The following is a 143136-nucleotide window of genomic DNA, read 5'->3' on the forward strand; positions in this document are numbered from 1 at the left end:
CAGCATGGGGGCACATCTGACTGCAACCAATCACAGACGTGGGGAGAAGTGAATATGTATGAGTCTAATGAGCGGGTCCGGAATAAGATGAGAGGCCGCGGTGATCGGTATGTAGTGCTTGGTGATAGAGAGACATTGACATGCCAGAATCACTCCAGCATTGATTTTGTCATTCTGCACTAAGTTGGTGAGCTGCGTTTTTGTTGACAAAATTGCTGGTAAAAAGTATGCAAAATGCATGCCAAACGCACCAATTTGATAGCATGCATTTTTTTTTCTTGCGTTTTTCGTCCTCTCATTGATTTCAGTGCGTGACTGGACAGTGCTCTTCACTTGGGTGCATGTTGTGAAAGGGTTTTCTGCACTATGGAAATACTTCTACAATCACTGAACCACTGTTGTCTTCTGTGGAGATTCAGACCTGTTTGAGTTCCTAAGTTCACCTGTGCGCCTTTTTTTTTTTTTTTCTCTTCAGAATTTACCAAACTGTTGATTTGGCCACTTCTAACATTTCTTCTATTTCCCTGATGGATTTCTTATTTTTTCATTCTATTCTGTTTCTCCAACGTTCAGAGCTCCTTTGACCGCGTGTTGTTGGTTGAAAGAAACCGCTTCCAAATAAGTGCCACACCTGGAATCAGCTCCAGACCTTTTACCTGTTTAACAATAGATTAATCAGGAAATAGCCCATGCACCCCACTAATGAGCTTTTGAGATAATCGTCCAATTATTTTTGGTCATTTGAAAAAGAGGCAGCTACATATTAAACGGCTATAATTCCTAAACCCTTCCTCCAATTAGGATGTGAAGATTCTGAAAATAGAACTGAGTCTGCACTTTAAGCCCATAATGATATAACTGTAGCCTCAAGTTTTGGTAAACAGCTAAAATGCAAAAAACTTGTAACTGTCAAAGTATTTCTGGACCTAACTGTATGTGAAGTTAAGTGCCACTACAGCTAGGTAAACAATGAAGTGATCCCACAGATTAAGCAGGGCTGGCCTTTCACCCTGAATTGAGCTGCCATATACAGAGAGCAGGAATCTCCTCTACGTCAATTCTGAGGTGTACTCGGTGAAGACTACTGATCAGATTCTATGATGATGGGAGGAGCTAGAGGCAGAGCTCCGCCCCTTCTCACTTTTATTTACACGTAACAAAAATATAAACATCACTTTTGTTTTTGCTCCCATTTTTCATGAGCTGAACTCTAAGATCTATGTCTATTTCCACGTACACAGGTTTTTTTTTTATTTTATCTGATACTGTTCACAAATTTGTCTAAATCTGTGTTAGGCCTCATTCACATGTCAGTGATTCTGGTACGTTTGTGCTAGTTTTTATACATACTAGAATCACGGACATACGCAGACACATTAAAATCAATGGGTCTGAGCACACATCGGTTAGTTTTCATTGACCGTGTCACCATGCGGTGTACACGCGTGTCCATGTGCTCTGCACGGAGAGATGTCCGTTTTTTCTGGTATCACTGATGTCCCACGGACCACACTATGGTGTGATCCATGAAACACGTACCAGAAAAATACGTACATTGAAAATAATAAACTTTTTATACTCTCCTTCTCCAGCGTTGCTATGTTCAGCCACTGCTGCCTGCTGATTCCAGGCAGGCTAATTACGCTCATGCATATTCAGTTATGTAGCCACAGCCGACCCGGAAGTAGCTGCAGCGGAGGTCAGCGGCGGCCGGAAACACAGCAGAGCCGAAGAGTTCAGCACCACTGACAATAGGAGCGGAGACAGGTGAGTAAACGTCCATGTACTATCACAGATGACAGATCATGGACAACCCACGTGTGCCATGAATCACGGCACACGGAGGGACATATGTGTTTATTACACGTCAGTGAAAAACGTCTGTGTTATTCACTGACGTGTGAAACAGGCCTTAATCAGCTCTTCTCCTTTGCTGAGATAATCCATCCACCTCACAGCTGTGGCATATTCAGATGCTGATTAGACAGCATGATTATGGCACAGGTGTGCCTTAGGCTGGCCACAATAAAAGGCCACTCCTAAAATGTGCAGATTTATCACACAGCACAATACCACAGCTGCGCAGCTTTTGGGGCGTTGAACAATAGGCATGCTGACTGCAGGAATGTCCATCAGAGCTGTTACCTGTGAATTGAATGATCATTTCTCTACCATAAGCCGCCTCTAAAGCCATTTTAGAGAATTTGACATACGTATAACCGGCCTCACACCCGCAGACCACGTGTAACCACAGCACACCAGCCCAGGACATCCACATCCAACATCTTCACCTCCAAAATCGTCTGAGACCGGCGACCCGGAAAACTGCTGCAACAATCAGGCATAACCAAAGAATGTCTGCACAAAATGTCAGAAACCGGCTCATCTGCAGCTCGTCCTCCTCATCGGCGTCTCCACCTGACTGCAGTTCAATGTCATAACTGACTTGAGTGGGCAAATGGTCACATTTGATGGCGTCTGCAATGTCACGGATGAATCCCGCTTTTCCCTGTACAGGGCAGATGGCAGACTGTGTGTATGGTGTTTGCTGATGTCAATGTTGGGAATTCAGTGGCCTATGGTGGCGGTGGGTTATGGTATGGGCAGGCGTGTGGTATGAACAATGAACACAGCTGCCTTTTATTGATGCCATATTGAATGCACAGAGATCCGGGGGCCCACTGTGGTGCCCTTCATCCACGCCCATCACCTCATGTTGCTCCATGATAATTTATGGTCACAGTTCCTGGAAGGTGAAAACTTCCCAGTTCTGGTATGGCAGCATACTCACCGGATATGTCACCCATCGATCATGTTAATATAAAAACTGATTTTTAAGAAAACGGGTTAAATGCTGCGCTAAAAACCACAGATCCAGTACATATGATGAATTCCTTTTTCTTTATTTTCACAGGTCAACGCGTTTCAAAGACATCTCCATCTTCTTCATCAGGACAAACATAAAAGGAACGGCCGTTCCATTTGTTTGTCCTGATGAAGAAGACGGAGATGTCTTTGAACGCGTTGACCTGTGAAAATAAAGAAAAAGGAATTCATAATATGTACTGGATCTGTGGTTTTTAGCGCAGCATTTAACCCGTTTTCTTAGGGTAAGTTCACACAGTGCGTTTTTCGCGGCGTTTTTGCTCAGAAAACTGCATGACTTTGCTTCCCCAGCAAAGTCTATGAGTTTTCATTTTTGCTGTCTGCACACAGCGTTTTTTTTAGCTGCGTTTTTGTGGTGCCCACAAAAACGCAGCATGTCAATTATTTTTGCGTTTTTCACTGCGTTTTCCACCCATTGAGTTCAATGAGATGTTCAAAAACGTAATGAAAAACGCAAATTGCAAATATAGCTGCGTTTTAGTGCGTTTCTATGACTAAAAACGCAGCTATAAACGCAAGGGGTGGGTAGTAAAGTGACATGTACAGGAAGAGATTTCCTTCTGTCAGTAAACAGAAGCGTGAATGCTCCCGGTACCGTCACCGCTGCTTCAATCTTCCGTGCGGCGCCATGTCAGCTCTCGCGCGGCGCCATGGCTGGGCGGAAGGTGGAAGCAGCTGCGAAATCAAAAGTGAACAGTAGAAAAAAAAAATGTCATGCTCACCTGTCTGCAGACTCCCGGTGCCATGTCCGCTCCCAGCTCCTCTCCCAGTACCGCCACTCCGGCTGTCTGCAGACGGCCGGGCACCTCCGATATCCGCAGGACCTGGCGCTGATCACCTGATGCAGTCACCTGACGCATCAGCTGATCGTAAGTCTCGGGGTGACGCCGGCGCCCGGCTGGCTTAACCTATCAGCGGATGCTGTCAGGAGATTTCATCCCTGATTACCGGCAGCTCCTGCAGTGATCGGACGGGATCAGACTCCGCTCCAGGAGCTGCTGGTAATCAGCACATAAGTATTTTTTTTTGCACTGATGCATCATCTGATTGTATAAAAGCCATTTATACAATCAGCTGATGTGTGATGTGATTCACATCCTTTAACCTGCCACATCATCTGATCGCTTTGCCTTCCAGCAAACCGATCAGATGATATTTGATCCGGATTGGACAGCGCGGGACCCTTGACCCAGGATTACTGCGGAGGGGGGTTCTTTATTTCAATAAAGATGGAGTCACTAATTGTGTTGTGTTTTATTTCTAATAAAAATATTTTTCTGTGAGTTGTGTTTTTTTTTTTATCTTTACTAGAAATTCATGGTGGTTATGCCTAATATTGGCGTGACACCATGAATTTCGGGCTTAGGGCCAGCTGATAATATACAGCTAACCCTAACCCCATTATTACCCAGCGAGCACCCGTCACCAGGGCAGCTGGAAGAGTTGGATACAGCGCCATAAGATGGCGCTTCTATGAAAGTGCCATTTTCTGGGGTGGCTGCGGACTGCAATTCGCAGCAGGGGTGCCCAGACAGCATGGGCACCCTGCATTGTGGATTCCAATCCCCAGCTGCCTAGTTGTACCTGGCTGGACTCATAAATTGGGCGAAGCCTACGTCATTTTTTTTTTTTAATTATTTCATGAAATTCATGAAATAAAAAAAATGCTTCCCTATATTTTTGGTTCTCAGCCGGGTACAAATAGGCGGTTGGGGGCAGGCGGTACCTGCCTGCTGTACCTGGCTAGCATACAAAAATATGGCGAAGCCCACGTCATTTTTTTGGGGGGCAAAAAACTCCTGCATACAGTCCTGGATGGAGGATGCTGAGCCTTGAAGTTCTGCAGCTGCTGTCTGCTCTCCTGCATACACTATTGGATGGAGGTAGAAAGAGGTTTTTTGCCCAGCTCACCTGTGTGATGGAAGCCAGTAATCCTGGGCTGTGCACGGAGAAGAGGTTTGGAGAGCCAGTCCATGTGCATTGAAATTGGTTTAAGAGATTTCACCAGCACAAAACTCCAGGCATTTTGTTCTTTAAAATAAAACTTCCTTTATTTTCTTATCATTAAAAAGTCCATGCTATGGTGGTCAAGCCCATGTCAAACATGTCATGACATGGGCTTGACCACCATAGCATGGACTTTTTAATGATAAGAAAATAAAGGAAGTTTTATTTTAAAGAACAAAATGCCTGGAGTTTTGTGCTGGTGAAATCCCTTAAACCACTATTGGATGGAGTATGCTGAGCCTTGTAGTTCTGCAGTTGTCTGCTCTCCTGCATACACTAGTGGAGAATGAAGAACATATTGAAGAAGGAAATGACATCAGCCCTTTTTTTTTTTTCTTTCAACAATCTTTAATGGCATTGTTCATTGATAAAAAAAGCATAAAGACGCAGTGAGCAAAAACGCAGCAAAAAACGCACAAAAACGAAGTGTCAAAAAAACGCAGTGTGTGAACCTAGCCTTAATCAGTTTTTATATTTACCGCTTGTATCGGGACTGCTGCCTACCACCATTTTTATCCTTTTGTGCCTTTAAGGAGTTGTGCCTGTCACAACTACAGCAGGTGAGTACCTGTCCCATTCCCCGCGTTAACCCCATATCGGGTAAAACCCTATGTGCGCGTCCTCTCCACGGTTTCTCAGCTATCGATCATGTTAGGGATGCTCTGGATCAGCGTATACAACAGCGTGTTCAGTTCCTGCCAATATCCAGCAACTTCACACAGGAGGAGCGGAGCCACGTTACACAGGCCACAATCACCAACCTGATCACCTGTATGCAAATGGTGGTCACACCAGATATTGACTGGTCTTCTGACCCCCGTCCCCATCCCCCTCACCAGACCCTCCCTAACATTGCACATTTTAGAGTATAATCTAAAGTTTAACTTCTAAATAAATAGTGTTATTATTACTATCAAACCCCAATATAACCAGGGAGAACCCCAAGAAATATTGTAACACTGGATACAATGAATGCCATATAACTTTATTAAAGTAAGAATAAAATCGCTATTTCAAATCCAGGGAAATCCCGGTGTGGGCACATGGTGTGATTCCACAGCACAAAGCACGGGGTTATATCTCAATCTCCATATCTATACACTGCATCTACCAAATGCAAAAACACTTAGGCTATGTGCGCACAGTGCGTTTTTTCGCGGCGTTTTTAAGCGTTTTTCGGGTGCGTTTTTGGCCTCAAAACTGCAGGACTTTGCTTCCCCAGCAAAGTCTATGAGTTTTCATTTTTGCTGTCCGCACACATCTGTTTTTTTTCAGCTGCGTTTTTGTGGTGCCACAAAAACGCAGCATGTCAATTATTCCCGCGTTTTTCACTGCGCTTTTCATCCATTGAGTTCAATGGGATGTTGAAAGACGCAATGAGAAACGCAAATAGCTGCGTTTTGGTGCGTTTTGAAGACCAAAAACGCAGCTATAAACGCAGGAGGTGGGTAGTAAAGTGACGTGTACAGGAAGAGGATTCCTTCTGTCAGTATATACAGAAGCGTGAATCCTCCCGGTACCGTCACCGCCGCGTCCACCTCCCGTCCTGTGCATGTATGCTGCCGTGCGGCGCCATGTCTGGGCGGGAGGTGGAAGCGGCTGCGAAAACAAAAGTTAACAGTAGAAAAAAAAAAGTTATACTCACCTGTCTGCAGACTCCCGGTGCCATGCCCACTCCCATCTCCTCTCACGGTATCGCCACCCCCGCTCCGGCTGTGTGCAGACGGCCGGGAAACCTCCGATGGATGCAGGACCTGGCGATGGATCACCTGATGCAGTCACCTGACGCATCAGCTGATCGTAAGTATCGCGGTGACGCTGGCGCCCGGCCGGTATCAGCGGATTCGTCAGGAGACTTCATCCCTGATTACCGGCAGCTGCTGCAGCGATCGGACAGGATCAGACTCCCGCCCCATCGCTGCAGGAGCTGCCGGTAATCAGCACATAAGTGAGTATTATTTTTTTTTTGCACCGATGCATCAGCTGATTGTATAATCGGCTTTTATACAATCAGCTGATGTGTGATGTGATTCAGGCACTTGATCCTGACACATCATCTGATCGCTCTGCCTTCCAGCAAACCGATCAGATGATATTGGATCCGGATTGGTCGGCGCGGGACCCTGACCCAGGATTACTGCGGAGGGGGGTTCTTTATTTCAATAAAGATGGAGTCACTAATTGTGTTCTGTTTTATTTCTAATAAAAATATTTTTCTGTGTTGTGTTTTTTTTTTATTTTTACTAGAAATTCATGATGGCCATGTCTAATATTGGCGTGACACCATGAATTTCGGGCTTAGGGCTAGCTGATAATATACAGCTAGCCCTAACTCCATTATTACCCAGCTAGCCACCCGGCATCAGGGCAGCTGGAAGAGTTGGATACAGCGCCAGAAGATGGCGCTTCTATGAAAGCGCCATTTTCTGGGGTGGCTGTGGACTGCAATTCACAGCGGGGGTGCCCAGAAAGCATGGGCACCCTGCACTGTGGATTCCAATCCCCAGCTGCCTAGTTGTACCCGGCTGGACTCAAAAATTGGGCGAAGCTCACGTCATTTTTTTTTTAAATTATTTCATGAAATTCATGAAATAATTTAAAAAAAAAGGGCTTCCCTATATTTTTGGTTCCCAGCTGGGTACAAATAGGCGGTTGGGGGCAGCCCGTACCTGCCTGCTGTACCCGGCTAGCATACAAAAATATGGTGAAGCCCACGTCATTTTTTTTGTTTGGGGGGGCAAAGAAATCCTGCATACAGTCCTGGATGGAGCATGCTGAGCCTTGTAGTTCTGCAGCTGCTGTCTGCTCTCCTGCATACACTATTGGATGGAGTATGCTGAGCCTTGTAGTTCTGCAGCTGTCTGCTCTTCTGCATACACTAGTGGAGAATGAAGAACACATTGATGAAGGAAATGACATCAGACCTTTTTTTTTTTTGTTCACTATAAAAAACGCATAAAGACGCAGTGAGCAAAAACGCAGCAAAACGCAGCAAAAAAACGCACCAAATCGCGGCAAAACGCGTGTGTTTTTTGCCGCGTTTTTTTGATGCGGGTGCGTTTTTGTGCGGTTTTAGCGGCCAAAAACGCACAAAAACGCAGCGTCAAAAAAACGCAGTGTGCGCACATAGCCTTAGAGTAACAAATTACCTATAAAGAATCCTCAGTATAAATAACTGTATAGTGCCATGTATGCAGGCTACTACAGTGAGTGGACTCACCCTAGTAAAAGTGCCTATCTGCATTAAAGTGCTGCCAATAGTGCAACAGAAGGAAAATCTACAACATGGGATCAGTAATATATATAAATGTCTACTGTGGCAGTACCAGTGGAGACACTCAGAGCTGTACCTGGCCCCAGGTTCTCCACTAGTACTGCCAAATCAGCACTATATAAGTAATATAGGTGTTTATATACTTTTTCTAAATACCTTGTGTAGTACATTCTGCCTCTGAGCGGCGCTATTGCTGTCTGCTCGTCCCCATCAGGTGACCTCCAGGCTCCGTGACCTCTGAGATCCGGTGATGTCACGTCAACTTCCAGTTGACCAGACATCACCGAGGGGGGCCCCAGTCTCCCTGAGTGATTGGCTGTGGGCGGCGTTTCACTGCTCAGCCCAGCATGTCACGCGCTCTCTCCTCCGCTGAAGAGCACTGCAAGCAGGAGCGATGCCGGACTGTAACGATCAGTGCAGCGCCACCCACAGCCCAGTCACTCGACGATGTTGAGTCAGCTGGAAGTTGACGTGACATCACCGGATCTAAGAGGTCATGGAGTCCGGGGGAGGGGTCACTTCATGGGGATGATCGGACCACAATAGTGCCACTCAGAGGCAGAATTGGCTGAGCAAGGTATTTAGAAAAAGCCTTCCCTATCTCTTTTAGGCCTGTTTCACACGTCAGTAAAAAAAACACAGACGTTCTTCTCTGACGTGTAAAAAACACCCATGTCCCGCCGTGTGCTGTGATTCATGGCACACGGTGGTTGTCCATGTGCAATTTGTGATACGTGATCCGTACTCCGTGATTGGATATGGACATTACTGCCTTCGCTCCTGCTCTCCATGGTGCTGAACTTCTCGGCTCTGCAGCATGTGCCCACCGCTCTCTCCAGCTACTACCGGGTCGGCTCTGGCTGCATTCATGAATATGCATGAGCCAGGCAGGAGCTGCCGAGAGCAGAGGCTGCACAGAGCGTCGCTGGAAAGGTGAGTATAAAATGCTTTTTATTTTATATGTACGTTTTTTTCCTGGTACATGTTTAACGGATCACACCATAGTGTGGTCCGTGGGACATCAGTGATGCCAGAAAAAACGGACTTGTCTCCGTGCGGCAATCACGGACACGCGGGTACGCCGCACGGAGACAAGGTCAGTGAAAAATCACTGACGTGTGAGCAGACTCATTCATTATAATGTGTCTGATTAGGTCAGTGATTCTGGTACGTTTAAAAAAAAAGCACAAACGTACCAGAATCACTGACGTGTGAAAGGGGCCTAACAGAGATGTGGCCACTAATGCCGAGTACTAAACCAACCCATTAATGCAGATAGGCACTTTACTAGGATTAGTCCACTCACTGTAGTAGCCTGCACCCATGGTTTGCTGACAGCACTATACACATAGATATAGTTAGGTCCAGAAATATTTGGACAGTGACACAAGTTTTGTTATTTTAGCTGTTTACAAAAACATGTTCAGAAATACAATTATATATATAATATGGGCTGAAAGTGCACACTCCCAGCTGCAATATGAGAGTTTTCACATCCAAATCGGAGAAAGGGTTTAGGAATCATAGCTCTGTAATGCATAGCCTCCTCTTTTTAAAGGGACCAAAAGTAATTGGACAAGGGACTCTAAGGGCTGCAATTAACTCTGAAGGCGTCTACCTCGTTAACCTGTAATCAATGAAGTAGTTAAAAGGTCTGGGGTTGATTACAGGTGTGTGGTTTTGCATTTGGAAGCTGTTGCTGTGACCAGACAACATGCGGTCTAATTAACTCTCAATTGAGGTGAAGCAGAACATCCTGAGGCTGAAAAAAAAAGAAAAAATCCATCAGAGAGATAGCGGACATGCTTGGAGTAGCAAAATTAACAGTCGGGTACATTCTGAGAAAAAAGGAATTGACTGGTGAGCTTGGGAACTCAAAAAGGCCTGGGCGTCCACGGATGACAACAGTGGTGGATGATCGCCGCATACTTTCTTTGGTGAAGAAGAACCCGTTCACAACATCAACTGAAGTCCAGAACACTCTCAGTGAAGTAGGTGTATCTGTCTCTAAGTCAACAGTAAAGAGAAGACCCCATGAAAGTAAATACAAAGGGTTCACATCTAGATGCAAACCATTCATCAATTCCAAAAATTGACAGGCCAGAGTTAAATTTGCTGAAAAACACCTCATGAAGCCAGCTCAGTTCTGGAAAAGTATTCTATGGACAGATGAGACAAAGATCAACCTGTACCAGAATGATGGGAAGAAAAAAGTTTGGAGAAGAAAGGGAACGGCACATGATCCAAGGCACACCACATCCTCTGTAAAACATGGTGGAGGCAACGTGATGGCATGGGCATGCATGGCTTTCAATGGCACTGGGTCACTTGTGTTTATTGATGACATAACAGCAGACAAGAGTAGCAGGATGAATTCTGAAGTGTACCGGGATATACTTTCAGCCCAGATTCAGCCAAATGCCGCAAAGTTGATCGGACGGCGCTTCATAGTACAGATGGACAATGACCCCAAGCATACAGCCAAAGCTACCCAGGAGTTCATGAGTGCAAAAAACTGGAACATTCTGCAATGGCCAAGTCAATCACCAGATCTTAACCCAATTGAGCATGCATTTCACTTGCTCAAATCCAGACTTAAGACGGAAAGACCCACAAACAAGCAAGACCTGAAGGCTGCGGCTGTAAAGGCCTGGCAAAGCATTAAGAAGGAGGAAACCCAGCGTTTGGTGATGTCCATGGGTTCCAGACTTAAGGCAGTGATTGCCTCCAAAGGATTCGCAACAAAATATTGAAAATAAAAATATTTTGTTTGGGTTTGGTTTATTTGTCCAATTACTTTTGACCTCCTAAAATGTGGAGTGTTTGTAAAGAAATGTGTACAATTCCTACAATTTCTATCAGATATTTTTGTTCAAACCTTCAAATTAAACGTTACAATCTGCACTTGAATTCTGTTGTAGAGGTTTCATTTCAAATCCAATGTGGTGGCATGCAGAGCCCAACTCGCGAAAATTGTGTCACTGTCCAAATATTTCTGGACCTAACTGTATTTATCCTAGGGAATCTATACTGACATTTGTTATTCTGCTCATATGGAGGCTGAGTGGGAAATGGTATGATTTGTACACTAGTCTTCTGCCAGCATTTCATTTGTTTGTACATATGGAGATTGAGAGACTGAATCCAGCGGTGGCCGCGAGTAACCTCAGTGACAGCTCAGCTGATCGCGCTACTGCGTGGAGCTGACAGGAGCGTGGAGGACGGGTGTAATGCAGTATGTGACTGTGGCTGGGACAGATGAAACCCACTGGAAACCCATGCGTAAATCTTACAATCAGTACTCAAGAAAGAATGAAGGTTCTTGGGCTGTAACATAATGATCAGGCCCAGAGTACTGCGTGTCCAGATCCACCAGCTGCAGCTCGAGGAAAGAAGAAGAAGGCAACACTATAGAGAGCAGGGTCAGGCGTGACATCACGGGACCCACCACTTCCAAAATGTCCTAGCCACATCCAATATGGCTAGTACCTCGGCTGTGAGGTACTAGCCATATCCAATTGCCACACACTCGACTGTGCGGTACTAGCCACATCCAATTGCCACACACTCGACTGTACGGTACTAGCCATATCCAATTGCCACACACTCGACTGTACGGTACTAGCCATATCCAATTGCCATACACTCGGCTGTGAGGTACTAGCCATATCCAATTGCCACACACTCGACTGTGAGGTACTAGCCACATCCAATTGCCACATACTCAGCTGTGAGGTACTAGCCACATCCAATTGCAACACACTCGACTGTGCGGTACTAGCCACATCCAATTGCCACACACTCGACTGTACGGTACTAGCCACATCCAATTGCCACACACTCAGCTGTGAGGTACTAGCCACATCTAATTGCCATACACTCGGCTGTGCGGTACTAGCCACATCCAATTGCCACACACTCGACTGTGCGGTACTAGCCACATCCAATTGCCATACACTCAGCTATGCGGTACTAGCCACATCTAATTGCCACACACTCGACTGTGCGGTACTAGCCACATCCAATTGCCACACACTCAGCTGTGAGGTACTAGCCACATCCAATTGCCATACACTCGGCTGTGCGGTACTAGCCACATCCAATTGCCACACACTCGGCTGTGAGGTACTAGCCACATCCAATTGCCACACACTCGGCTGTGCGGTACTGGCCACATCCAATTGCCATACACTCGACTGTGCGGTACTAGCCACATCCAATTGCCATACACACGACTGTGTGGTACTAGCCACATCCAATTGCCACACACTCGGCTGTGAGGTACTAGCCACATCTAATTGCCATACACTCGGCTGTGAGGTACTAGCCACATCTAATTGCCACACACTCGACTGTGCGGTACTAGCCACATCCAATTGCCACACACTCAGCTGTGAGGTACTAGCCACATCCAATTGCCACATACTCAGCTGTGAGGTACTAGCCACATCTAATTGCCACACACTCGACTGTGCGGTACTAGCCACATCCAATTGCCGCACACTCGACTGTACGGTACTAGCCACATCCAATTGCCACACACTCAGCTGTGAGGTACTAGCCACATCTAATTGCCATACACTCGGCTGTGAGGTACTAGCCATATCCAATTGCCACACACTCAACTGTGCGGTACTAGCCACATCCAATTGCCACACACTCGGCTGTGCGGTACTAGCCACATCCAATTGCCACACACTCGGCTGTGAGGTACTAGCCACATCCAATTGCCACATACTCAGCTGTGAGGTACTAGCCACATCTAATTGCCACACACTCGACTGTGCGGTACTAGCCACATCCAATTGCCACACACTCGACTGTACGGTACTAGCCACATCCAATTGCCACACACTCAGCTGTGAGGTACTAGCCACATCAAACTGCCACACACTCGGCTGTGAGGTACTAGCCACATCCAATTGCCACACACTCGACTGTGCAGTACTAGCCACATCCAATTGCCACACACTCGACTGTACGGTACTAGCCACATCCAATTGCCACATACTCAGCTGTGAGGTACTAGCCACATCTAATTGCCACACACTCGACTGTGCGGTACTAGCCACATCCAATTGCCACACACTCGACTGTACGGTACTAGCCACATCCAATTGCCACACACTCAGCTGTGAGGTACTAGCCACATCTAATTGCCATACACTCGGCTGTGAGGTACTAGCCATATCCAATTGCCACACACTCGACTGTGCGGTACTAGCCACATCCAATTGCCACACACTCGGCTGTGCGGTACTAGCCACATCTAATTGCCACACACTCGGCTGTGAGGTACTAGCCACATCCAATTGCCACACACTCGACTGTACGGTACTAGCCTCATCCAATTGCCACACACTCAGCTGTGAGGTACTAGCCACATCTAATTGCCATACACTCGGCTGTGAGGTACTAGCCATTTCCAATTGCCACACACTCGACTGTGCGGTACTAGCCACATCCAATTGCCACACACTCGGCTGTGAGGTACTAGGCACATCTAATTGCCACACACTCGACTGTGCGGTACTAGCCACATCCAATTGCCACACACTCGACTGTACGGTACTAGCCTCATCCAATTGCCACACACTCGACTGTGCGGTACTAGCCACATCCAATTGCCATACACTCGGCTGTGCGGTACTAGCCACATCAAACTGCCACACACTCGGCTGTGAGGTACTAGCCACATCCAATTGCCACACACTCAGCTGTGAGGTACTAGCCACATCCAATTGCCATACACTCGGCTGTGCGGTACTAGCCACATCCAATTGCCACACACTCGGCTGTGAGGTACTAGCCATATCCAATTGCCACACACTCGACTGTGCGGTACTAGCCACATCCAATTGCCACACACTCGGCTCTGAGGTACTAGCCACATCTAATTGCCACACACTCGACTGTGCGGTACTAGCCACATCCAATTACCATACACTCGGCTCTGAGGTACTAGCCACATCTAATTGCCACACACTCGACTGTGCGGTACTAGCCACATCCAATTGCCATACACTCGGCTGTGCACTACTAGCCACATCTAATTGCCATCTATTCGGCTGTACGGTCAGCAGGTGAATTGCATAGTAAAATAGTTCAGGACGTGACCAGTAGAGGGCGCCAGTACGTTCTGGTGATGAGCTGTCGGCCGCTGTACTCCGCTGTGTACTGTGGGGAAAGGCCTCAACTCAAATCCCCGAAGACTGCATCAAACGACGTGACGTCATCGCTAGGCGCCGGAAGTTGCGCTGCTGCCTGCGAGAGTCTCCACGTGAAAGCGGTGAGGGCAGAAGAGTCCGGAGAGCGGTGGTGAGTGCGGGGCGGCAGCTTTTACATCTGCGCGTTATAACTGGGCACTGGCACAGGGGGTTCTCGGGCATGAGCCGGTCATTGCCGTTGTTTCCTGCTGTAAGAATTCATTTTCCACGATATATACTGATAATGGTGGACAATATTCAAATCAGAACTACATCAAGAACTCGTGTTGTATAGTAGCAGCCCACCCTGCAGACATTCAAGTGCTCCATACTAGCTGCAGCCACAGTGATACTAGAAGAGACAGTCCCTGCACACCCATATAAGTTACTGTGATTCTAGAAGAGACAGTCCCTGCACATCTATATCAGCCACAGTGATTCTAGAAGAGACAGTCCCTGCACATCTATATCAGCCACAGTGATTCTAGAAGAGACAGTCCCTGCACATCTATATCAGCCACAGTGATTCTAGAACAGACAGTCCCTGCACATCTATATCAGCCACAGTGATTCTAGAAGAGACAGTCCCTGCACATCTATATCAGCCACAGTGATTCTAGAAGAGACAGTCCCTGCACATCTATATCAGCCACAGTGATTCTAGAAGAGACAGTCCCTGCACATCTATATCAGCCACAGTGATTCTAGAAGAGACAGTCCCTGCACATCTATATCAGCCACAGTGATTCTAGAAGAGACAGTCCCTGCACATCTATATCAGCCACAGTGATTCTAGAAGAGGCAGTCCCTGCACATCTATATCAGCCACAGTGATTCTAGAAGAGGCAGTCCCTGCACATCTATATCAGCCACAGTGATTCTAGAAGAGACAGTCCCTGCACATCTATATCAGCCACAGTGATTCTAGAAGAGACAGTCCCTGCACATCTATATCAGCCACAGTGATTCTAGAAGAGACAGTCCCTGCACATCTATATTAGCCACAGTGATTCTAGAAGAGACAGTCCCTGCACATCTATATCAGCCACAGTGATTCTAGAAGAGACAGTCCCTGCACATCTATATCAGCCACAGTGATTCTAGAAGAGACAGTCCCTGCACATCCATATCAGCCACAGTGATTCTAGAAGAGACAGTCCCTGCACATCCATATCAGCCACAGTGATTCTAGAAGAGACAGTCCCTGCACATCCATATCAGCCACAGTGATTCTAGAAGAGACAGTCCCTGCACATCCATATCAGCCACAGTGATTCTAGAAGAGACAGTCCCTGCACATCCATATCAGCCACAGTGATTCTAGAAGAGACAGTCCCTGCACATCCATATCAGCCACAGTGATTCTAGAAGAGACAGTCCCTGCACATCCATATCAGCCACAGTGATTCTAGAAGAGACAGTCCCTGCACATCCATATCAGCCACAGTGATTCTAGAAGAGACAGTCCCTGCACATCCATATCAGCCACAGTGATTCTAGAAGAGACAGTCCCTGCACATCCATATCAGCCACAGTGATTCTAGAAGAGACAGTCCCTGCACATCCATATCAGCCACAGTGATTCTAGAAGAGACAGTCCCTGCACATCCATATCAGCCACAGTGATTCTAGAAGAGACAGTCCCTGCACATCCATATCAGCCACAGTGATTCTAGAAGAGACAGTCCCTGCACATCCATATCAGCCACAGTGATTCTAGAAGAGACAGTCCCTGCACATCCATATCAGCCACAGTGATTCTAGAAGAGGCAGTCCGAGCACATCCATATCAGCCACAGTGATTCTAGAAGAGGCAGTCCGAGCACATCCATATCAGCCACAGTGATTCTAGAAGAGGCAGTCCCTGCACATCTATATCAGCCACAGTGATTCTAGAAGAGGCAGTCCCTGCACATCTATATCAGCCACAGTGATTCTAGAAGAGACAGTCCCTGCACATCTATATCAGCCACAGGGATTCTAGAAGAGACAGTCCCTGCACATCTATATCAGCCACAGGGATTCTAGAAGAGACAGTCCCTGCACATCTATATCAGCCACAGGGATTCTAGAAGAGACAGTCCCTGCACATCTATATCAGCCACAGGGATTCTAGAAGAGACAGTCCCTGCACATCTATATCAGCCACAGGGATTCTAGAAGAGACAGTCCCTGCACATCTATATCAGCCACAGGGATTCTAGAAGAGACAGTCCCTGCACATCTATATCAGCCACAGGGATTCTAGAAGAGACAGTCCCTGCACATCTATATCAGCCACAGGGATTCTAGAAGAGACAGTCCCTGCACATCTATATCAGCCACAGGGATTCTAGAAGAGACAGTCCCTGCACATCTATATCAGCCACAGTGATTCTAGAAGAGACAGTCCCTGCACATCTATATCAGCCACAGTGATTCTAGAAGAGACAGTCCCTGCACATCTATATCAGCCGCAGTGATTCTAGAAGAGACAGTCCCTGCACATCTATATCAGCCGCAGTGATTCTAGAAGAGACAGTCCCTGCACATCTATATCAGCCGCAGTGATTCTAGAAGAGGCAGTCCCTGCACATCTATATCAGCCGCAGTGATTCTAGAAGAGGCAGTCCCTGCACATCTATATCAGCCGCAGTGATTCTAGAAGAGGCAGTCCCTGCACATCTATATCAGCCGCAGTGATTCTAGAAGAGACAGTCCCTGCACATCTATATCAGCCGCAGTGATTCTAGAAGAGACAGTCCCTGCACGTCTATATCAGCCGCAGTGATTCTAGAAGAGACAGTCCCTGCACGTCTATATCAGCCGCAGTGATTCTAGAAGAGACAGTCCCTGCACGTCTATATCAGCCGCAGTGATTCTAGAAGAGACAGTCCCTGCACGTCTATATCAGCCGCAGTGATTCTAGAAGAGACAGTCCCTGCACGTCTATATCAGCCGCAGTGATTCTAGAAGAGACAGTCCCTGCACGTCTATATCAGCCGCAGTGATTCTAGAAGAGACAGTCCCTGCACGTCTATATCAGCCGCAGTGATTCTAGAAGAGACAGTCCCTGCACGTCCATATCAGCCGCAGTGATTCTAGAAGAGACAGTCCCTGCACGTCCATATCAGCCGCAGTGATTCTAGAAGAGACAGTCCCTGCACGTCCATATCAGCCGCAGTGATTCTAGAAGAGACAGTCCCTGCACGTCCATATCAGCCGCAGTGATTCTAGAAGAGACAGTCCCTGCACGTCCATATCAGCCGCAGTGATTCTAGAAGAGACAGTCCCTGCACGTCCATATCAGCCACAGTGATTCTAGAAGAGACAGTCCCTGCACGTCCATATCAGCCACAGTGATTCTAGAAGAGACAGTCCCTGCACGTCCATATCAGCCACAGTGATTCTAGAAGAGACAGTCCCTGCACGTCCATATCAGCCACAGTGATTCTAGAAGAGACAGTCCCTGCACGTCCATATCAGCCACAGTGATTCTAGAAGAGACAGTCCCTGCACGTCCATATCAGCCACAGTGATTCTAGAAGAGACAGTCCCTGCACGTCCATATCAGCCACAGTGATTCTAGAAGAGACAGTCCCTGCACGTCCATATCAGCCACAGTGATTCTAGAAGAGACAGTCCCTGCACGTCCATATCAGCCACAGTGATTCTAGAAGAGACAGTCCCTGCACATCCATATCAGCCACAGTGATTCTAGAAGAGACAGTCCCTGCACATCCATATCAGCCACAGTGATTCTAGAAGAGACAGTCCCTGCACATCCATATCAGCCACAGTGATTCTAGAAGAGACAGTCCCTGCACATCTATATCAGCCACAGTGATTTTAGAAGAGACAGTCCCTGCACACCCATATCAGCCACAGTGATTCTAGAGGAGACAGTCCCAGCAAATCCATATCAGCCACAGTTATTCTAGAGGAGACAGTCCCAAGACATCCATAAGTCACGGTGATTCTAAAAGAGACAGTCCCAGCACTTTCATATTAGTGACTGATTGTAGAAGAGGCAGTCTCAGCACATCCATATCCGTGACAGTCACACTGTAGGGTTGTTGGGTGTAGACCCTCACAAATTTTAAATTGATGACCTAAGGAGGATAATTCATCAGTCAAAAAATAGTGGACTACTACTTTGAGTGTGGTCATAGCCAAGGGATTAAGCACACCACTTATTGAGGTGATGAATGGATATGTCTAAGCATTAGGGCTGGGCAGACCTAGACAGTAAGGCTATGTGCCCACAGGAGCTTGTTTCTGCGGAATTTGCCGCAGAAAACCTGTGGAATTATCTGGATTTTCCAGATAAATCCGCAGGTTTTAGCAAGTACAGACACTCCCCATGTTATCCTATGGGACATGGGGAGTGTCTGTGTCCAAGTTGCGGATACGTGCGGCTGCCGAACATGGTGCGGATGTCCCGCAGCCGCACATAACTGCATGTCAATTATTCCTGCGGAATTGCCTGCGGAAATCCCGGCCCTCCGCTATGGCGATAGAGGCCGGGACGTCCGCAGGTAATTCGCATGAAAGTCCGCAGGTTTACCGCAGCTAGATCGCTGGAATCCCGCAGCTAAAAATAGCTGCGGATGCCGGCGGGCAGCTGCGGGAAGCCTGCGGCCGTACCTGCGGATATATCCGCAGGTGCGATCGCCCATGGGCACATAGCCCAAAAGTCCGGATCCGCGCGGTTTAAAGGATGCCCAGAATTCCATGTGTTTGATCCGGATTCAGCATTGGGAAATTTAAAAAAAAATAAAGAAAACAAGAATGAACCGAGCGCTTCATACTTGCCAAGGCTCTATGTCATGGCGGCATACTGCTTCCAGGTCACGCATTCGCACTCTTTAGGTTTATCGCATACACATGGCTTTCCTCACCCACCGGCCATCCTGCCGCCTGTGATTGGTTGCAGTCAGACGCGCCCCCAACCTGTGTGACTGTGTCTGTTTGCAATCATTGACAGACGCTGTATGCGGGTCAGTACCGAGGTATAAAAATAAATAAAACAATTGGTGCAGCCAGGTCCCCCGGTATTCTGATACCCAGCACAGATAAAGCCCATGGCTACAGGCTGCCGACCCAGTCCTGCATTTATCTTGGCTGAGTATCAAAAGAAGAGAATCGTATGCGGCTTTTTTTTTTTTTTTTTTTATTCCCCCAATTATTTAAATAAAAAAAAAAACTGATCTGCGGTCCCCTCAATTTTGATACCCATACATGATAAAGCCAGCTGGGGGCTGGTATTCTTAGGCTGGGGAAACTTAGCCTAAAAATATTAGCCTCCAGCCGCCCGGATTTGTTGCATCCATTGAATGGGACAAGCCCGGTGCTTTACCACAGTGTTCCCCAACTCCAGTCCTCAAGGCCCACCAACAGTGCAGGTTTTTGGGATTTCCTTAGTATTGCACAGGTGTTAATGTAATTACCTGCCCAGGTGCTGGTTCCAACAGCAGTGCAATGCTAAGGAAATCCTGAAAACATGCACTGTTGGTGGGCCTTGAGGACTGGAGTTGGGGAACCCTGCTTTACCAGATCTTTCCGTTGCCCTGGTGCGGTGGCAATTGGGGTAATTGCAGGTGTTAATAACAGCCCACAGCTGCTACTAAACCCTAGATTAGTGATGACAGGCGTCTATGACACCTCATCATTAATCTGTAAGTGAAAGGAAAAAAACACAGAAAAAAATCCTTTATTTAGAATAAAAGACAAAAATCACCCTCTTTCAGCGCTTTAGTATTCCCCAAACACACCTGAAATAATCAACATGAGATCCCAAGGCGATTCAGCTCTGCTCCATCTGAATCTCACAGCGAGCGCCATGGAACATGACTGCCCGCTGTGAGTGCAGACATACAATGACTGAGCTGCGATGAGCAATGATGTCACAGCTGGAGATTCTCATGGTCCTCCACCTGTAACAGCAGGTATCCTGACCTCAGTAAAGTCAGTGTCCTCACCTTAGTTGTGACCTGCATCTCCTGGCAGAAAACCCCAGGTGCTGAAAATTTTACACCATATTCCCCCACCCAATCTACACCTCCTGGCAAAAAAATTGTCATTCGGCATGAAGTAGTGATACATTTTTTTTGCCACGGTTTTTTTATGCATTTTTTCCCGTGGTTTTTGTCGCGGTATTTGCCAGGAGGTGCACTTTTAGTGCTGGATTCGAAGTTGAAGAGGAAACATCACCACACCCACTAACCTGGATGGAGCCCATACAGTCTAGGTTCACGGTAGATGTTAGCGTGTATGGCCTCTTTCAGTTACACTGCTTTCCCCGCCCACCGGCTGTCCTGGCGCCTGTGATTGGATGCAGTCAGCTGCCACTCAGGGTGGGGGCGCGTTTGACTGTAATTAGCGGCCCAGGAAGTGAATGCAAGGCCTGGGAGTAGCGTACAGCTATGCCGGAGCCTTGGTAAGTCCACCACTTGCGCTCCCATTCCTCTATCTTTTCTAACACCATTTATAATCTCCGGATTCTGATCCCCATAGACTAATATGGGGGCCGGATTCTAGACCGGATTCGTTTTTTTTTTTTTTTAAAGAGAACATGTCCCGTTTTTTTGATTGTCCTGTACCTGTGTAGAGAGTCCAGTGGTGGTGTATGATGTGTGTTCCGGCATGCTCATGTGACTGAATTTGGCATGTACAGATAGCATGTCACTGGCCCTATACACTGCAAATGGCTCGTCATTATCAATAACGGCATAAACATTAGCATATTCATAAGGATATATCTATACACGTATATATATATACCATAAATGCATAAGAGGACTACCATATATGCACCAAATCGCTAAGGAATTACAGAACAACCAGGACAAAGAGGCGATCAATTGGTTCCAAAGATATTTTTATTATCAATAATTGCAAACAGGTAAGAGGGTTAAGGGCAAAAAAACGAATTACATCACCACAGTTGCAAGGTAGAATTATGTATATAATGAAAAATAGCTGGCAAGCAGTGCATACAAAATATGTATGTTAAACCCATGTTAATGTGTAAACCATCCGATAATTACCGTGGTTAGAATTTATTTGTAGATATAACATATAAGTATGTCACTATCACATCAATAACATAGGGTTAACATCATGGGCACATATATATCTAAGATTGTCCATTAACTATAATGCGTACCATTCAAGGATAAACAATAGTGAACATATATCCATACTTGTAACCCAATTCAATACAGCTATGTCTATATCATGAAATATTCATTGTTCCATGGTCAAATAGATCGATCATAAGATATATTATGACATGCGCCCATGCCCACCATACAAGGCAACATAACACATGACGGAGTATTCATAACAGAATCCATATTTTAATATAATAGTGGAAATGTAGATACATTACCACTAAAAAGATATCAAAATGACACTCCAACAGGTCAGTGTGAGCAGCGAGAGACGGACAGAGGCATATATCACCATACATCACAACATGCCCATAAAAGAAATTTAAATATTCCAAGTGCAGCATATATCCACATATGTCAAGGATTATTAATTACTCTATGGGCACGAGAATCAACCATAAAGGAACTCAGAAATCACATGTCCATGTGCGCTCAACAGACCCCATAACACATGGTGGAATGCATATAAGACATCACCATACATATATATAACTAGAAGGTGGCCCGATTCTACGCATCGGGTATTCTAGAATTTACGTATTGTGTAGTTCATGTATGATTTTTGTTTATATATATATATATATATATATATATATATATATATAGATGTTGTTGTGTGTAGTTACCAAGTGTTTGTGTAGGGCGCTGTACATGTTCTGGGTGTTGTCTGGGTGTGACGGGGGGTGAGAGCGGTGTTGTATGTGTGTTGCGTTGTTTGTGGAGCGCTGTGTGTCTGTAGCGTTGTGTGTGTGTTGCGCGGTTTGTGTGTGTGTGGTGTGTTTTGGGGGGAGGTATGTTTTGTGCAATGTGTGTGTTGTGCGGTATGTGCGTATATTTGTGTGTGCCGCGGTGTTTGTGTGTTGTCTGTGTGTGTGGGTGTCTGTGTAGGGCAGTTGTTTGTGGTTCCCAGTGTGTGTGTGTGTGTGTGTGTGTGTGTGTGTGTGGTGTGTTGTGCAGTGCGCGCGCGCGTGTGTGTGTGTGTGTGTGTGTGCATCAGCCTCTCTTCTCTCAGCCTACCTCTCCCAGCCTCCCTCCTCCCAGCCTCCCTCAGCATCAGCTTCCCTCTCCCAGCCTCCCTAAGCATCAGCCTCCACCAGCATCAGCCTCTCTCCTTCCAGCCTCCCCCAGCATCAGCCTCCGCCAGCATCAGCCACTCTCCTTCTAGCCTCCTCCAGCATCAGCCTCCCTCTCCCAGCCTTCCCCAGGATCAGCGTCTCTCCTCCCAGCCTCCATCCTCCCAACCTTCCCCAGCATCAGCTTTCCCCTCCCAGCCTCCCTCAGCATCAGCCTTCCCCAGCATCAGCCTCTCTCCTCCCAGCCTCAGCCTCTCTCCTTCCAGCCTCTCCCAGCATCAGCCTCTCTCCTTCCAGCCTCCCTCAGCATCAGCCTCCTCTTCCCAGCCTTCCTCAGGATCAGCCTCTCTCCTCCCAGCCTCCTTCCCAGCCTCATCCTCCCAGCCTCCCTCAGCATCAGCCTTCCGCTCCCAGTCTCCCCCAGCATCAGCCTCCCCAAGCATCAGCCTCCACCAGCATCAGCCTCTCTCCTTCCAGCCTCCCCCAACATCAGCCTCTCTCCTTCCAGCCTCCCTCAGCATCAGCCTCCCGTTCCCAGCCTTCCCCAGGATCAGCCTCTCTCCTCCCAGCCTCCTTCCTCCCAGCCTCCCTCAGCATCAGCCTTCCCCTCCCAGTCTCCCCCAGCATCAGCCTCCCCAAGCATCAGCCTCCACCAGCATTAGCCTCTCTCCTTCCAGCCTCCTTCTTCCCAGCCTCATCCTCCCAGCCTCCCTCAGCATCAGCCTTCCGCTCCCAGTCTCCCCCAGCATCAGCCTCCCCAAGCATCAGCCTCCACCAGCATCAGCCTCTCTCCTTCCAGCCTCCCCCAGCATCAGCCTCTCTCCTTCCAGCCTCCCTCAGCATCAGCCTCCCGTTCCCAGCCTTCCCCAGGATCAGCCTCTCTCCTCCCAGCCTCCTTCCTCCCAGCCTCCCTCAGCATCAGCCTTCCCCTCCCAGTCTCCCCCAGCATCAGCCTCCCCAAGCATCAGCCTCCACCAGCATTAGCCTCTCTCCTTCCAGCCTCCCCCAGCATCAGCCTCCCCAAGCATCAGCCTCCACCAGCATCAGCCTCCCTCGTCCCAGCCTCCCCCTCCCAGCCTCCCCCAGCATCAGCCTCTCTCCTCCCAGCCTTCCCCATGATCAGCCTCTCTGCTCCCAGCCTCCTCCAGCACGCCGTGCTCCTCTGCCGACACTCACACACCCGATCGCATCCACTCACACACACCCGATCGCATCCACTCACACACACCCGATCGCATCCACTCACACACACCCGATCGCATCCACTCACACACACCCGATCGCATACACTCACACACACTGACGATATTGCACATACGCGCTGATACTCACAACATCCGGGGATATCACATGCTTCTGGCCATGTGATCCCCCGGCAGGTCCTGGAAGCTCACAACAGCACAGTATCGCCGCCGAGAAGCAAGCGATATCCCAGGATGCTGTGAGTATGTGGATGCGATGTGATGTGTGAGGTGTGTGTGAGTGTGATCTGATTTGTGTGTGTGTGTATGTGTGTGTGTGTGTGCTGTTATGTGTGTGTATGTTCCGCAGCTGCAGGACCTTGATGTGTGGATGTGTGTGTGAGGTGTGTGTGAGAGTGAGTGTGAGCCGGTGTACACTGGTAACTATGATACACATCGGGTAACTAAGGGACCTTAGTTACCCGATGTGTATAATGGTTACCAGCTTTCATGGCCTCCGTCAAGATCCCAGCATCGCAAGGTTATGTCTGGCGCTGCCGGGATCCTGACGGAGCCGGTGTAGAAGCAAGCGATATCCCAGGATGTTGTGATGTGTGAGGTGTGTGTGAGAGTGAGTGTGAGAGTGGGTGTGATCTGATGTGTGTGTGTGTGTACTCACCTGGGAATCGGAGCTCCATGTCAGTTGGGCCAGAGCGAGCGTGCATTGCGTGAGGGGGGCGGGGCCTGCAGAGAGCCGGGGCGAGAGGCCAATCCGTGTGGGGGGGCGGGGCCATGGCGAGCCCAGCGGCCAATCAGCTTTGTGTCACCGTAAGGACATGTCACGGTGACACAATTTTGGAGCATGACAGACAGACAGACAGAATAAGGCAATTATATATATAGATAATGGAAATATATCCTAAGAGAATTGTCCACTGTAGAATCACAGCAGATGTCTAATCGGCATTCCAGAAAATAATTGCGGTCAAATAAGGGACCAGCATATATCCCTACATATCCATAAAGGACACAGTCAGAATACGGCACATACGGCACCAAGGTGCCATGGACATAGCCATATGCCTAGAGATAATTATGCAGTGGTACAAGATAGAGCGAACCGCACTGCTAAACACAAGCCAGCATAAATTATGTTACCTAGATGATAGTAGACACTGTGGTGGTAATGCGCCCGATGCGCATTTCGGTGTGTACCTTCGTCAGGGGGCGTGACCGGAAAGGGAAGGGGGTGCCGTTAAAAAGGCCTCAATCCCCAGCTGATTGGGCAGTCATGGTGACGCATCCGAAGCCGGACGAGCGGAAGTCCCGCCTCACAGACGCGTCATGGCCACAGAGGGCGCCGGGTAGGAAAACCAGCGTCCCCGTAACCATAGAGACGCGCCCGAGAGACATGGAAATCCAAGGCCGGCGACGCATGCGTGGACCACACAACCAGGTGGGGAAAGACGATAATACTTTACATAGAATATAAGGAGTAGTACACAATCTTTAATCAGTTTATATTAGAAGATCTCATAATAGTAGAAAGCTCCCACATATAGAACCCCATAGGACAATAAATATAAACACCATTACCAATCTATATCAAGGATATTATAACACCATATAGTGCTACATAAGAATCAATCTGAGCTACATATACATTATTCTAAAATAGAACAATGTATAGACAAAACATGCTCTCAAACATTCCATAACACCATATGAATAACAACATACATATACATGATTCAGTTTGAATCATGTATATGTATGCTGGTCCCTTATTTGACCGCAATTATTTGCTGGAATGCCGATTAGACATCTGCTGTGATTCTACAGTAGACAATTCTCTTAGGATATATTTCCATTATTATATATATGTATGGTGATGTCTTATATGCATTCCACCATGTGTTATGGGGTCTGTTGAGCGCACATGGACATGTGATTTCTGAGTTCCTTTATGGTTGATTCTCGTGCCCATAGAGTAATTAATAATCCTTGACATATGTGGATATATGCTGCACTTGGAATATTTAAATTTCTTTTATGGGCATGTTGTGATGTATGGTGATATATGCCTCTGTCCGTCTCTCGCTGCTCACACTGACCTGTTGGAGTGTCATTTTGATATCTTTTTAGTGGTAATGTATCTACATTTCCACTATTATATTAAAATATGGATTCTGTTATGAATACTCCGTCATGTGTTATGTTGCCTTGTATGGTGGGCATGGGCGCATGTCATAGTATATCTTATGATCGATCTATTTGACCATGGAACAATGAATATTTCATGATATAGACATAGCTGTATTGAATTGGGTTACAAGTATGGATATATGTTCACTATTGTTTATCCTTGAATGGTACGCATTATAGTTAATGGACAATCTTAGATATATATGTGCCCATGATGTTAACCCTATGTTACTGATGTGATAGTGACATACTTATATGTTATATCTACAAATAAATTCTAACCACGGTAATTATCGGATGGTTTACACATTAACATGGGTTTAACATACATATTTTATATGCACTGCTTGCCAGCTATTTTTCATTATATACATAATTCTACCTTGCAACTGTGGTGATGTAATTCGTTTTTTTGCCCTTAACCCTCTTACCTGTTTGCAATTATTGATAATAAAAATATCTTTGGAACAAATGGCTCGTCATGTATTAGCCAGTCACTAGCCTGAAACTAATGGTGTTGTGGAGTCGTTGGATTAAGATTCTTTTCAGCCACATCTTATCATTTTCTTTTCTACAGTTTCTCATCGACATAGATTTTCCACAATGGGCAAAAAAGGAAAAATAGGAAAGAGCCGCAAGGATAAATTTTATCATCTGGCAAAGGAGACAGGTAAGCAGTTGTCTGTTCTTCGTCTATAGCAGGGGTCTGAAACACGCGGCCCGCGGGCCGCATGTGGCCCGTCAGGCTGCTTCGTGCGGCCCGAGGCCCGTGCCCCTGTTCACTATCACAGCCGGTGCAGGGGCCGCAGCCACTGTCTGTACTTTGTTAGATGAGTGTTTTGCCGGCGCTGCGCTCTCAGAAGCAAGGACTGTGCGCGCGCAGCGCTGGCAAAACATTCATCTGACAGAAATCGCTGCCAGTGGCTGGGGTCCCTGCAGCGGCCGCGATAGTCACCGGGGCACGGCCTGCAGACAGCGAGAAGCAGAGATGAGGAGCCGAGGGAGTGCGAGACAGGTGACAAGAATGGTGTTTGTTTATTTTTTGTGTATGTGAAGGACGGCACATTAACCCCTTAGCGACCTATGATGTACTGGGTATGTTATGGCTCCCTGGTACTTAAGGACCCTTGACATACCTAGTACGTCATGGCGAAATCGCAGCCCCGGTGGCTGCGATCGCCGTTTGCATTGCTAATAGCAAATACCTTAGATTCAGGGAGGAGGGGACCTCAGGAGGGGTGGTGTCTCCTCCCCGGACCTACGGAGGCTGTGATTGGCTGTGCGGCGTTCGTCAGCCAATCACAGCCACTGTAATGTTACAGCCATTGAAAATGGCTGTAACATTGAAATCCAGCCCTGATCAGTGCGGCTGTAGCACCGATCATTGGCTGGAGCTGGGTGACCTCTGTTTCACCCGCCCCCAGCTCTGATTGGAGAGACCGGCCTTGTGACCGATCTGTCCAATCACTGCCCCCTCACCTTCACTCCGGCGTCTGTGGGTGGAAGGAAGCCGAGAGCGATCGGTAAATTATCACCTTTCACCCGCCGCCACTGCCCCCCCCATTACTACAGGATGGGCACATGACTATAGAATAGGGACAAGGTGGGCACATGTCTATAGGATGGGGACAAACTGGGCACCTTAAAATAGAATAGGGACAAGGTGGGCACATTACTATAGAATAGGGACAAGGTGGGCACATGTCTATAGGATGGGGACAAGGTGGGCACATGACTATAGAATAGGGACAAGGTGGGCACATGTCTATAGGATGGGGACAAGGTGGGCACATGTCTATAGGATGGGGACAAGGTGGGCACATTACTATAGAATAGGGACAAGGTGGGCACATGTCTATAGGATGGGGACAAAGTGGGCACCTTACTATAGAATAGGGACAAGGTGGTCACCTTACTATAGAATAGGGACAAGGTGGGCACCTTACTATAGAATAGGGACAAGGTGGGCACCTTACTATAGAATAGGGACAAGGTGGGCACCTTACTATAGAATAGGGACAAGGTGGGCACCTTACTATAGAATAGGGACAATGTGGGCACCTTACTATAGAATAGGGACAAGGTGGGCACCTTACTATAGAATAGGGACAAGGTGGGCACCATACTATAGAATAGGGACAAGGTGGGCACCTTACTATAGAATAGGGACAAGGTGGGCACCTTACTATAGAATAGGGACAAGGTGGGCACCTTACTATAGAATAGGGACAAGGTGGGCACCTTACTATAGAATAGGGACAAGGTGGGCACCTTACTATAGAATAGGGACAAGGTGGGCACCTTACTATAGAATAGGGACAAGGTGGGCACCTTACTATAGAATAGGGACAAGGTGGGCACCTTACTATAGAATAGGGACAAGGTGGGCACATGTCTATAGAATAGGGACAAGGTGGGCACATGTCTATAGGATGGGGACAAGGTGGGCACATTACTATAGAATAGGGACAAGGTGGGCACATTACTATAGAATAGGGACAAGGTGGGCACATGTCTATAGGATGGGGACAAGGTGGGCACATGTCTATAGGATGGGGACAAGGTGGGCACATGTCTATAGGATGGGGACAAGGTGGGCACATTACTATAGAATAGGGACAAGGTGGGCACATTATTATAGAATAGGGACAAGGTGGGCACATGTCTATAGGATGGGGACAAGGTGGGCACATGTCTATAGGATGGGGACAAGGTGGGCACATGTCTATAGGATGGGGACAAGGTGGGCACATTACTATAGAATAGGGACAAGGTGGGCACATTACTATAGAATAGGGACAAGGTGGGCACATGTCTATAGGATGGGGACAAGGTGGGCACATGTCTATAGGATGGGGACTAGGTGGGCACATTACTAAAAGATGGGGACATTACAAGGATGGGCATAATACTATTGGATGGGGACATTAGAATAGGGACAAGGTGGGCACATTACTATAGGATAGGGAACATTACTAAAAGATGTTGGCCAAAATTTCTATATAGTGAAAATTGCAACACTATTAGTTACAAGAAAGGGATAAAATGTAAAAAAAAAAAAAAAAAAAAAAAAAAAGCATGACTTTTTTTTACCATCAATTTTTTTTTTTTTTTTTTTATATTTAACCAAATGTGCACATTTATTATAATAAACAAGTGAAAAATGTTGAAAATCAGTGATCCCAAGGTGTGTAAAAAAATTATATGGCACCAATAAAAATGTCACTTTGTCCCGCAAAGAATGCGGCCTAACCCAAATTATTTTTTTCCTCTGTGCGGCCCATACACCCAGCCGAGTTTGAGACCCCTGGTCTATAGGAATGTGTCTCTGCGGGGGAAGTTCACTGCGGCTGTATTACTACATCTGAGCCCTCTGCATGTCCTCTTACTGTGCGTTGTCTTAATGTTTCCAGGGTACCGCTCCCGATCAGCATTTAAGCTCATTCAGCTTAATAGAAAGTTTCAGTTCCTGCAGAAGGCTCGAGCACTCATTGACCTGTGTGCTGCCCCCGGAGGCTGGTAAGTGACGGTGCATGCACTTGTCTGGATTAATGTGTGGCGTACACAAGGTCGGTATGGCTGTGTTTCTGTACGTTCCTGTTTGGTTGGTTTTGTTAGTTGGTTTATATCAGTGGTCCTGCCTTTTGGAATCCCTGAAGAGCTGCTGATATTGTGTCTGGATGTACAGGAGGTAGTACATGTAGCACAAGAATGGGACAAGTCCTTACTTCTGATAATGACATCCTCCAAATTCACTGTATGGTGATGAAACCACGTCTTCAAAGTCTGTATGAAGAGCTATGTCCTGATTAGGTAGCTGTACATATATATTTATATATTCTTTTTATTTCAGGCTCCAGGTTGCCTCAAAGTTTATGCCTGTCTCCAGCCTTATAATAGGTAAATTCATTTTATTCACAAAGCTTTTTTTCTTTGTCGCTCCATTGGGAGACCCAGACAATTGGGTGTATAGCTTATGCCTCCGGAGGCCACACAAAGTATTACACTAAAAGTGTAAAGCCCCTCCCCTTCTGCCTATACACCCCCCGTGCATCACGGGTTCCTCAGTTTACATGCTTTGTGCGAAGGAGGTCAGACATCCACGCATAGCTCCACAGCTTAGTCAGCAGCAGCTGCTGACTATGTCGGATGGAAGAAAAGAGGGCCCATAACAGGGCCCCCAGCATGCTCCCTTCTCACCCCACTCTTGTCGGCGGTGTTGTTAAGGTTGAGGTATCCATTGCGGGTACGGAGGCTGGAGCCCACATGCTGTTTTCCTTCCCCATCCCTTGAGGGGCTCTGGGTGAAGTGGGATCCTAATCGGTCTCCAGGCACTGAGACCGTGCTCCATCCACAGCACCTGGGGTATCTGCTGGACAAGGAGCCGAGTATCGTCAGGGACAGGGCCCTGCTACTTTGAGGTACTCTGTGTCCCCGTGGGGACCGCGCACAGAAACACTCCAGCCTTGCTGGGTGTGTTAGTGCACTGGGGACCGCAGCGCTGACCGCGCTTGTGCCATCACACACTACAGCGTGGCTGGTGTGTTAGTTTACTAGGGACTACCGCGCTGACCGCGCGCTGCCATTGCACACTGCAGCGCGCCTGGGAGTGTTAGTACGCCGGGGACTACCGCGCCGACCGCGCTTATACGCCGGCCGCGCTTATAACTTGAGTCCCCGGCTTTTGCGGCCTAGTCTCACTTTTTTCCCGCCCCCGGGCCTGCCAGTCAGGGGAAGGGCAAGACGCTGTACAGAAAGTCAGCGCTGAGGGCTGGAACATGCTTTGCATACTCCACCCCCTCACTGTGCACAGTGGGGCACCAGTTTCCCGCACTTTATAGGGCACGCCCACGGCCCCCTCCTCTCTTCAGGACGCCGGCAGCCATTCCTGTCAGCTCTTCTGACGCTGGAGAGGGGAAACAAGCTCTGGGAGACCCAGGCAGGGATTCTGGTGACCACACTACCGCTTTGAGCGGGCGGTAAGCAGCACCTGAGGTGCTGGCCCCACTAGTGCAGAAGTGTACATATAGATTATATGCTTATAGGCTATACTTTACACTGTATGGTGCACGTTTGTTTTTTGGCTATATACCCTCCTGGATTGCTCAGAGGAGACAACAGCATGTCGTCCACAAGAAGCAAGGGTGCCAAAGCACAGGCTTACTATGCTGCCTGCGCCGCATGTACGGCTATACTACCGGCAGGTTCCACTGACCCTCATTGTGTGCAATGCTCGGCCCCTGTGGCACTTACTCAGCTGGAGCCTCTGCTAAGGGTGGCCCAGGAGAAACCACCGGCTAACGCTGTCCAAGTGACGGGGACGGAGTTTGCAGTTTTTACTGATAGACTTTCTGAGACTATGGCTAAGATATTAGAAGCCTTGCAGTCCAGACCGGTATCTCAGACCATGGGCACTGTGGAATCATTGCACCCTGGTCCACCTCAGTTGGAGCAACAATGTCCTCCCGGGGTGTCTCATAGGTCCCAGGGTGAGGTCTCTGACATGGACCGCAGTCCCAGACCACCTAAGCGAGCTCGCTGGGAAATTCCCTCGACATCATCACATTGTTCAGGGTCTCAGCAGGAGGACTCTCTGTATGATGAAGCGGAGGTAGCTGATCAGGATTCTGATCCTGAGGCCGCTCTCAATCTAGATACACCTGATGGGGACGCCATAGTGAATGATCTTATCGCGTCCATCAATCAAATGTTGGATATTTCTCCCTCAGTTCCTCCAGTGGAGGAGTCAGTTTCTCAGCAGGAGAAATTCCGTTTCAGGTTTCCCAAGCGTACAACGAGTATGTTTCTGGACCACTCTGACTTCAGAGACGCAGTCCAGAAACACCGAGCTTGTCCTGATAAGCGTTTTTCCAAGCGCCTTAAGGATACACGTTATCCTTTCCCCCCTGACGTGGTCAAGGGCTGGACTCAGTGTCCCAAGGTGGATCCTCCAATCTCCAGACTGGCGGCTAGATCCATAGTTGCAGTGGAAGATGGGGCTTCACTCAAGGATGCCACTGACAGGCAGATGGAGCTCTGGTTGAAATCCATCTTTGAAGCTATCGGCGCGTCTTTTGCCCCAGCATTCGCAGCCGTATGGGCACTCCAAGCTATCTCAGCGGGTCAAGCGCAAATTGACGCAATCACACGTACGTCTGCGCCGCAAGTGGCGTCCATAACCGCTCAGACGACGGCATTTGCGTCCTACGCTATTAATGCTATCCTGGACTCTGCGAGCCGTACGGCGGTTGCAGCCGACAATTCGGTGGCAATACGCAGGGCCTTGTGGCTACGGGAATGGAAGGCAGATTCGGCTTCCAAAAAGTGCTTAACCAGTTTGCCATTTTCTGGCGACCGTTTGTTTGGTGAGCGATTGGATGAAATAATCAAACAATCCAAGGGAAAGGATACATCCTTACCCCAGGCCAAACCAAACATACCCCAACAGAGGAGGGGACAGTCGAGGTTTCGGTCCTTTCGGGGCGCGGGCAGGTCCCAATTCTCCTCGTCCAAAAGGCGTCAGAAGGATCAGAGGAACTCCGATTCATGGCGGTCTAAGTCACGTCCTAAAAAGACCGCCGGAGGTGCCGCTACCAAAGCGGCCTCCTCATGACTTTCAGTCTCCTCACACCGCATCCTCGGTCGGTGGCAGGCTCTCCCGCTTTTGCGACGCCTGGCTGCCACAGGTAAAAGACCGTTGGGTGAGAGACATTCTGTCTCACGGTTACAAGATAGAGTTCAGCTCTCGTCCTCCGACTCGATTCTTCAGAACATCTCCGCCTCCCGAGCGAGCCGATGCTCTTCTGCAGGCGGTGGACACTCTAAAGGCGGAAGGAGTAGTGGTCCCGGTTCCTCTTCAGCAACAGGGTCACGGTTTTTACTCAAACCTGTTTGTGGTTCCAAAGAAGGACGGTTCTTTCCGTCCGGTCCTGGACCTAAAACTGCTCAACAAACACGTAAAGACCAGGCGGTTCCGGATGGAATCCCTTCGCTCCGTCATCGCCTCAATGTCCCAAGGAGACTTCCTTGCATCGGTCGATATCAAAGATGCTTATCTCCACGTACCGATTGCTCCAGAGCATCAGCGCTTTCTGCGCTTCGCCATAGCAGACGAACACCTTCAGTTCGCGGCACTGCCGTTCGGCCTGGCGACAGCCCCACGGGTTTTCACCAAGGTCATGGCTACAGTAGTTGCGGTCCTCCACTCTCAGGGACACTTGGTGATTCCTTACTTAGACGATCTGCTGGTCAAGGCACCCTCTCAAGAGGCATGCCAACACAGCCTCAACGCTACTCTGGAGACTCTCCAGAGTTTCGGTTGGATCATCAATTTTCCAAAGTCAAATCTGACACCGGCCCAATCACTGACATATCTTGGCATGGAGTTTCATACTCTCTCAGCGATAGTGAAGCTTCCGCTGAACAAACAGCGTTCACTACAAACAGGGGTGCAATCTCTCCTTCAAGGTCAGTCACACCCCCTGAGACGCCTCATGCACTTCCTAGGGAAGATGGTGGCAGCAATGGAGGCAGTTCCTTTTGCGCAGTTTCATCTGCGCCCACTTCAATGGGACATTCTCCGCAAATGGGACAGGAAGTCAACGTCCCTCGACAGGAACGTCTCCCTCTCTCAAGCAGCCAAAGCTTCCCTTTGGTGGTGGCTTCTTCCCACTTCATTGTCGAAGGGGAAATCCTTCCTACCCCCATCCTGGGCGGTGGTCACGACGGACGCGAGTCTGTCAGGGTGGGGAGCAGTCTTTCTCCACCACAGGGCTCAGGGTACGTGGACTCAGCAGGAGTCCTCCCTTCAGATCAATGTTCTGGAGATCAGGGCAGTGTATCTTGCCCTAAAAGCGTTCCAGCAGTGGCTGGAAGGCAAGCAGATCCGAATTCAGTCGGACAACTCCACAGCGGTGGCTTACATCAACCACCAAGGCGGCACACACAGTCGTCAGGCTTTCCAGGAAGTTCGGCGGATTCTGATGTGGGTGGAAGCCACGGCCTCCACCATATCCGCAGTTCACATCCCGGGCGTAGAAAACTGGGAAGCAGACTTTCTCAGTCGCCAGGGCATGGACGCAGGGGAATGGTCTCTTCACCCGGACGTGTTTCAGGAGATCTGTTGCCGCTGGGGGATGCCGGACGTCGACCTAATAGCGTCCCGGCACAACAACAAGGTCACAGCATTCATGGCACGATCTCACGATCACAGAGCTCTGGCGGCAGACGCCTTAGTTCAGGATTGGTCGCAGTTTCAACTCCCTTATGTGTTTCCACCTCTGGCACTGTTGCCCAGAGTGATACGCAAGATCAGGTCAGACTGCCGCCGCGCAATTCTCGTCGCTCCAGACTGGCCAAGGAGGTCTTGGTACCCGGATCTGTGGCATCTCACGGTGGGCCAACCGTGGGCACTGCCAGACCGTCCAGACTTGCTGTCTCAAGGGCCGTTTTTCCATCTGAATTCTGCGTCCCTCAACCTGACTGTGTGGCCATTGAGTCCTGGATCCTAGCGTCTTCAGGGTTGTCTCAAGAGGTCATTGCCACTATGAGACAGGCCAGGAAACCAACGTCTGCCAAGATCTACCACAGGACGTGGAAGATATTCCTATCTTGGTGCTCTGATCAGGGATTTTCTCCCTGGCCATTTGCATTGCCCACTTTTCTTTCCTTTCTTCAATCAGGATTGGAAAAAGGTTTGTCGCTCGGCTCCCTTAAGGGACAAGTCTCAGCGCTCTCTGTGTTCTTTCAGAAGCGTCTTGCCAGGCTTTCTCAGGTACGCACGTTCCTGCAAGGGGTTTGTCACATTGTTCCTCCTTACAGGCGGCCGTTAGAACCCTGGGATCTGAACAGGGTTCTGATGGCCCTTCAGAAGGCACCTTTTGAACCTTTGAAAGATATTTCTCTTTCTCGCCTTTCGCAGAAGGTGGTCTTCCTAGTAGCAGTCACCTCACTTCGGAGAGTGTCTGAGCTAGCAGCGTTGTCATGTAAGGCTCCTTTCCTGGTGTTTCACCAGGACAAGGTGGTGCTGCGCCCGGTTCCGGAATTCCTTCCTAAGGTGGTATCCACCTTTCATCTCAATCAGGATATCTCCTTGCCTTCTTTTTGTCCTCATCCAGTTCATCAATGTGAAAGGGATTTGCATTTGTTAGATCTGGTGAGAGCGCTCAGAATCTACATTTCCCGTACGGCGCCCCTGCGCCGCTCGGATGCACTCTTTGTCCTTGTCGCTGGTCAGCGTAGGGGGTCACAGGCTTCCAAATCCACCCTGGCTCGGTGGATCAAGGAACCAATACTCGAAGCCTACCGTTCTTCTGGACTTCCGGTTCCCTCAGGGCTAAAGGCCCATTCTACCAGAGCCGTGGGTGCGTCCTGGGCGTTACGGCACCAGGCTACGGCTCAGCAGGTGTGCCAGGCGGCTACCTGGTCGAGCCTGCACACTTTCACCATACACTATCAGGTGCATACCTACGCTTCGGCGGATGCCAGCCTAGGTAGACGAGTCCTTCAGGCGGCGGTTGCCCACCTGTAGGTAGGGGCCGTTTTACGGCTCTATTACGAGGTATTATTTTACCCACCCAGGGACAGCTTTTGGATGTCCCAATTGTCTGGGTCTCCCAATGGAGCGACAAAGAAGAAGGGAATTTTGTTTACTTACCGTAAATTCCTTTTCTTCTAGCTCCAATTGGGAGACCCAGCACCCGCCCTGTTCCCTTCGGGCTGTTGTTTTTTCGTGTACACATGTTGTTCATGTTGAATGGTTTCAGTTCTCCGAGATTTTTTCGGATTGAAGTTACTTTAAACCAATTTATTTGCTTTCCTCCTTCTTGCTTTTGCACTAAAACTGAGGAACCCGTGATGCACGGGGGGTGTATAGGCAGAAGGGGAGGGGCTTTACACTTTTAGTGTAATACTTTGTGTGGCCTCCGGAGGCATAAGCTATACACCCAATTGTCTGGGTCTCCCAATTGGAGCTAGAAGAAAAGGAATTTACGGTAAGTAAACAAAATTCCCTTCATTTTTGGTGCGTGGAAATAGAACCTCTTTTTGTTACAGGGATAATGCCATTCTTGTCCATAATAAGTGTCTGGCTGGCATTGATCTGTTGTAATACCCGACAAGGCCTGTGTACAAGAGTGGCACAATTCCTGAAATGACAGCAGTGTATACCTATTACTCTTTAGAAATATTAGTGTATTCCACCTAATGTGCATACATTGATATGTGGTCCGACAACTGCTGGTCAAAGAACAACCCACCTAGTACTCGTAGACTTTATTACTCTTATGTTAGACTGTATTTTTAGATCAGTGACCTAAACTGTGTGTTCTTATTCTGATAACGTTTCTTCTTTTTTTTCCAGGGGTTGATCTTGTGCCAATTAAACCAATCCCTAATGTTGTCACTTTTCAGGACGATATAACCAGTGAGTCCTGCAGACAGGTAAATCCAGCAAGACACCCCAATAGGTCCGAATCTACAAAATGTGGTCCAGTTATTGGCTACTAAAACTTCTTTATATATGATGTAATTGTTGTAAGCCCATCATAATACATTAGCCATGCACCATGTACATTCTAGTCTAGAACAAACCAAATGGGGCTGTGGTCCAGCAGTAGGTCACAAGTGCAGTGTCTTGGGGGAGAAAAGAGAAAAAAGCTCCATGGCCCTTAGGCTTTGTTCATTGGTGCATAACAAACAAAAAAAACAATGCTAATAAGCCTCAAAAGTATGTATTACAGGGGCTTGCCCACTACTAGGACAACTTCTGATTCCACATGTTTCCCTCAGGTAAAATAATAAAGCCTATACTCCCCTCCTGTACCGGCGCCATTCCAGAGGTGGCGGGGCTCACGTGGGTTTGTGACGTTACACCAGCCCCACATCCAATCAGCGCCAGCTTCTGTCTCTTCACCTTTGGACTAAACATGTTAATCAACAGGAAGTGAGCGCTGCGGCTGAGCTCACTTCCTGTTGATTGCTCGTTTGGTCTAAAGACGGGGAGACAGAAGCTGGAGCTGATTGGATGTGGGGCTGGTGTAACGTCACAAACCCACGTGAGCTCCGCCACCTCTGGAACGGCGCCGGTACAGGAGGGGAGTATAGGCTTTATTATTTTACCTGGGGAAACATGTGGAATCAGAAGAGGTTGTCCGCAGGCAACCCCTATAATAACAAAAAACTTTATTAATAAAGTCACACAATTCAACGGAGAGGACGCAGCATCAAAAAGGTGACATAAACAGGAGAGGTTTGAAATAAAAATACATATTATATGGTCACCAATGGGGATATTAATTAGTATAAATGTGTACATAGAGTAAAGCAGGTAAATATCATCATAGGAATTGGTATTGGTATTTACGATTATGTGTACATACTCATTGTAACACCTCTCCTGCTGTAATGACGCCAGTGGCATTTGTTTTTCACAATTTTTTCACATTTTTTTTTATAAAGAGCAAAAACAAAAATTTCCTGTATCATGAGAGGGTTAATTTACCATATAATGGCGGAGTAATAAAAATGCATTTGAATTCTGGGGCACACGCCATGTTTATTAAGGATTTGAGACCCTTTTTGCGCCTCACTAGACATTATGGATAATGTAGGGGTGTTGCGAAGAGGTATTTCTTTATCGTTCCTTTATGGGAGACCCAGACCATGGGGTGTATGCTACTGCCCCCCGGAGGACACACAAAGTTACTACACTCAAAAACGTGTAGCTCCTCCCTCCTAGCATATACACCCCCTGCCAGCCAGATCTAGCCAGTTTTTTGCTTTGTGTCAGGAGGCACACACATGTATTCTCTTTGGAAGAAAAGTTGATTTTTTTTTTTTATTTTTTATTTTTTTCTAAAGATTTGGAAGAAAAGTGGGTCCACTGGACTCCCGGCATGTCCCTTCACACTCCCCTGGCGGCAGTGCTGTTAAGGTTGATTCAGGGCAGGAGCCCTTCATGCCGCGCTCCTTCACCATCCCTAGTGGCTCTGGCTTGAAGTTGGAGCCAACACGGTTCTCTCTGCCTTGCAGGAGACCGGCCTCCATCCGCAGCCCTTGTGCAGGACCCTGCTGGAAGGAGCACTGGACCCCCACCCCACCAGGGACTGGACCCTGCGTCTCAAAGCTAAGTATAGAGACGTTATTCAGAGGGTCCTTTCTGCAATGTGGGGCACTTTTAATGTGGGGGACAGTGATGCTTGATAATGCTGCTTTCTTCAGCGCTCTATTGGGAGACCCAGACGATTGGGGTATAGCTACTGCCCTCCGGAGGCCACACAAAGCACTACACTAAAAAGTGCAAGGCCTTTCCCCTTCTGGCTATACCCCCCCGTGGTATCACGGGTTCTCCAGTTTTCAAGCTTTGTGCGAAGGAGGTCAGACATCCACGCATAGCTCCACAGATTTTAGTCAGCAGTAGCTGCTGACTATTTCGGATGGAAGAAAAGAGGGCCCATATAGGGCCCCCAGCATGCTCCCTTCTCACCCGTGGATGGTGTTGTAAGGTTGAGGTACCTATTGCTGGTACAGAGGCTGGAGCCCCACATGCTGTTTTCCTTCCACATCCCCTTGTAGGGCTCTGTGGAAGTGGGATCCTGCCGGCCTCTAAGCTCTGACGCCGGGCTCCATCCACAGACCCAGTTGAACCTGATGGATACGGAGCAGGAGTACATTCAGGGACATGGCCCTGCATCATACAGGTACTCTGTGTCCCCGGCAGGCACAGACACACTCCGGGCTGGCTGGGTGTTGTAGTGCGCCGGGGACCGTAACGATTGAGTTGGTGTTCCTGCAGTTTACTGGGGGACTTTTGTGTTGTGGGAACGCAGCGCCGACCCCCATTGGACCGGCGGCGCTGCTGTGACTTGTAGTGCGCCGGGGACACGCCGACCGCGCTTTTACGGCGGCGGCGTTTATAAATCCAGTCCCCGGCTTTTGCTGCCTAGCTCCGCTTCGTTCCCGCCCCCACCCTGTCAATCAGGGTAGGGGAGAGACGCTGTTTCGCGGCAGCGACGAGGGCTGGAGCCTGATTTACATGCTCCAGCCCTCTCACTAGGCACAGAGGGAAGCAGGCTTCCCGCTCTTAGTCAGGAACGCCCAGGGCCCGCCCTCCTCCCTCTCCTAGGACGCCGGCAGCCATTACATGCAGGCTGGCTGGAGGAAGGACGCAAGGCTCTGGGAGACCTGGACTAGGGGGCTTTTGGAGATCACACACCCGCTCTTAAGCGGGCGGTAAGCGGCATTTCAGCTGGCCCCTCTAGTGCCTCAGTGTGTATTGGTGTACTGTGCCACCAGATATATATATTTATTTATTGCTTGCACTGTGAGGTCGCTTCCTGGCTGGATACCCCAGATCGCTCTGAGGAGGCAGCAACATGTCATCCACAAAACGCAAGGCTGCCAAGGCTAGGGCTGTGTACACTGCGTGTGCTGCATGTGGGGCTGCTCTACCAGCAGGTTCCAAAGACCCCCATTGTGTGCAATGCTCAGATCCGGTGCTGCTTCGCCAGCCGGAGTCCGGAGGGGTAGTGACCCAGGCTGAGGCGCTTGTAAGTCCTGCCCCGGTGTCAGGGACAGACTTTGCAGTTTTTGCTGACGGAATGTCTGTGACTATGGCAAAAATCCTTGAAACTTTGCAATCCATGTCTGGGGCTCAGTCTATGGACACGGCGAGGTCTCTGTCCTCTAATCCCCCTCAGTTGGAATTAATCCAGACTGCAAGGGGGTCCCCGGCTTCCCAGGCTGAGTATTGTGACTCAGATGATAGCCCCAGCCACCCTAAGCGAGCTCGCTGGGAAAGACCCTCAACGTCATCACACTGCTCAGGGTCTCAGCGCAATCAGTCGCCCTGTGATGCGTCTGAAGAGAGTGATCAGGAGTCTTATCCTGGAACCCCTCTCAATCTGGATACCCCGGATGGGGACGCCATGGTAAACGAGCTTATCTCAGCCATCAATAGACTGTTGGATATTTCTCCCCCAGCCCCTTCAGCAGAAGAGGCAGCTGCAGAGCAGGAGAAGTTTCGTTTCCTCTATCCCAAGCGTAAATTGAGTGCTTTCTTGGATCACTCCGACTTCAGAGAGTCAATCCAGAAACACGACGCTCATCCAGAAAGGCGTTTCTCTAAACGTTCTAAGGATACACGTTTTCCTTTCCCCCCTGATGTGGTCAAGCGCTGGACCCAGTGTCCAAAAGTAGACCCCCCGATTTCCAAACTTGCAGCTAGATCCATAGTTGCAGTGGAGGATGGCGCTTCACTTAAGGATGCCAATGACAGACAGACGGACCTTTGGTTAAAATCTGTCTATGAAGCTATCGGCGCGTCGTTTGCTCCAGCATTCGCTGCCGTATGGGCACTCCAAGCTATTTCAGCTGGTTTAGCGAAAGTGGATGCTATCATACATCCAGCGGTGCCGCAAGTGGCGTCCCTTACCTCGCAGATGTCTGCGTTTGCGTCTTACGCTATTAATGCGGTCCTAGAATCTACCAGCCGCACCTCAATGGCGTCCGCCAATTCGGTAGTTTTGCGCAGAGCCTTGTGGTTAAAGGACTGGAAAGCAGATGCTGGTTCCAAAAAATGTTTAACCAGCTTGCCTTTATCTAGAGAGAGACTGTTTGGCGAGCCATTGGCTGACATCATTAAACAGTCCAAGGGTAAAGACTCTTCCTTACCCCAGCCCAGATCAAGCAAACCTCAGCAGAAAAAATGGCAGCAGAGGTTTCAGTCCTTTCGAGGTTCGGGCAAGACACAATTCTCCTCGTCCAAAGGGACTCAGAGGACGCAAAGAGTCTCAGATTCCTGGCGGGCTCACGCACGCCCCAAGAAAGCGAATGGAGGAACCGCTTCTAAAGCGGCTACCTCATGACTTCCAGCCTCCCCCCCCCCCCCCGCATCTCCGGTCGGGGGCAGGCTCTCCCGCTTTTCCGACATTTGGATGTCACAGGTCAAAGACCGGTGGGTGACAAACATTTTGTCTCGCGGGTACAGAATCGAGTTCAGTTCTCGTCCTCCAGCTCGGTTCTTCAGAACCTCCCCACATCCAGACCGAGCAGATGCCCTGCTGCAGGCGGTGGACTCCCTAAGAGCGGAAGGAGTAGTGATCCCTGTCCCTCCTCAGGAACAGGGTCGAGGGTTTTACTCCAATCTCTTTGTGGTTCCAAAAAAGGACGGCTCATTCCGTCCTGTTCTGGACCTAAAACTGCTCAACAAACATGTGCACGCCAGGCGGTTCCGGATGGAAACCCTACGATCTGTCATTGCCTCAATGTCTCGAGGAGACTTCCTTGCCTCAATAGACATCAAAGATGCTTATCTTCACGTGCCAATTGCTACAGAACATCAACGTTTTCTACGTTTTGTGATAGGAGACGACCATCTTCAGTTCGTAGCGCTGCCATTCGGTCTGGCGACAGCCCCACGGGTCTTCACCAAGGTCATGGCGGCAGTGGTAGCAGTCTTGCACTCTCAGGGACACTCGGTGATCCCTTACCTAGACGATCTACTGGTCAAGGCACCCTCTCAAGAGGCATGCCAACTCAGCCTGAATGCTACGCTGGAGACCTTACAGTCTTTCGGATGGATCATCAACTTTCCAAAGTCGATCCTGTCACCGACCCAATCACTCACGTATCTTGGCATGGAGTTCCATACTCTAGCAGCGATAGTGAAGCTTCCGCTGAACAAACAGCGATCACTTCAAACAGGGGTGCAATCTCTCCTTCAGGGTCAGTCGCACCCCTTGCGGCGCCTCATGCACTTCCTAGGGAAGATGGTGGCAGCCATGGAAGCAGTTCCCTTTGCGCAGTTTCATCTGCGCCCACTTCAATGGGACATTCTCCGCCAATGGGACGGAAAGTCAACGTCACTAGACAGGAAAGTCTCCCTCTCCCAGACGGCCAAGGACTCTCTACAATGGTGGCTCCTTCCCACCTCATTGTCTCAGGGAAGATCCTTCCTGCCCCCGTCCTGGGCAGTGGTCACGACAGATGCGAGTCTGTCAGGGTGGGGAGCAGTTTTTCTCCACCACAGGGCTCAGGGAACGTGGACTCCGCAGGAGTCCACCCTTCAGATCAATGTTCTGGAAATCAGGGCAGTGTATCTTGCCCTACTAGCCTTCCAACAGTGGCTGGAAGGAAAGCAGATCCGAATCCAGTCGGACAACTCCACAGCGGTGGCATACATCAACCACCAAGGAGGGACGCGCAGTCGGCAAGCCTTCCAAGAAGTCCGGCGCATTCTAATGTGGGTGGAAGACACAGCATCCACCATATCCGCGGTTCACATCCCAGGCGTCAAACTGGGAAGCAGACTTCCTCAGTCGCCAGGGCATGGACGCAGGGGAATGGTCCCTTCACCCGGACGCGTTTCAGGAAATCTGTCGCCGCTGGGGAGTGCCGGAGGTCGACCTAATGGCGTCCCGGCACAACAACAAGGTCCCGGCATTTATGGCGAGGTCGCGCGATCAAAGAGCTCTGGCGGCAGACGCCTTAGTACAGGATTGGTCGCAGTTCCGGCTCCCATACGTATTCCCGCCTCTGGCACTCTTGCCCAGAGTCTTACGCAAGATCAGATCCGATTGCAGCCGCGTCAGACTCGTCGCCCCAGACTGGCCGAGGAGATCGTGGTATCCGGATCTGTGGCATCTCACGGTCGGCCGACCGTGGTCACTTCCAGACCGACCAGACTTACTGTCCCAAGGGCCGTTTTTCCATCAGAATTCGGCGGCCCTGAACCTGACTGTGTGGCCATTGAGTCCTGGATCCTAGCGTCTGCAGGATTATCCCAAGGAGTTGTAGCCACAATGAGACAGGCTAGAAAGCCGACTTCTGCTAAGATCTACCACAGAACGTGGAAGATTTTCTTATCCTGGTGTTCCGCTCAGGGAGTGTCTCCCTGGCCATTTGCATTGCCCACTTTTCTTTCTTTCCTACAATCGGGGTTAGAAAAGGGCTTGTCGCTCAGCTCCCTTAAAGGGCAAGTCTCGGCACTATCCGTGTTTTTTCAGAAGCGTCTAGCACGTCTTCCTAAGGTGCGCACGTTCCTGCAGGGGGTCTGTCATATTGTGCCCCCGTACAGGCGGCCGTTAGATCCATGGGATCTGAACAGGGTACTAGTTGCTCTCCAGAAGCCGCCTTTCGAGCCTCTGAAGGAAGTTTCCTTTTCTCGCCTGTCACAGAAAGTGGCGTTTCTTGTTGCGATCACATCGCTTCGGCGAGTGTCGGAGCTGGCAGCTCTGTCATCCAAGGCTCCCTTCCTGGTGTTCCACCAGGACAAGGTAGTGCTGCGCCCCATTCCGGAGTTTCTCCCTAAGGTCGTATCCTCGTTTCATCTTAATCAGGATATATCCTTGCCTTCCTTTTGTCCTCATCCGGTTCACCGGTATGAAAAGGACTTACGTTTGCTAGATCTGGTGAGAGCACTCAGAATCTACATTTCCCGCACGGCGCTCATGCGCCGTTCCGATGCACTTTTTGTCCTTGTCGCTGGTCCGCGCAAGGGGTTGCAGGCTTCTAAAGCCACCCTGGCTCGATGGATCAAAGAACCAATTCTAGAGGCCTACCGTTCTGCGGGGCTTCCGGTTCCTTCAGGGCTAAAAGCCCACTCAACCAGAGCCGTGGGTGCGTCCTGGGCATTACGACACCAGGCTTCGGCTCAACAAGTGTGCCAGGCAGCTACCTGGTCGAGTCTGCACACTTTCACCAAGCATTATCAGGTGCATACCTATGCTTCGGCGGATGCCAGCTTAGGTAGAAGAGTCCTGCAGGCGGCAGTGACACCCCCGTAGGGGAGGGCTGTTTTGCAGCTCTAACATGAGGTATTTCTTTACCCACCCAGGGACAGCTTTTGGACGTCCCAATCGTCTGGGTCTCCCAATAGAGCGCTGAAGAAGAAGGGAATTTTGTTACTTACCGTAAATTCCTTTTCTTCTAGCTCTTATTGGGAGACCCAGCACCCGCCCTGTTGTCCTTCGGGATTTTTTTGTTGTTTGCGGGTACACATGTTGTTCATGTTGAACGGTTTTTCAGTTCTCCGACGTTATTCGGAGTTAATTTGTTTAAACCAGTTATTGGCTTCCTCCTTCTTGCTTTGGCACTAAAACTGGAGAACCCGTGATACCACGGGGGGGTATAGCCAGAAGGGGAGGGGCCTTGCACTTTTTAGTGTAGTGCTTTGTGTGGCCTCCGGAGGGCAGTAGCTATACCCCAATCGTCTGGGTCTCCCAATAAGAGCTAGAAGAAAAGGAATTTACGGTAAGTAACAAAATTCCCTTCTTTTTACTGTGTTTCCGGCCGGTTCCACGGTTTTTTACTGGGAACCGCGCCGATGTTGCCTGATTCTCGGCCGCATGTATAACTCTAGGCCCCGGCTTCAGCCGCGGCCTAGTTTCGTTTCGTTCCCCTGCATGTCAGACATGCAGGGGGACGCTGCAGAGCCGCCCGCCGGCCGCTCTGCACAGGGGAGGACACTCCTATCTGAGGAGATGATTCCCTCCCCTGTACATCTCCTTCGCCCTCCGATTCCCGCTTCTGGGTTAACCCCCGCCCCCCCCCCCTCGCTCTGGCGCCATTTTCTCAGCGTCTTAGTACACTGGACGGCGCTGGCTGCTCTGCAGCAGAGGGAGGGAATATCTGGCTGGGGGTCCAGGCTGGAATCTGGAGGGCACACATATAGCGGCCTGATAAGTCACAACCTCTGGTTGTGCACTTTTATTCACTCTCAGGGCATGAAGGAGTTAATTCTTTATCATAGAATCTCCTCCTCAGCAGCATGTCTCACTCTAGCAGCAAAGCTCTACATGTTCTGCATGTAACCTTATATGCCTGAACCGACACACTGTAACGGTTCTTATGTGGTGGATAGTAGCAAGATGCCTCAGCCGGGATTCTTCCCAGGCTGAACCTCTGTCTTGGGTATTCTAGCCATTCCAGACAGAGCCCCCACCTCTGCAGCATGTCACAGAGCGAGACTACAGGCTGTTTTTATTATCCCCTGCAGGTAGTCTCGTACGGCTATACATGGGAGCTCATTAATGGTCCCTCCAGCTGCTCCGGTTCGGTGGCTGACCCCCGTAGGAATCTCCAGGGGTCGGCTGTCCCGGCATCTGCTGAGCATGCAGCCCCCTTCTCAGGGCGTTTTCTGCTTCGCTCAGCAAAGCTCACAAGGGACTCTCCTTCTGGACACAGACCCCGTCCTCCTGACAGGGAGACGCAGGGTCCCCTGTCCTCCCCGTCCCGCAGCTCCGATTACGAGCTGACTCGCTGGACGAGGAGGATGTCTCTACCACGGGCTCGGACGATCCGTCCGTAGGTGACGCAGATGCGAATGATTGGATTACGTCCATTATTCTTTTACTGGACCTCCATCCGCCTGATCGGGGAAGTGTTCCCCGCTGGCAGAAATGCATCAGTATGCTTTAAACATGACGAGGAGTGTGTTCTTTCACCACTCCAGTTTTCAGCCCGCTGCGTCCAAGCCCACAGCCTATCCTGCAGACCCCACAGCGGAGTTCTGCTGCCTGTCTCCCCCTCCCATCTGAGGTGGTCAAGGAGTGTACTCATCCGCCAAGGGTAGCCACTCCGGTGTCTAGACTTTCAGCCCAGATAGTTGTATCAGTGGCGGACGGCACCTCTATATGGATCCTACGGTACATTAATTTTGTACTGGACCTCAATCCGCCGGTGTTACCTTATCTAGGTGAACACAACGTGTGTTCCTTAACCTCTCCAGTTTTCAGGCCCCTGGGACCAGCCAGGGTCCGCTCTGATCGCTTCCCATGAAGCGTGATTCTGAGGACTGGATTTCCCCTGTCCACCAACGGTGGTCAAGTAGTGGGCTCATTCACCTCAGGTGGCTCAGCCCGGGCCGTTATGTCAGTGCCTGATGGCTCCTCACTTACGGTTCTGCGGTCCGCCCGGTTGTCCTTTGGGCCAAGTCGGTATGAGGACGGCAGGAGCTTTCTTCCCCTCAGCTTACAGCAGTGCGGTTTTTTTGTACCTTCTCTGCTTCTCTGGAGGAGATGCATCCTCCCACAGGGACTCTATGCCAAAACGGTTGCCTGAACTTACAGACTTCAGTTCTTTCATCCTATACCAGGTCTGCCATGCTGGACGCCGCACGGCGGTGATCTGGGCTCCCTTCCTCGCTATCCGCAGGCTCCTGTGGCTTCGGATTTGGAAGGCAGATGCCTCTATGGAGGTTCCCTGCTGGGCTCCCACTTGGTGAGACCAGTTTCCTCGGAACCAACTGAGTGAAATTAAGGAAGCTCTTGGCGGGAAGTGTTCTTCCTTGCCACAAACCTAAACCAGGGCACCTGTCCAGGACAGGAATCAGTTGAGGTTTCGGTGGTTTCCGTTCCTCCGTCTGATCGTCCTCTAGGTCAGCCTAGGTCCATAGAACCAAATAGCTCGAAGCTGCGTCTTCAGAAGGCCGCAGGAGATGCTGTCACTGAGTCAGCTTCCTCCGAGCTATTTAGCCACGCCAACAACCTCCTTGGTCGGTGGCAGGCTCTCTCCACTGGCGACGTAGGGTTCTAACACGTCTCCGTTCAGTGGGGGCGAGACTTTATCTCCCTTGGCTACAGGATGGACTTCTGTCCACCCGCCAAACAGTTTTTCTCTGTCATCTCCTCCCTGCTCCAAGGCCGCCACCTTCTCACAGGCCGTGGCATTCCTGGCAGGCCAATGGAGTAATTGTACCGGTTCCCGTCTGGGAACGGTTCTGAGATTTTTGCTTAAATCTATTCCTAGTCCCCGAAGAGGGCGGTGCTTCCGACCTGGATCTTTAGCTTTTCAAGCATAGCCAGGTGTGGCGTTTTCTCATTGAGTCTTGGTTTTGTTCCGTGTGTTTTTTTTCACCGGATCAATCAAGACTCCATGGAGATTCCCTAGCAACCATCGGCATCAGAGATGCCTATCGGCAGGAGTCAATCGCAGTTTCACACCAGCGTTGACTGCGTTTTGATAATCGGAGTGGTCCAATTCGTGGCTCTTCCCTTGGGGTCAGACAAGGCTCCTCCAGTATCCTCATTGGGGCAGCTGTGATCAGGGTCCTGCCCCCCTAGGGTTTGGCAGTGATCTTTGGCCCTGGACGGTTTTCTTGTTGGGTTTTCATCCAGTGCTGACTCTTAGCAGAGTGCTTCGTTCACTCTCGCCACTCTGACCTATCGGGTGGCTTGTCTTTCTGTCCAAGTCCACTCTGACCTCGAACCAGAGGTTCTCAGGGCGTCAATGGAAGTGGTTCCTTGCCCAGTTTTTCCTGCGTCCTCTGAGACTGGATGTTTTCCGCTGTACTAGCGAACTCACTCCTCCCACGGGGTGGTGGCTTCGCCACTGACCAGGGGCTCGTTTCAGTGGTGGCTTCGGCCACTCTGTCTCAGGGGCGCTTCTTTTCTGGTCCGTTCCGGGTGATCCTCACCAGGATGCTAGCCTATCCGCCTTGGGAACAGTATATCTCCACCGTGGAGCGCAGGGCGCTTGGACTCTGTCCGAATCAGCCCTCTGGATCAATGTGCTGGAAATCAGGGCTGTATTTCTTGCCCTCTAAGCCTTCACCATCTGTGGGCGGCTAGGCACATTCGAGTCCAGTCGGACAACGTGACAGCGTTTTCCTACACCAGCTTCCAAGGCGGGACACTCAGCCGCCTGGCACTCATGGCGGCTCAACATCCTTCAGTGGACAAGGGACTCCTAGTCCACCGTATCCGCAGTCCACATGCTAGATGTGAAAACTACGAGGCAGGCTATTTCTGCTGTCCTACCGTGGTCCACAATCCTCAGGTTTTGCGGTAGCCACACTGGTTCATGTTTGATCCCAGCTTTGTCTCTTTACGAATTTCCCCCTCTACCTCTTGTCCAGAGTCCTGCGCAAGATCGGTAACGGGGGCCGTCGGGTCATTCTCCAGATTGACCCAAGCAGGCTTCGTACTCTGACCTGCTCCTTGGGTTGCCTTCGCATCTTCCGGACCGTTCAGACCTTTTCTCAAAAGGTCCGTTTTTTCCCCGTCAGAATTCTGGATTCTCAGAATGACGGCGTAGCTCTTGAGTCCTGGATCTTAGCGACTTCTGATATCCTTCCTGAAGTCATCTCCACTATGACTCGAGCTCCAAAGTGTCCTTTGACCTTTTTTTGGCCTTGCCGACCCTCCTGTCCCTTCCACAGTCCGGTCTACAGCTAGGACTATCCCTCTTTAACGGACAGGTCTCGGCTCTGTCAGTATGTGCCAGCGGCGAATCGTCCGGCTGGCTCCGGTGCGCTCCTTTAAGGGCGCATCCCACATCATTCCGCCTTCCGGCGGCCTATGGAGACCTCGGACCTTAATCCGGTCCTCCCGGTTCCCGGAAACCCCCCTTTGCGCCATCTTCGGGAGGTTTCTTTGTTGTGTCTTTCACAGAAAGTACTCTTTCTAGTGGCTATCATTTCCCGCCAGAGAGTTCTGGCTGCACTCCCTCGGAGTCACCCCCTTTTTTTGGTCTTTTGCATCAAGACAAGGTGGTCTTCATCCGACTCCGGACTTTTTCCCTAAGGCGGTTACTGCTTCCACCTTATTCGGGGCAATTTTCCTGCCTTCCTTTTGTCCGGCTCCTATTCATCGCTTAAGAAAGCGTTGCATATCCTGGATCTGGTGCGGCCGCTCCGGATCTATGTGTCTCGCACCGCCGTTATTAGGCGGTGCACCTCTCTGGTGCTGACTGTTCGTCAGCGTAGCGGTCTCTCGGCATCTATGCCGACCCTGGTTCGTTGGCTTAGGTCGGCCATTTCCGAGACCTACAAGTGTACTCAAGTGCCTTCCCCGCCGGGGATCAGAGCACATTTGATCAGACCTGTCGGCGCCTTTTTGGGCTTTCAAGCACCAGGTTACGGCTCAGTAGGTCTGTCAGACTCCAGCTCGAATTAGTCTGCATACTTTTTCGAAGCACTACCCAAGGCATGCTCATGCTTTGGCAGACGCGGGCTTGGGCAGACGCATTTTTCCGGCGTCTGTCGCCCATTTGTGAAGTTAGGTTTGCCTGCTTCTCAGTGTCTGTTTATTCCCACCCATGGACTGCTTTGGAACGTCCCATGGTCTGGGTCTCCCATAAAGGAACGATAAAGAAAAAGAGAATTTTGTTTACTTACCGTAAATTCTTTTTCTTATAGTTCCGACATGGGAGACCCAGCACCCTCCCTATTGCCTGTTGGCAGGTTTCTTGTTCCGTGTGTCTTCACCGGCTGTTATTGTTGTAGACAGAGGTTCCGGTTCTGCCGGATTTTACTCCGTCTCTTCTTGTGGGTGGATGTCCTCCTTCAGCTTTTGCACTAAACTGGCTAGATCTGGCTGGCAGGGGGTGTATATGCTAGGAGGGAGGAGCTACTCGTTTTTGAGTGTAGTAACTTTGTGTGTCCTCCGGGGGGCAGTAGCATACACCCCATGGTCTGGGTCTCCCATGTCGGAACTATAAGAAAAAGAATTTACGGTAAGTAAACAAAATTCTCTTTTTCTTCATCGTTCCTTATGGGAGACCCAGACCATGGGTGTATAGCTTCTGCCTCCGGAGGACACACAAAGTACTACACTAAAAAGTGTAGCCCCTCCCTCCGAGCATATACACCCCCTGGATAACCAAATCTAGCCAGTTCAATGCTTTGTGTTCAGGAGGCACACATCCACACATGCATTCTCATCTGATTTTGATTTTTGGAAAGAGTTTGAAGAAAAGCGGGTCCAATCCTGGACTCCCGGCATGTCCCTTCTCACCCCACTGTGTCGGCGGTGTTGTTAAGGTTGATTTCAAGGCTGGAGCCTTACATGCCGCGCTCCTTCACCATCCCTCGGGCTCTGGCTTGAAGTGGGAGCCAGCACGGTTCTCACTGCTTTGCAGGAGACCGGTCTCCATCCGCAGCCCTTTCAGGATCCTACCGGACGGAGCACTCATCCCTCAGGGACCTGGCCCTGCGTCTCACAAGCTAAGTATCTGAGACGTTATTATCCGGGGGTCCCTTGTACTTTATTGTTGGGGAGAGTGTGCTGTGTATGTATTCTGACATTTCCGGCCGGTTCTCTGGTTTTCATCAGAAAACCGCGCCGATGGTGCCTGCGCGCCGGCCGCATCGTTAAATTTAGGCCCCGGCTTCGCCTGAGGCCTAGTTTCGTTTTCACTGCCCCTGCATGCCAATCATGCAGAGGGACAGTGCGGCTCCGCCCAGCGGCCGTTCGGCTCAGCAGAGGGACACTCCTCTCTGAGGAAATGTTTCCCTCCCCTGTATATCTCCTTGGCCCTCGGGATCCCGGCCCCGCCCCCTCTCCTCGCTCCGGCTTGGGCAGAAGCGCCATTTTATCAGCGTTCTTATGTCAGCACAGCGATCGGCGCTGGCTGCAGTATCTCTCTGGGGGTCCGGGCTGTGGGATCTGGAGGGCACAGAGAGGGGTTGGCAGAAGGTCAGACAGTATGGCAAGCCACAACCTCCGGTTGTGGACCTGCTTATATTATATACTCTGCTTATATACTCTGCTGGGGGTCATTCTGACTCAGAGCCCCCACTTCAGCAGCATGTCTCACACGAGCAGCAAGGCTGCAAGGCTGTACTCAATATGCACTGCATGTAGGCTCCTACTGCCTAACCACATTGTGATGCCTGCTCTAACATGGTGGTGCCTCAGCCTGGAGTCTCATCCCCAGTGGTTCCTATGGCTGCTCCGGCTCCGGTGGCTGAACCCCCGGCTTGGGCAGAATCCTTCTCTCCATGGGACAACTGTCCCGGACTCTGCTGAGCATGCATCAGCCCCCTTCTCAGGGCGCTTCTGCTGCTACGGCTCGCTCAGCAAAGCTCACAGAGGATTCTCCATCTGGTCTCAGACCCCGTCCTCCTAAAAGGAGACGCAGGGTCCCCTCTCCTTCCTCGTCCCGCGGCTCTGATTCACGAGCTGACTCGCAGGACGTGGAGGATGCCTTTACTGGGGGCTCGGACGCTACCTCCATGTACCCCATTGATCTGCCCGAAAGTGACGCAGATGCTAGTGATTTGCGTCCATTAATTTTGTACTGGACCTCAATCCGCCTGTATCAGAGAACAAGGAGTGTGTTCCTTAACCACTCCAGTTTTCAGGCCACTGTGAACAAGCCTAGGGCCTGTCCTGACAGATGCTGCCCAAAGCGTGGTTCTGATGACCGGTTTCCGTTTCCACCAGAGGTGGTCGAGGAGTGGGCTCATTCACCTAAGGTAGACTTTCCGGTGTCTAGACTCTCAGCCCGGACAGTTGTATCAGTGGCTGATGACACCTCTCTTAAGGATTCCCTGGCGGGAAGAGTAACTGACCGCCAGGTTGACCTTCTGGCCAAATCTGTATCTGAGGCGGCAGGGGTCTCGTTCTCCCCATCTTTTGCAGCAGTGGGAGCTCTCATAGCCATCTCTGCTTCTCTAGAGGAGATGCATTCCCTCACCAGGGACTCTATGCCCGAAATGGTTGCCTTAACTTCCAGGCTTCAGCCTTTTCATCCTATGCCATGTCTGCCATGCTGGAGGCTTCTCACCGCACTGCGGTGGCTTCGGCTAATTCTCTCGCTATGCGCAGGATCTTGTGGCTTCGAGAGTGGAAGGCAGACGCTTCTTCAATGAAGTACCTTGCTGGGCTCCCATTTGCTGGGCCCAGGCTGTTCGGTGAACAACTGGATGAAATTATTCAGGAAGCTACTGGCGGGAAGAGTACTTCCATGCCACAAACAAAACCAGGAAACCTGTCTAGGGCAGGATCCAGTCGAGGTTTCGTTCCTTTCGTTCCTCCAACTGGTCGTCCTCTAAGCCCTCGGCCTCGTCCACTAACTCAGCCAAGGACCAAAAACCCATCTGACGCACGAAGCCGCGTCCTCAGAGCAGGAGCTGCTGCCACTAAGGCAGCCTCCTCTTGACTATCTGGCCGCGCCAGCAACGTCCTTGGTCGGTGGCAGGCTCTCCCGCTTTTGGCGGTTGTGGTTTCAACACATCTCCGATCAGTGGGTGCGGGATATCACCTCCCACGGCTACAGGATAGAATTCTATCCAGCCCGCCAAACAGATTTTTTCTGTCCACTCCCCCCTGCTCCAAGGCCGCCGCCTTCTCACAGGCCGTGGCACCCTTGCAGGCCAACGGAGTAATTGTACCGGTTCCCGCCTGGGAACGGTTCAGAGGTTTCTACTCAAATCTCTTCCTAGTCCCCGAAAGGGACGGTTCCTTCCGGCCCATCCTGGATCTCAAGCTTCTCAAAAAGCATGTTCAGGTGCGGCATTTTCGCATGGAGTCTCTGCGATCAGTCATTGCCTCAATGACCCAAGGAGATTTCCTAGCATCCTCGACATCAGAGATGCCTATCTGCATGTGCCAATTGCAGTTTCACACCAGCGTTGGCTACGTTTTGCAATCGGAGAGGAACATTTCCAATTCGTGGCTCTTCCCTTCGGGTTAGCCACGGCCCCTCGAGTATTCATCAGGGTCATGGCAGCAGTGGTTGCGGTTCTGCACCTCCGGGGGTAGGCAGTAATCCCTTTTCCTGGACGGCCTTCTAGTCAAGGCTTCATCCAGTGCAGACTGTCAGCGGAGTGCCTCGCTCACTCTCGCCACTCTAGTCCAATTCGGGTGGCTTGTCTTTTTCCCAAGTCCACTCTGACTCCGACCCAGAAGCTCATGTACCTAGGGATGCAATTCGAGACTCTGCCGGCACTGGTGAACCTGCCCTTAGTCAAACAGCAGTCCCTCCACTGGCGGTGCGCCCTTTGCTGAGGCCCCGCCGTCATTCCATCAGGCACCTAATGCAGGTGCTGGATCAGATGGTGGCGTCAATGGAAGCGGTTTCTTTGCCCAGTTCCATCTGCGTCCTCTGTAGCTGGACATTCTCCGCTGTTGGGACAAGCGACCTTGCTCCTTGCACAGGTTAGTGGCTCTGTCGCCACAAACCAGGGGCTCCCTTCAGTGGTGGCTTCGGCCCCTCTCTCTTCAGGGACGCTCCTTCCTGGCCCCGTCCCGGGTGATTCTCACCACGGATGCCAGTCTATCCGGCTGGGGAGCAGTATATCTCCACCACAGAGCGCAGGGCACTTGGACCCCGTCCGAATCAGCCCTCTTGATCAATGTGCTGGAAATCAGAGCTGTGCTTCTAGCTCTCTTAGCCTTTCACCACCTTTTGGCGGGCAAGCACATTCGAGTCCGGTCAGACAACGCGACAGCGGTTGCCTGCATCAACTGCCAGGGCGGGACACTCGGCCGCCTGGCAATGTTGGAGGTTCAACGCATCCTTCAGTGGACGGAGGACTCCAAGTCCACCATATCCGCAGTCCACATCCCAGGCGTGGAAAACTGGGAGGCAGATTATTTCAGCCGTTAAGCCGTGGATAGCGGCGAGTGGGCTCTGCATTCGGCAGTGTTTCGGTCACTCTACCGCTAGGGGGGCACTCCGGAAGTGGATCTTCGCTCCCATGATCCTCAGGCCTTTGCAGCGGACGCGCTGGTTCAAGATTTGTCCCAGTTTCGTCTGTCTTACGTGTTTCCCTCTCTAGCTCTTGCTCAGAGTTCTGCGCAAGCTCAGAATGGAGGGCGTCGGGTCATTCTCATTGCTCCAGACTGGCCCAGGCGAGCTTGGTACCCAGACCTGCTCCATCTGTCCGTAGAGGTGCTGTGGCATCTCCCGGACCGTTCAGACCTTCTCTCACAAGGTTCGTTTTTCCGCCTGAATTCTGCAGCTCTCAGATTGACGGCGTGGCTCTTGAGTCCTGGATCTTGACGACTTCTGGTATCTCTCCTGAAGTCATCTCCACTATGACTCGGGCTCGGAAGTATTCCTCGGCCAAAATCTATCACAGGACCTGGAGAATTTTCCTGTCCTGATGTCGCTCTTCCGGCCATGCTTCTTGGCCTTTTTCCTTGCCGGCCGTTCTGTCCTTTCTGCAGTCCGTCTGCAGCTAGGACTATCCCTCAATTCCTCAAGGGACAGGTCTCGGCTCTGTCATTGTTGTGCCAGCAGCGTATCACTCGGCTGGCTCAGGTGCGCTCCTTCATACAGGGCGCATCTCACACCATTCCGCCTTACCAGCTGCCCTTGGATCCCTGGGACCTTAATCTGGTCCTCACGGTTTTCCAGAAACCCCCCTTTGAGCCTCTTAGGGAGGTTTCTTTGTCTCGTCTTTCACGGAAAGTGGTCTTTCTAGTGGCCATAACTTCCCTCAGGAGAGTCTCTGATTTGACTGCGCTCTCTTCGGAGTCACCTTTTTTGGTTTTTCATCAAGACAAGTTGGTTCTCCGTCCGACTCCGGACTTTCTCCCTAAGTTGGTTTCTCCTTTCCACTTTAACCAGGACATTTCCCTGCCTTCCTTTTGTCCGGCTCCTGTTCATCGCTTTGAAAAAGCGTTGCATACTCTGGATCTGGTGCGGGCGCTCCGGATCTATGTGTTTCGCACCGCTGTTGTTTGGCGGCGCTCCTCTCTTTTTGTGCTGACCACAGGTTGGCGTGAGGGCCTCTCGGTTTCTAAGCCGACCCTAGCTCGTTGGATTAGGTCGGCCATTTCCGATGCCTACCAGTGTACTCAAGTGCCTCCCCCGCCGGGGATCAAGGCACACTCGACCAGAGCTGTCGGTGCCTCTTGGTTTCTCAAGCACCAGGTCACGGCTCAGCAGGTCGGTCAGGCTGCCACTTGGGCTAGTCTGCATACCTTTTCGAAGCACTACCAAGTGCATGCTCATGCTTCGGCAGATGCGAGCTTGGGCAGACGCATCCTTCAGGCGGCTGTCGCCCATTGGTGAAGTTAGGTTTCGCCTACTTCTCAGTTTTCTGTTTATTCCCACCCATGGACTGCTTTGAGACGTCCCATGGTCTGGGTCTCCCATAAGGAACGATGAAGAAAAAGAGAATTTTGTTTACTTACCGTAAATTCTTTTTCTTATAGTTCCGACATGGGAGACCCAGCACCCTCCCTGTTGCCTGTTGGCAGTTTTCTTGTTCCGTGTGTTTTCACCGGATGTTGTTGTAGACAGAGGTTCCGGTTGTTCCGGGTTTTGCTCTATCTCTACTTGTGGGTGGATGTCCTCCTTCAGCTTTTGCACTAAAATGGCTAGATTTGGTCATCGAGGGGGTGTATATGCTCGGAGGGAGGGGCTACACTTTTTAGTGTAGTACTTTGTGTGTCCTCCGGAGGCAGAAGCTATACACCCATGGTCTGGGTCTCCCATGTCGGAACTATAAGAAAAAGAATTTACGGTAAGTAAACAAAATTCTCTTTTTTTGTTTTGTAAATCCATCAAATTAAAGTGTCTAAAAGTAGGCCAGCTAATAAAGGATAAAAACCATCATTTATCATGTAGAATGAGCCGCTATGAGACATGTGGGTTTACGGTCTATTACGCAGGATTATTAAAGCTGCCCTTTAATTATGGAGTGGGAAAATATTATTATTGGAACATAATGTTTTCTGGTGTGTTTTAATATATGAAGTATTCCTTTTTAGTCTATACATGCTACCGCTTGTTTAATACACTGCAGTACCTTAGGCATGGCTCCATAGGAGAAAGAATATGGCAGAGATGGGGAAACCTTCAGTTCTTTTTTCCCCGGCTGCGATGTAACCTAATACCCAACATATAGATGTTGATACAGGGCTAACAATAGGTGATGGTCACAGCTCACCTTCTCCCTCTACCTGCCAAATAACAAAGCATACCTATACAACTCTTCTATGGAAGTCAACTCTTCTGGTTATTTTCCTTGTTTACTTCTATAGGCTTTGAAGAAGCAGCTTCAGACATGGAAGGCAGATGTCGTCCTGAATGATGGAGCGCCAAATGTGGGAGCTAACTGGATTCATGATGCATTTTCACAAGGTTAGGATTTGTGCACATTTGTCTACTGAACGCTCCTATACGTACCATTTCTCCTTCCCAAAAGTGTGTGTGATTTGCCCTTTAAGTAATGATTGTGACCTTCTGTCTTTCATGCAGTTCACTTGTCTTTGATGGCACTGCGCCTTGCCTGTGATTCTCTTTCGAGAGGCGGCTGGTTCATTACAAAGGTTTTCCGCTCTGCCGATTATCAGTCCTTACTTTGGATCCTAAAGAACTTTTTCAAGAAAGTGAGCTCAACAAAACCCCAAGCATCTCGTAGTGAGAGTGCTGAGATCTTCGTTGTTTGTCAAGGTAAGTGGTGGATGTGTGAACTTTCCATTATACTGTCTGTTTTTTATATACTCTAGAATTTGCTGTATTTTTAAGAAGTGATTGATGTGATAAGAATGAGTTTTGACTACTAAACAGTGGCCTTGATGGGCTCCACTTGGGTACATGAATGGGATAGAAGCTCGTTGGGTGTAAAGATCTTTTGGTTTGTACAGAAGATCATTGTTCTCAGCAGTGCATCATCATGTGTAAACAGGACCTGGTCTCCAGAGAACAATAGCAGCACTGAAATGGAACCTGTTACCATATTTTGCTACCCCATCTGAGATCCCCATAATGTACCGTCAGAGCACCTGGTTTCAGCAATGTATCACTTATGTGGGCGGCACGGTGGCTCAGTGGTTAGCACAGCAGTCTTGCAGCGCTGGGGTCATGGGTTCGAATCCCACCAAGGACAACATCTGCAAGGAGTTTGTATGTTCTTCCCATGCTTGTGTGGGTTTCCTCCGGGTTCTCCGGTTTCCTCCCACACTCCAAAGACATACTGATAGGGAATTTAGATTGTGAGCCCCAATGGGGACAGTGTTCCTGATGTATGTGAAGCGCTGCGGAATATGTTGGCGCTATATAATAATAAAGATTTATTTTTTATTTATTTATTGGACTGCTCATGTCATCCATTGTGATTACCGCCTTTGCATTAAGCTTCTCAGCTGGTATCTTACTTTTGCTATAACTCTGTCCCAAGCATCCCCTAAATATAAATCCTCTCATTTTTGCATGGCTTATTTTTAGGATACTTGGCTCCTGATAAGATTGACAGTCGATTCTTTGATCCCAAATTTGCCTTCAAGAATGTGGAAAGCACAGTGCAAACAGTATCTCAGCTAGTATCGAATAAGAAGCCCAAGGTATGTTCTTTACCTCCTGCCCTGCAAGTTTATCATCTCCTCATGTTGCTCGTGAGTGTGAGATATAGATGTGTGAGACCTAATTGCTCACTACCATTGTGCTCTCCATAGGCTGAAGGATATGAGGAAGGACCTGTCTACCAACGAGCATCTTTAGTTGAATTTCTAAAAACTCAAGATCCTGTCAACTTTCTTTCCAAGATAAGTGAGGTGGGTATGCACATGTATAAAAAGTAGATAGGATCTGGCCTAGAGAATTCCATGACGCTTGATTTCTGATTAAATCAGATAAATACATATCAGGCCTGCGTTGGCATTCTACAATTGTCAGTCTAGAATCGCCAACTATCTGTATAACAGGGTTCAAGTGCTGTTAACTTGGCCACTACTTCTGCAAGAAGGGAAAGCAAAGAACTGCCAGCTTCGTAATCGCACAGAGGACATGTGGCATTGAGATCTTCTGTCTCTCGTAGACTACAAGGGAAGGAGCTAAGGGCTTGTATAGTTCTCTTCCTCTTGCTGCCAAGAATTGCTGGAACTGCGTTCTACTTGTAGGCAGTGATCACATTTGTCAATAATATTTTTCTTTTAGATTGTTATAGATGACCAAGATTTAGAGACCCACCCGACCACCACCAATGACATCAAGGAATGCTGCAAAGATATCAAAGTCTTGGGGCGGAAAGAGCTGAGGTACTGCTGTAATGTGCGTCATGACTTTGCGGACAGTCATTGTGGCTTTCAGTGCTTCTGAACAATGATCTTACCTTTTCAGGTCCCTACTGAGCTGGAGATCTAAGCTACGTAGACATGTCGCAAAGAGGCTGAAACAGCAGTCCAAAAGTTTAATGGAAGGAATAAAGTAAGACTTTCCTCTTCTTCTCTTCATTATTTTTCAAGCTACTGCATTTCAGCTCCACGAAAAAGAGTCTGTGTGAACCTCTTCCTGACATTGACTGTATAATTATGGCAGACGTTAGATGGAATTGTATGGAGCTGGCCCAGGAGCTGAGCTTGCGCTAGATGCAGCAAGAACCAGTCCATTCTGCTCACCCATTTACTTGACGTTTTGTCTGTAAAATGGACCAGAGCAGGACGTCTCTATATAATTGTTTATGTGAATCATAGCTCCACAGGAAAAATTAAAAAATAACTGAACATGGGATTAGTTCCACAGAAAGTAATGACAGCACTTGTATGACGGACCTCGATGCTTGTGTTTGGATTCTTTTCAGTCTCAGTTCTGATGAAGAGGGTGAAGGCTCAGATGCTGAAGAGAAGGCTGAGGAGGATGAGAATGAGAAGCTTGAAGAAAAGTTAGCAGAATTAAAAGCAGAAGAACTGGCAACATTAAAAAGGTCAGTAGGCTTTATTTTTCATTGTCTCAGTAAGATGATTTGCTATCACGATATGTTTCTCCCCTATGTTCAGTGTTTTTTTTTCTTCATAACTACTTACATATAATTTTGATTGAAGGCTTAAGTTTGGCGTCTAAGATCCTAACATTACCCTCTTTGATTGTAGGAAAAAGAAACAGTTACTAAAAGTCCAGCGCCGTCAGAGGTTAAGGATGGAACTGAAGATGGATCTCCCTGGGGTTTCTATTGCGGATAACGGAGAGACCGGCATGTTTTCCCTTAAGACAATAGGCAAGAAGGAGGTAGGCAACTGCAAAAAATAAAAAAGTATGGCCACTTTTTAAAAGAGTTGGCAATCTTGGAGTGCAGACATGTCCACATTTTCCCTGCAGTGTTGTTGTACGCCCCTTGCAGGTTGATTACCTTGTAGTATAAGGTCGCTCCTTGACCCCTAATGCGAAAGCCACTCTTATATCTTTAGGACCCAACTTGAATTTGATGTGCGCCCCTTGAAGCTTGTGGATTACCTTGTTGTAGTATAAGGTCGCTCCTGGACCCCTAATGTGAGAGCCACTCTTGACATCTTTAGGACCCAACTTGAATTTGATGTGCGCCCCTTGAAGCTTGTGGATTACCTTGTTGTAGTATAAGGTCGCTCCTGGACCCCTAATGTGAGAGCCACTCTTGACATCTTTAGGACACAACTTGAATTTGATGTGCGCCCCTTGAAGCTTGTGGATTACCTTGGTGTAGTATAAGGTCGCTCCTGGGCCCCTAATGTGAGAGCCACTCTTGACATCTTTAGGACCCAACTTGGATTTGATGTGCGCCCCTTGAAAGTTGTGGATTACCTTGTTGTATAAGGTCGCTCCTGGACCCCTAATGTGAGAGCCACTCTGACATCTTTAGGACCCAACTTGGATTTTTCCCAAATGGGGGCAGCTCCTTTGGAAGTGGCTATATCTGTAACCTTGAAATGTGAACATGGCTCAAAGTTAACAAAAAGCAAAACTCTAGTTACATCTTTGTGTTTGACGTTGACTAAAATAACTTGCCAAGGGGAGATTTTAAGGCACATGACTTTGATCTGATCACTTACAGACCACCATTTTGATTCCTTTTTAACCTAGTGATTGAGAAGGAAGATTTATGACTTCTTATTGGTAAATGAAACTTTGTAGGTAGTGCATTGGAAGGGATGAAGTTGTGGCCTATAGTGCGCAGAGTGTTATGTCCATGACTCAGTATTCTCCGAATATACTTTGTCTTGCTTTGTATCCCAAGACTTCTGTATTCCCAGCTTGGTATAGCCTAGGTAACAGCTCTGTTTGAATGTGTTGTTTTTGGTTCTTTTAGCTACTGCAGACCCTTTCACATGGAGACATGGCTGCTGCAGATGCACTGGTGTCACAAGGTGACCCTAATGATGGAGAAATATGTTTATCAGACCTTGAAGATATGGAGAATGAGGATGATGAAATATCTCTAGCTAGTGACCTGGATGAAGAAGACATGACTGAAGTGAAAAAGCGGGAAAAAAAGTTGCAGCCAACAAGGCAAGAATAATGCTTTTCAATTTTTTTCTTTCAGCACTTTTTTTCTTTATCGCTTCATTGGGGCACACAGGATACCATGGGTGTATTCTTGCTGCCACTAGGAGGCTGACACTATGCAAAAAAGGTGAGCTCCTCCCAAGCAGTATACATCCACCAACTGGCATTCAGAACTTCAGTTTAAGCTTAGTGTCCGTAGGAGGTGGACACACGGGGCTGCTCTCAGCATCTCAGGTTTGTATTGTTGGGTGTTAGTAATTTTTTTTCCCTTTGTCTTTCAGACACAGCTCGTCGGGCGATAGGGTGCAATGTTTCACCCTATTTCCCACTTAGACTGGTTGCACATTGTGGGGTCCGTCCGCCACTTCCTGTTTCCTTCCGTGTCTGTCTGACAGGACCCTAGCCTCTCCAACACAGAAGAGTGTTCGAGGCGTATCCTCATACGTTGAAGGCTGCTGTCCATCCGATTACGACCATGACAAAGGCGGAGCGTCTTGCCCCCCTACCCAACTCTCTCACTCCTGAGCCTGATTGTGGGGTAGGAGGCTGAAGATGGAACCTAGGAAGGGGAGGTACCCCCTCCAGTTGCCCATCAACTACGCCCGGAACAACTGTGGCAGACTCTTTAGGACCTCCTCCACGGATGGATCATCACCGGGGCCTTCAGGACAGGTGCACTCCCCTGTCCCAGATCATGGGGGCCTCCGTTTAAAAGCAAAAAAAAAAGTCCCGTTCCTTTAGAGTATTTTCCTGCCCCATACGCCGTTTATAGCATCCAGGTGCTTTCCCAGGTACCTCCTCCCCTCTGCGGCTCTGTCTTCAGCCTCTGGCGGCCTACCTGTGTGTTCTCCGTGCTGTCCGCGCTGCTCCGGCGGCCTGCTAATTTAGTTCCTGGCTTGAGCGCAGCCTTCTCCTCAAGCCTGGCCACGCCCCCTTTCCGCGGCTAATCAAGCATGCTCTTGCTCCCTGGCCTCCCTGCCCACTGCTCTCTGCCTATCACCGCAGGGCTCTCTCTCCCACCACGACTTCCTGAGGCTGACGTTCGACACTTTGCGCTTTAATCATTCTGCCCGAAGACAAGCACTCTGCCCTCCTCAAAGGTATTCGGACCCTTCAGCGTCCTGCTGACTTCGCTTCGGCATGAGAGTCCTGGGCAAGACGGTGGCTGCAATGGAAGGAATCCCTTTTGCTCAGTTTTACACTCTCCCTATTCATGGCTTTCTCCTATCGACTTGAGACAGGTCCATTCACTCGCTGGACCACCTGGTAGCGCTTCCCTCCAGGCTCAGGAGATCCCTAGACTGTTGGGGACTTTTTCCCCCTCAATTCTCCTAGGAAGCTCCTTCCTTCCATTACGCTTGACAATCGTGATGACGGATGCCAGCCTTTTCGGTTGGGGAGCGACATTTGGGAACCTCGCTATACAGGGCTGGTGGCGTGTTCGCAAATCAACTCTGCCGATAAACATCCTGGAACTCAGCCATCCGCTTAGCTCTCCTGCATTGGCAAGCCCTCCTCAACCAGGCCGACAATGCGACCGCAGTCACCTACATCATCCATCAGGGAGGAACCCAAAGCCGAGCCGTGATGAAAGAAGTGTCTCGGATTCTGGTCTGGGCCGAGCTTCACTTACCAGCCATCTCGGCATTCCACATTCTGGTAGTGAACAATTGGGCTGACGATTTTCTCAGCCAAGAGGGTCTAGTCGTGAGGGAGTGATCTCTTCATCCCGAAGTCTTCGATCGGATCCGTCTCAGGTGGGGGGTTCCAGACGTGAACCTCATGGCCTCCAGATGGAACCACAAGGTACCAACGTTCGTTTCCAGGTAACGGAGCCCCCTGGTAGTCGGAACTGACGCTCTGGTGATACCTTGGTTACTACAGTTCTCTCTTCCTTACCTGTTTCCCTCACTTCCGCTCCTACCAAGACTCATCAAGAAGATCAAGTCGGAACGAGTTCCAGTCATACTCATAGCTCCAGATTGGCCAAGACGTCCATGTTACGCAGAACTGGTCCACCTCGCAGTCATCCCTTGGAGACCCCTCCCCGATCGTCCAGATCGCCTCTCTCAGGGTCCTCTCATCCACTAGAATTCTCAATCGCTCGGCAGGATGTATATCGATGATCTACGGGGGACTTCTGTCCATGTCGGTTGGGAAGCAACAAATTGGGGCATATGCAAGGTGGGTGGAAGATTTGGGAGAAATTGGGGAGGAGAAATGGGAGTCTATTTTGCAATTTGTCATCAAAATATCTCTGAGCGAGGCAAAACGGCTATCGCAATTATATGTTATATACAGAGTATATAGAACCCCCGTGTGGATGAAGAAAGTGGAAGTGAGAACAGATTCCAAGTGTCCAAAATGTACTGTGGAAGAAGCAGGGATCATGCACATGTTGTGGGAATGCCCGTATTTACAAGGGTTCTGGATCACAGTGTTAAATTTAATTCAATTAGTGATGCAAGTGGACCTACCCAAAAACCCGCTGGTGTGTGTGCTGGGCTATGTGGATGAAGTGGGGGCGGATGAACAAGAGAAACTGGCAGTGGCACGATTGTTGTATGCAGCAAGGAAACTAATTGCCTTGTATTGGCTATCTGAAAAAGCACCGACACGTAAGAAATTTGTTGAAAAAGTGAATTATATTTTTTATATGGAGAAAAATGTTTATTTCTTCATCGTTCCTTATGGGAGACCCAGACCATGGGTGTATAGCTTCTGCCTCCGGAGGACACACAAAGTACTACACTAAAAGTGTAGGTCCTCCCTCCGAGCATATACACCCCCTGGATGACAAATCTAACCAGTTTCAATGCTTTGTGTTCAGGAGGTCACACACACACACATGCATTCTCTGATTTTTGATTTTTAAGATTTTTGATTTCAACGATTTGGAAGAAAAGCGGGTCCAGTCTGGACTCCCGGCATGTCCCTTCTCACCCCACTGTGTCGGCGGTGCTGTTAAGGTTGACTTTACAAGGCTGGAGCCTTCACATGCCGCGCTCCTTCACCATCCCCTGAGGCTCTGGCTTGAAGTGGGAGCCATCACGGTTCTCACTGCTTTGCAGGAGACCGGTCTCCATCCGCAGCCCTGTCAGGATCCTGTCGGACGGCGCGTTTACCCCCCCCCCCAGGGACCTGGCCCTGCGTCTCAAAAGCTAAGTATATGTACCCCATTGATTTATCTGAGGGTGATGCGGATGTTAGTGACTTGATTGCATCCATTAACTCCGTACTGAACCTCAATCCACCAGTGTCAGAGGAACAAGCCTCTCTGGTAGAAAAACACCAGTTTACCTCACCTAAGAGAGCAAGGAGTATGTTTCCACTCCAGTTTTCAGGCCACTGTGACCAAGCCTAGGGCCTGTCCTGACAAACGCTTTCCAAAGCGTAGTTCTGATGACCGTTTTCCTTTTCCACCAGAAGTGGTCAAGGAGTGGGCTCAGTCACCAAAGGTAGATCCTCCGGTGTCTAGAATCTCAGCCCGGACAGTCGTATCTGTGGCCGATGGCACCTCTCTTAAGGATCCCACTGACCGCCAGGTTGACCTTCTGGCCAAATCTGTATATGAGGCGGCAGGAGCCTCGTTCTCCCCGTCCTTTGCAGCAGTGTGGGCTCTTAAGGCAGTCTCTGCTTCTCTGGCGGAGATACATTCCCTCGCCAGGGACTCTATTCCCGAGATGGTTGCCTTAACCTCCCAGGCTTCGGCTTTTTCATCCTATGCCATGTCTGCCATTCTGGAGGCTTCTCACCGCACTGCGGTGGCTTCCGCTAATTCCCTCGCGATCCGCAGGATCTTGTGGCTTCGAGAGTGGAAAGCAGACGCTTCTTCCAAGAAGTATCTTGCTGGGCTCCCCTTTGCTGGGTCCCGGCTGTTTGGTGAACAATTGGATGAAATAATTAAGGAGGCTACTGGCGGGAAGAGTACTTCCTTGCCACAAACTAAAACCAGGAAACCTGTCCAGGGCAGGAACCAGTCGAGGTTTCGTTCCTTTCGTTCCTCTAACTGGTCATCCTCTAAGCCCTCAGCTTCGTCCACCAACTCAGCCAAGGATAGAAAACCCAGCTGGCGCGCGAAGCCGCGTCCTCAGAAGAACGGAGGAGCCGCTGCCACTAAGGCAGCCTCCTCTTGACTATCTGGCTGCGCCAGCAACGTCCTTGGTCGGTGGCAGGCTCTCCCACTTTGGCGACGTGTGGTTTCAACACGTCTCCGATCAGTGGGTGCGGGATATCATCTCCCACGGCTACAGGATAGAATTTTCTTCCAGCCCGCCAAACAGATTTTTTATGTGCACTCCCCCTGCTCCAAAGCCGCCGCCTTCTCACAGGCCGTGGCATCCTTGCAGGCCAACGGAGTAATTGTTCCGGTTCCCGCTCGGGAACGGTTCAGAGGTTTCTACTCAAACCTCTTCCTAGTCCCCAAGAAGGACGGTTCCTTCCGGCCCATCCTGGATCTCAAGCTTCTCAACAAGCATGTTCAGGTGCGGCACTTCCGCATGGAATCTCTGCGATCGGTCATTGCCTCAATGACCCAAGGAGATTTTCTAGCATCCATCGACATCAGAGATGCCTATCTGCATGTGCCAATTGCAGTTTCACACCAGCGTTGGCTACGTTTTGCAATCGGAGAGGAACATTTCCAATTCGTGGCTCTCTCCTTCGGGTTAGCCACGGCTCCTCGTGTTTTCACCAAGGTCATGGCAGCAGTGGTTGCGGTTCTGCATCTCCAGGGGTTGGCAGTAATCCCTTACCTGGACGATCTTCTAGTCAAGGCCTCATCCAGTGCAGACTGTCAGCGGAGTGTCTCGCTCACTCTCGCCACGCTTGTTCATTTCGGGTGGCTGGTCAATCTGCCCAAGTCCACTCTGACCCCGACCCAGAAACTTACGTACCTAGGGATGCAATTCGAGACTCTGCCGGCACTTGTGAAGCTGCCCTTAGTCAAACAGCAGTCCCTTCATCTGGCGGTGCGTTCTCTGTTGAAGCCCCGCCGTCATTCCATCAGGCACCTCATGCAGGTGCTGGGTCAGATGGTGGCGTCAATGGAAGCGGTTCCCTTTGCCCAGTTCCATCTGCGTCCTCTGCAGCTGGACATTCTCCGCTGTTGGGACAAGCGGACCTCTTCCTTGCACAGGCTAGTGGCTCTGTCGCCACAGGCCAGGAGCTCTCTCCAGTGGTGGCTTCGGCCCCTCTCTCTGTCTCAGGGACGCTCCTTCCTGACTCCGTCCTGGGTGATCCTCACCACGGATGCCAGTCTATCCGGCTGGGGAGCAGTATTTCTCCACCACCGAGCACAGGGCACTTAGACTCCGTCCGAATCAGCCCTCTCGATCAATGTGCTGGAAATCAGGGCTGTGCTTCTAGCTCTCGTAGCCTTTCACCATCTTTTGGCAGGCAAGCACATTCGAGTCCAGTCGGACAACGCGACAGCAGTTGCCTACATCAATCACCAGGGCGGGACTCGCAGCCGCCTGGCGATGTTGGAGGTTCAACGCATCCTTCAGTGGACGGAGGACTCCAAGTCCACCATATCCGCAGTCCACATCCCAGGCGTAGAAAACTGGGAGGCAGATTATCTCAGCCGTCAAACCGTGGACAGCGGCGAGTGGGCCCTGCATCCGGCAGTGTTCCGGTCAATCTGCCGCAAGTGGGGCACTCCGGAAGTGGATCTAATGGCATCCCGGCACAACAACAAGGTCCCGGTTTACGTGGCTCGCTCCCACGATCCTCAGGCCTTGGCAGCGGACGCGCTGGTTCAAGATTGGTCCCAGTTCCGTCTGGCCTACGTGTTTCCCCCTCTAGCTCTCTTGCCCAGAGTCCTGCGCAAGATCAGAATGGAGGGCCGTCGGGTTATAATCATTGCTCCAGACTGGCCCAGGCGAGCTTGGTACCCAGACCTGCTCAGTCTGTCCGTAGAAATGCCGTGGCATCTCCCGGACCGCCCAGACCTTCTCTCTCAAGGTCCGTTTTTCCGCCAGAATTCTGCGGCCCTCAGATTGACGGCGTGGCTCTTGAGTCCTGGATCCTGACGGCTTCAGGCATTCCTTCCGAGGTCATCTCCACTTTGACTCAGGCTCGGAAGTCTTCCTCGGCCAGGATTTACCACAGGACTTGGAGGATTTTCCTGTCCTGGTGTCGCTCTTCCGGCCATGCTCCTTGGCCGTTTTCTTTGCCGACCATCCTGTCCTTTCTACAGTCCGGCCTGCAGCTAGGACTATCCCTCAATTCCCTCAAGAGACAGGTCTCGGCTCTGTCAGTGTTGTTCCAGCGGCGTATCGCCCGACTGGCCCAGGTGCGCACCTTCATACAGGGCGCATCTCACATCATTCCTACTTATCGGCGGCCTTTGGATCCCTGGGACCTTAATCTGGTCCTCACGGCCTTACAGAAACCCCCCTTTGAGCCTCTTAGGGAGGTTCCTTTGTTCCGACTTTCACAGAAAGTGGTCTTTCTGGTGGCCATAACTTCTCTCAGGAGAGTCTCTGATTTGGCTGCGCTCTCTTCGGAGTCACCCTTTTTGGTTTTTCACCAAGACAAGGTGGTTCTCCATCCGACTCCGGACTTTCTCCCTAAGGTGGTGTCTCCTTTCCACCTTAACCAGGACATTTCATTGCCTTCCCTTTGTCCGGCCCCTGTGCATCGCTTTGAGAAAGCGTTGCATACTTTGGATTTGGTGCGGGCGCTCCGAATCTATGTGTCACGCACCGCCGCTCTTAGGCGGTGCACCTCTCTTTTTGTGCTCACCACAGGTCAGCGCAAGGGTCTCTCGGCTTCTAAACCGACCCTAGCTCGTTGGATTAGGTCGGCCATATCCGATGCCTACCAATGTTCTCAGGTGCCCCCACCACCAGGGATTAAGGCGCACTCGACCAGAGCTGTCGGTGCCTCCTGGGCTTTCAGGCACCAGGCTACGGCTCAGCAGGTTTGTCAGGCTGCCACTTGGTCTAGTCTGCACACCTTTTCGAAGCACTACCAAGTGCATGCTCATGCTTGGGCAGACGCATCCTTCAGGCGGCTGTCGCCCATTTGTGAAGTTAGGTTTTGCCTACTTCTCAGTTCTGTTTATTTCCCACCCATGGACTGCTTTGAGACGTCCCATGGTCTGGGTCTCCCATAAGGAACGATGAAGAAAAAGAGAATTGTGTTACTTACCGTAAATTCTTTTCTTTGTCGCTCCTAATTGGGAAACCCAGACAATTGGGTGTATAGCTACTGCCTCCGGAGGCCACACAAAGTATTACACTTAAAAGTGTAAGGCCCCTCCCCTTCTGGCTATACACCCCCCCGTGGGATCACGGGCTCCTCAGTTTTATGCTTTGTGCGAAGGAGGTCAGACATGCACGCATAGCTCCACTGTTTAGTCAGCAGCAGCTGCTGACTATGTCGGATGGAAGAAAAGAGGGCCCATACGGGGGCCCCCAGCATGCTCCCTTCTCACCCCACTTGCGGTCGGCGGTGTTTGTTAAGGTTGAGGTACCCATTGCAGGTACGGAGGCTGGAGCCCACATGCTGATTCCTTCCCCATCCCCATTAGGGCTCTGGGTGAAGTGGGACTTGACCGGTCTCCGGGCACTGAGACCGTGCTCCATCCACAGCCCCTGGAGGATCTGCTGGATACGGAGCGGAGTTTCCTCAGGGACAGGACCCTGCTTCATTAAGGTACTCCGTGTCCCCGTGCTTACCGCACGCACACTGCAGCATTGCTGGGTGTGTTAGTGCGCCGGGGTAAACAGCGCTGCTGCGCTTGTGCCGTTACTCACTACAGCTCTGCTGAGTGAGGAGACTTAGTACGATCGGCCGATCCGGCCGCTGGGGTCAGTGTTTACTGCGTCGCGGCTGGGATTTGTGGTGCGCCGGGGACTTCCGCGCTGGCCGTGCATATATGACGGCCGCGCTAGATTACTACAGTCCCCGGCTTTTGCGGCCTAGTTCGTATCGTTCCCGCCCCGAGACCTGCCAGTCAGGAGGAGGGCGGGACGCTGTACAGACCAGCAGCGCTAAGAGCTGGAGTCTGTTTTACATACTCCAGCCCTCACACTAGGCACAGTGGGACGCAGTTTCCCGCACTTTTGTTTGTGGCACGCCCACGGTCCGCCCCTCTTCACAGGACGCCGGCAGCCATTCCTGCCTGCACGCTGAGCTGCAGAGGGGAGGCTGGGAGACCCAGACAAGGGATTCTACGACCTCACACCCGCTTTTCAGCGGGCGGTAAGCAGCCCTCAAGGGCTCTCCCCCACTTGTGCCATAGTGTACTTTGTATTTTGTGCTGGCAATACTTTACACTGTACGGTCGCTGGTGATTTTCTGCTATATACCCTCCTTAGATTTCTCAAGGAGACAACAGCATGTCGTCCGCAAAAAGCAAAAGTGCCAAGGCACGGACTTTATATGCTGCCTGTACCGCATGTGGGGCTGCTCTACCGGCAGGTTCCACTGACCCCCATTGTGTGCAGTGCTCGGCCCCTGTGGCAATTGCTCAGCCGGGGCCTCTGCTAGAGGTGACCCAGGGAGAACCACCTGTGAATGCTGTCCAGGTGACAGGGACGGAGTTTGCAGCTTTTGCTGACAGATTGTCTATGACTATGTCTAAAATTCTTGAAACATTGCAGTCTAGACCAGTAACTCAGACCATGGGCACTGTTGGTTCATTGCCCCCTGGTCCCCCTCAGCTGGAACACTTCCTAGCTCCGGGGGTGTCACATGCACCCCAGGGTGACGGCTCTGACTCGGACGACAGTCCCAGACAACCTAAGCGGGCTCGCTATGAGCGACCCTCAACTTCATCACACTGGTCAGGGTCCCAGCGGGACGACTCTCTGTGTGATGAGGCGGATGTAACTGATCAGGATTCTGATACTGGGGCCGCTCTCAATCTAGATACCCCGGGTGGTGACGCCATAGTGAATGATCTTATAGCGTCCATCAATAAGATGTTAGATATTTCTCCACAAGCTCCTCCTGCGGAGGAGGCAGCTTCACAGCAGGAGAAATTCCATTTCAGGTATCCCAAGCGTAAATTAAGCACTTTTCTGGACCACTCTGACTTTAGAGACGCAATCCAGAAACACCACGCTTATCCAGATAAGCGTTTCTCCAAACGGCTTAAAGATACGCGCTATCCTTTTCCCCCTGACGTGGTCAAGGGCTGGACACAGTGTCCCAAGGTGGACCCTCCAATCTCCAGGCTTGCAGCCAGATCTCTAGTTGCAGTGGAAGATGGGGCGGCACTTAAAGATGCCACTGACAGACAGATGGAGCTCTGGTTAAAATCCATCTATGAAGCTATTGGAGCGTCGTTGGCGCCAGCATTCGCAGCCGTATGGGCACTCCAAGCTATTTCAGCTGGCCTTACACAGGTCGACACGGTCACACGTACATCTGCTCCGCAGGTGGCACTATTGACCTCTCAAATGTCTGCATTCGCGTCTTACGCGATTAATGCTGTCCTAGACTCTACGAGCCGTACGGCGGTGGCGTCAGCCAACTCCGTGGTTTTACGCAGAGCCCTGTGGTTGAGAGAATGGAAGGCAGATTCTTCTTCCAAGAAGTGCTTAACCAGTTTGCCTTTTTCTCGTGACCGATTGTTTGGTGAGCGTTTGGATGAAATCATTAAACACTCCAAGGGTAAGGATTCAGCCTTACCGCAACCCAGACAAAACAAACCCCAACAGAGGAGGGGACAGTCTGGTTTTCGGTCCTTTCGAGGCTCAGGCAGGTCCCAATTCTACTCGTCCAAAAGGACTCAAAAGGATCAGAGGAGCTCAGATTCTTGGCGGACTCAATCACGCCCAAAAAAGCCAGCCGGAAGAACCGTTACCAAGACGGCTTCCTCATGACTTTCAGTCTCCTCTCTCCGCATCCTCGGTCGGTGGCAGGCTCTCCCGCTTTGGCGACATTTGGCTGTCACAGGTCAAAGACCGTTGGGTGAGAGACATTCTGTCTCACGGGTACAGGATAGAGTTCAGCTCTCGTCCTCCAACTCGTTTCTTCAGAACTTCTCCACCGCCCGACCGAGCCGATGCTCTGCTGCAAGCGGTGTCCGCTCTAAAGGCGGAAGGAGTGGTGACTTCCGTTCCTCTTCAGGAACAAGGCCACGGTTTTTACTCCAATTTGTTTGTGGTGCCAAAGAAAGACGGGTCGTTCCGTCCCGTCCTGGATCTAAAGCTGCTCAACAAACACGTAAAAACCAGGAGGTTCCGGATGGAATCTCTCCGCTCCGTTATCGCCTCAATGTCTCAAGGAGATTTCCTAGCATCAATAGACATCAAGGATGCTTATCTCCACGTGCCGATTGCACCAGAGCATCAGCGTTTTCTACGCTTCGTTATAGGAAGCGAACACCTGCAGTTCGTAGCTCTACCTTTCGGGCTGGCGACAGCCCCTCGGGTCTTCACCAAGGTCATGGCAGCAGTAGTAGCAGTCCTGCACTCGCAAGGTCACTCTGTGATCCCGTATTTAGACGATCTACTTATCAAGGCACCCTCTCAAGAGGCATGCCAACACAGCCTGAACGTGGCACTGAAGACTCTCCAGAGTTTCGGGTGGATCATCAACTTTTCAAAGTCAAATCTAACCCCGACCCAATCACTAATATATCTTGGCATGGAGTTTCATACTCTCTCAGCGATAGTGAAACTTCCACTGGACAAACAGTGCTCGCTACAGACAGGGGTGCAATCTCTCCTGCAGGGCCAGTCGCACCCCTTGAGGCGCCTCATGCACTTCCTAGGGAAGATGGTAGCAGCAATGGAAGCAGTTCCTTTTGCGCAGTTTCATCTGCGTCCATTACAATGGGACATTCTCCGCCAATGGGACGGGAAGTCGACGTCCCTCGACAGGGAGGTCTCCCTCTCTCAGGCAGCCAAGGAATCTCTCCGGTGGTGGCTTCTTCCCACCTCATTGTCAAAAGGAAAGTCGTTCCTACCCCCATCCTGGGCGGTGGTCACGACAGATGCGAGTCTATCAGGGTGGGGAGCAGTGTTTCTCCACCACAGGGCTCAAGGTACGTGGACTCGGAAAGAGTCCACCCTTCAGATCAATGTTCTGGAAATCAGAGCAGTCTATCTTGCCCTACAAGCCTTCCAACAGTGGCTGGAAGGCAAGCAGATCCGAATTCAGTCGGACAACTCCACAGCGGTGGCATACATCAACCACCAAGGGGGAACACGCAGTCGGCAAGCCTTCCAGGAAGTCCGGCGGATTCTGACGTGGGTGGAAGACACGGCATCCACCATATCCGCAGTCCACATCCCAGGCGTAGAAAACTGGGAAGCAGACTTTCTCAGTCGCCAGGGCATGGACGCAGGGGAATGGTCCCTTCACCCGGACGTGTTTCAGGAGATCTGTCGCCGCTGGGGGATGCCGGACGTCGACCTGATGGCGTCACGGCACAACAACAAAGTCCCGGTTTTCATGGCACGGTCTCACGATCACCGAGCTCTGGCGGCAGACGCCTTAGTTCAAGATTGGTCGCAGTTCCGGCTACCGTATGTGTTCCCACCTCTGGCATTGTTGCCCAGAGTGCTCCGCAAAATCAGGTCCGACTGCCGCCGCGCCATTCTCGTCGCTCCAGACTGGCCAAGGAGGTCGTGGTACCCGGATCTGTGGCACCTCACGGTAGGCCATCCGTGGGCACTACCAGACCGTCCAGACTTGCTGTCTCAAGGGCCGTTTTTCCATCTGAATTCTGCGGCCCTGAACCTGACTGTGTGGCCATTGAGTCCTGGATCCTAGCGGCCTCAGGTTTATCTCATGAAGTGGTTGCCACCATGAGACAGGCTAGGAAGCCATCCTCCGCCAAGATCTACCACAGGACGTGGAGGATATTCCTATCTTGGTGCTCTGCTCAGGGAGTTTCTCCCTGGCCTTTTGCATTGCCTACTTTTCTTTCCTTCCTGCAGTCTGGGTTGGAAAAAAAGGTTTGTCGCTTGGCTCCCTTAAAGGTCAAGTCTCCGCGCTATCCGTATTTTTTCAGAAACGCCTGGCGCGACTTCCTCAGGTACGCACGTTCCTGCAAGGGGTTTGTCATATCGTCCCCCCTTACAAGCGGCCGTTGGAGCCCTGGGACCTGAACAAGGTTCTAATTGCTCTCCAGAAGCCGCCTTTCGAGCCTATGAAGGAGGTTTCCCTTTCTCGTCTTTCACAGAAAGTGGCCTTTCTAGTGGCGGTCACGTCTCTTCGGAGAGTGTCCGAGCTGGCGGCGTTATCATGCAGATCTCCATTCCTGGTGTTTCACCAGGACAAGGTAGTTCTGCGTCCAATTCCAGAATTTCTTCCCAAGGTGGTATCTTCCTTTCATCTCAATCAAGATATCACTTTACCATCTTTGTGTCCGCATCCAGTTCACCAATTTGAAAAGGGTTTGCATTTATTGGATCTGGTGAGAGCACTCAGGATCTACATTTCCCGCACGGCGTCTCTGCGCCGCTCGGATGCACTCTTTGTCCTTGTCGCTGGTCAGCGTAAAGGGTCGCAAGCTTCCAAATCCACCCTTGCGCGGTGGATCAAGGAACCAATTCTTCACACCTACCGTTCGGCTGGGCTTCCGATTCCATCAGGGCTGAAGGCCCATTCTACCAGAGCCGTGGGTGCGTCCTGGGCATTACGGCACCAGGCTACGGCTCAGCAGGTGTGCCAGGCGGCTACCTGGTCGAGTCTGCACACTTTTACCAAGCATTATCAGGTGCATACCTACGCTTCGGCGGATGCCGGCCTAGGTAGACAAGTCCTTCAGGCGGCGGTGGCTCACCTGTAGGAAAGGGCTGTTTGACGGCCCTATCACGAGGTATTCTTTTACCCACCCAGGGACTGCTTTTGGACGTCCCAATTGTCTGGGTCTCCCAATTAGGAGCGACAAAGAAGAAGGGAATTTTGTTTACTTACCGTAAATTCCTTTTCTTCTAGCTCCAATTGGGAGACCCAGCACCCGCCCTGTTTTCTTAGGAAGTTTGTTTTTTTCGGGTGCACATGTTGTTCATGTTGAACAGTTCAGTTCTCCGAGGCTGTTTCTCGGGTTGAATTTGTATTTAAAACAGTTATTGGCTTTCCTCCTTCTTGCTTTTGCACTAAAACTGAGGAGCCCGTGATCCCACGGGGGGGTGTATAGCCAGAAGGGGAGGGGCCTTACACTTTTAAGTGTAATACTTTGTGTGGCCTCCGGAGGCAGTAGCTATACACCCAATTGTCTGGGTCTCCCAATTGGAGCTAGAAGAAAAGGAATTTACGGTAAGTAAACAAAATTCCCTTCTTTCTTATAGTTCCGACATGGGAGACCCAGCACCCTCCCTGTTGCCTGTTGGCAGTTCTTGTTCCATGTGTTTTCACCGGCTGTTGTTGTAGACAGAGGTTCCGGTTATTCCGGATTTTACTCTATCTCTACTTATGGGTGGATGTCCTCCTTCAGCTTTTGCACTAAACTGGTTAGATTTGTCATCCAGGGGGTGTATATGCTCGGAGGTAGGAGCTACACTTTTAGTGTAGTACTTTGTGTGTCCTCCGGAGGCAGAAGCTATACACCCATGGTCTGGGTCTCCCATGTCGGAACTATAAGAAAAAGAATTTACGGTAAGTAACAAAATTCTCTTTATTAAAAGGGGAAGGAAAACTCTATGAGAAGATCTGGAGCAAGTGGCTGGACTTACCAGGATTAGCGTCATTTGATCTACTGAAAGATAGGATATTTAGACTATAGGTAGGAAAGGAAAGATCGCAGTGGCTGAGAAATAAGGAGGGCAGGTCTTTATGTGAATAAAGAGGGATGCAGAGAGTGGAGGGGTGAGACTGTCGACCGGAAGAGGGTGGGGGGAGGGGAGGGGAGGGGAGGGGTTATGTGTGAGGACTACCCTCACAATTTGTTGTTATGTTTATGAAAGTTTTAAAATGTAATAAAAATGTATCTGATTTATAAAAAGAATTCTCAGTCGCTCAGTTTAATGGCATGGCCGTTGTTGGTTCTTCCTTCTGGTCATTGCAGGGGCCTTCCTGCCTCAAAATCCACCATTGCTTGGTGGATCTGATCCGCCATCTTGGAGGCTTACCGGGTGAAGGATGGGACTCGTCCACTCAGGGTCACAGCTCACTCCACTAGTGCGGTGGGAGCCTCTTATGCAGTTTGTCACCAGGCCCCGGTGTTGCAGCTATGCAAAGCGCCTACTTGGTCTTCTATTCATACCTTTACAAAGTTCTACAACGTTCATGTCTATGCCTCTGCAGATGCGAGCCTTGGTAGACGGGTCCTGCATGCAGCAGTGGCCCGAGGTCAGACTTAAGAGTGTCTTAGTACCCGCCCGTAGGGACTGCTTTATAATGTCCCATGGTATCCTGTGTCTCCCAATGAAGTGATAAAGAAAAGAAGATTTTGTGTACTCACAGTAAAATCTCTTTCTTGGAGCCTTTATTGGGGATCACAACACCCACCCTTGTATTTTTGTTAACATATGTTCTTGTTACAGCTGTCTTGTGTTTCATTTGAGGGCTTTGCCTACTGCTTTCTCACTAACTGAAGTTCTGAATGCTAGGTGGTTGGTGTATACTGCTGGAGGAGGAGGTAACTTTTTTTTTGCATAGTGACAGTCTCTTAGTGACAGCAAGCATACACCCATGGTATCCTGTGTCCCCCAACGAAGGTTCCAAGAAAGAGATTTTACGGTGAGTACCCAAAATCTTCTTTTTTCTTCTTTTTTTTTTTTATTTTTTACATTCTCATTTTTTTTTCTCAGGAAGCCAGCTGCTGTTGCAGAGGAACCGGAGGATGACGATGAAACAAACCCTCTGCTACTGTCCTTGGAAGAAAAGTCAGATCGAGAACAAAGAGATAAAAATCTATGGTTCGGAAAGGTATGTGAATATGTATTGTATAAGGGTTTCTGCTTTCTACCTATGTTTCATTGCATGCTACATAGTAGTGCATCCTAGGAAAAAATCAGTTTGTCTAGTTTTCAGTGTATAGGACACAATTTCCATATTGTTTAAGGACACTGAAAATGAGCCATATTTTACAAAAAAGGTTTATTGAAAAAACAAGAACAAAAAAGTGTGTAATTTTTTCCCCCTAGAGCCATCATCACTCTTCTCCGTAGGCCTTGTCTGGTATTGTAGCCCATTCTCCTAAGGCTAGGTTCACATTTCCGTTGTTTTGCATCAGTCACAATCCGCCGCTCTGATAAACAACGCAATCCATTTGGCGGATTCCGTTGTTTACCATAGACTTATATGAGCGGTGGATTGTGACTGATGACGCTGCGTTGCATCCTCCGCCCGACTGATCAGTCGTGGAACGACTGACCATCGGGTGGCAGGAACTTAAGGCCCTGTCACACAGAGATAAATCTGTGGTTGCAGTGAAATTGTGGACAATCAGTGCCAGGTTTGTGGCTGTGTACAAATGGAACAATATGTCCATGATTTCACTGCAACCACAGATCTGCCAAAGATATATCTCTGTGTGTGACGGGGCCTTTAGAGTGTAACTTTTTTTGAGCAGTGGAATCCTTAGGATTTTGCTGCGCATGCTCTCTCTCGGCGGCCAAACGATCAGCTGATCACCTGGCAGCCGCCTTCTGTGAGCGATCAGCTGATTACCCGGCAGCCGCCTTCTGTGAGCGATCAGCTGAGCACCCGGCGGCCAGCTTCTGTGAACGATCACCCGGCGGCCGGCTGCTGTGAGCGATCACCCGGCGGCCGGCTGCTGTGAGCGATCAGCTGATCACCCAGCTGCTTTGAGCGATCAACCGATCACCCGGCAGCCGGCTGCTGTGAGCGATCAGCTGATCACCCGGCAGCCGGCTAATGAGAGCTATCAGCTGATCGTTCACAATAGCCGGCCGCCGGGAGATCATCTGATCGCTCTCAAAGCCGGCGGCCGGCTATTGTGAACGATCAGCTGATCGTTCTCTCGCTCTCGTTTTTGCTTGCTAATTCCAATTATTGTCATCCGTTGTACAACGCATCATTCACAAGCGTCAAGCAACGCATGTGACTGATTCAAAACAACGGAAATGTAAACCTAGCCTTATAGAGCTAAGCTCAAAGGCACCAGTCAGTTGATTCATAATCCCAAACCAGGGGCAGCATGAATCAGAGCCTGGATACGTGGTTTCAGTTAGGTATGTTTGTCCCTGAAACGCTGGAGTTTGAAGCAAAAATGTAAAGATTTGGCTGGGGAGAAGAGACAAGCTGAGTCCTTTCTAGAGCACTAATGGGTTGTTGGGGCATCAAGGAAAGATGCCACTGATTTCTGTAATTTAGTCAAGACATTTCTCCATTGTAGCATGATGTAAGTTCAGATGTAGTAACTTAGTTTTGGTCTGTGTTTAATTACTTGTGTCTGATGTTTTCAGGGCATTTTTTCATCTGTCCTAGAATCTGACGGAGATGAGGAGATAGAAATTAAACAAACAAAGATTTTACAGGAGACCATGAGTGGTAAGTGGCGCATACTGCATATAACAGTGAGGAGCTGTAATTGTTTCTCACAACAGGAGATATGCAGGATACAGTATGGATTGCCTGGGCTGGGATCCTTCAGTGGGTCATCTGTAAAGGGTGATAACACGGAACAGTAGATTGAATTCAGCTGTACCTGCTTTTCGATACGTGCACTGCTGATAATCCAGAGATGAAACTTGCCATTTTTTCAGGTACAATAACAAAGGGAAAGGAAGAGCTTAGGAAAGGATGTAAAAAAGCAGATGACATCCCCTCCAGTGTGATCAGTAAAAGTGCAGATAGAGGAGATCCTGAACCACAGGCAGAGGTCCCTAAACCGGAAGGAACAGCGGAAGATCTGAGCGACTCAGACAGTGACAGCAGTGATGATGAGAGGTGAGGGGACATATTAGATAGCCTTGTAAATAACCATAGGCTATAATATAACCCAATGTGGCGCTTCCCTGATTCTAGGGATATTCGATCTATGAAGAAGAAATTCGGAAAAAGAACTAATGAAGAGAGTGACGACTTTGAAGTGGTTCCTGTAGAACGTCCTGGTAGGTACAGCACCTGAGACATTGCATTAATGTAAGGTTGAGCATAGTCATCTGTATGTATACTGTATGTTGGCGATGTTGTTCACCAGAATGATTAACTGCTTAGTCTAGAGTTAATACAAAGCCACTGTGCCCCTAAATTTCCAGTGTGTTCTTTTACAGATGTCCATGTGTCTCTTATCAGTTCTTTCTTTGTCGCTCCATTGTGAGATCCAGACAATTGGGTGTATAGCTTCTGCCTCCGGAGGCCACACAAAGTATTACACTTAAAAGTGTAAAGCCCCTCCCCTTCTGCCTATACACCCCCCGTGCATCACGGGCTCCTCAGTTTTTATGCTTTGTGCGAAGGAGGCTGACATCCACGCATAGCTCCACATCTTAGTCAGCAGCAGCTGCTGACTATGTCGGATGGAAGAAAAGAGGGCCCATAACAGGGCCCCCAGCATGCTCCCTTCTCACCCCACTCTGGTCGGCGGTGCTGTTAAGGTTGAGGTACCCATTGCGGGTACATAGGCAGGAGCCACATGCTGTTTTCCTTCCCCATCCCTTAATGGGCTCTGGGGGAAGTGGGATCCTAATCGGTCTCAAGGCACTGGGACCGTGCTCCCTCCGCAGCCCCTGGGGAATCTGCTGGACAGGAGCCGGGTATCGTCAGGGACAAGGCCCTGCTACTGTGAGGTACTCTGTGTCCCCGTGGGGACCGCGCATGGAGCGCTTGTGCCATATACACTGCAGCACTGCTGGGTGTGTTAGTGCGCCGGGGACTACCGCGCCGGCCGCGCTTATATGCCGGCCGCGCTTATAACTTTAGTCCCCGGCTTTTGCGGCCTAGTATCGCATATTCCCGCCCCCAGGCCTGTCAGTCGGGGGAAGGGCCGGACGCTGCACAGGACGTCAGCGCTGAGGGCTGGAGCATACTTTGTATCCTCCTCCCCCCTCATTCAGCACAGTGGGGCTCCAGATTCCCGCACTTTCTAGGGCACGCCCACGGCCCCCTCCTCCCCACAGAACGCCGGCAGCCATTCCTGTCAGCACTTCTGACGCTGGAGAGGAGAGACAACAGGCTCTGGGAGGCCCAGGCAGGGAATCTGGTGATCACACAACCGCTTGAGCGGTCGGTAAGCAGCACCTGAGGTGCTGGCCCCACTGAGTGCCGGAGTGTTCATATATATATATGCTTATATGCTATACATTTACACTGTACGGTCGCACTGTTGATTTTTGGCTATATACCCTCCTGGATTGTACTCAGAGGAGACAACAGCATGTCGTCCGCAAAAAGCAAGGGTGCCAAAGCACAGGCTTACTTTGCAACCTGTACCTCATGTGCGGCTATACTACCGGCAGGTTCCACTGACCCTCATTGTGTGCAATGCTCGGCCCCTGTGGCACTTACTCAGCCGGAGCCTCTGCTACTGGTGGCCCAGGTGGAACCACCTGCTACCACTGTCCAGGTGACAGGGACGGAGTTTGCTGACAAACTGTCTGAGAGTATGGATAAATGGTCTGCTAGGATACTAGAAGCCTTACAGTCCAGACCGGTGACTCAGGCCCCGGGCACTGTTCAATCATTGACCCCAGGCCCCCCTCAATTGGAGCAGCAAAGTGCTCCTGGGGTGACCCATGGGTCCCAGGGTGAGGTCTCTGACATGGACCGCAGTCCCAGGCCGCCTAAGCGGGCTCGCTGGGAAATTCACTCGACTTCATCACACTGTTCAGGGTCTCAGCAGGAGGACTCTCTGGATGATGAAGCGGAGGTAGCAGATCAGGATTCTGATCCTGAGACCGCTCTCAACCTGGATACACCGGATGGTGACGCCATAGTGAATGACCTTATAGCAACCATCAATCAGGTGTTGGATATTTCTCCACCAGCTCCTACAATTGAGGAGTCAGCTTCTCAGCAGGAGAAATTCCGTTTCAGGTCTCCCAAGCGTACATTGAGTATGTTTCTGGATCACTCTGACTTCAGAGAGGCAGTCCAGAAACACCGAGCTTGTCCAGATAAGCGTTTTTCCAAGCGCCTTAAGGATACACGTTATCCCTTCCCCCCTGACGTTGTCAAGGGCTGGGCTCAGTGTCCTAAGGTGGATCCTCCTGTCTCCAGACTGGCGGCTAGATCCATAGTAGCAGTGGAAGATGGGGCTTCACTCAAGGATGCCACTGACAGACAGATGGAGCTATGGTTGAAATCCATCTATGAAGCTATCGGCGCGTCTTTTGCTCCAGCATTTGCAGCCGTATGGGCGCTCCAAGCTATCTCAGCTTGTCATGCGCAGATTAATGCAGTCACACGTACATCTGCTCCGCAAGTGGTGTCCTTAACCTCTCAGGCGTCGGCGTTTGCGTCCTACGCCATTAATGCTGTCCTGGACTCTACGAGCCGTACGGCGGTAGCATCCGCCAATTCGGTGGCAGTCCGCAGGGCCATGTGGCTATGTGAATGGAAGGCAGACTCCGCTTCCAAAAAGTTCTTAACCGGTTTGCCATTTTCTGGCGACCGCCTGTTTGGTGAGCGATTGGATGAAATCATTAAACAATCCAAGGGAAAGGACTCATCCTTACCCCAGTCCAAACCAAACAGACCTCAACCACGGAAGGTACAATCGAGGTTTCGGTCCTTTCGGCCCGCGGGAAGGTCTCAGTTCTCCTCGTCCAAAAGGCCTCAAAAGGATCAGAGGAACTCCGATTCATGGCGGTCTAAGTCACGTCCTAAAAAGACCGCCGGAGGAACCGCTCCCAAAGCGGCCTCCTCATGACTTTCGGCCTCCTCACACCGCATCCTCGGTCGGTGGCAGGCTTTCCCGCTTTTGCGACGCCTGGCTGCCACAGGTAAAAGACCGATGGGTGAGAGACATTCTATCCCACGGTTACAGGATAGAGTTCAGCTCTCGTCCTCCGACTCGATTTTTCAGAACATCTCCGCCCCCCGAGAGAGCCGATGCTCTTCTTCAGGCGGTGTGCACTCTGAAGGCGGAAGGAGTGGTGATCCCTGTTCCTCTTCAGCAACAGGGTCACGGTTTTTACTCCAACTTGTTTGTGGTACCGAAAAAGGACGGATCCTTCCGTCCTGTTCTGGACCTAAAACTGCTCAACAAACACGTAAAAACCAGGCGGTTCCGGATGGAATCGCTCCGCTCCGTCATCGCCTCAATGTCCCAAGGAGACTTCCTGGCATCAATCGACATCAAAGATGCTTATCTCCACGTACCGATTGCACCAGAGCATCAGCGCTTCCTGCGTTTCGCCATAGGGGACGAACACCTTCAGTTCGTGGCACTGCCTTTCGGCCTGGCGATAGCCCCACGGGTCTTCACCAAGGTCATGGCAGCAGTGGTAGCAGTCCTACACTCTCAGGGACACTCGGTGATCCCTTACTTAGACGATCTGCTGGTCAAGGCACCCTCTCAAGTGGCATGCCAACACAGCCTGAACATTGCTTTGGAGACTCTCCAGAGTTTCGGGTGGATCATCAATTTTCCAAAGTCAAATCTGACACCGGCCCAATCACTGACATATCTTGGCATGGAGTTTCATACTCTCCCAGCGATAGTGAAGCTTCCGCTGGACAAACAGCGTTCACTACAGACAGGGGTGCAATCTCTCCTTCAAGGCCAGTCACACCCCCTGAGGCGCCTCATGCACTTCCTAGGGAAGATGGTAGCAGCAATGGAGGCAGTTCCTTTTGCGCAGTTTCATCTGCGTCCACTTCAATGGGATATTCTCCGCAAATGGGACAGGAAGTCGACGTCCCTCGACAGGAACGTCTCCCTTTCACGGGCAGCCAAGGCTTCCCTTCAGTGGTGGCTTCTCCCCACTTCTCTGTCGAAGGGGAAATCCTTCCTTCCCCCATCATGGGCTGTGGTCACGACGGACGCGAGCCTGTCAGGGTGGGGAGCGGTCTTTCTCCACCACAGGGCTCAGGGAACCTGGACTCCGACAGAGTCCTCCCTTCAGATCAATGTTCTGGAGATAAGGGCAGTGTATCTTGCCCTAAAAGCGTTCCAGCCGTGGCTGGAAGGCAAGCAGATCCGAATTCAGTCGTACAACTCCACAGCGGTGGCATACATCAACCACCAAGGGGGAACACGCAGTCGGCAAGCCTTCCAGGAAGTCCGGCGGATTCTGATGTGGGTGGAAGCCACGGCCTCCACCATATCCGCAGTTCACATCCCGGGCGTAGAAAACTGGGAAGCAGACTTTCTCAGTCGCCAGGGCATGGACGCAGGGGAATGGTCCCTTCACCCGGACGTGTTTCAGGAGATCTGTTGCCGCTGGGGGATGCCGGACGTCGACCTAATGGCGTCCCGGCACAACAACAAGGTTCCAACATTCATGGCACGGTCTCAAGATCACAGAGCTCTGGCGGCAGACGCCTTAGTTCAGGATTGGTCGCAGTTTCAACTCCCTTATGTGTTTCCTCCTCTGGCACTGTTGCCCAGAGTGTTACGCAAGATCAGGTCCGACTGCCGCCGCGCCATCCTCGTCGCTCCAGACTGGCCGAGGAGGTCGTGGTACCCGGATCTGTGGCATCTCACGGTGGGCCAACCGTGGGCACTACCAGACCGACCAGACTTGCTGTCTCAAGGGCCGTTTTTCCATCTGAATTCTGCGGCCCTCAACCTGACTGTGTGGCCATTGAGTCCTGGATCCTAGCGTCTTCAGGGTTATCTCAAGAGGTCATTGCCACTATGAGACAGGCTAGGAAGCCAACGTCCGCCAAGATCTACCACAGGACGTGGAGGATATTCCTATCTTGGTGCTCTGATCAGGGTTTTTCTCCCTGGCCATTTGCCTTGCCCACTTTTCTTTCCTTCCTTCAATCCGGATTGGAAAAAGGGTTGTCGCTCGGCTCTCTTAAGGGACAAGTCTCAGCGCTCTCTGTGTTTTTTCAGAAGCGCCTGGCCAGACTTCCACAGGTACGCACGTTCCTGCAGGGGGTTTGTCACATAGTCCCTCCTTACAAGCGGCCATTAGAACCCTGGGATCTGAACAGGGTGCTGATGGCTCTTCAGAAACCACCTTTCGAGCCAATGAAGGATATTTCTCTCTCACGCCTTTCGCAGAAAGTGGTCTTCCTAGTAGCAGTCACATCACTTCGGAGAGTGTCTGAGCTAGCGGCGCTGTCATGCAAAGCCCCCTTCCTGGTGTTTCACCAGGACAAGGTGGTTCTGCGTCCGGTTCCGGAATTTCTCCCTAAGGTGGTATCCCCCTTTCATCTCAATCAGGATATCTCCTTACCCTCTTTTTGTCCTCATCCAGTTCACCAGTGTGAAAAGGATTTGCACTTGTTAGATCTGGTGAGAGCACTCCGGCTCTACATTTCTCGTACGGCGCCCCTGCGCCGCTCGGGTGCACTCTTTGTCCTTGTCGCTGGCCAGCGTAAAGGGTCACAAGCTTCCAAATCAACCCTGGCTCGGTGGATCAAGGAACCAATTCTCGAAGCTTACCGATCTTCTGGGCTTCCGGTTCCCTCAGGGCTGAAAGCCCATTCTACCAGAGCCGTGGGTGCGTCCTGGGCTTTGCGGCACCAGGCTACGGCTCAGCAGGTGTGTCAGGCGGCTACCTGGTCGAGCCTGCACACTTTCACGAAACACTATCAGGTGCATACCTATGCTTCGGCGGATGCCAGCCTAGGTAGGCAAGTCCTTCAGGCGGCGGTTGCCCACCTGTAGGAAAGGGCCGTTTTACGGCTCTATTACGAGGTATTATTTTACCCACCCAGGGACTGCTTTTGGACGTCCCAATTGTCTGGGTCTCCCAATGGAGCGACAAAGAAGGGAATTTTGTTTACTTACCGTAAATTCCTTTTCTTCTAGCTCCAATTGGGAGACCCAGCACCCGCCCCTGTTCCCTTCGGGCTGTTGTTCTTTGTGTACACATGTTGTTCATGTTGAATGGTTTCAGTTCTCCGAAATTCCTTCGGATTGAATTTACTTTAAACCAATTTATAACTTTTCCTCCTTCTTGCTTTTGCACCAAAACTGAGGAGCCCGTGATGCACGGGGGGTGTATAGGCAGAAGGGGAGGGGCTTTACACTTTTAAGTGTAATACTTTGTGTGGCCTCCGGAGGCAGAAGCTATACACCCAATTGTCTGGGTCTCCCATTTGGAGCTAGAAGAAAAGGAATTTACGGTAAGTAAACAAAATTCCCTTCTTCCTGCTGCTTTTATCTGTACGGCCATGTTCCCACATATTGTGAATGTTGTATTTCTTCCACTGTAAAATATGCTGCATTTAAGTGTCCAAGCAAAGTGAATGTAAACTCCTGCCCACCGTGCATCTAGAGAGACTGTTGAACTGTTTTACGCACTTTTCCCCAATAGGCTTCTATGGGGAGCTGTATAAAATGCGTGCAGAAAATGCAGTTGCAGTTTTAAGTAGAGTTAAAGCTTTTCTGTACTTGAAAAACATGTTAAAAACTGATGATTCAAATCTGCAACAAAATCTTATCAGATAATAAAAGCAAGAAAAATGGAAAATCAGAGATCGTGTGATCACCTACAGAAAACATGCAGATATAAAGCAGAAGAAAAAAGCTACAGTGCGAACACAGCCTAAATATATCACTGGATGGTTGCACATAGCAGCAGTTAGAATTGGGCTTTTTTGGGCAGCTATGGGAAACTGTCACTCATATGGGCACCAGAACTTGGACTGTTCCCACTCTCTACAAAGGCTGCACAAACCCCTATAACTGATAAGTCGGCTCCTGTGGCACAATGAAGAAGAGACTGTACAGTCCTCAGAGCAGGCTGAGTTGGTATCTGCTCCAGGTGCCCAATGCTGAGGATTGATGGCATAGAACACGGTCCTGCTTCCAAGAGAGGATCCTCTTAAGCACTGATCAGGGATTCTCCAGAACAAGGCAACAAATAAGACCTATCCTTTGCACAGCAATGAAGGAAAACTGATTTCAGCCTTTTCAAAGACGCTAAAACAGAGCCGAGCCAAGAACCAGTGTGCAAAATATATAGAAAGCTTTACTTCTTTGTCGCTCCTAATTGGGAGACCCAGACAATTGGGTGTATAGCTATGCCTCCGGAGGCCACACAAAGTATTACACTAAAAGTGTAAAGCCCCTCCCCTTCAGCCTATACACCCCCCGTACTGCTACGGGCTCATCAGTTTTTATGCTTTGTGCGAAGGAGGTCAGACATCCACGCATAGCTCCACAGCTTAGTCAGCAGCAGCTGCTGACTATGTCGGATGGAAGAAAAGAGGGCCCATGACAGGGCCCCCAGCATGCTCCCTTCTCACCCCACTCTTGTCGGCGGTGTTGTTAAGGTTGAGGTATCCATTGCGGGTACGGAGGCTGGAGCCCACATGCTGCTTTCCTTCCCCATCCCTCAATTAGGGCTCTGGGTGAAGTGGGATCCCATCGGTCTCCAGGCACAGGAGACCGTGCTCCATCCACAGCTCCTGAGGACCCTGCTGGATAGGAGCCGAGTATCGTTCAGGGACATGGCCCTGCTACTTGGAGGTACTCTGTGTCCCCGTGGGGACCGCGCACAGCAACACTCCAGCATTGCTGGGTGTGCTAGTGCACCGGGGACAGCAGCGCTGGCTGCATTTGTGCCACTATACACTTCAGCGTCGCTGAGTGTGTTTGTGTCTTTCTTCCCGCCCCCAGCCCTGCCAGTCAGGTGAAGGGCGGGACGCTGTACAGGACGGCAGCACTGAGGGCTGGAGCATGCTTTGCATACTCCACCCCCCTCACTCTGCACAGTGGGGCACCAGTTCCCGCACTTTTCTGGGTCACGCCCACGGCTCCCTCCTCTCCCCAGGACGCTGGCAGCCATTCCTCTGAGCTCTGCTAACGCTGGAGAGGAGAGACAAGCTCAAAGAGACCCAGGCAGGAATTCTGGTGCCCACACAACCGCTTTGCGCAGGCGGTAAGCAGCACCTGTGGTGCTGGCCCCACTAGTGCAGAAGTGTACTTATAGATTATATGATTATAGGCTATACTTTACACTGTATGGTGCACTGTTGATTTGTGGCTATATACCCTCCTGTATTGCTCAGAGGAGACAACAGCATGTCGTCCACAAATAGCAAGGGTGCCAAGGCACAGACTTACTATGCTGCCTGTGCAGCATGTACGGCTATACTGCCGGCAGGTTCCACTGACCCTCATTGTGTGCAATGCTCGGCCCCTGTGGCACTTTCTCAGCCGGAGCCTCTGCTAGGGGTGGCCCAGGGAGAACCACCTGTTGACACTGTCCAGGTGACAGGGACGGAGTTTGCAGTTTTTACTGAAAGACTTTCTGAGACTATGGCTAAGATATTAGAAGCCTTGCAGTCCAGGCCGGCATCTCAAGCCATGGGCACTGTGGAATCATTGCCCCCTGGTTCCCCTCAGTTGGAACAGCAATGTCCTCCCGGGGTGTCTCATGGATCCCAGGGTGAGGTCTCTGACACGGACCGCAGCCCCAGACCGACTAAGCGAGCTCGCTATGAAATTCCCTCGACATCATCACAATGTTCAGGGTCTCAGCGAGAGGACTCTCTGTATGATGAAGCGGAGGTAGCTGATCAGGATTCTGATCCTGAAGCCGCTCTCAACCTTGATACTCCTGATGGGGATGCCATAGTGAATGATCTTATTGCGTCCATCAATGAAATGTTGAATATTTCTCCCTCAGCTCCTCCTGTGGAGGAGTCAGCTTCTCAGCAGGAGAAATTCCGTTTCAGGTTTCCCAAGCGTACAACGAGTATGTTTCTGGACCACTCTGACTTCAGAGAGGCAGTCCAGAAACACCGAGCTTATCCAGATAAGCGTTTTTCCAAGCGCCTTAAGGATACACGTTACCCTTTTCCCCCTGACGTGGTCAAGGGCTGGACTCAGTGTCCCAAGGTGGATCCTCCAATCTCCAGACTGGCGGCTAGATCCATAGTTGCAGTGGAAGATGGAGCTTCACTCAAGGATGCCACTGACAGACAGATGGAGCTCTGGTTGAAATCCATCTATGAAGCTATCGGCGCGTCTTTTGCTCCAGCATTCGCAGCCGTATGGGCACTCCAAGCTATCTCAGCTGGTCAGGCGCAAATTGACGCACTCACGCGTACGTCTGCGCCGCAGGTGGCGTCCATAACCTCTCAAACGTCGGCATTTGCGTCCTACGCTATTAATGCTGTCCTGGACTCTGCGACCCGTACGGCGGTTGCAGCCGTCAATTCGGTGGCAATACGCAGGGCCTTGTGGCTGCGGGAATGGAAGGCAGATTCGGCTTCCAAAAAGTGCTTAACTGGATTGCCATTTTCTGGCGACCGTTTGTTTGGTGAGAGATTGGATGAAATCATCAAACAATCCAAGGGAAAGGAAACATCCTTACCCCAGGCCAAACCAAAAACACCCCAACAGAGGAGGGGACAGTCGAGGTTTCGGTCCTTTCGGGGTACGGGCAGGTCCCAATTCTCCTCGTCCAAAAGGCCTCAGAAGGATCAGAGGAACTCCGACGCATGGCGGTCTAAATCACGCCCTAAAAAGACCGCCGGAGGTGCCGCTACCAAGGCGGCTTCCTCATGACTTACGGCCTCCTCACACCGCATCCTCGGTCGGTGGCAGGCTCTCCCGCTTTTGCGACACCTGGCTGCCACAAGTAAAAGACCGTTGGGTGAGAGACATTTTGTCTCACGGTTACAGGATAGAGTTCAGCTCTCGTCCTCCGACTCGATTCTTCAGAACATCTCCGCCTCCCGAGCGAGCCGAGGCTCTTCTGCAGGCGGTGGGCATTCTGAAGGCAGAAGGAGTGGTGGTCCCGGTTCCTCTTCAGCAACAGGGTCACGGTTTCTACTCCAACCTGTTTGTGGTTCCAAAGAAGGACGGGTCCTTCCGTCCTGTTTTGGACCTAAAACTGCTCAACAAACACGTAAGGACCAGGCGGTTCCGGATGGAATCCCTCCGCTCCGTCATCGCCTCAATGTCCCAAGGAGATTTCCTAGCATCGATCGATATCAAGGATGCTTATCTCCACGTACCAATTGCTCCAGAGCATCAGCGCTTCTTGCGCTTCGCCATAGGAGACGAACACCTTCAGTTCGCGGCACTGCCGTTCGGCCTGGCGACAGCCCCAAGGGTTTTCACCAAGGTCATGGCTACAGTAGTTGCGGTCCTCCACTCTCAGGGTCACTCAGTGATACCTTACTTAGACGATCTGCTGGTCAAGGCACCCTCTCAAGAGGCATGCCAACACAGCCTCAACGTTACTCTGGAGATTCTCCAGAGTTTCGGGTGGATCATCAATTTTCCAAAGTCAAATCTGACACCGGTCCAATCACTGACATATCTTGGCATGGAGTTTCATACTCTTCCAGCGATAGTGAAGCTTCCGCTGGACAAACAGCGTTCACTACAGACAGGGGTACAATCTCTCCTTCAAGGTCGGTCACACCCCTTGAGGCGCCTCATGCACTTCCTGGGGAAGATGGTGGCAGCAATGGAAGCAGTCCCTTTCGCGCAGTTTCACCTGCGTCCTCTTCAATGGGACATCCTACGCAAGTGGGACAGGAGGCCGACGTCCCTAGACAGGAACGTCTCCCTCTCTCAAGCAACCAAAGCTTCCCTTCGGTGGTGGCTTCTTCCCACCTCATTATCGAAAGGAAAATCCTTCCTACCCCCATCCTGGGCGGTGGTCACGACGGACGCGAGCCTGTCAGGGTGGGGAGCAGTTTTTCTCCACCACAGGGCTCAGGGTACGTGGACTCAGCAAGAGTCCTCACTTCAGATCAATGTTCTGGAGATCAGGGCAGTGTATCTTGCCCTAAAAGCGTTTCAGCAGTGGCTGGAAGGCAAGCAGATCCGAATTCAGTCGGACAACTCCACAGCGGTGGCTTACATCAACCACCAAGGTGGGACACGCAGTCGGCAAGCCTTCCAGGAAGTCCGGAGGATTCTGCTGTGGGTGGAAGCCACAGCATCCACCATATCCGCAGTTCACATCCCGGGCGTAGAAAACTGGGAAGCAGACTTTCTCAGTCGCCAGGGCATGGACGCAGGGGAATGGTCCCTTCACCCGGACGTGTTTCAGGAGATCTGTTGCCGCTGGGGGATGCCGGACGTCGACCTAATGGCGTCACGGCACAACAACAAGGTCCCAACATTCATGGCTCGATCTCAAGATCACAGAGCTCTGGCGGCAGACGCCTTAGTTCAGGATTGGTCGCAGTTTCAGCTTCCTTATGTGTTTCCTCCTCTGGCTCTGTTGCCCAGAGTGTTACGCAAGATAAGGGCCGACTGCCGCCGCGCCATCCTCGTCGCTCCAGACTGGCCGAGGAGGTCGTGGTACCCGGATCTGTGGCATCTCACGGTCGGCCAACCGTGGGCACTGCCAGACCGACCAGATTTGCTATCTCAAGGGCCGTTTTTCCATCTGAATTCTGCGGCCCTCAACCTGACTGTGTGGCCATTGAGTCCTGGATCCTAGCGTCTTCAGGATTATCTCAAGAGGTCATTGCCACTATGAGACAGGCTAGGAAACCAACGTCCGCCAAGATTTCCTCCCTAAGGTGGTATCCCCTTTTCATCTCAATCAGGACATCTCCTTACCCTCGTTTTGTCCTCATCCAGTTCACCAATGTGAAAAGGATTTGCACTTGTTAGATCTGGTGAGAGCACTCAGACTCTACATTTCTCGTACGGCGCCCCTGCGCCGCTCCGATGCACTCTTTGTCCTTGTCGCTGGCCAGCGTACAGGGACACAAGCTTCCAAATCAACCCTGGCTCGGTGGATCAAGGAACCAATTCTCGAAGCTTACCGTTCCTCGGGGCTTCCGGTTCCCTCAGGACTGAAGGCCCATTCTACCAGGGCCGTGGGAGCGTCCTGGGCCTTGCGACACCAGGCTACGGCTCAGCAGGTGTGTCAGGCAGCTACCTGGTCGAGCCTGCACACTTTCACGAAACACTATCAGGTGCATACCTATGCTTCGGCAGATGCCAGCCTAGGTAGGCGAGTCCTTCAGGCGGCAGTTGCCCACCTGTAGGACGGAGCCGTTACGGCTCTATTATGAGGTATTATTTACCCACCCAGGGACTGCTTTTGGACGTCCCAATTGTCTGGGTCTCCCAATTAGGAGCGACAAAGAAGAAGGGAATTTTGTTTACTTACCGTAAATTCCTTTTCTTCTAGCTCCAATTGGGAGACCCAGCACCCGCCCCTGTTTTTGTATACACATGTTGTTCATGTTAAATGGTTTCAGTTCTCCGATATTCCTTCGGATTGAATTTACTTTAAACCAGTTTATAATTTTTTCCTCCTTCTGGCTTTTGCACCAAAACTGATGAGCCCGTAGCAGTACGGGGGGTGTATAGGCTGAAGGGGAGGGGCTTTACACTTTTAGTGTAATACTTTGTGTGGCCTCCGGAGGCATAGCTATACACCCAATTGTCTGGGTCTCCCAATTGGAGCTAGAAGAAAAGGAATTTACGGTAAGTAAACAAAATTCCCTTCTTTCCCCCATTGGGAAGCCACCCTTTCTCTACATGTCACAGTAGAGAGAAAGACTTCTGCAGCATAGCCGTCGAAGAACGACTGCAAGGCCACCTCAGTAAAATGAACTCCGTTTTCCTGAATCGGCTTTGCCTGGGAAAACTCAGAAGCTGTGGCGGCATCTAAATGACGCTGTGTGCACGTAACCTAAGGGTTCCCCAGGACTGGAAGCATTTCTGATTATAGAAAAAGAGAAAGCATGCTGAATTCTAAAAGTCAAAATGGTGTCTGGTTCGAAACTACACCGGATATTGAGCTGCAGAGAAGGGAGAAAACACAATGTACTCGAGTCACGGGTCTGAAGCTGAATCCTAAGTGTTGGGTAGTACTTGGGACTATATCACTGTCTTGCTTTGAAGGTCTTTTGTACTTTATTAGAAATAGTTGTTTCACCATGGAAGGAGTCAGATAACACACGCAGCGGCACAGATGCTGATTCAACCATACAGGACTCCTTGGACATCATCTTGTTGCATTGGCAGCTGTACATCCTGTGGCTGCATGTACCTTTTCATCCACTGTGTTACATAGGATGGAAGAATAGAATTATAGAGCCACTGTAGAGCCATAATGCCAGTACAGTAGAATAAGAAAAAGACTGATGGCACATCCTAACTTTCTAATGTGAACAGGTGCAAAGTGAACATGAAACATAGTAGCAAAAAGGAGATAGTTTCACTATGTAGCACTAAGGTATGTGGAACAATGAATATGGGAATATAGACATACTGCCTTACTGCTATGAAAAACATGGAAAAATTGAGATACTAAGCACACAAAGAAGGGAATTTTGTTTACTTACCGTAAATTCCTTTTCTTCTAGCTCCAATTGGGAGACCCAGACAGTGGGTGTATAGCTACTGCCTCTGGAGGCCGCACAAAGAACTACACTTAAAAGTGTAAGGCCCCTCCCCTTCTGGCTATACACCCTCCCGTAGGAGTACGGATTCCTCAGTTTTAGTACCAAAGCAAGAAGGAGGAAAGCCAATAACAGTTTCAAAAAACAAATTCAATCCGAGAACAAGATCGGAGAACTTAAGAAACAACATGGACAACATGTGCACCCGAAAAACGAAACCCTAAGAACAAATAGGGCGGGTGCTGGGTCTCCCAATTGGAGCTAGAAGAAAAGGAATTTACGGTAAGTAAACAAAATTCCCTTCTTCTTTTTCGCTCCTAATTGGGAGACCCAGACAGTGGGACGTCCAAAAGCAGTCCCTGGGTGGGTAAAAAGATACCACATGAACGGGCTGTCAGACAGCCTCTTCCTACAGGTGGGCCACCGCCGCCTGAAGGACCTGTCTACCTAGGCTGGCATCTGCCGAAGCGTAGGTATGCACTTGATAGTGTTCGGTAAACGTGTGCAGACTCGACCAGGTAGCCGCCTGGCACACTTGCTGAGCCGTAGCCTGATGCCGCAATGCCCAGGACGCACCCACGGCTCTGGTAGAATGGGCCTTCAGTCCAGATGGAATCGGAAGCCCAGCAGAACGGTATGTGTGAAGAATTGGTTCCTTGATCCACCGCGCCAGGGTGGATTTGGAAGCTTGCGATCCCTTATGCTGACCAGCGACTAGGACAAAGAGCGCATCAGAACGGCGTAGAGACGCCGTGCGAGAAATGTAAATCCTGAGTGCTCTCACCAGGTCCAACAGATGTAAACCCTTTTCAAATTGGTGAACTGGATGCGGACACAAAGATGGCAAAGTGATATCCTGATTGAGATGAAAGGAAGAAACCACCTTGGGAGAAAACTCTGGAATTGGACGCAGTACTACCTTGTCTTGGTGAAACACCAGGAAGGGAGATTTGCAAGATAACGCCGCTAGCTCGGACACTCTTCGAAGAGACGTGACCGCCACAAGAAAAACTACCTTTTGTGAAAGCCGAGAAAGGGAAACCTCTTTCAAAGGCTCGAAAGGCGGCTTCTGGAGAGCAATGAGAACCTTGTTCAGATCCCAGGGTTCCAATGGCCGTCTGTAAGGAGGAACGATATGACGAACTCCTTGGAGAAACGTGCGTACTTTAGAAAGCCGTGCCAAGCGCTTCTGAAAGAATACGGATAGCGCGGAGACTTGACCCTTAAGAGAGCTAAGCGACAAACCTTTTTCCAACCCAGACTGCAGGAAGGAAAGAAAAATTGGCAATGCAAATGGCCAGGGAGAAAACCCTTGAGCCAAGCACCACGCTAAGAATATCTTCCACGTCCTGTGATAGATCTTAGCTGAGGATGGTTTTCTAGCCTGTCTCATTGTGGCAACAACTTCATGAGATAAACCTGAGGCCGCTAGGATCCAGGACTCAATGGCCACACAGTCAGGTTCAGGGCCGCAGAATTCAGATGGAAAAACGGCCCTTGAGACAGCAAATCTGGACGGTCTGGTAGTGTCCACGGTTGGCCTACCGTGAGATGCCACAGATCCGGGTACCACGACCTTCTTGGCCAATCTGGAGCGACGAGTATGGCTCGATGGCAGTCGGACCTGATTTTCCGGAGAACTCTGGGTAACAATGCTAGAGGTGGAAACACATAGGGGAGTCGGAATTGCGACCAATCCTGAACCAAGGCGTCTGCCGCCAGTGCTCGGTGATCGTGAGACCGTGCCATGAAAACTGGGACCTTGTTGTTGTGCCGTGACGCCATCAGATCGACGTCCGGCGTCCCCCAGCGGCAACAGATCTGCTGAAACACGTCCGGGTGAAGGGACCATTGTCCTGCGTCCATGCCCTGGCGACTGAGAAAGTCTGCTTCCCAGTTTTCCACGCCTGGGATGTGAACTGCGGATATGGTGGACGCTCTGCTTTCCACCCACGTCAAAATCCGCTGGACTTCTTGAAAAGCTTGGCGACTGCGTGTTCCCCCTTGGTGGTTGATGTACGCCACCGCCGTGGAATTGTCCGACTGAATCCGAATCTGCTTGCCTTCCAGCCATTGTTGGAAGGCTCGCAGGGCAAGATAGATTGCTCTGATTTCCAGAACATTGATCTGCAGGGTGGACTCTTCCTGAGTCCACGTCCCCTGAGCCCTGTGGTGGAGAAACACCGCTCCCCACCCTGATAGGCTCGCATCCGTCGTGACCACTGCCCAGGACGGGGGAAGGAACGACTTTCCCTGTGACATTGAGGTGGGGAGAAGCCACCAACGCAGAGAGTCCTTGGCAGTCTGAGAGAGGGAGACAGTCCTGTCGAGGGACGTCGATTTCCCATTCCATTGGCGTAGAATGTCCCATTGTAGAGGGCGCAGATGAAACTGCGCGAACGGGACTGCCTCCATTGCTGCTACCATCTTTCCTAGGAAATGCATGAGGCGCCTCAGTGAGTGCGACTGGCTCTGAAGGAGAGATTGCACTCCAGTCCGTAGCGAGCACTGCTTGTCCAGTGGAAGCTTCACTATCGCTGAGAGAGTATGAAACTCCATGCCAAGATAAGTCAGAGATTGGGTCGGGGTTAGATGAGACTTTGGAAAGTTGATAATCCACCCGAAACTCTGGAGAGTGTCTAGTGCCACCTTCAGACTGTGCTGGCATGCCTCTTGAGAGGGTGCCTTTATAAGCAGGACGTCTAGATACGGGATGACCGAGTGACCCTGCGAGTGCAGAACAGCTACTACTGCTGCCATGACTTTGGTGAAGACCCGGGGGGCTGTTGCCAGACCGAAAGGTAAAGCTACGAACTGCAGGTGTTCGTCGTGTATGACGAAGCGTAGGAAACGCTGATGCTCTGGTGCAATCGGCACGTGGAGATACGCATCTTTGATATCTATTGATGCTAGAAAATCTCCTTGAGACATTGAGGCTATGACGGAGCGTAGGGATTCCATCCGGAACCTCCTGACTTTTACGTGTCTGTTGAGCAACTTTAGATCCAGGACGGGTCGATACGATCCGTCCTTTTTTGGGACCACAAACAGATTGGAGTAAAACCCGTGACCTTGTTCCTGAAGAGGGACGGAGGTCACCACTCCTTCCGCCTTTAGAGCGGCCACCGCCTGCAACAGAGCATCGGCTCGGTCTGGTGGTGGAGAAGTTCTGAAGAAACGAGTTGGCGGACGAGAACTGAACTCTATCCTGTACCCGTGAGACAGAATATCCCTCACCCAACGGTCTTTGACGCGTGACAGCCAAATGTCGCCAAAGTGGGAAAGCCTCCCACCGACCGCGGGTGTGGGAATCGGAGACTGCAAGTCAGGAGGACGCCGTCTTGGCAACGGTTCCTCCGGCTGTCCTTTTTGGGTGTGACTGAGACCTCCAAGAATCTGAGCGTCTCTGGTCTTTTTGAGTCTTTTTTGACGAGGCGAATTGGGACCTGCCCGGTCCTCGAAAGGACCGATAACCAGACTGACCCTTCCTCTGTTGGGGTTTGTTTTGTCTGTGTTGCGGTAAGGATGAGTCCTTACCCTTGGAGTGTTTGATGATTTCATCCAAACGCTCTCCAAACAATCGGTCACGAGAAAAAGGCAAATTGGTTAAGCACTTCTTGGAATGAGAATCTGCTTTCCAATGTCTCAACCACAGGGCCCTACGCAAAACAACGGAGTTGGCTGACGCCACTGCCGTGCGGCTTGTAGCGTCAAGAACAGCATTAATCGCGTACGACGCGAATGCCGCCATTTGCGAGGTCAATGGTGCTACCTGCGGGGCAAATGCACGTGTGACTGAGTCGACTTGCGCAAGCCCGGCTGAGATAGCTTGGAGTGCCCATACGGCCGCAAAAGATGGCGCTAACGACGCTCCAATCGCTTCATAGATGGATTTCAGCCAGAGCTCCATCTGCCTGTCAGTGGCATCTTTAAGTGCCGCTCCATCTTCAACTGCAACCAAGGATCTAGCTGCAAGCCTGGAAATTGGAGGATCCACTTTTGGACACTGGGTCCAACCCTTGACCACCTCAGGGGGAAAAGGATAGCGTGTATCTTTAAGCCGTTTAGAAAAACGCCTTTCAGGATAAGCGTGGGGTTTCTGGATTGCGTCTCTAAAGTCAGCGTGGTCCAGAAAAGTGCTTAATGTACGCTTAGGGTATCTGAAATGGATTCTCTCGTGCTGCGAAGCTGACTCCTCTACAAGAGGAGCTGGTGGGGAAATATTTAACATCTTATTGATGTTAAATATAAGATCATTAACTATGGCGTCACCATCTGGTGTATCTAGATTGAGAGCGGTCCCAGGATCAGAATCCTGATCAGTTACGTCCGCCTCATCACCCATAGATTCATCTCGCTGGGATCCTGACCATTGAGATGAATGTGAAGGCCCGTCATAGCGAGCCCGCTTAGGCTGCCCGGGGCCATCGTCCGAGTCAGAGTCTTCACCCTGAGGTGTATGTGCCCGTCCCGGAGCTTGGAGGTAATTCAGCTGAGGGGGACCAGGGGGCAATGATTGCACAGTGTCCGTGGCCTGAAGTACAGGCCTAGCTCGCAATGTGTCAAGAATTTGTGACATAGTGAGAGACATTCTGTCAGCAAAAGCTGCAAACTCAGTTCCTGTCACCTGGACAGCATTCACAGGTGGTACACCCTGGGTCACGTCCAGCAGAGGTCCCGACTGTGCAAGCGCCGCAGGGGCCGAGCACTGCACACAATGGGGGTCCGTGGAGCCTGCCGGTAGAAAAGTCCCACATGCGGTGCAGGAAGCATATAATGTCTGTGCCTTGGCACCCTTGCGTTTTACGGACGACATGCTGCTGGCTCTCTGCAATGTGAGAGAGTCTATAGCCAAAGGGCGACCAGCGCTATGCAATACAAAGTATTTGTAGAAACAAAATACTAAGAATACTACTGGCACAAGAGGGGGTGAGCCCTGAGGGCTGCTTACCGCCCGCTGAATAGCGGGTAAGAGGCGCAGAATTCCTTGTCTGGGTCTCCCCGGCTCCCCTCTGCAGCTCAGCGTGTCAGCAGGAATGGCTGCCGGCGTCTGTGGAGAGGGGCGGTCCGTGGGAGTTCCTAAACAAAAGTGCGGGAAACAGTGTCCCCTCTGTGCCTATTGTGAGGGCTGGAGTATGTAAAAACGACTCCAGCCCTCGGCGCTGATGCACTGACCAGCGTCCCGCCCCTCTCCTGACTGGCAGGTCTGGGGGCGGGAACGAACGGAAGCAGGCCGCAAAAGCCGGGGACTCGAGTTATCAGCGCGGCCGCCGTAAAAGCGCGGCCCGCGCTGAAGTCCCCGGCGCACCACAAGTGCCAGCCGCGCCGCAGTCCCAGCGGCCGGCGCGACCGATTCCCAGAAGTGTGCCTGCTTCAGCGAAGCTGAATGAGGCCATGGCACAAGCGCCGCAGCGCTGATGTCCCCGGCGCACTACAACACCCAGCATGCTGCGGTGTGAGCGCCAAATGCACGGGGACACAGAGTACCTTGAGGAAGCAGGGCCATGTCCCTGATGTACTCCGCTCCATCCAGCATCTTCTCCAGGGGCTGTAGATGGAGCACGGTCTCAGTGCCTGGAGACCAGTAAATCCCACTTCACCCAGAGCCCTGTAAAAAGGGATGGGGAAGGAATCAGCATGTGGGCTCCTGCCGCCGTACCCGCAATGGGTACCTCAACCTTACAAACACCTCCGACATACAGTGGGGTGAGAAGGGAGCATGCTGGGAGCCCTGTATGGGCCCTCTTTTCTTCCATCCGACATAGTCAGCAGCTGCTGCTGACTAAAAACAATGGAGCTATGCGTGCGTGTCTGACCTCCTTCGCACAAAGCTAAAACTGAGGAATCCGTACTCCTACGGGAGGGTGTATAGCCAGAAGGGGAGGGGCCTTACACTTTTAAGTGTAGTTCTTTGTGCGGCCTCCAGAGGCAGTAGCTATACACCCACTGTCTGGGTCTCCCAATTAGGAGCGAAAAAGAAATGGCCAGTGTCATGTGCGCACAACAGCCAACGGCAAAGGGTCCTCTTTTTGTTGGCTCCCTGCCTACTCTAATGCCTCTTTATGTTAAAAACCCCACAATTTAGGGGCAGACAGGAACCTGCAAATGAAGAATTAAAATCGCTGAAGAGCATGCATTGTCCCAACAAAGAGGTCTCCTTACTATTGGCTGTTGGGCTCACATAAAACTGGCCATTTTTTGTGTGCTAAGCATCTCACTTTTTTATGTTTTTCATAGCAATAATGCATGTCTATATTCCCATATTCATTGTTTCACTTATCTTAGCACTGCAGTGTGCAGCTGTATTCTGTTAGTATTGGAGAATGGACTTTGATCTGCTGTGATCTATTCTCATTGTCTTTAGGATAGCAAAATCTATTTCTACAATGTAAGAATACAGCTGCAGGAAGGTGGGAAATAAAAAAAAAAATGGCCTTCAGATTTTCTCTGTGGATAGGAATCCAAACCAGAGGTTTATTGAGTCCTGATCTGTAAAACATACAGATATTGAGTTTTGGGGGGGAAAAAACAACAAATTTTATAGCTTCTAAAGCTGGAAACAGTTCCCTGCACCTCATTTATAAAACCTTTATCTAAAGAGATTCTTGTCAGTACCAAGCACAGGCGTTCCTGTATCATGGTGGGGCTAGTCATTTAATTACACTTTCCCACCAGCTGGTTTTCCAGTAAACTCTCCCCTTCTTTGATTGACAGTTCTGAAACCAGCTAAATCCTGGTAACACATCAGTCACACCCCACAAACCATTCACACATGACTTAGATATTGAGAGAGTAAGCGGAGACCAGTTTTGTGACCTTCCTACTCCAGTTTTCACACTGTTTTGCCCTTTGCTAGTGGAATTGTATGGGAACTACCAGTATACAGTGTGTCCATCTATATCCTGTCCACTGCCATTAACTTGAGTATGGCGGAAGCTATAGGCATAGAAGTGGTGTCTAGGTATAGTAAAGTAGCCATGTGCTACGCAATTAAACCACCTATAGCGCCACCTGGTGGAATACAACGGAGTTAGCATTTTTATCTCAAACGGAACGAGAGCGAAAAAGTGAATTACAAAGTTGGAGGGCATCATCAATTCAATACAAATCGACACCTTGCATACAGAAATGCTATGATATGAAACCCATGACCCCCCCCCCCCAAAACATTGAATGCTGGTCATGCAAATGGCGCTCATTTAAGTTTGATGTTCAAAGTGGCCATCGTCAGCTGCAATGCACATCTGGACAGCATACTATATCTTGCTGCACGTTGTGCAATATGGTAGGTGATACGTTTGCACAAGCATCTGTGATATGTCGTCCTAGGTCCTGCAATGTTGGTGGAGGGGTCGCATACACCTGCTGTTTGATGTGACCTCACAGAAAAAAGTCCAATGGGGTCAGGTCAGGTGAGCATGGAGGCCACTCCACACAGCCACCATACCCAGTGACTTGTAGGAAGGTCTCCATGAGGTATCGCTTCATGTCCACAGCCTTGTGAGTTTTACACGCTCTAATCATAGCATTTCTGTATGCAAGGTGTCGATTCGTATTGAATTGATGATTCCCTACAGCTTTGTAATTCACTTTTTTCCCACTATCTCGTTCCGTTTACGAGATAAAAATGCTAACTCCATTCTTTTCCACCAGGTGGCTCTATAGGTGGTTTCATTGCGTAGCGCATGGCTACTTTACTATACCTAGACACCACTTCTATGCCTATAGCTGCCGCCGTTCTCAAGTTAATGGTGGTGGAAAGGATATGGGTGGACACACTGTCTAGAGAACTGTCAGTAAATGAGGTAACTGTTGTGAAAGACATTCTTGTTAGTATATTTTTTTTTTTTAGAATTCTGCTTTGTACATTTCCTCTATTATTCCTCCTGGAAATGTATAAATAAATTGACAATTAGGCTTCACTTTTCCCCTTTTCTATTGGCCGCGTCCTCTACACAGTCAGACCGTATCAACCCTGACTGGATAGTGACTATGTGCTGATGCACCTTACTGACATTGGGAATGTCAAGGCCAAGTTGCTTGTTCATATACTTCCAGTCTGAATACTCCTGTAATGATATGATCACTACGCATATTAGATATTGTAGGTGCACTGTGCTTATGGGCATTCACCAGACCTTTCATTTCTCCCTGCAGTGAAACGGTCCCGTGTCTTGGACCCAGAAGGCCTTGCTCTTGGAACAGTCATTGCTACATCAAAAAAAGCCACGAGGGACCTGATTGACAAGTCTTTTAACAGGTGGGTGCAATTTTGGCAGGACTCTTTGAATCCCATTTTATCACCATGCATTAATGTTTCCTTGCTTGACTCCAAATAGGCGAGCCTTCAATGAAGCGGATGACGAACTCCCAGATTGGTTTCTTAGTGATGAAAAGAAACATCGATCTGTCCAGATACCTGTAGACCGGGAAACGATGGAGGAGTATCGTAGAAGACAGAAGGAGCTGAATGCACGACCAATCAAGAAGGTTGCAGAAGCCAAGGCTAGAAAACGAAGACGGGTGAGGCACAGATCATATGATCATGACATATTGCATTCTCCTGGGTATTAATTTAAAAGGTTGTCTGGGATTACAAAAAGGTTCCATCAATTATTTCCTCTAAGAATGAGCCCGTCTTCTGACTGTGTGTTTGTATCTGGTTTTGTAGCTCATTACCTTGTGCAGGAAATGGGTCTTAGCTGCAATAATAAGTACAGTCCATGAATAGGATAGATATTGACTCTAGTTGTAATACTGAAGAACCCCGCTATCTTCTGGAACCCCCACCTACACTAGTGTCTTCATTTACAAAACTTTGTTCTATCACAGATGTTGAAAAAGATGGAACAAGCCAAGAAAAAGGCAGAAGCCGTTGTTAACACGGTAGACATTTCCGAGAAAGAAAAGGCAGCTCAGCTACGAAGGTAACTCGCTATTTCCTATATATTTTGTCTTTGCTTTGTATGAAATTATAAATACAGTATAGATGATCGAATCAGGCACAATTAAAATTCAAGTGTGCTCACCTATTCTCCTGTGAAATGGGATTTGCAGCAAAGCTATTCCTGTCGGAACAGGAATCTGGGAATAACACACATGTGCAAAGAGCCTGAACAATGATTTAGTAAGCTCTTATGCTTGTCGATGATCTGTATATGGAAACACACAGAGGGATGTAAAAAAAGTCCTAATTTCTATCTTTTATAAAGCAATTTCTTTTTCGCTCCTAATTGGGAGACCCAGACAATTGGGTGTATAGCTATTGCCTCTGGAGGCCACACAAAGTATTACACTTAAAAGTGTAAGGCCCCTCCCCTTCTGGCTATACACCCCCAGTGGGATCACTGGCTCACCAGTTTTGTGCTTTGTGCGAAGGAGGCAACACATCCACGCATAGCTCCACTTTTTAGTCAGCAGCAGCTGCTGACTATGTCGGATGGAAGAAAAGAGGACACATATAGTGTCCCCAGCATGCTCCCTTCTCACCCCACTGTATGTCGGAGGTGTTTGTAAGGTTGAGGTACCCATTGCGGGTACGGCGGCAGGAGCCCACATGCTGATTCCTTCCCCATCCCTTTTTACAGGGCTCTGGGTGAAGTGGGATTTACCGGTCTCCAGGCACTGAGACCGTGCTCCATCTACAGCCCCTGGAGAAGATGCTGGATGGAGCGGAGTACATCAGGGACATGGCCCTGCTTCCTCAAGGTACTCTGTGTCCCCGTGCATTTGGCGCTCACACCGCAGCATGCTGGGTGTTGTAGTGCGCCGGGGGACATCAGCGCTGCGGCGCCTGTGCCATGGCCTCATTCAGCTTCGCTGAAGCAGGCTCACTTATGGGAATTGGTCGCGCCGGCCGCTGGGACTGCGGCGCGGCTGGCACTTGTAGTGCGCCGGGGACTTCAGCGCGGCCTGCGCTTTTACGGCGGCCGCGCTGATAACTAGAGTCCCCGGCTTTTGCGGCCTGCTTCCGTTCGTTCCCGCCCCCAGACCTGCCAGTCAGGAGAGGGGCGGGACGCTGGCCACTTCTAGGCATCGGTCGCGCCGGCCGCTGGGACTGCGGCGCGGCTGGCACTTGTGGTGCGCCGGGGACTTCAGCGCGGCCCGCGCTTTTACGGCGGCCGCGCTGATAACTAGAGTCCCCGGCTTTTGCGGCCTGCTTCCGTTCGTTCCCGCCCCCAGACCTGCCAGTCAGGAGAGGGGCGGGACGCTGGCCACTTCTAGGACTCGGTCGCGCCGGCCGCTGGGACTGCGGCGCGGCTGGCACTTGTGGTGCGCCGGGGACTTCAGCGCGGCCTGCGCTTTTACGGCGGCCGCGCTGTTAACTCGAGTCCCCGGCTTCTGGGCCTAGTCTCCCTTCGTTACCGCCCACAGCCCTGACAGTCAGGGTAGGGGCGTGACGCTGCATAGCACAGCAGCGCTGAGAGCTGGAGTATGTTTTGCATACTCCACCCCTCTCACTGTGTGCACTGTGAATCCGGATTCCCGCACTTTCTCAGGCACGCCCACGGCTTCCTTTTCTACAAGGACGCCGGCAGCCATTAGTGTCAGTTTCTGTACGAACAGAGACAAGTGTGGAAGACCCTGGCATTCTGATAGTCACACAATCGCTGCAACAGGCGTTAAGCAGCACCTGTGGTGCTAACCCCACTAGTGCAGAAGTGCACTTATAGATATGCTGGTACTATATACATTGCACTGTTTGGTCGCACGTTGTATAGACCCTCCTGGATTATGCGGAGGAGTTATCAGCATATTCTCTGTGTAAAACAAAGGTGCAGAACCACATGTTTTTCTATACAGCTGGTACAGCATGTACGGCTATACGGCCGGCAGGTTACATAGACTCCCATTGTATGCACTAATGGCCAGGGGATGAGGACGGTGTCTGCAGTATTTACTGACAGTTTTTCTGAGACTATGGCTATGATACTAGAAGCCTAGCAGTCCGGACATGTCTCTCACAATATGGGCACTGTTGAATCATTGATCCATGGCCCCCCTCAGTGTGAACAACTAACAGCTCCGGGAATGTCACACGCATCCCAGAGTCACGGCTCTGCACGGACGTCAGTCCCAGACAGCCTAAGCGGGCTCACTATGAGCGGCCTCGATTTCATCAGGGTCCTAGCAGAAGGACTCGCTGTGTAATGAGGCGGAAGTAGCGGCTCAGGATTCTGATCCTGAGACCGCTCTCAATCTGGATACACCTGATCGTGACGCCATAGTAAATAATCTTATAGCGTCCATCTATAGAATGTGGGTTATTTCTCACAGCTCCTCCAGTGGAGGAGTCAGCTTCACGTATTTTTCTGGACCACTCTGCCTTCAGAGAGGCAGTCCAGGAACACCACGCTTATCCAGATATGCGCTTCTCCAAACGGCTTAGGATACACGTTATCCCTGTCCCCTGACTTGGTCAGGGACTGGACCCGGTGTCTCAAGCGGCATCCTCCAATCTCCAGGCTTGTAGCTAGATCCATAGTTGCAGTGGGAGATGGAACTGCTGTTGGCTCCGGCATTCTCTCCCTTGGGGCACTCCAAGCTATTTCAGCTTGTCTTACACAGATTGACACGGTTACACGTACATCTGTGCCGCAGGTGGCATCCTTAACCTCCCAAATGTCTGCATTTGCTTCTTACGCGATTCAGATTGTCCTGGACTCTGCGAACCGTGCGGCGGTAGCCTCCGCTACTCCGTGTTTTTAAGCAGAGCCTGGTCTGCTCGTTAAGTGAATGGAAGGCAGATTCTGCTTCCAAAAAAGGTTGCCTACCAGTTGCCTTTTTCTGCTGACCGACTGTTTGGTGAATGTAACCATTAAACAGTCCAGGGGTAAGGATTCATCCTTTCCTCAGCCCGGACACAACAAACCCCAACAGAGCAAGAGGCAGTCGGGGTTTTCGGCCTTTTCGAGGCTCGGGCAGGTCCCATTTTTCCTCGTCCAATGTGGACTCAAAAGGATCAGAGGAGCTCAGATTCTTAGCGGGCTCAGTCACGCCCAAAAAATCGACAGTCTGAAAACCCGCTTTCAAGGCGGCTTCCTCATGACTTGCGGCCTCGGTCGGTAGCAGGCTCTCCCGCCTTGGCGATATTTAGCTGCCATAGGTCAATGACCATTGAGTGTGAGACATTCTGTCTCACGGGTACAGGATAGAGCTCACTTCTCGTCCTCCAACTCGATTCTTCAGAATTTCTCACCTCCCGGCCGAGCCGCTGCTCTTCTGCAAACAGGGTGCACTCTATAGGCAGAAAGAGTGATGACCCCCGTTCCTCTTCAGGAACAAGGTCACGGTTTTTACCCCAAATTCTTTGCGGTACCTATAACAACGGGCCGTTCCATCCCGTTCTAGATCTAAGAATGCTCAGCAAGCTCGTGGACACCAGGCGGTTCCGGATGGAATCACTCCGCCTCAAGGTCCCAAGGATATTTCCTAGCATCATTAGGCATCAAGGATGCTTATCCACACGTGCCGATTGATCCAGAGCACTAGCGTGTCTACGCTTCGTTATAGGAGACGAACACCTTCTGTTCGTAGCTCTACCTTCCGGCTAGCGACAGTCCCACTGGTCTTCGCCAAGGTCAGGGCAGCAGTAGTCACAGTCCTGCACTCTCAGAGTCACTCTGTGATCCCGGATTTAGACGATCTACTTGTCAAGGCACTCTCTTAGGAAACATGCCAACACTGCCCGAACGTTGCGCTGGAGACTCTCTAAAGTTTTGGGTGGATCATCAACTTTTCAAAGTCAGATCCGACCCCGACCCTATCGATAACATATCTAGGCATAGAGTTTCTTACTCTCTCAGCGATAGTGAAGCTTCCGCTAGACAAACAGCATTCACTACGGGCTGCAAGCTCTTCTTTAAGAACCAGTCGCACACATTGAGACGCCTCATGAACTTCCTACGTAAGATGGTAGCAATGGAGGCAGTTCCTTTCGCGCAGTTTTACTGCGTCCACTACAATGGGACATTCTCCGCCAATGGGACGAGGAGTCGACGTCCCTCAACAGAGTCGTCGTTCTTTCTCAGGCGGCCAAGGAATCTCTTCGGTGGTGGCTTCTTCCCACCTCTTGGTTAAAAAAGAAGGTCCTTCCTATCCCCATCCTGGGCGATAGTTACGACAGACGCGAGTCTATCAGGGTGGGGAGCAGTTTCTCTCCACTACAGCGCTCAGGGTACGTGGACTCAGCAAGAGTCCACCCTTCAGATCAATGTTCTTGAACACAGAGCAGTGTATCTTGCCCTACAAACCTTCCAACAGCGGCTGGAAAGCAAGCATATCCGACTTCAGTCGGACAGCTCCACAGCGGTGGCATACATCAACCACCAAGGAAGAACGCGCAACCGGCAAGCCTTCCATGAAGTCCGGCAGGTTCTGATGTGGGTGGAAGACACGGCATCCACCATATCCACGATTCACATCCCAAGTGTAGAAACTAGGAAGCTGACTTCCTAAGTCGCTGAGGGTGGCCGAAAGAGGATAGTCTCCTCACCCGGACGGGTTTCAGGAGATCTGGCGCCGCTGACAGAGGCCGGACGTCGATCTAATGGCGTCACGGCACAACAACAAGGTGCCAGCTTCATGGCACGGTTTCACAATCATCGAGCTCTGGCGGCAAACGCCTTAGTTCAGCATTGGTCGCAGTTCCAGCTACCTTAGGTGCCACCTCTGGCATTGTTGCCCAGAGTACTGCGCTAGATCAAGACCGACTGCGGCCGCGCCATCCTCGTCGCTACAGATTGGCCGAGGATGTTGTGGTACTCGGTTCTGTGGTGCCTCACGGTAGGCTAACCGGGGGCACTACCAGACCAATCAGACTGGCTGTCTCAAGGGCCATTCTTCCATTTGAACAGGACGTGGAAGATATTCTTATCTCGGTGCTCGACGCAGGGTGTTTCTCCCTGGCCGGTTGCATCGTCTATGTTTCCTTCCTTCCTGCAATCTAGGTAGGAAAATGGGTTGTCGCTCAGTTCCCTTTAGGGACAAGTCTCAGCGCTATCTGTATTTTTCAGAAACGACGACTTCCTCTGGTACGCACGTTCCTACGGGGAGTTTGTCTTCTCAGCACTCCGTACAAGCGGCCGTTAGAGCCCTGAGATCTGAACAAGGTTCTAATTGCTCTCCAGATGCCGCCTTTCGAGCCTTTGAAAGATGTCTCCCTTCCCGCTTCCACGGGAAGTGGCCTTCTAGTAACGGTCTCGTCTCTTAGGACAGTGTCCGAGCTAGCAACGCTCTCATACAAACTCCCTTCCTGGTCCTTCACCAGGACAGGGTAGTTCTGCGTCCGGTTCCGGAATTTCTCCCTAAGGTGGTATCCCACTTTCATATCAATCAGGATATCACCTCACCTTCTTTGTGTCCTCGTCCAGTCCACCAATTTCAGAAAGATTTGCATCTGTTGGTTCTGGTGAGAGCACTCAGGTTCTACTTCCCGCATGGCGCTCCTGCGCCACCCGGATGCACTTTTTGTCCTTGTCGCTGGTCGGCGTAAACAGTCGCAAGCTTCCAAATCCACCCTTGCTCGGGGGATCGAGGAACCAATTCTTGAAACCTACAGTTCTACTGGGCTTCTGGTTCTCTCAAGGCCGAAGGCCCATTCTATCAGAGCCGTGGGTGCATCCTGGACATTACGGCACCAGGCTACGGCTCAGCAGGTGTGTCAGGCACCTACCTGATTGGGTCTGCATACTTTTACCAAGCATTTTCAGGTGCATACCTACGCTTGGCAGACGCCAGCCTAGGTAGATAAGTCCTTCAGGCGGCAATTGCCCACCTGTAGGAAAGGGCTGTTTGACGGCCCTATCACGAGGTATTCTTTTACCCACCCAGGGACTGCTTTTGGACGTCCCAATTGTCTGGGTCTCCCAATTAGGAGCGAAAAAGAAGAAGGGAATTTTGTTTACTTACCGTAAATTCCTTTTCTTCTAGCTCCAATTGGGAGACCCAGCACCCGCCCTGTTTTCTCTGGGTTTTTCTGTTTTTTTCGGGTACACATGTTGTTCATGTGGTATGGTTCAGTTCTCCGATGTTTCCTCGGATTAAATTGGTCTTTAAACCAGTTATTGGCTTTCCTCCTTCTTGCTTTGGCACTAAAACTGGTGAGCCAGTGATCCCACTGGGGGTGTATAGCCAGAAGGGGAGGGGCCTTACACTTTTAAGTGTAATACTTTGTGTGGCCTCCAGAGGCAATAGCTATACACCCAATTGTCTGGGTCTCCCAATTGGAGCTAGAAGAAAAGGAATTTACGGTAAGTAAACAAAATTCCCTTCTTTAACATTTGACCTCGTCCTTGGAGGGTTAAATGTTTTTTATTTGTTTATGCTTTTTGATACGCTGCTGCAATGTTTCTACTTGTGACTCATTGTTGTCTCTTTTATGTTTCTAGTATATACAAAAAGGCAGGTTTGGGGAAGGAGAAGCGACAAGTGACCTATGTAGTGGCCAAGAAAGGTACTGGAAAGAGAGTCCACCGCCCAGCTGGAGTCAAGGGTCAATTTAAGGTGGTGGATGGCAGGATGAAGAAGGACATGAGAAAACAGAAGAAGAAGAGATGAAGGGCTACTGATGCTTGCGTTTTTTATCATATGCTGATGATAGGGCCGGAGCCCTCACAATAAGATCACCCTTCGGGAAGTCTCCATCTTGAATCCTGACATTATTCTGCTTATAGAGCAGGTCTGGACACCATTAATTTCTTGTATAATATCGTGAATTTTAATAATAAATAGTACTACTACCCTCTGTGGTGCTACACCCAAAGGAAGGCTGTAAGAATACAACTATTATTGGGACACAAGTGCTCAAGACATCACTAAAGCGACTGCCTGGTCCTTAGAAAAACCAGACAACGCTTCCACTCTTTGTGGCTCCTTTCTTTTGTAGCAGGGACTGTACATGTAGTGCACTTCTGGAATGCTACAAAGTGATGCAAGCAGGGATTTTATTTTTATGATTGGCATTGAATCACATAGATAGGTGGGACGTACTGTGAGAGAAGTGCCTTTCCTTAGATACAGCAGCTGGAGAGATCAGATTGAATTCACCTTGGGCATCATTTAGCCGTCCTATGGCACCTGTTATAATCTATAGTGCTTTTCAGGTGTCCATGTTTTTTCACAGACCGTGTGTCCATGCAAAACCAAAGGAACCCTGTCTGCTTTTTGGATGACATGGGCCCAATGCAAGTCTGTGAAAAACACAGCACACAGATGGCATGTTTAACATTAAAAAAGATAGAATCTTGGTTATTTATTTATTGATCCATCTATGAAAAAAACCCATTGATGTCACACTGATAATAGAAGCGAACACACGAATGATACACTGACACCAGTATCATGTTTTCACGTATGTATTAGAGGTGTGAATTAGGCCTTAGATTGAGGAATAATTGCATGATGCAGAAAGTTTGCCCTTATCTGTAGAAGAGGCACTCAGGGAAGATTACACATTCCTACAGTGATTCTACTGCATGGCCAAAGAAAAGAAAGTGGTATCATAGACCCATGGCACGTCTTATGTTACTGTCTGCAAAAAAAAAGAGAAAAAGCTGCCTGGTAACAAAGTGCACATCCAAATCGTATTTGTTAATTAAGATCATGCTTTCTTTGTCGCTCCATTGGGAGACCCAGACAATTGGGTGTATAGCTTCTGCCTCTGGAGGCCACACAAAGTAATTACACTTTAAAAAGTGTAACCCCTCCCCTCTGCTATACACCCTCCCGTGCATCACGGGCCCCTCAGTTTTTTGCTTTGTGTTGAAGGAGGCACAGGATGCTTATCTCCATGTGCCGATCGCACCCGAACATCAACGCTTCTTGCGTTTCGCCATTGGGGACGAACACCTTCAGTTCGTGGCACTGCCTTTCGGCTTGGCGACAGCCCCACGGGTCTTCACCAAGATCATGGCAACAGTGGTGGCGGTCCTACACTCTCAGGGCCACTCGGTGATCCCTTACTTAGACGATCTCCTAGTCAAGGCACCCTCCTGGGTGGCTTGCCAGCACAGCCTGACCATTGCCCTGGAGACTCTCCAGAGGTTCGGGTGGATCATCAATTTCCCAAAGTCAAAATTGACACCGACCCAATCCCTGACTTACCTCGGGATGGAGTTTCATACTCTGTCAGCGATAGTGAAGCTTCCGCTGGACAAACAGCGTTCACTACAGACAGGGGTCCAATCTCTGCTTCGGGGTCAGTCACACTCTTTGAGACGCCTTATGCACTTCCTAGGGAAGATGGTGGCAGCAATGGAAGCAGTTCCCTTTGCGCAGTTTCATCTGCGTCCACTTCAGTGGGACATTCTCCGCAAATGGGACAAGAGGTCGACGTCCCTCGACAGGAACGTTTCCCTGTCAAGAGCAGCCAAAACCTCCCTTCAGTGGTGGCTTCTTCCCACTTCTTTGTCGAAGGGAAAATCCTTCCTGCCCCCATCCTGGGCTGTGGTCACGACAGACGCGAGCCTGTCAGGGTGGGGAGCGGTCTTCCTCCACCACAGTATGGGGAGATAAGGTATGCACACCAGTGACTATGGAAGGGGAATACATGGAATAGCAGAAACTGCTGTGTGAATACTGACATGAAAAATTCAATAGCTATGTGTAAGAATGAAATGTGAAAAATGGAACCTGCATTACTGCCATGAATATATGAATAAAGAGAAATTTAGCTACTGAATTGATCAATGCAGAAGAGCCCCAACACTACGCCAAAGTATTTCTCTACGTTGGGGTCCCTAGCTTGTGTGTGTCCTCTCATGCAGTTAAAAAACTTACCGTGTATGGGAAGCTGAGACCCAGGCTATATATGCGTATAATGTGGATTGGCAATAGGTGTGTATGGGGAGGGTTCACAAACGAAAAACTACTAACATTAAGGAATAACGTTTGGAACTCCATTCTATGTCTGAACTGGGTGCAAAAAACCTAAAAAACATCACTATGGGGAGATAAGGTATGCACACCAGTGACTATGGAAGGGGAATACATGGAATAGCAGAAACTGCTGTGTGAATACTGACATGAAAAATTCAATAGCTATGTGTAAGAATGAAATGTGAAAAATGGAACCTGCATTACTGCCATGAATATATGAATAAAGAGAAATTTAGCTACTGAATTGATCAATGCAGAAGAGCCCCAACACTACGCCAAAGTATTGGTTCCATTTTTCACATTTCATTCTTACACATAGCTATTGAATTTTTCATGTCAGTATTCACACAGCAGTTTCTGCTATTCCATGTATTCCCCTTCCATAGTCACTGGTGTGCATACCTTATCTCCCCATAGTGATGTTTTTTAGGTTTTTTGCACCCAGTTCAGACATAGAATGGAGTTCCAAACGTTATTCCTTAATGTTAGTAGTTTTTCGTTTGTGAACCCTCCCCATACACACCTATTGCCAATCCACATTATACGCATATATAGCCTGGGTCTCAGCTTCCCATACACGGTAAGTTTTTTAACTGCATGAGAGGACACACACAAGCTAGGGACCCCAACGTAGAGAAATACTTTGGCGTAGTGTTGGGGCTCTTCTGCATTGATCAATTCAGTAGCTAAATTTCTCTTTATTCATATATTCATGGCAGTAATGCAGGTTCCATTTTTCACATTTCATTCTTACACATAGCTATTGAATTTTTCATGTCAGTATTCACACAGCAGTTTCTGCTATTCCATGTATTCCCCTTCCATAGTCACTGGTGTGCATACCTTATCTCCCCATAGTGATGTTTTTTAGGTTTTTTGCACCCAGTTCAGACATAGAATGGAGTTCCAAACGTTATTCCTTAATGTTAGTAGTTTTTCGTTTGTGAACCCTCCCCATACACACCTATTGCCAATCCACATTATACGCATATATAGCCTGGGTCTCAGCTTCCCATACATGGTAAGTTTTTTAACTGCATGAGAGGACACACACAAGCTAGGGACCCCAACGTAGAGAAATACTTTGGCGTAGTGTTGGGGCTCTTCTGCATTGATCAATTCAGTAGCTAAATTTCTCTTTATTCATATATTCATGGCAGTAATGCAGGTTCCATTTTTCACATTTCATTCTTACACATAGCTATTGAATTTTTCATGTCAGTATTCACACAGCAGTTTCTGCTATTCCATGTATTCCCCTTCCATAGTCACTGGTGTGCATACCTTATCTCCCCATAGTGATGTTTTTTAGGTTTTTTGCACCCAGTTCAGACATAGAATGGAGTTCCAAACGTTATTCCTTAATGTTAGTAGTTTTTCGTTTGTGAACCCTCCCCATACACACCTATTGCCAATCCACATTATACGCATATATAGCCTGGGTCTCAGCTTCCCATACACGGTAAGTTTTTTAACTGCATGAGAGGACACACACAAGCTAGGGACCCCAACGTAGAGAAATACTTTGGCGTAGTGTTGGGGCTCTTCTGCATTGATCAATTCAGTAGCTAAATTTCTCTTTATTCATATATTCATGGCAGTAATGCAGGTTCCATTTTTCACATTTCATTCTTACACATAGCTATTGAATTTTTCATGTCAGTATTCACACAGCAGTTTCTGCTATTCCATGTATTCCCCTTCCATAGTCACTGGTGTGCATACCTTATCTCCCCATAGTGATGTTTTTTAGGTTTTTTGCACCCAGTTCAGACATAGAATGGAGTTCCAAACGTTATTCCTTAATATTCCTCCACCACAGGGCTCAGGGAACCTGGACTCCGACGGAGTCCTCCCTGCAGATCAATGTTCTGGAGATAAGGGCAGTGTATCTAGCCCTACAGGCGTTCCAGCGGTGGCTGGAGGGCAGACAGATCCGAATACAATCAGACAACGCCACGGCGGTCGCATACATCAACCACCAGGGCGGCACACGCAGTCGTCAAGCATTCCAAGAAGTTCGGCGGATTCTGCTGTGGGCGGAAGCCACAGCATCCACCATCTCCGCAGTTCACATCCCGGGCGTAGAAAACTGGGAAGCAGACTTTCTCAGTCGCCAGGGCATGGACGCAGGGGAATGGTCTCTTCACCCGGACGTGTTTCAAGAGATCTGTTGCCGCTGGGGAACGCCGGACGTCGATCTAATGGCGTCTCGGCACAACAACAAAGTCCCGGCATTCATGGCACGGTCTCAGGATCACAGGGCGCTGGCGGCAGATGCGTTAGTTCAGGACTGGTCGCAGTTTCGACTACCCTATGTATTTCCCCCTCTGGCACTACTGCCCAGAGTGTTACGCAAGATCAGGTCCGACTGCACCCGCGCCATCCTCGTCGCTCCAGACTGGCCGAGGAGGTCAAGGTACCCGGATCTGTGGCACCTCACGGTGGGGCAACCGTGGGCACTCCCAGACCGACCAGACTTGCTGTCTCAAGGGCCATTTTTCCATCTGAATTCTGCGGCCCTCAACCTGACTGTGTGGCCATTGAGTCTTGGCTCCTAGCGTCATCAGGGTTATCTCAAGATGTCATTGCCACCATGAGACAGGCCAGGAAATCAACGTCCGCCAAGATCTACCACAGGACTTGGAAGATCTTCTTAGCCTGGTGCTCGGATAGGGGTTTTGCTCCCTGGCCGTTTGCATTGCCCACTTTTCTTTCCTTTCTTCAATCAGGATTGGACAAGGGTTTGTCTCTCGCCTCTCTCAAGGGACAGGTGTCGGCGCTTTCAGTGTTTTTTCAAAAGCGTCTAGCCAGACTCTCGCAGGTCCGCACGTTCCTGCAGGGAGTTTGCCACATAGTCCCACCTTACAAGCGTCCGCTAGAACCCTGGGATCTTAACAAGGTGCTGACGACTCTCCAGAAGCCACCTTTCGAGCCGATGCGGGAGATCTCTCTATCTCGCCTTTCACAGAAAGTGGCCTTCCTAGTGGCAGTCACTTCACTTAGGAGAGTGTCTGAGCTAGCAGCGCTGTCATGCAAAGTCCCCTTCCTGGTCTTTCACCAGGATAAGGTGGTCCTGCGTCCGGTCCCGGAATTTCTCCCCAAGGTGGTATCCCCTTTTCATCTCAATCAGGATATCTCCTTGCCTTCTTTTTGCTCTCATCCAGTTCACCAATGTGAAAAGGATTTGCACTTGTTAGACCTCGTGAGAGCACTCAGAATCTACATTTCTCGCACGGCGCCCCTGCGCCGTTCGGATGCACTCTTTGTCCTTGTCGCTGGCCAGCGTAAGGGGTCTCAGGCTTCCAAGTCAACCTTGGCTAGGTGGATCAAGGAACCGATTCTTGAAGCCTACCGTTCATCGGGGCTTCAGATTCCTTCAGGGCTTAAAGCCCATTCTACCAGGGCCGTAGGCGCGTCCTGGGCTTTGCGGCACCAGGCTACGGCTCAGCAGGTGTGTCAGGCGGCTACCTGGTCGAGTCTGCACACCTTCACAAAACACTATCAGGTGCATGCCTATGCTTCGGCAGAGGCTAGCCTAGGTAGGCGAGTCCTTCAGGCGGCAATTGCCCACCTGTAAGAGGGGGCCGGTTTCCGGCTCTTTTTATCGAGGTATTCTGTTACCCACCCAGGGATTGCTTTTGGACATCCCAATTGTCTGGGTCTCCCAATGGAGCGACAAAGAAGAAGGGAATTTTGTTTACTTACCGTAAATTCCTTTTCTTCTAGCTCCTATTGGGAGACCCAGCACCCGCCCCTGTTCCCTTCGGGCTGTTGTTCTTTTGTGTACACATGTTGTTCATGTTCAATTGTTCTTTTGGTTAATGGTTCAGTTCTCCGAACATCCTTCGGATTGAATTTACCTTAGACCAATTTATAAGTTTCCTCCTTCCTGCTTTGGCACCAAAACTGAGGGGCCCGTGATGCACGGGAGGGTGTATAGCAGAGGGGAGGGGTTACACTTTTTAAAGTGTAATTACTTTGTGTGGCCTCCAGAGGCAGAAGCTATACACCCAATTGTCTGGGTCTCCCAATAGGAGCTAGAAGAAAAGGAATTTACGGTAAGTAAACAAAATTCCCTTCTTTACATAGTATATTAATCTGACAAAAAGAAAAAACGGAACTATTTAATTAAAAACATGATGGACAGGAAAAAATCGTTTCCAAACTATTGGGACAGGATATAATAATCCTACAAAAATGTCACCAAAATAATATGCGGACACTGGGCAATAATATCTGCACAATAGTATCTGGCAGGCAAACTATACAGAGGGGACAATAGGTAGTTAATAAAAATGCAAATATATATATATATATATAAATCCTCATACATGCACCTAGACTGTCCCTATAAAACTTAAATACTTTATTAAATCACTTAAAACCACACTGTGATTACTAAAAGTGCACAGGATAGATTGCTAGCCCTCAATAGCAGCACCTATCTGTGCACTGCCTTACAGCGGGGGTTGGCACCCTAAAAATGCAATATGGCGCCCCCACTCCATGACGACTTTCCCTGCTGCCCCTAAAGTCCCTGCCGGAAAAAAGGTGCAGTGCCTAAGCTAAGTGCAACAAACAAATTGGTGTGGCAGGTGGACAGTAGGGAGGAAAACTCAAACACTTATCTCATTGATGTGAACAAAATGGTAATTTCAAGCCTCAACGCGTTTCTCCCAGAAGTGGGTTCCTCAGGAGGCCAATAGTAAACTACAATGGTGGTTCAGGAAAACCCTCTGTAGCCTAATGGCTGATTCAAAGAGGGGATCCTGTTGATAAATAGCACACTGCAGACCCAAATAGTGCTGGTGTCCAAGGGAAAACACCCTATTCAATGAGATCACCAGTCTATTTGCATGTATATTGTTATTCTTTAGCTGTTATCACATATGAGTCTTGTTATATATAAATCCTCCTAACACTAGATAACAAGTGCATAATTTAAATAGCCATCAACCATCCATTGCGACCATTGCACTGGCGGCCATAAAAAATGAAAACGTAGCCAGCACCCCATATTACCTACTACCCTACGCACGTCAGTACTTCAGTAGCTTTGTCAGGGGTTATCCTATCTATGTGCTTGTACATGATAACCCCTATTGAAGCTACTAAAGTAGGGACACAATTCTGGGGATTCACCTCTGCTCTTCCCGATTTGCCCTGGCAATCGCGGTAATGGTAGTTGGTGTTGATGTCAGCTGTGTAGTGGCAGCTGGCAAACAAGACCTGACGTTAGTAATGGAAAGGCGTCTATCAGTAAGTAAAAAGAAAATACACGCACACAAAATATTTAAATAAACACTTCCCAACACATTTCCTGGTTCGCCATTTTATAAAAAAAAACCTAAATATGTAGGTCTGACGTAGTCCAAGGGATTCTTACATAGTCCATAAAGGGAAATCTGAAAGACCTAAAACGAGATTTCTTTGTCGCTCCATTGGGAGACCCAGACAATTGGGTGTATAGCTTCTGCCTCCGGAGGCCACACAAAGTATTACACTTTTAAAAAAGTGTAACCCCTCCCCTCTGCCTATACACCCTCCCGTGGATCACGGGCTCCTCAGTTTTATGCTTTGTGTGGAAGGAGGCACACATCCACTCATAGAAAAAAAAAAAAAAAAAAAAAAAAGATTTCTCATACATAGTATGACGGATGGAAGAAAAGAGGTCCCCTTATGGGGTCCCCGGCATGCTCCCTTCTCACCCCACTATGTCGGCGGTGTTGTTAAGGTTGAGGTACCCATTGCGGGTACAAAGGCTGGAGCCACATGCCGTCTCCTTCACCATCCCTTATGCGGCTCTAGGAGAAGTGGGAGCCTCACCGGTCATTCACCTGCTAAGACCGTGCTCCATCCGCAGCCCCTGGTGGAACCTGCTGGACCGGAGCGTTTTCATCCCCAGGGACCGGGCCCTGCACCTTCAAGGTACTCTGTGTCCCCATGGGGGGACGGTACGGGGAGAGAGGTCGCCTTTCTCCCCAGTAGCGCCGTCCGTTGTTTTTTCATCGGACTTCCGCGCCGGCCGTGCCTGCTTGTCGGGCACGGCCTTAAATTTAGTCCCCGGCTTCATCGCGGCCTAGTCGCGAAAAATCCCGCCCCCGGGCCTGCTTGTCAGGGGTAAGGGCGGGATTACCGACAGAGGGCTGGAGCATCTTTGCATGTGGTACCCCTCCCCTCTCATTGACCACTATGGGGCCTCCAGATTCCCGCCTTTTGCCGGCGCCGCCCATGGCTCCACTCCCCCCTTGAGAGCTCTGGCGGCCATGTTTGGCATTCTGCCGGTGTATGCTGCAGCTGCACAGCTCTACAGCTCCGGGGGACCCACGACAGGGAATTTGGAGGACACCAGCAGTTGGTAAGCCACACCGGTCACCCGGTGCTGGTTCCCCTAGGGTGCCGTGATATATATATTTATATATATATATATATTATATATATTCGGAACGGCTGTATAACCCTTTCCCATATACCCTCAGTGGTCGCTCTCCTAAGGGACACTTATTGCTTACAGCATGTCGTCCACAAGGAGCAAAGCCCCTAAGGCACAGGTTTTTTTTGCAGCCTGTACCTCTTGTGGGGCTATGTTGCCTGCGGGATCCACCTATTCTCACTGTGATCAATGCTCGACTCCTGCCACGCTTGCTCAGCCGGAGCCTAGGGCACTTGTGGGCCCCTCGGCTCATGTAGATCCCCCTGCTCCTCCTGAGCAGGCTGCAGGGACAGAGTCACCGTCATTGGACTCTTTCGCGGAGAAACTCTGTCACTTTCTCAATCGATTGCACAGTCTATGGACAAATGGTCATCTAAGCTCCTTGAGGCATTGCAGTCCAGACCGGGCTCTTCACAGGCCCCGGCCCCTGTTAGTTTGTCTCCTCCAGGGCCTTCTCGGTCCGCGCCGCAGCGCGCTCCCAGGATAGCCCCTAGGTCCCAGGCGGAGGACTCCTGCCCGGATCGCAGTCCCAGACCTGCTAAGCGGCCTTGCTGGGACTCTTCCCCGGCCTCCTCACGCTGCTCTGGATCTCAGCTTGAGGACTCTCAGGATGACGAGGCGGACGTGGGAGCTCAGGGCTCTGACCCTGACTTCGCCCTCAACCTTGATACCCCTGAGGGGGACGCCTTAGTAAATGATCTTATTTCGTCCATCAACCAGGTGTTGGATCTCTCTCCCCCGCCTCCACCTGTAGAGGAGTCTGCTTCTCAGCAGGAGAAACACCAATTTCGATTCCCCAAACGTACGCGCAATACGTTCTTTGATCACTCTAACTTCAGGGACGCTGTCCAGAAGCCCAGAGCGGTCCCGGACAAGCGTTTTGCTAAAAGGCACTCTGACACGCGTTATCCCTTTCCATCTGAAGTCGTTAAGGGCTGGGCACACTCACCCAAGGTGGATCTGCCAGTCTCTAGATTGGCTGCTAGGTCCGTTGTGTCTGTTGCCGATGACTCATCCCTGAAGGATGCCACTGACAGACAGATAGAGCTCTTGGTGAAGTCTATTTATGAGGCCACGGGCGCGTCTTTTGCCCCGGCCTTTGCGGCTGTGTGGGCTCTCCAAGCAATCTCGGCATGTCTGACTGAGATTAATGCTGTCACGCGGAATTCTGCTCCTCATGTGTCTTCCTTGACCTCTCAGGCATCAGCATTTTCGCCCTACGCCATGTACGCCGTCCTGGACTCTGCTAGCTGTACGGCTGTGGCATCTGCTAACTCCGTGGCAGTCCGCAGGGCCATGTGGCTGCGCGAATGGAAAGCAGACTCTGCTTCCAAAAGGTTCTTAACTGGTTTGCCTTTTTCTGGCGAACGTTTGTTTGGCGAACGGTTGGATGAGATTATTAAGGAATCCTCGGGAAAGGACTCCTCCTTACCCCAGTCCAAAACTAAGAGACCTCAGCAGAGAAAAATCCAATCGAGGTTTCGGTCCTTTCGTCCCTCCGCCAAGCCCCAATCCTCTTCGTCCAACCGGCCGGAGAAAGGCCAGAGGAACTCCTATGCGCGGCGGTCCAAGTCACGCCCCCAAAAGGCCGCAGGAGGCACTGCCTCCAAGACGGCCTCCTCATGACTCTCGGCCTCATCTAGCCACATCCTCGGTCGGTGGCAGGCTCTCCCGCTTTGGTGACGCCTGGTGGCCACACGTTCAAGACCGATGGGTGAGAGACCTTCTGTCTCATGGTTACAGGATAGAGTTCAGCTCTCGACCTACGGCTCGTTTTTTCAGAACCTCCCCACCCCCCGCACAGGCCGACGCACTTTTTCAGGCGGTGGACGCTCTAAAGATGGAAGGAGTTGTCATTCTCGTTTCCCTTCAGGAACGTGGTCGCGGATTTTACTCCAACTTGTTCGTGGTGCCAAAAAAGGACGGGTCATTCCGTCCCATTCTGGACCTCAAGCTGCTCAACAGACATGTGAGAACCAGACGGTTTCGGATGGAATCTCTCCGCTCGGTCATCGCCTCGATGTCACAAGGAGACTTCCTAGCATCGATCGACATCAAGGATGCTTATCTCCATGTGCCGATCGCACCCGAACATCAACGTTTCCTGCGTTTCGCCATCGGGGACGAACACCTCCAGTTCGTCGCATTGCCCTTCGGCCTGGCGACAGCCCCACGGGTCTTCACCAAAGTCATGGCGTGTCAACGAAGTCTTACCGTCACTCTGGCGACTCTCCAGCAGTTCGGGTGGATCATCAATTTCCCGAAATCCAAGTTGACGCCGACCCAATCACTGACTTACCTCGGGATGGAGTTTCATACCCTTCCAGCGTTAGTCAAGCTACCGCGGGATAAACAGCTTTCTCTGCAGGCGGGGGTGCAGTCACTTCTTCGGAGTCAGTCACACCCCTTAAGGCGCCTCATGTACTTCCTGGGGAAGATGGTTGCAGCTATGGAGGCAGTGCCGTTCGCGAAATTCCATCTACGGCCACTCCAATGGGACATTCTTCGCAAATGGGACAAGAGTTCGGCTTCCCTCGACAAGAACATCTCTCTTTCACTTGCAACCAAAACATCACTTCAGTGGTGGCTCCTACCCACATCTCTGTCTCGGGGAAAATCCTTCCTCCCCCCAACCTGGGCCGTGGTCACCACGGACGCGAGCCTGTCAGGTTGGGGAGCGGTTTTTCTCCACCACAGGGCTCAAGGAACATGGACTCCAATAGAATCGTCCCTTCAGATCAATATTCTGGAGATAAGGGCAGTATATCTAGCCCTATTGGCTTTTCATCGGTGGCTGGAGGGCAGGCAGATCCGAATCCAGTCGGACAACGCCACTGCCGTCGCCTACATCAACCACCAAGGCGGCACTCGCAGTCGTCAAGCCTTCCAGGAAGTCGGGCGGATTCTGCAGTGGGTGGAAGTCACAGGCTCCACCATCTCCGCAGTTCACATCCCGGGCGTGGAAAACTGGGAAGCAGATTTTCTCAGTCGTCAGGGCATGGACACGGGGGAATGGTCTCTTCACCCAGACGTGTTTCGAGAGATCTGTCGCCGCTGGGGAACGCCGGACGTCGATCTCATGGCGTCACGACACAACAACAAGGTCCCGGCCTTCATGGCACGGTCTCAGGATCACAGAGCTCTGGCAGTGGACGCTCTGGTCCAGGATTGGTCGCAGTTTCGACTGCCATATGTGTTCCCCCCTCTGGCAATGCTGCCCAGAGTAATACGCAAGATCCGGTCCGACTGCCGTCGCGCCATTCTCGTCGCTCCAGACTGGCCGAGGCGGTCGTGGTATCCGGATCTGTGGCATCTCACGGTGGGTCAACCGTGGGCGCTTCCAGACCGCCCAGACTTGCTGTCACAAGGGCCGTTTTTCCATCTGAATTCTGTGGCCCTCAACCTGACTGTGGCCATTGAGTCCTGGCTCCTAGCGTCTTCAGGGTTATCTCAGGATGTCATTGCCACCATGAGACAAGCCAGGAAGCCTACGTCCGCCAAAATCTATTACAGGTCTTGGCAAATCTTCTTATCCTGGTGCTCTGATAACGGTTTTCCTCCATGGCCGTTTGCTTTACCCACATTTCTTTCATTCCTACAATCTGGAATGGACAAGGGTTTGTCCCTCGGCTCTCTCAAGGGCCAAGTGTCGGCGCTCTCCGTGTTTTTTCAAAAGCGTCTAGCCAGGCTTCCGCAGGTCCGCACGTTCCTGCAGGGGGTTTGCCACATGGTCCCACCTTACAAACGTCCGTTGGAACCTTGGGATCTTAACAGGGTTCTGACGGCTCTTCAAAAGCCGCCTTTTGAGCTGCTGCGGGATGTCTCTCTCTCCCGTCTTTCTCAGAAGGTGGCCTTCCTGGTGGCGGTCACATCACTTCGGAGAGTGTCTGAGCTTGCAGCGCTGTCATGCAAAGCCCCCTTCCTGGCTTTCCACCAGGATAAGGTGGTTCTGCGTCCTGTCCCGGAATTTCTCCCTAAGGTGGTATCCCCTTTTCATGTAAATCAGGATATCTCCTTGCCTTCCTTTTGCCCTAATCCAATTCACCAGTGTGAAAAGGATTTGCACTCTTTGGATCTAGTGAGAGAACTCCGGTTCTACGTGTCTCGCATGGCGCCCCTGCGCCGTTCAGACGCGCTCTTTGTCCTTGTCGCTGGCCAGCATAAGGGCTCTCAGGCCTCCAAGTCAACTTTGGCTCGGTGGATCAAGGAACTGATTCTCGAGGCCTACCGTTCTTCTGGGCTTCCACTTCCTTCAGGGTTGAAAGCCCATTCTACCAGAGCCGTAGGTGCGTCCTGGGCTTTGCGGCACCGGGCGACGGCTCACCAGGTGTGTCAGGCAGCTACGTGGTCTAGTCTGCACACTTTCACGAAGCACTATCAAGTGCATGCCTATGCTTCGGCAGACGCCAGTCTAGGTAGGCGAGTCCTCCAGGCGGCGGTTGCCCACCTGTAAGAGGGGGCCGTTTTCGGCTCCTTTTATTGAGGTATTCTTTTACCCACCCAGGGACTGCTCTTGGACGTCCCAATTGTCTGGGTCTCCCAATGGAGCGACAAAGAAAAAGGGAATTTTGTTTACTTACCGTAAATTCCTTTTCTTCTAGCTCCTATTGGGAGACCCAGCACCCACCCCTGTGCCCTTCGGGCTGGTTGTTCTTTTGTGTACACATGTTGTTGATGTTGATTTGTTCTTATGGTTCATGGTCTTCAGTTCTCCAAACATCCTTCGGATTGAATTTACCCTAGACCAATTTATAAGTTTTCTCCTTCCTGCTTTTGCACCAAAACTGAGGAGCCCGTGATCCACGGGAGGGTGTATAGGCAGAGGGGAGGGGTTACACTTTTTTAAAAGTGTAATACTTTGTGTGGCCTCCGGAGGCAGAAGCTATACACCCAATTGTCTGGGTCTCCCAATAGGAGCTAGAAGAAAAGGAATTTACGGTAAGTAAACAAAATTCCCTTTATCAAAATACTGTCCATCATTCACAAATTTATTAGAAAGATTTATTAGAAAGCAAAGTTCCCAGGCCCGACGTAGTCCAGAATTTTCACATAGTTACTTGATTACCTGAATCAAAGGCTATGGTGCTTCAGAATGAGGCTCCATAGACTTTGAGCAGCAGTCAGTCTTGACGCAGGCTGCACACTGCAAGATTCAGCGACTGTGATGTGTCAGGAATTGGACCTTCCCAGCCTGATATCAGCTCACAGCTGTCTGTTTTACCTTCGCTGGTTCCAAAATTGGGAGGACCCCACGTGCTTTTATTCCTTTATTTAATCATAACAAGCTGTCCAATTAGCTCCACAGGATGCAATTTTATTATTTCGCTCTCGTTCACTCTATTTCTAATATCTATCTCTATAAAAATGTTGTCTGAATCAAACCACCACATTGGTTGTAAATATAAGATGGAAAAGTACACCGTGTGCAGAATTATTGGGCAAGTTGTATTTTAGAGGATTTTTTTATTGATCAACCACTATGTTCTCAATCAACCCAAAAGACTCATAAATATCAAAGCTTAATATTTTTGGCAGTTGGAGTGGGGTTTTTTTTAGATTTGGCTATCTTAGGAGGATATCTGTTTGTGCAGGTAACTATTACTGTGCAGAATTATTAGGCAACTTAATAAAACCAAATTTCTTTATCGTTCCTTTGGGAGACCCAGACCATGGGTGTTTAGCTTCTGCCTCCGGAGGACACACAAAGTACTACACTTAAAAGTGTAGCTGCTCCCTCTGAGCTTATACACCCCCTGGTAGCCAGTCCTAGCCAGTTTATTGCTTTGTGTCAGGAGGCATGCATCCACACATGCATTCTCATCTGATTTGTTTGACTTTTGGAAAGAGTTTGAAGAAAAGCGGGTCCATGTCTGGACTCCCGGCATGTCCATTCTCACCCCACTGTGTCGGCGGTGTTGTTAAGGTTGATTTACAAGGCTGCAGCCTTACATGCCGTGCTCCTTCACCATCCCTTCTGGGCTCAGGCTTGAAGTGGGAGCCAGCACGGTCTCCATGCCTGGCAGGAGTCCGGTCTCCATCCACAGCCCCTTGAGGATTCTGTTGGACCGGAGCACTCATCCCCAGGGACATGGCCCTGCGTCTCAGCAGCTAAGTACCTGAGACGTTTATGTTTAGGGTCCCGGTTCTTTATTGTAAGGGGAGAGTATGCTGTATGTGATTGTTTTAACTTTTCCGGCGGGTTCTCTAGCTTTTGCCTGAGAACCGCGCCGATGGTGCCTGCTTGTCGGCCTCGCTGCTTAAATTTAGGCCCCGGCTTCGCCGGAGGCCTAGTTTCATTTTCCTGCCCTCGCATGTCACTCATGCAGAGGGACAGGTTCGGCTCCTCCCGGCGGCCCTTCTACACAGGGGAGGGACACTCCCCACTGCTGGGGCGTCCCTCCTTCCCTGCAGGTCTCTATAGCCCTCCAGTTCCCGCTCTTTTATAGGAACACCCTCTTCTCAGGCAGAGTTCACTCTGCTCTGGGACATCCTGCATTCTGCATCTCTGCTGAGGTGCTGCGACTGGGGGACCGGGCTTCGGGATCTGGAGGGCACACAACACCGCGCTCAGCGGTCTGGTAAGCCACAGCCGGTCTCTGGTTGTGGACCTCTGTATATTCTCCCTGGGGTTCATTCTCTGCAAAGCCCCCACTCCAGCAGCAGATCTCACACAAGGAGCAAGGCTCCAAAGCTTTTATTCTGCATGCACTGCATGTAAGCTCCTGCTGCCTGAGCCGAGCACCTATCCACATTGTGATGTCTGCTCTAACTTGGAGGTGCCACAGCCTGGAGCCTCACCCCCAGTGGTCTCTCAGGCTGCTGCTGCTGCACCTGTGATTGAACCCCCGGCCTGGGTAGAGTCCTTTTCTAGGTCCATATCCCAGTCATTTGCTGAGTCCATGGGGCTTTTGTCCAGGACTTTGATGAATATGCATCAGCCCCCCTCACAGGGTGCCTCTAATACTCTTGACAGAGGACTCCTATCCTCTGACCTCCATCCATCGGAGCTCACGGAGGATTTATCATCTGATCCCAGACCCCGTCCTTCTAAGAGAAGGCGCAGGGTTTCCTCCCCCTCCCCATCCCACGGCTCTGTCTCAAGAGCTGACTCTCAAGATGAGGAGGATGCCCTCACTGGGGGCTCGGAGGCTATGTATCCCATCGATTTCTCTGAGGGTGACTCAGATCGTAGTGATTTGATTGCTTCTATTAATTCTGTGCTGGATCTCAATCCGCCAGTGTCAGAGGAGCAACTCTCTTTGGCAGAAAAACATCAGTTTACCTCGCCTAAGAGAATGAAGAGTGTGTTCTTTAACCACTCCAGTTTTCAGACCGCTGTGACCAAACCCAGGGCCTGCCCTGACAAACGCTTTCCAAAGCGTGGTTCTGATGACCGGTTTCCATTTCCACCTGAGGTGGTCAAGGAGTGGTCTGACTCCCCAAAGGTAGACCCTCCGGTGTCTAGGCTATCAGCCCGGACCGTTGTGTCGGTGGCTGACGGCACCTCACTTAAGGATTCCACTGACCGTCAGATTGACCTGGCCAAATCTGTGTATGAAGCTGCGGGGGCCGCGTTTTCCCCGACTTTTGCAACAGTGTGGGCTCTCAAAGCCATCTCTGCTTCTCTAGAGGAGATGCATTCCCTCACCAAGGAATCTGTGCCTGAGATGGTTACCTTAACTGCTCAGGCTTCAGCTTTTTCATCCTATGCCATGTCTGCCATGCTAGAGGCTGCTCACCGCACTGCGGTGGCTTCAGCTAATTCTCTTGTTATCCGCAGGATTTTGTGGCTTCGAGAGTGGAAGGCAGATGCTTCTTCCAAGTTTCTTGCTGGGCTCCCTTTTACTGGTTCACGGCTGTTTGGTGAACAGGTGGATGAAATCATTAAAGAAGCTACTGGCGGGAAGAGTACTTCCATGCCACAAACCAAGACCAGGAAACCCGCCCAGGGTAGGAATCAATCGAGGTTTCGTTACTTTCGTTCCTCCAACTGGTCACCCTCTAAGCCTTCCGCCTCGTCCGCTAACTCGGCCAAGGATCAGAAATCCAACTGGCGCCCAAAAGCGCGTCCGCAGAAGACCTCAGGAGGTTCTGCCACTAGGGCAGCTTCCTCATGACTCTCGGCCCGCTCCAGCCACGTCCTTAGTCGGTGGCAGGCTCTCCCACTTTGGCGACGCTTGGTTAAAGCAAGTCTCCGATCAGTGGGTGAGAGACATATCTCACGGCTACAGGATAGAATTCTCTTCCAGCCCTCCAAACAGATTTTTTCTCTCAACTCCCCCCTGCTCCAAGGCCGCCGCCTTCTCGCAGGCCATGGCGTCTTTGCAGGCAAACGGAGTGATTGTCCCAGTTCCCGCTCAGGAACGGTTCAGAGGTTTTTACTCAAATCTCTTCCTAGTTCCAAAAAAGGACGGTACCTTCCGGCCCATCCTGGATCTCAAGCTTCTCAACAAGCATGTCCGGGTGTGGCATTTTCGCATGGAGTCTCTGCGATCCGTCATTGCCTCTATGACCCAAGGGGAGTTCCTGGCGTCCATCGACATCAGAGATGCCTATCTACATGTGCCAATCGCAGCGTTGGTTACGTTTTGCGATAGGAGAGGATCATTTCCAATTCGTGGCTCTCCCCTTCGGGTTAGCCACGGCCCCTCGGGTATTCACCAAGGTCATGGCGGCAGTGATTGCGGTCCTGCACCTCCAGGGGTTAGCAGTGCTTCCTTATCTGGACGACCTTCTGGTCAAGGGTACATCCAGCGCAAACTGTCAGCGGAGTGTTTCGCTCACTCTCGCCACCCTAGCCCAATTCGGGTGGATTGTCAATCTTCCCAAATCCACTCTGACTCCGACCCAGAGTCTCACGTACCTAGGGATGCAGTTCGAGACTTTGCCGGCACTTGTGAAGTTGCCCTTAGACAAACAGCTGTCACTCCGGTTGGCGGTGCGCTCTCTCCTGAGGCCCCGCCGTTATACCCTCAGGCGTCTGATGCAGGTGCTGGGTCAAATGGTGGCCTCCGTGGAGGCGGTTCCCTTTGCCCAGTTCCATCTGCGTCCTCTGCAGCTGGACATTCTCCGCTGTTGGGACATGCGGCCTTCCTCCTTACAGAGGTTAGTGGCTCTGTCGCCACGGACCAGGAGCTCTCTTCAGTGGTGGCTTCGACCCCTCTCCCTGTCCCAAGGGCGCTCCTTCCTGACTCCGTCCTGGGTGATTCTCACCACGGATGCCAGCCTATCCGGCTGGGGAGCGGTACATCTCCACCACAGAGCACAGGGCACTTGGACTCCGTCCGAGTCAGCCCTTTCAATCAATGTGCTGGAAACCAGAGCTGTGCTTCTAGCTCTCCTAGCCTTTCACCACCTGTTGGCGGGCAGGCACATTCGAGTCCAGTCAGACAACGCGACAGCGGTTGCCTACATCAATCACCAAGGCGGGACACGCAGCCGCCTGGCAATGTTGGAGGTCCAACGCATTCTTCAATGGGCGGAGGACTCCAAGTCCACCATATCCGCAGTCCACATCCCTGGCGTAGAAAACTGGGAGGCAGATTATCTCAGCCGTCAATCCGTGGACGGTGGCGAGTGGTCCCTGCACCCGGCAGTGTTTCAGTCAATCTGCCGCAAGTGGGGCACTCCGGACGTGGACCTAATGGCATCCCGTCACAACAACAAGGTTCCGGTTTACGTGGCTCGCTCCCACGATCCTCAGGCCTTCGCCGCGGACGCTCTGGTTCAAGACTGGTCCCAGTTTCGTCTGTCCTATGTGTTTCCCCCTCTAGCTCTCTTGCCCAGAGTCCTGCGCAAGATCAGAATGGAGGGCCGTCGAGTCATCCTCATTGCACTGGACTGGCCCAGGCGAGCTTGGTATCCGGACCTGCTCCAACTGTCCGTGGAGATGCCGTGGCATCTTCCGGACCGTCCAGACCTGCTCTCGCAAGGTCCGTTTTTCCGCCCGAATTCTGCGGCACTCAAATTGACGGCGTGGCTCTTGAGTCCTGGATTTTGACGGCTTCTGGTATTCCTCCTGAAGTCATCTCCACTATGACTTGGGCCCGTAAGTCTTCCTCCATCAAGATCTATCACAGGACTTGGAAAATGTTCCTGTCCTGGTGTCGCTCTTCCGGCCATTCTTCTTGGCCATACTTGTTGCCGACCCTTCTGTCTTTTTTACAGTCCGGTCTGCAGCTAGGACTGTCCCTCAACTCTCTCAAGGGACAAGTCTCAGCTCTATCAGTGCTGTTCCAGCGGCGTCTCGCCCGGCTGGCTCAGGTCCGCACCTTCATGCAAGGTGTGTCTCACATCATTCCGCCTTATCGGCGGCCCTTGGATCCCTGGGACCTTAACTTGGTCCTCACGGTATTGCAGAAACCCCCTTTCGAGCCCCTTAGGGAGGTTTCTTTGTATCGTCTTTCTCAAAAGGTGGCCTTTCTAGTTGCCATAACGTCTCTCAGGAGAGTCTCTGATTTGGCTGCGCTCTCCTCGGAGTCACCTTTTTTGGTTTTTCACCAAGACAAGGTTGTTCTCCGTCCGACCCCGGACTTTCTTCCTAAGGTGGTCTCTCCCTTCCACCTTAACCAGGATATTTCCTTGCCTTCCTTTTGTCCGGCCCCTGTTCATCGCTTTGAGAAAGCGCTGCATACTCTAGATCTGGTGCGTGCTCTCCGGATCTATGTGTCTTGCACCGCTGCGCTTAGGCGGTGCACCTCTCTTTTTGTGCTAACCACAGGGCGGCGCAAGGGTCTCTCTGCTTCTAAGCCGACCTTGGCCCGTTGGATTAGATCAACCATTTCAGACGCCTACCAGAGTACTCAGGTGCCTCCCCCGCCGGGGATCAAAGAACACTCGACCAGAGCTGTCGGTGCCTCTTGGGCTTTTAGGCACCAGGCTACGGCTCAACAAGTCTGTCAGGCTGCCACTTGGACTAGCCTGCATACCTTTTCGAAGCACTACCAAGTGCATGCTCATGCTTTGGCAGATGCGAGCTTGGGCAGACGCATCCTTCAGGCGGCTGTCGCCCACTTGTGAAGTTAGGCTCCGCCTACTTCTTAGGTTTTTCTGTTTATTCCCACCCAGGGACAGCTTTGGAACGTCCCATGGTCTGGGTCTCCCAAAGGAACGATAAAGAAAAAGAGAATTTTGTTACTTACCGTAAATTCTTTTTCTTATAGTTCCGTATTGGGAGACCCAGCTCCCTCCCTGTTGCCTGTTGGCAATTTTCTTGTTCCGTGTGTTATCACCGGCTGTTGTCGTGGACAGAGTCTCCGGTTGTTCCGGTTCTTACTCGGTTCTACTTGTGGGTGGCTATTCTCCTTCAGCTTTTGCACTAAACTGGCTAGGACTGGCTACCAGGGGGTGTATAAGCTCAGAGGGAGGAGCTACACTTTTAAGTGTAGTACTTTGTGTATCCTCCGGAGGCAGAAGCTAAACACCCATGGTCTCTGTCTCCCAATACGGAACTATAAGAAAAAGAATTTACGGTAAGTAACAAAATTCTCCTTATTTCTCTGACGCCTCATTGGGTGTTATGCTGCCTATCCATAGGAGGACACTAAGTAGATGCAAAAGCATAGCTCCTCCTCTGCAGTATACACCCCCTGGCCGGGCCAGGCAAGCTCAGTTTTAGCTTAGTGTCTGTAGGAGGCACTTCCTTTCAAGGTTTGTTATTTTTTGAGGGCGACGGTTTCCTTTTGGGACCGATCTCCCACTACCATCAACGGGCGGGAACGTGAAGTGTTGCCTACACGTACCCCCTCCTGCGACGCTGGATCCTGGGCTGGACGACGGGTTCCACAGACACCGATTTTCCAAAGCCCAGGGTAGAGGCCTGTGCCCCTATAGCCCAATTCCTCAGCCCCTCTCTGCAGGCTCTGAGTTGAAGATGGCACCAATTCCTCAGCCCCTCTCTGCAGGCTCTGAGTTGAATATGACACCGACACAGCAAGCTGACTCTGCTATTTTCACTGCTTGGAAAGCAGTGTTTTAAGGTGACTGGTTTCCCAGACAAAGGGAGAAAAGACACTGCAGGGAAGGCTCCCAGGACAGTTACAGTATTTATTATGAGCAAGGATCCTGCACACACAGTGTTAACTTTCTCTAGCTTGCTGGCTGGAGGAGGGGGAAGTTCTGCTGTTTGCAGAAAGTCCTGCAGATAATTTCCCGGTGGCAGGGGGGAGGGCTCAGGGACTCAAGCTGTTTATTATCTGCTCTGTTTATTTGCTCTAGCAGAAAAGCCGACTGATAACCACTGGTGACAAGCTGTGTGCTGACTGTAGGGAGAGGGAGGAAAACTCAGAAGCTCCCTTCCTGCCGTTTTTTTTTTCTTTTTCTACCCACAGCAGGGGGGGGCACACTGACTCATCCCCCCCCCAGGAAAGCGTGCGAAGATCTTCATAGAGCTTAATCCTTCCTGAGGACAGGGCCAGCAGCTGATTCTGGTGAGGTGCTGGCTTCAATTGTAGCTCTGCTGAGCATTGCTCCCCCTCCTGGCATACTCCTATTAGGAACATGCAGAAATCTAAGGGCACTAAGAGTACTAAGGCCCACATAGTCTATTATTCAGCCTGCACTGCCTGCCACGCTGAGCTACCACGTAAACACACCTCTTCTCTCTGTGAGTCCTGTGCCCCTAAAGCCCCCCAAGACCCCCCTGCCACCACCGCCGCAACCGGCAGCCCAGAGCCTAGGGCCCCCAGCCCACCGGAATGGGCACAGTTTCTGTCCCAATCCATGGAAAAACTGTCACAGAACCTGGTTCTGGCTATGCAATGTCGTCCTCCACATCCTTCTGGGTCCCTGGACGGAACGCAGCCTGAGGATACCCCTATGGAGGATCCTTCTGAGGTATTCCGGGCACATGCTTCACCGGTTGCAGGGATCAGGAAAAGAGCACACGGCCGGGTGTCTCCAGCAGGCTCTCCCACACCCTCCACGGCTTCTGATGAGCTGGAGGAGGGAGAATGCTGTTTGTACCAGGAGGATTCCTTGGTTTCTTCACCCCCAGATGATCAAACGGCAATAGACTCCCTTATAGCAGCAATCAACCAAACTGTGCATGTGGAGGATCCCCAATCCACTACCACTGACCATGCGGTCTCCTTTAAGAGGGCAAGGAAACCCCAAAAGGTTTTCGCTGATCACCCAGAGTTTCAGGATATCCTCACAAAGCAAAGGGAGAAGCCTGACAGGCGCTTCGGTAACCGAAAACTCATGGAGTCCCGGTACCCTTTTGCCTCACCTGCCCCTAAGGGCTGGGCCGATCTGCCCTCGGTCGACCCCCCCGGTCTCCCGCCTTACCACAAAGACGCTCCTGTCTTTACCCGATGGTTCTTCCATCAAGGACCCGACAGACAGACAGGTGGAGCACCTCGCCCGCTCTGCTTTTGAGGCTGCGGGTTCCTCGCTCTCGCCCTCCTTTGCCTCTGTGTGGGTCGCAAAGGCGATCTCGGTCTGGGCAGAATCCCTTAACATTTCGCTTGAGGAATCCCAGTTCGCTCATACCTTCACAGAGGTAACAGCTCAAATTGCCGCTGCGGCGGAGTACCTCATCCAGGCCTCCATGGACGCTGCTACCTGCGCAGCGTTTGCCGCCTCAAATACCATAGCCATCCATAGAGCTCTCTGGCTCCGACAATGGCGAGCGGACTCTGCCTCCAAGAAGTCTCTCACGGGCCTTCCCTTTTTTCCAGACCGATTGTTTGGTGAACGTCTGGAGAAGCTCTTTTCTGACGCCACGGGAGGAAAGAGTACCTCCCTCCCCCAGCTGAAGTCCAGGACGTCCTTCACCAGACGTCCACAGTCCTCGTTCCGCTCCTTTCGGAACTCATTTGGTTGGTCGACATCCCGTGCTGTCCCCGCCACCAGCCGCGGACTACGCAGGGACTGATCTCAGCTCTCCCCGAAACCCACTTCATCATGGCAGCCTAGACCGAAACAGTCCAGGACTAGGGAGACTCGGCCACGACGTTTTTCCCCCTCATGACTCCTTCGGCGCCCCGGAAGACACACACCACGACAAATGGGTGCGAGACCTTGTGTCTTCCGGTTACCACATAGAATTTCGGACCCGACCCCCGAGTCGGTTCTTTCTCTCAAACCCCCCAAAGACTCGAAAACGACGCAAAGCTTTTTTCTCAGCAATCCACTCGCTCCAAACAGCAGGAGTGATAATACCTGTCCCAGACGACGAGAAGTTCGGGGGTTTTTATTCCAACCTCTTTGTGGTCCCCAAAAAGGATGGGTCAGTTCGACCCATCCTGGACCTCAAACACCTAAACAAACATGTGCACGTACGGAGATTCAGAATGGAGTCCCTAAGGTCCATTATTGCATCCATGGTCGAAGGGGAATTCCTCGCCTCCATAGACATCAAGGACGCGTACCTACACATACCCATCGCCCCAGATCACCAAAAGTTCCTCCGCTTCGCAATTCAGGACTCCCACTTTCAATTCGTAGCTCTACCCTTTGGCCTTGCCACCGCACCAAGGGTCTTCACCAAAGTCATGGCGGCCACCATGAGCGTCCTTCACGCCAGGGGAGTAGTCGTTCTCCCTTACTTGGACGACCTCCTCATCAAGGCCCCCTCCTTCCGCGACTGCTCAACTAGCGTACAGATCACTGTGGGCACCCTATCCCGCGTAGGGTGGCTAGTGAATCTGGACAAATCATCCCTGATCCCATCACGATCCATCACCTTCCTGGGCATGTCCCTGGACACCCGTCGGGGCTTGGTCCTTCTCCCTCAGGACAAGGCGTTCGCTCTTCAACGAGCGGTACGCTGCCTTCTACGTCCTCTGTATCGCTCCATTCGATTCAGCATGAAAGTGCTCGGCAGGATGGTGGCGGCTATGGAAGCAGTACCCTTTGCTCAACTGCACCTCTGCCCACTGCAGCTAGCCCTTCTAGCGGCCTGGGACAAGAGCCCCTTCGCCCTGGACAGACATCTTCACCTGACGCCTTCAGTCAGGTACGCACTCCGCTGGTGGCTTCGGTCCTCATCCCTATCGAAGGGGAGATCTTTTCTCCCAGTGAACTGGCTGGTCCTGACCACGGACGCCAGCCTCCTAGGCTAGGGAGCAGTGTACCGCCACCACACTGCTCAAGGACGTTGGACGCCCCAGGAGTCTTTCCTTCCCATCAACATACTGGAGCTCCGCGCGATCTTCCTCGCGCTTAGAGCGTTCTGCCCTCTGCTAGTGGGTCGTCAGATTCGAGTCCAATCGGACAATGCGACAGCTGTAGCCTATATCAATCGGCAGGGGTGCACCCGCAGCAAAGCGGCTTATCTCGAGGCCCACAAGATCCTCAGCTGGGCCGAATCGACGGGATCAGTGATATCAGCGGTACACATACCGGGGGTAGAGAACTGGGCAGCAGACTTTCTGAGTCGCCAAGGCCTGGCTGCCGGAGAATGGTCTCTCCACCCAGATGTGTTTCTACACATCTGCACTCGCTGGGGCACACCATACGTGGACCTAATGGCCTCAAGGTTGAATGCAAAAGTACCCGCGTTCATAGCCAGGTCATGCGACCCGCAGTCCATCGGCACGGATGCTCTAGTTTGCTCCTGGCACCACTTCCGCCTGCCTTACATATTTCCACCTCTACCCCTGCTGCCGTGGGTAATCAGGAAGATCAAGGCAGAGGGAGTCTCGGTGATACTGATAGCACCGGACTGGCCCAGGCGCGCCTGGTACGCCGAATTAGTACAAATGCTCACAGACGCACCGTGGCGCCTTCCAGACATCCCAGACTTGCTGACCCAAGGGCCCATTTCCCATCAGAACTCCAGAGCCCTGAAGCTGACGGCATGGCCATTGAGACCTGGGTATTAACAAGAGCGGGATTCTCCCCCGCGGTTATTGCCACCATGATCAGCGCCCGAAAGCCCGCATTTACCACCATACGTGGAAAATCTTCCTTTCATGGTGCAGGGAAACTAACGTCCAGTCTATGCCTCTGGCCATCCCCAGAATTCTCGACTTTCTACAGTCTGGCTTGCAAGCGGGGTTGGCTCTCAGTTCCCTTAAAGGGCAGGTCTCAGCGCTCTCAATCTTCTACCAATGCCGCCTGGCTCAAAAACCGCAAGTCAAGACCTTCCTCCAGGGCGTTTCCCATCTAGTTCCCCTGTACAAACGGCCGCTGGAACCATGGGACCTCAACCTCGTTCTGGACGGTCTACAGAGGTCTCCCTTTGAACCCCTCAAGGAATCCTCCCTTGCTCTTCTGTCCTGGAAGGTAACATTCTTAGTGGCAATTACGTCCATCAGACGGGTTTCGGAGCTGGCAGCACTCTCTTGCCGCGAGCCTTTTCTGATCTTTCACCAGGACAAGATGGTTCTGTGCCCCCTTCCGGATTTCCTTCCAAAGGTTCTTATCCCGTTTCATTTGAACGAGGACATTGTCCTGCCTTCCTTTTGTCCACACCTGGTTCATAGGGTGGAAAGGTCTCTGCATTCGTTAGACCTCGTCAGAGCTCTCAGATATTACATATCCAGGACAGCCCCCTTTAGGAAAACGGACTCTTTGTTCGTCATTCCTAAGGGGCCTAAGAAGGGACAGGCAGCTTCAAAGGCGACGCTGGCTCGCTGGATTCACTCTGCGATCCAGGAAGTCTACCGCTTGCAACTCAAGCCCATTCCTAGTGGGCTGCGGGCTCATTCCACGCGAGCAGTTGGAGCTTCGTGGGCCATTCGGCATCAGGCTTCAGTGGAATAGGTGTGTAAGGCTGCGACCTGGTCTAGCCTACATACGTTTTCAAAGGATTACAGAGTCCATACCCAGGTTTCAACTGAGGCAAATCTGGGTAGGAAAATTCTGCAAATGTCAGTAGAGCACCTCTCTCAGTAGGCGCTCCAGGCTGTCTGGGACTGGTTCCTAGTCCTTGGGTTGTGCTGTCTTCTTTTATGTTTCCCACCCATGGACTGCTTTAGGACGTCCCATGGTCCTGTGTCCCCCAATGAGGCGTCAGAGAAAAACGGATTTTTGTTTACTCACCGTAAAATCGTTTTCTCTTAGCCATCATTGGGGGACACAGCACCCACCCTGTTGCCCTGTTGGGCCTTGGTTCTCTCAGTACCTTATTTGGTTATGACTCTTTTTTTCTCATGTTCCTCTATTGAGGTAAGTTTTTACTGTTTTTTTCTCCTACTGCTTGTGTACTAAAACTGAGCTTGCCTGGCCCGGCCAGGGGGTGTATACTGCAGAGGAGGAGCTATGCTTTTGCATCTACTTAGTGTCCTCCTATGGATAGGCAGCATAACACCCATGGTCCTGTGTCCCCCAATGATGGCTAAGAGAAAACGATTTTACGGTGAGTACACAAAAATCCGTTTATTCCCATCTCACTTGTTTATTTTCACCAGGTAATCCAATATAACGGCACAAAATTTAGAAATAAACATTTCTAACATGCAAAAACAAAACCCAAAAAATTAGTGACCAATATAGCCACCTTTCTTTGTGATGACACTCAACAGCCTAACATCCATAGATTCTGTCAGTTGCTTGATCTGTTTACAACAAAAATTGTGTGCAGCAGCCATCACAGCCTCCCAGACACTGTTCCGAGAGGTGTACTGTTTTCCCTCCCTGTAGATCTCACAGTTTATGAGGGACCACAGGTTCTCTATGGGGTTCAGATCAGGTGAACAAGGGGGCCATGCCATTATTTTTTCATCATTTAGACCTTTACTGGCCAGCCACGCTGTGGAGTAGTTGGATGCATGTGACGGAGCATTGTCCTGCACGAAAATCATGTTTTTCTTGAACGATACCGACTTCTTCCTGTACCACTGCTTGAAGAAGTTGTCTTCCAGAAACTGGCAGTAGGTCTGGGAGTTGAGCTTCACTCCATCCTCAACCCCAAAAGGTCCCACAAGTTCATCTTTGATGATACCAGCCCATACCAGTACCCCACCTCCACCTTGCTGTCTTCTGAGTCGGAGTGGAGCTCTCTGCCCTTACTGATCAGCCTCTGGCCTATCCATCTGGGCCATCAAGAGTCACACTCATTTTATCAGTCCATAAAACCTTTGAAAAATCAGTCTTAAGATATTTCTTGTCCCAGTCTTGACGTTTTATCTTATGTTTCTTGTTCAAAGGTGGTCGTTTTTCAGCCTTCCTAACCTTGGCCATGTCCCTGAGTATGCCACACCTTGTGCTTTTTGATACTCCAGTAACATTGCAGCTCTGAAATATGGCCAAACTGGTGGCAAATGGCATCTTGGCAGCTTCACGCTTGATTTTTCTCAATTCATGGGCAGTTATTTTGCACCTTTTTTTTGCCCATCATGCTTTTTGCGACCCTGTTAGCTATTTGCCATGAAACGCTTAATTGTTCGGTGATGACGCTTCAAAAGTTTGGCAATTTCAAGACTGCTGCAGCCCTCTGCAAGACATCTCACAATTTTGGACTTTTCAGAGCCCGTCAAATCTTTCTTCTGACCCATTTTGCCAAAGGAACGGAAGTTGCCTAATAATTAAGCAACCCTTATATAGGGTGTTGATGTCATTACACCACACCCCTCCTCATTACAGAGATGCACATCACCTGATTTACTTAATTGGTAGTTCGCTCTCAAGCCTATACAGGTTGGAGTAGGACAACATGTATAAAAAGTATTGTGATCAAAATACTCATTTGCCTAATAATTCTGCACACAGTGTATACACATATAATGGATAGTAGTGTGATCCATAGGGTGAATAGGTAAATATTAGCGATGACTGGACTTGCAGATAACCGGGATTGGCGGGTCTAACCGAGTTTAAAAAAAAAAAAAAAAGTTTCCGGTTTGGAATTGATCCTGGATATCTGGCCGAATGCTGGTCCCCATATATGTTTATGGGAACCAGAATCCAGCACTTAAAAATGGTAGTAGAAGGGTTAGGGGGATTGGAGCAAGCGCGTTATACTTACCAATATCACTATAGATTGGTGTAAAAATAAATAAATTGGTGTAGGGTTTCCCCATATTATGATACCCAGCACAGATATAACCTTTGGCTACAGGCAGCCCCTAGCCGTGTGCTTATCTTGGCTATGTATCAAAATAAAAGGGACCCCATGCGGCTTTTTTTTATTTATTAATGATTTAAATAAATAATTATAAAAATGACTTGGACCCCCAAATTTTGATATCCAGCCATGATCAAGCCCAACAGCTGGGGGCTGGTATTCTCAGGCTAGGGAGACTCATGTTTATTGGGCCCACCCAGCCTAAAAATAGCAACCTGGAGCCACCCAGGATTGTTGCATCCATTAGATGTGACAATCTTTGCACTTTACCCAGCTCTTGCCGATTGCCCTGGTGTGGTGGCATTCAGGGTAAAAAGGTGTTAATGATAGCTTACAGCTGCCACTAAGCTCTAGATTAGTAATGGGGAGGGTCAATGTAAGTGAAAAGAAATAAACACTGGAAAACTCCTTTATTTGAAATAAAATACAAAAAAACCCACACTTTTTCACTTTTATTCATGCAACAAACACCCAGGTCTGAAGTTATCCACAAGAGATCCCACGATGATCCATGCTCTGCTAGATCTGAAATGACAGCCACAGAACATGACTGTCTGCTGTGAGGTTCATAAGAGAGAGAGATAGAGATGGGTTTTCAAATGCCGCGCCAATGATCACCAATCAGAGGATCAGATTCATGTATCTTTATTATTGCACAGGTCTACGCGTTTCAGGAGACTCAGCTCCCTTCCTCAGGACCGTCAGACGTAAGACAACATCAAATCTACCGTGGTAGATACAGATATACATTAAATAGACAAGGTGACGTCAGAGAACCGCCCCTTATTGACAAAAACGGGCGGCAAAGGGTGCATGATGATACAGATATGATGCAATAGATGTCACTACATAATAAAAAGGCAAAACACAAAAACTTGTCTCAGAGATATACTGTACATCAATTGTCCAAATTCTATGACCCTCATACTTAGGTTTTACACCAAAAACACTTTATCACCACAAGAACCATTAGGGACGGTGTTTTACCTAAAAAGCTAGACTTTATTTTTTTCATATAAAAAAAAAAAATATATATATATTAACAGTTACATGTGTCAAGCAAGGTTGTAATCACACTGGACATGTCAACATACTCATATTATACCAGTAACTCCACATTACCGCAACTATCACTGGAGGAAAATACTGTTTATGTAACTAAACTCAATCAAATCACTGTTACCATTTTCCCTGGCATCTATATTCCAATTTTCACAAATATAATTAATTCTACCTGAACAATGCTGAATGATGCCAACAACAACGAAAGTGAAACCTGGATAATTATTTTGCCAGCAGGGTAACTCCCAGTAACCGGGCGTCCCCGCTGCTAGACATTGTTTCCCCAAAAGGATTAATACAGCCCACGGTAATGTAGAGATACACTGACCTGACTTAGTACTGGTGTGACCGTCCGTTGTCCCAACGCGCGTTTCCCTACTTCTTCAGGGGACGTGTGTGCATAATGTTGAAAGAAGCGCCCTTTAATAGTGGTGCCGGAGCCTCTAGGTAACGCCCATCCAATGGCGTATATCCGGCCCGCCTCCCAAAGTGACGCGCTGCCCAGTCAAAATCCCATCCTGTAAACCTAAGGGAGTACGTGTGGCCCGCCCACTTCCGGTGACGCGGATACGGGATCTCCTTGCCATATAGGTATATGACGCGAATATGGCCCACCCCCAATCGTGACGCGGACATGGGGAGTTACGTGCGGCCCGCCCACTTCTGGTGACGCGGATTCTGGAGTCCCCTTACCATGTAAATGTATGACGCAAATGTAGCCCGCCCCCAATCATGACGCGGACCCGTCTGTACCTCCAGGTCCATCATAGCCCTCTCCCCGTTCCGGTGGTTGGAGCGCACTCTGCGTGTCAGCCACCACGGTATTCCTACCATGGTAACCAACCACAACACAGGGCGCTGCAAGATTACCACAACATCGGAGTGGGCACCCGGTAGGTCAGAAAGGGCCGCGTACAGGGGATCATGTGCCGTATGTTCGTGAAAAGTGAGACGTGCCTAACCTACAAATCAGACCTAATGTTACAATACATCTAATCTTCCATACTGGTGATAACCATACCCTCCCTATGCTCTTTATCAAGGGAACCATCTCACAGGACGAAGGGATGGGACGGGGCAGGCAGAAAGAGAAGGTCAAGTGGGACAAGACAGAGACCGGACAGGGGGCCGCAGAAAAGACGCAGGAAAGGGGAATTATGAAGGATGTTTTACCAATGCATACGCAATCATATGCAGAGAAGCGGGGCAAGGCAGAAAAGGAACAAGGAAGCAAAACAAAACAGAAAGGCCCTAGAAGGAGACACTGGGACAGGAAGGGTTGTAAACGCTGTTGTATAGACACATGAAAAATCCTAAAAAGAGACTTTTCATGCGATTTGTGTCCCCAAAAGTCACCTAACGGAGATGTTTGTCCAAACTCAGGGGACGGCGATGGGAGCGTCATGCGCCCCATCTTACGCGAACCTATTTTTGGGTCTATGGGAGAGAGACATCTTCCAGGCTGACCCGGTGGAGTTGGTGTGTCTGGTCCAGAATTGGATCAGATACATCGACGACATCTGGTTTGTCTGGGAGGGTTGTGAAGACGAATTACATCGGTTCATGGGAAAATTAAACAATAACAATAGAAATATTAGACTCTCTTATAGGTTCGGCCGTGAAGTGGAATTTTTGGATCTAAGGGTCATAGCCACTGAGGAGGGTGATCTCATGACAAATGTTTTCAGGAAAGAAACAGCAACAAACACATTACTCCATGCAACATCTTGTCACCCTCAATCCACTTTGAAGGGAATCCCTATCTCCCAATTCATTAGAACTAAAAGAATTTGCTCCAAACAAGAAGACTTTGATCACCAAGCTGGGGAATTAAGGGATCGATTCCTACATAGGGGATATAGTAGGAGATGGATCAAAAGGGGGTTTAGAAGGGCTAATGAGACCACGAGGGATGCCCTTCTATATACAGGTCCAAAAGTTAAGCAGGACCAACCCATTCGGTTGATTACTACCTTCCATAACCAATGGGGGGGATTTCTATCCATTTTGAAACGGCATTGGAACATCTTGAAATCAGACCCTATTTTGAGGGATTGTATTCCGGATTACCCTAAAGTAACGGCTAGACGTAGCAGAAATTTGAAGGATCTGCTCGTCCATAGCCATCATCAGAAAATCAGAATAAACCCGTTGAATTTAAATCCGGGTTTTTTCCCTTGTAATATGTGTAAAGGGTGTTTGAATATGGATAGATCATCCTCCTTTGAAGGCAGTAAGGAAACAAAAGTATATGATATAAGAATTCATCTTACATGTGCCTCTAAAAATGTGGTCTACTTGGCAGAATGTCCCTGTGATCTTAAATACGTGGGTCTAACAACACGGGAATTAAAAATACGGGTAAGGGAACACGTAAGGGACATAGAAAAGGCCAAGACAGCGAAAGAAGGGGAACATCTTAAGTCTATCCCCAGACATTTTCAGAGATTCCATCAGTGTAACCCTCGTTCTCTGAGGATAAAAGCGATTGACCAAATTAATCTGGGCCCAAGAGGTGGCGACATTGGGAAGGCACTTGCCCGTCTGGAAAGCCAATGGATTTTCAAGTTGGGTACTGTATCGCCTCATGGTCTAAACGAACATTTTGGCTTTAATTCCTTTTTAGAGTAATATGGGAATCGAGGGTCTATACAGTACCCTCCTTTTTAATGCCTTGTTTTTAGATGATTAGGATATTATTGACGTATATGTAGTGACAGCAAGTAGCGCTTAGTGTTTTCAGGAGCCTCTCTTTAGGTAAATCCTATGGGGAAGCCAATGTGGTAATGTATTGGGTGAAGTCTGTAACAAGTGTTAATTAAGTGGTTTTGTTATTGTTGCAGCGGACTTTATCCTCCTTGAAATTGGAGCTGAGGCCGGAAAGAAGTTTTTAAGAACTGGTTGGTTACCTGGAGTGAAAATGGAAGACTTCTTAAGATTTATGACGAATATCTGGGGATGAAACTGGATTACCACCCATGAAGAAAACTCTCGAAATTTACTATTATATAATGTGGTTTTTGGCTGTGGATGCAGTATTCGTTAGGTGACTTTTGGGGACACAAATCGCATGAAAAGTCTCTTTTTAGGATTTTTCATGTGTCTATACAACAGCGTTTACAACCCTTCCTGTCCCAGTGTCTCCTTCTAGGGCCTTTCTGTTTTGTTTTGCTTCCTTGTTCCTTTTCTGCCTTGCCCCGCTTCTCTGCATATGATTGCGTATGCATTGGTAAAACATCCTTCATAATTCCCCTTTCCTGCGTCTTTTCTGCGGCCCCCTGTCCGGTCTCTGTCTTGTCCCACTTGACCTTCTCTTTCTGCCCGCCCCGTCCCATCCCTTCGTCCTGTGAGATGGTTCCCTTGATAAAGAGCATAGGGAGGGTATGGTTATCACCAGTATGGAAGATTAGATGTATTGTAACATTAGGTCTGATTTGTAGGTTAGGCACGTCTCACTTTTCACGAACATACGGCACATGATCCCCTGTACGCGGCCCTTTCTGACCTACCGGGTGCCCACTCCGATGTTGTGGTAATCTTGCAGCGCCCTGTGTTGTGGTTGGTTACCATGGTAGGAATACCGTGGTGGCTGACACGCAGAGTGCGCTCCAACCACCGGAACGGGGAGAGGGCTATGATGGACCTGGAGGTACAGACGGGTCCGCGTCATGATTGGGGGCGGGCTACATTTGCGTCATACATTTACATGGTAAGGGGACTCCAGAATCCGCGTCACCAGAAGTGGGCGGGCCGCACGTAACTCCCCATGTCCGCGTCACGATTGGGGGTGGGCCATATTCGCGTCATATACCTATATGGCAAGGAGATCCCGTATCCGCGTCACCGGAAGTGGGCGGGCCACACGTACTCCCTTAGGTTTACAGGATGGGATTTTGACTGGGCAGCGCGTCACTTTGGGAGGCGGGCCGGATATACGCCATTGGATGGGCGTTACCTAGAGGCTCCGGCACCACTATTAAAGGGCGCTTCTTTCAACATTATGCACACACGTCCCCTGAAGAAGTAGGGAAACGCGCGTTGGGACAACGGACGGTCACACCAGTACTAAGTCAGGTCAGTGTATCTCTACATTACCGTGGGCTGTATTAATCCTTTTGGGGAAACAATGTCTAGCAGCGGGGACGCCCGGTTACTGGGAGTTACCCTGCTGGCAAAATAATTATCCAGGTTTCACTTTCGTTGTTGTTGGCATCATTCAGCATTGTTCAGGTAGAATTAATTATATTTGTGAAAATTGGAATATAGATGCCAGGGAAAATGGTAACAGTGATTTGATTGAGTTTAGTTACATAAACAGTATTTTCCTCCAGTGATAGTTGCGGTAATGTGGAGTTACTGGTATAATATGAGTATGTTGACATGTCCAGTGTGATTACAACCTTGCTTGACACATGTAACTGTTAATATATATATATTTTTTATATGAAAAAAATAAAGTCTAGCTTCAGAGATATACTGGCAGTGTAATCTAAATATAATAAAATGTGTGAAAATTGAATATACCCAAAACACGAGTCTTCATAAATGTGTAACAGAAAAAATAAAAATAAATAAAATAAATATATCCACACACACGTGTATGTGACCTGGGCATGAGGAGAGCCTAGAACTCACCTAGAAGTGTCAGCAGAGGACTTCAGGCAAGCCAGAATCAGATATGTGGAAGCATGAAGCCACCCAGCCAGCGAGGTGTGTGATTTTACAGGACGTGCAGGGAAGAGGGGGACTGAAAAAAGGAACATGCATATAGGACTTCAAAAAGTATATTTATACATATCCCTATCACAGACCTCCAGTGAAAAAAGAAGTAACCAGATATCTTAAATATGCTGGAAAAAGACCATAATAAAAGCAAAGGAAAAGTGCAGAAATCGCTTCTGACTAGAGTTGAGCGCGGTTCGAGGTTCGAGGTTCTCCAGTTCTAGGCTCGAGTGATTTTGGGGCTGTTCTAGATCGAACTAGAACTCGAGCTTTTTTGCAAAAGCTCGATAGTTCTAGATACGTTCGAGAACGGTTCTAGCAGCAAAAAGCTTGGCTTGTTACAGCTACAGTGTGCAGGAGCCATCGCTGGCAGCCTGCCAGAAGCTGGTAACCAAGATAAACATCGGGTATCCAACCAAAGCGCTTTGGTTAGTAACCCGATGTTTATCCTAGTTACGTGCAGGAAGCCCACACTTCCCCGCTCAGCTCGCTCCACCCCCTCCTGCCCGCAGCATGTACACACATACACACACACACACACACACACACACACACACACACATGGTCCCGCTCGGCTTACCTGCGGTGATGAAGTCCCGCCATCCCGACCTCAGCGCTGTCACTGTCCTCCATGGCCGCCGCTTGTCACATCACCTCTCGCTTCCGACCCGAGACTGACTAGCGGTGACGTCACGGGCCTCTCGCGATACTTGGTGTGAAAGCGCCGGTCATTGAACTCAGTGACAGGGGCTGTCAGTGTGCTGGAGATCAGCGCAGGTAATGTACCTCGCTGACAGCAGCACTTGTCATCCCCCTGCAGTGACCTGGGCTGACCCATTGATGTTAGCTCAGGTCACTGCACTGCTCTCCCAGCCAATGGGGAACATCCTGCTCTTCATTGACTGGGACAGTATGGATCGTCATGGCAACCCCTTGGATTACACCAGACCTGGATTTGTTTTTCATTCTAATAAATTGGTTAAAGAGGGAATGTTTTGGGGAGTGTTTTTTCAAATAAAAATGTGTTTGTCGTCTATTTTTTTTTTATTACTGACTGGGTTGGTGATGTCGGGTATCTGATAGACGCCTGACCTCACCAACCCCAGGGCTTTATGCCAGGTGACATTACACATCTGGTATTAACCCCATATATTACCCCGTTTGCCACCGCACCAGGGCGCGGGATGAGCTGGGGCGAAGCACCAGGATTGGCGCATCTAATGGATGCGCCACTTCTGGGGCGGCTGCGGCCTGCTATTTTTAGGCTGGGGAGAGTCCAATAACCATGGACCTCCCTAGTCTGAGAATATCAGGCCCCAGCTGTCTGCTTTACCTTGGCTGGTGATCCAATTTTGGGGGACCCCTACGTGTTTTTTTTTTTTAATTATTTATTTAATTTAAAATAACAGCGTGGGGTGCCCTCAGTTTTGGATTACCAGCCAAGGTGAGGTTGCCAGCTGTGGTCTGCAGGCTGCAGCCGTCAGCTTTACCCTAGCTGGCTACAAAACTAGGGGGAACCCTACGTCATTTTTTTTTTCATTTTTTGGCTAAATACAAAGCTAAGCACCCCTTAGTGCCACATGAAAGGCACCAAAGGGTGCTCCACTTTTTCTCCACTTTTTCTCCATTTTTTCTCCACTTTTTCTACATTTTTTCTCCACTTTTTCACCATTTTTTTCTCCATTTTTTCTCCACTTTTTCTCCACTTTTTCTCCATTTTTTTCTCCTTTTTTTCTCCACTTATTCTCCATTTTTTCTCCACTTATTCTCCACTTATTCTCCACCTTTTCTCCACTTTTTCTCCACTTATTCTCCACTTTTTCTCCACTTTTTCTCCACTTTTTCTCCACTTTTTCTCCATTTTTTCTCCACTTATTCTCCATTTTTTCTCCACTTATTCTCCACTTTTTCTCCATTTTTTCTCCACTTTTTCTCCATTTTTTTTCTCCACTTTTTCTCCACTTTTTCTCCATTTTTTTCTCCTTTTTTTCTCCACTTATTCTCCATTTTTTCTCCACTTATTCTCCACTTATTCTCCACTTATTCTCCACTTTTTCTCCACTTTTACTCCACTTATTCTCCACTTTTTCTCCACTTTTTCTCCACTTTTTCTCCACTTTTTCTCCACTTATTCTCCATTTTTTCTCCACTTATTCTCCACTTTTTCTCCACTTTTACTCCACTTATTCTCCACTTTTTCTACACTTTTTCTACACTTTTTCTCCACTTTTTCTCCACTTTTTCTCCACTTTTTCTCCATTTTTTTCTCCACTTTTTCTCCACTTTTTCTACATTTTTTCTCCACTTTTTCTCCATTTTTTTCTCCACTTTTACTCCACTTTTTCTCCACTTTTTCTCCATTTTTTCTCCACTTATTCTCCATTTTTTCTCCACTTATTCTCCACTTTTTCTCCACTTTTTCTCCATTTTTTCTCCACTTTTTCTCCACTTTTTCTCCACTTTTTCTCCATTTTTTCTCCACTTATTCTCCATTTTTTTCTCCACTTATTCTCCACTTTTACTCCACTTTTTCTCCACTTTTTCTCCATTTTTTTCTCCTTTTTTTCTCCACTTATTCTCCATTTTTTCTCCACTTGTTCTCCACTTTTTCTCCACTTTTACTCCACTTATTCTCCACTTTTTCTCCACTTTTACTCCACTTATTCTCCACTTTTTCTCCATTTTTTCTCCACTTTTTCTCCACTTTTTCTCCATTTTTTTCTCCACTTTTTCTCCACTTTTTCTCCACTGTTTCTCCATTTTTTCTCCGTTCTTTTTCTATGGTCGGTCTACCCATTAGCTCTGCCATGCATACTGTAGCTCTACACCTACTGCAGATGTTACTTTATGATTGACATCTCTTTCGTACCAGAGCTGTCTAAGCCTACTCTGACCCCATATTTGTCATTACTATATTGTCCTTGTACTGTATTATGACATTTGTATCATGTGTTTCATTTCTTGCTGTGTTGCAATTTTTTTTGCTGCATCCCAATTGTACCTCTACATTGTTCGAGTTTATGTTATTGTTCTCTCACTCTTATGTGATACTGATTATTGTCATTTTTCATGATTACATGCAGATAAGTCCAATCTGACGAAGGCTCAGGCCGAAACGTCATTTGTAACTTGTTTTGGACAAAAACATATGCTTATGAAAAAATTTTTTTTCTTAATACGGACCAATAAAGAGTGATTTTGCATTACTATCCGTTGTGACTTACTGACTTAGTCTGGGAGATTTAGAGTGCCGTGGTTACTCACTAATTTTATCTATTATTACCTCTGAGCACCTATATACCAGTGAGCAGAGCTTTCTCTACAGTAGTTCTCCTGATTAGGCATGCCCTTACCTCATGAGCAGGGCATTGCAGCTTTGGTAGCAACCATTACGACATGGACTCTGCTGCTGTGGACCTGAGAAGAGTGAGTGCAGATTCATTGCACCCACACTCCTCACAAGAAGGGTCCGCACTCTTAGAAAATGGGGGATACGTTCCCTGAGTGTCTCCCCCCCATATTCTAGACGGTCAAGAGTCGTCGTGGGACCCCTTTATTTTTTTTCTTACAATAAATTGGTGAAAGAGGAAATGTTTTGGGGACTGTTTTTTCAAATAAATTTCTTTTGTCGATTTTTTTTTTTTTTTTTGTTAGTACTGACAGTTTATGATGTTGGGTATCTAATAGACGCCATGACATCACAAACTGCTGGGCTTGATCTCAGGTTACTTTACAGCTAGTATCAACCCGATTTATTACCCCGTTTGCCACTGCA

General features: G+C 50.0%; 1 protein-coding gene across 1 annotated transcript; it reads left to right on the plus strand.

Moving 5' to 3' along the window:
- Window positions 1-14396: 14396 nt before the first annotated feature.
- FTSJ3 (FtsJ RNA 2'-O-methyltransferase 3) lies at window positions 14397-106498 on the plus strand. The gene is made up of 22 exons (XM_075349375.1): window positions 14397-14485; window positions 26564-26656; window positions 29400-29505; window positions 29840-29886; window positions 36347-36426; window positions 55704-55803; window positions 55921-56115; window positions 56890-57005; window positions 57117-57215; window positions 57598-57698; window positions 57781-57867; window positions 58241-58363; window positions 58530-58665; window positions 59720-59919; window positions 74637-74754; window positions 76257-76341; window positions 76557-76740; window positions 76819-76904; window positions 98410-98512; window positions 98592-98775; window positions 99085-99179; window positions 105642-106498. Exons 2-22 carry the CDS (start codon window positions 26590-26592, stop codon window positions 105808-105810), a joined length of 2481 nt encoding a protein of 826 aa, XP_075205490.1. The 5' UTR covers window positions 14397-14485; window positions 26564-26589; the 3' UTR covers window positions 105811-106498.
- Window positions 106499-143136: the final 36638 nt, after the last annotated feature.

The sequence above is a fragment of the Anomaloglossus baeobatrachus genome, chromosome 5 (assembly GCF_048569485.1).
Source record: "Anomaloglossus baeobatrachus isolate aAnoBae1 chromosome 5, aAnoBae1.hap1, whole genome shotgun sequence".
Lineage (NCBI taxonomy): Eukaryota > Metazoa > Chordata > Amphibia > Anura > Aromobatidae > Anomaloglossus > Anomaloglossus baeobatrachus.

Bases quoted from the DNA above. Each gene is read 5' to 3' on its own strand.
- FTSJ3 (XM_075349375.1), top strand. From the start codon at position 26,590: ATGGGCAAAAAAGGAAAAATAGGAAAGAGCCGCAAGGATAAATTTTAT. The intron at 29,506-29,839 runs GTAAGTGACGGT...TTTTTATTTCAG, and splicing joins TGTGCTGCCCCCGGAGGCTG to GCTCCAGGTTGCCTCAAAGT. The intron at 57,699-57,780 runs GTACTGCTGTAA...TTACCTTTTCAG, and splicing joins TTGGGGCGGAAAGAGCTGAG to GTCCCTACTGAGCTGGAGAT.